Genomic DNA, 144,179 nt, shown 5'->3' with positions numbered 1-144,179 from the left:
AAATCACTAACAAAGAAACTGCAGCGAGAGCAGTTGCAGAGCCCACCACTAGGCAGAAGAGACAGAATCAGAAATAGATGTGATAATGACGATAGCAGAAGTGGAGCTGCAGCCTGAAAGCCCGCCATGACCCACCAAGACATCACAGAGTCAAAGCTCCCCATGGTGGAAGCAGCCCCCTTCACCCCCAGACTCCCGCTGGCTCCCAGGTCCAGATCCTTATTGCCAAATAGACAGAAACATTTCCTGGTTTTATACAGAGAGCCAGGGAAGGAACTCCGCAGTCTGTTTTCGCATGCCTTTTAAAAGTACTCATCAGTAAGTTTATTACTTATATATTACTCAAATCTCTCTAGATGACATTTAGATATTCACACTTCTTATTATACCTGAGAAATGAGAAAAGTAAAACATTTTTTTTCTTCTATTACTTGCCAAGGTTGAGACTCACGTTTAAATATTTTGGAGGAGATGAAGCCTCAGCATGTCCAAATTTCTTACTAGACACTCCCATCAAGAGCTTCCCTCATTCCTCCCTACCTGCTTTTGCTTCTGTCATCCTAACATAAAATCATTGTGCAAGATTGTGACAAACTAGCTGTTTTACACCTCTGCCAAGGACAGATAGTGAGGAGATTGATTTTAATTATTACTAAATTTAGATGAGGCACAAGGAAATCAAGATGGATTTCCTAACTTATATGACATAGGAATGAGCTAACAAGGGAGATTATAATGTTTGCTTGACTTGGTTTCACAGAATTAAAGACTTTGGGGGTTGCAAGATCATCTGGTCAAATGTATTTGTCCATATAAGGAAACTAGGGCTAGAGAGTTTAAATGGCTGGCTAGCTATTTTTAGAAGCATGGAGTAATATGTGAACTTTGGAGTCCAGATGGCCTGGGTTCAAATATGTACTTTGCTACTAATTTGTAGCAGGAGCATAATATCCTTGAGCTTGTTTTCTCATCTAAAAAAATGTGCATGAAAGTACTTCCCTCCCAGGGCTTTTGTGAAGATTGAATACCACTAGGTATGAAAAAGCCTCTAAAAATAGTGACTTCACTAGATATATATTAAATAGAGTCCCTCTATCAAAGTCTGACATGTTTATATAATATAATTTGCCCCTTTTTCTTGTAGAACAGAAATGCCTGATTTCTGGGCAATGGCCTCTTTCACCTCAAAGATGGCACTGTTTCATCAATCAAAGAATCAATTTTTCATTGCAAAAATTAACCCAATATTGGCATGCATGCTAAGTTGCTTCAGTCACGTCTGACTCTGCAACCTTATGGACTGGAGCCCATCAGACTCCCTTGTCCATGGGGATTCTCCAGGCAAGAATACTGGGGTGGGTTGCCATGCCCTCCTCCAGAGTATCTTCCTGACCCAGAGATCAAAGTCACATCTCTTATGTCTCCTGCATTGGCAGGCAGGTTCTTTACCATTAGCACCACCTGGGGAGCCCTAGTATAAGCATGGGCCTGAACATACTCTGCCTGTACAGTCCTGATAAGAGAAAAGAAACCCATTAACATAGTTCACTCCAACCAAAATCAAGGCTCTTATTCATCCTTTTAACCTCCATCTATTAACAATGGAGTATGACAGAAGTTAATATGCCTTCCATTAACCCACTGCTCTCCAGGGAGAGGCAGATGCAGGTTTTGTAGAGCCTGAATATTTAACAATTTGGGAGTCTATTTTAAAAGAAAGAATATAAAACTAGGAATAAAATTTATGAATAAAAACATTTAGTACAAGAGAAAGAAATTGCAACAAATCATATACCTTAATAATAGCAAAAACATAAATACAGGGATTTTGACAAATTCAGTTTGTGTCATTCTCAACAAAAAAGGAAAAGTGTGCATGCTTTTCATTGCTGAGAATATTCTGGTTGTTTTGACTAGGTACCACAGGAAACCAGTCCCTACCTAGAGTATGTACCTTCTTCAGAACCTGTACACATTGATTATTTCCAGGACCTGTTATTGTCAGACATCTTACATAGTGATCTGACCTTGGATCTTGCCCCTTCACATCACTGTGAAAAGTCAGCACAATAGAATATTCTCAGATCTACCCCTCCACTTGGACAGGGAGCAAAAACTTATGTAGAAATTGAAGTGAGTACAAATCAGTAAATATCCCCCCAAACCAACTGGTCATATTATCAATTTAGTTCCACTGTGGCTGAATCCCAGAAATGACTGTAGTCACACAATGACACCAAATGTATAGGAGATATTTGGCCAATGGGAAAGAGATAAATCTTGACTACTTGTGGTCAAAATCTCTTACTTTTCAAACTTTATGAAAACACGTTTTTGTAGACACGTGTCTACGGATCCTACTAGAGCCTTGGTAACAGCTGTGCAAGGGAATCCTTTAAGATTTAAACTTCATTAGCTTCTTGGTACTTTCCTGAACTATTTAAAATCCTGAAAGATTATGCCATTAAAGTGCTGCACTCAATATGTCAGCAAATTTGGAAAACTCAGCAAGGCCCACAGGAGTGGAAAGTGTCAGTTTTCATTCAATCCCAAAGAAGGGAAATGCCCAAAAATGTTCAAACTACTGTACATTGTGCTCATTTCACATGCTAGCAAGGTTATGCTCAAAACCCTTCAAGCGAGGTTTAGCAGTATGTGAACCGAGAACTTCTAGATGTACAAACTGGGGTTAGAAACGGCAGAGGAACCAGAGATCAATTTGCAAACATTTGTTGGATCATGGAGAAAGTGAGGGAATTCCAGAAAAACATCTACTTTCTGCTTCAATGACTACATGAAAACCTTTGACTGTGAATCACAACAAACTGTGGAAAATTCCTAAAGAGATGAGAGTACTAGAACACCTCACCTGTCTCCTGAGAAACCTGTGCACAGATCGAGAAGCAACAGTTAGAACCAGTTTTAGAACAACTGACTGGTTCAAGATTGGGAAAGGAGTACAGCAAGGCTGTATATTATCAGCCTGCTTATTTAACTTATATGTAGTGTACATCATGCTAAATGTCTGGCTGGATGAATGACAAGCTGAAATCAAGATTGCTGGGAGAAATATAAATGTCAACAACCTCAGATATGCAGGTGATACCACTCTAATGGCAGAAACTGAAGAGGAACTAAAGAAGCTCTTGGTGAGGGTGAAAGAGGAGAATGAAAAAGCTGGCTTGAAGCTCAACATTAAAAAATTAAGATCATGGTATTCAGTCCCGTAACCTCCTGGCGCATAGAAAGGGAAAAAGTGTAAGCGGTGATAGATTTTATTTTCTTGGGCTCCAAAATCACTGAGGATGGTGACTGCAGCCATGAAATTAAAAGACACTTGCTTCTTAGAAGGAAAGCTATGCAACCTAGACAGTGTACTAAAAAGCAGAGACATCATTTTGCCTACAAAGATCCATAAGTCAAAGCTATGGTTTTTCTAGTAGTCATGTATAGATGTGAGAGTTGGACCATAAAGAAGGCTGAGCACCAAAGAATCAATGCTTTCTAATTGTGGTGTTGGAGAAGACTCTTGAGAGCCCCACGGACTGCAGGGAGACCAAACCAGTGAATCATAAAGGAAATCAATCCTGAATATTCATTGGAAGGACCGATGTTGAAGCTGAAGTTCCAGTACTTTGGCCCCCTGACGCGAAGAGCAGATTCACTGGAGAAGACCCTGATGCTGAGAAAGATTGAGGGCAAGAGGAGAAGGGGATGACAGAGTTTGAGGTGGTTGGATGGCATCACTGACTCAATGTACTTGAGTTTAAACACACTCTGGGTACATAGTGAAGGACAGGGAAGCCTGGTGTGCTGCCGTTCATGGAGTCAGAAAAAGTAGGACACAACTTAGTGACTGAGCAGCAACTCTGATATGTTTCGTCCTTCTATTTATGTAATTACAAGCATGTATTTCTTATGTACTCTTCTTATTTATAGAAATGCTATTCTGCTTTTTATTAGTATTTTTAACATCTGGAGTAGGAAATGGCAACCCATTCTAGTATACTTGCCTGAGAAATAGCATGGACAGGGGAGCCTGATGGACTACAGTCCATGAGGCTGCAAAAGAGTCAGACACAACTGAGCAACTAAACAACAACAACTTCTTGAAACAACTAAGAGATTTCATTTCAATACTTTTTGTTCCTTACTTTCTTTGTAATTAGAAGACGGGCTTCAGGAAAGCTTTTCTAGCCTCACAGAGTTCTTGTTTCTGTTAATACAATGTTTAAAAACATGGCTACATTTTTTTTTGAGATGTCCTGGCTCTGTTTCTGTCCCTTACTCTTGTCTGGACCTCCTCATTTCTTAATCTTTATTACTGGAATCAGTTTTGATGACACTCAGGAGTTCCTCTTCCACACGGGGGAATCTTGTTCTGGATGACTTGTTTCTACAGCCCACAAGAGCCTCTCTGCTCCAGTCACTTTCAGACCTTCTTACTCCAGGCTCCCTGCATTCACCACTATTGGAGAAGGAAAATCTCGTCCAGGTTCACACACTAGTCTTACAGTGGCTCACCATACTCTCCTGAAAATACGTGTTGTCTCTTTTGATATTCTCCTTGCTTATCGTTGTCAGATATCTATTTCTTCCCTCTGCTTCTGCCAGCACAGATGTTGATATCATGCATGTCATACGGCTGTTGGGGGTTTCCCTCTAAGTCCTTGAATTCGGGGCTTCCTGAAGATACTTCATTATCTTTGTTTTGTTGTAAAAGTTGTCATGTTTTTCACTTTGTTACCTCGTTTGTCTTTTTTGATGTGGTCATCTGTTAAGTTCAAAAATTTACACCCCTGCTACCCTTTTCTAGAATCTATGATAAAAAATTACTTTTGTTTGTTCTCAAATTTAAACTGTCCTCCTTGGAAAATATTGGCAATTTGGGGATATGTAAAAGTAGCCAGCAATTGTAATTGTCTAAATAAGACCTTTGAAGGAGACAAACATCATTTGAATCTCCAAATTCTGGTAGATTTATTTTTTACAAACAAGGAAACACTTTATTTTTCATAGTCCTGTATTCAGGCCAACTTGGTTATAATTAGGAGTACATATGACAAAATCCCAGAATGGAACCATTATGCATATTGTGGTCTCTGTGAGTGGAACCTTGAAAGACAATTCAAGAAACAGTAACTTTTACATAGATTATGATATGTATGTTCTCCCTTGTTCTTCTAAATACATCACCTCTGCTTAAATAAGGAAGGAACAATAAAAAGACTATATATATTTTAAACAGATTGTTTCCTAATATTCTGCTCACATAATCAAACCTAGTTCCCAGGAACTCTGTTAACATATATATATATATGGGTGTTAATATATATATGTGTGTGTGTGTGTGTATGTGTGCATGAATCGTTTTCTAGGTTTTCCCTCTAATCATTTTATTCATGTCTGGTGTGTGAGGGATAAGACATCTATCCTTGGTTTTCTATGAATACATCTAACCATGACACACTGACTTACGGGCTCTGGCCCTTTACAGATACCATGGGCATTTGAGAGGCGATAATCTCTTACTTTGAAGTATAGCCCAAGACAATGCTGTGATCATCAAGCTTGCAGTAATTGTGTGAGCAAGTTACTTTGGCCTATTGAAGGATGATGTTTTATTGGGTTATGAGTCTAAAATCAAGCCCCAGTCTCTACATCCACAAATACACAGACAAAATTATACACCCATCTTCTGGCTATGTACATGAGTTCATATTTAACTTAGGATTTGCCTATGAAACTGTTTTCCTGACAAGGAGCCACTTATTGGCGTGGCATCTTTTCACTTGATTATTAAGATTCCTCTTCGTCGTGTTCCCTTGAGCTTTAATTACAGCACTGCAGCTTGTTCAAAACACACTGCCAGATTTCTCCCTTGTACAGGAGACAGAACACATATTTCACATCCCCTGCACGTCCTTTATTCCTCTTATTGATTTCCTAGGCAATTCTGTATCGATTTTATCTTCATATTTCAATGCCTCCTTGGTCTTTTTCTTTCTTATTTTTCTGAGCTCTTAGAACTCTGGATTTCTCCTTGTTCACTCAGGTCATCCAATTAGGATTTGTGTGTGATCCTCCTTTGCCACTCTGAGGACTCTCTGTGATCCAGGCTGGAGCCCAAATATTCTTATCAGGATGGCTTTTATCTCAAACCCACACCATCTATCTAAGCTCTGGTACCATCACACTGTTTGTCTAAAAGTATGAAAAGAAACTGTAGCAAGAACCTTCCTGCCCTAAAGTATCATTCTCTGTCCTCCTGTGTTCAGACCATTCCCTGCCATTATAACGTGTTACTCCTTTGCTCATTGTTGGTGCTAAAGAATGAAAAGATAGTGTTGAATTCCTCCTTGAAAGTCTGCTGTCTTTGACCAGATTTGGACTGTGGAGCTGGTTTGAATCTACTGTCTTTGGGTCCAAAAAACTGTGACAAAAGAAGTTCCATTGATTTAACATTAGCAAAATATAACCAATAGTCAAACTAATATCCATCGTCAAGAAGAAAAAGTCACATGGCACTAAAGAGACTAGATATGAGAAATTGGAAATTGAGAACTGATGTGTCTCTCTCATTTTTTCTCTCTCTGCTTCTTTCTTGTCTTCTTATAACTGCTTCCTATTCCTATAATTGACTCGTAAGTTTGCCCTCTGTGATTTCAGCTTGTATGTGGCATTGGCTTAATATCACCTCCACTCAAACCCTTCTGGTAAGTGACTTTTCACCTCTCTCTAGGTCTTGTAGCTTAAATTACTGAGTACCAAATCTGATTGGTAAATGAAAATTCAGTAAAATGGTTTCCTAGTGTCATTTGTCTCCTGATTTAGTCAGCTCTTTCTAGCTACTTCTCAGGATATGAAGGCCATATAGTGTTGATAATTTTAAAATGTTTCCTGAAAAATGCTCCTTTTGCAAGGGCTATAGATTTGGAAATCACACACAAAAAGGGGGTAATCTATATGTATAACCTAAAATACATCTACAAGTGTCTCCCAGTTTTCCCTACCTTCTAGTTTTGTAATTTGCCAATCTGCAGTTTCCTCACACCATATCACAGACCTGTTCCTTTGTACATGGTATTTACTCTGAATCTAAGTTTCAGCTTACTTTAGTCCTTTGACTAAATGAGCCAGTCTTTCTGATCCAGATCAAGCATCATCTGTTAGAAAATCTGTTTTGAAATGTTTTCTTCTTGAAATGTTTTTGCCATGAGTTTTTAAAGTATTGTGAAGATGTCTCTGTCTTACCAATGTAGAGTATGGCCATTATACTGACTTTACACAGTCAAGTTGTTTTCCCTAGTAGACTCTTTGAGAATTTGTCTTTGTTGCTATAGCTTCAACTAATTCTAAGTGACTAAAGTGAATGTTTGGAGAAGGCAATGGCAACCCACTCCAGTACTCTTGCCTGGAAAATCCCATGGATGGAGGGGCCTGGTGGGCTGCAGTCCATGGGGTCGCTAGGAGTCAGACACGACTGAGCAATTTCACTTTCACTTTTCCCTTTCATGCATTGGAGAAGGAAATGGCAACCCACTCCAGTGTTCTTGTCTGGAGAATCCCAGGGACGGGGGAGCCTGGTGGGCTGCCATCTATGGGGTCGCACAGAGTCGGACACGACTGAATCGACTTAGCAGCAGCAGCAGCAAAGTGAATGTTGCTCAGTCACTCAGTCGTGTCCGACTCTGTGCGACCCCATGGACTATACAGTTCATGGAATTTTTCAAGCCAGAATACTGGAGTGGGTAGCCTTTCCTTTCTCCAGGGGATCATCCCAACCCAGGGATTGAACCCAGGTCTCCTGCATTTCGGGTGGATTCTTTACTAGCTGAGCCACAAGGGAAGCCCAAGAATACTGGAGGGAGTAGCCTATCTGTATGCCAGTGAATCTTCCTGACCCAGGAATCGAACCAGGGTCTCCTGCATTGCAGGCGGATTCTTTACCAACTGAGCTATTAGGGAAGCCCTAAGTAACTAAAGTGAAAGTGAAGTCGCTCAGTCGTGTCCAACTCTTTGTGACCCCACAGACTGTAGCCTACCAGGCTCCTCTGTCCATGGGATTTTCCAGGCAAGAGTACTGGAGTGGATTGCCATTCCCTTCTCCAAAAGAGGACATGTAACAGAGGCAGTGTTTTACACAGTGAATTCAGGGAAGACAGCTCTGAGAAGCTGGTAAGTGAGAAAACAACATTGTAGGAAGTGAGCTAGTAGATATTTAGAGGAAAAACATTCCAGGCCAAGGGAAGAAGTAGTGCAAAGACCTCAAAGCAAGAACAGCAAGAAGGCCTGTATGGTCAGACTGGGGCTATGTTGTATCTAGCAAAGCATTATGAGCTCACATTAATGCTTTTATCAGCTGCACCACAACATTAATTCAAAGGAAGCCGCTGTCCTCGTGCTAGAGGTGGCTGTGCTCTGGTGCATGTTTAGAACATGAATTCTTATACTCCTGACCTGAGACAAAGAGTAGATTTAGGAAATGCAACTGTACTCACCCTAATACTAATAGCAGAATTATAAAGACCTGGGGAAAGTCATGGATTTTACATTTAGCATTTTGATCCTTAAAATTTTGGTTAAGTTTCTGGTTTGGTTATCATATTATTGTCTTAATCCATAAGTGTTTTGAAGAAAAACATAAATACTAAATAGATTACATTATATAACTCTCTTCCTGCAGCCATCCCACCAAACCTGCTTCAGCATTTTTTCGTATAAGGGTAAACACATCTCTAAATTTCGATGGATGTGTCTTAATAGTTACAAGTAATTTATATAAATTTTTATATTTTGTGGAGCTTTTTTGAATGATAACCTTAAAAAATGTTTGTTTATTTTGGATCGTTTCAGTGGCCCCCTCATAATTTGCTGCATCATGCAATTTCACTGTCTATATTGGCAATTGTATTTGCCATCACAAAGGGGAAAAGAGTACTTTTTCAATGACCTTGGGCTTATAAGAAAAGGACAGAATTGAGTGTGTTTAATAAGCAAACAATGCATTTATGACAAGTTGGAGGTGATATACATTATTGCAAGTCAAGGGACAAAATAACTTTTTTTAAGTAACTGAGCTAGAACAAGTGGTGAGAGAATTGTATTATCACACGGCAGCTGCTACTGCTAAGTCACTTAAGTCATGTCCTACTCTGTGCAACTCCATAGACAGCAGCCCACCAGATTCCCCCGTCCCTGGGATTCTCCAGGCAAGAACAATGGAGTGGGTTGCCATTTCCTTCTCCAGTGCAGGAAAGTAAAAAGTGAAAGTGAAGTCACTCAGTCGTGTCTGACTCCTAGCGACCCCATGGACTGCAGCCCACCAGGCTCTTCCGTCTGTGGGAGTCTCGAGGCAAGAGTACTGGAGTGGGTTGTCATTGCCTTCTCCTTACCGCATGGAGTTCAGTGTATAATCTTGTATAATAGTGTATCCTATTCAGGTAACTGGCCTCAGGTTATTTACAGGAAAATGACTTCTTCAATCATGTGAAATAAATGATCTTATTTCTATTTTTTATTTCAAAATTCATTTGCATTTAACATATAAATTTGGCTTTTAGAGTGGTACCATAAGGTCTTAACCACAAAGAATTCATTTTAGTCTTCTTTTTTCATTTTAGTCTTACATTTATACATATTTCATTGATTAAATGGTTTGTATTACAATTGGATACCTGTAAGAATTAGTTATTTTTAAGAATGGATAAGATTTTATTCAGGTTGGATAAATACTGTGAGATTATAACATACTTATATGGAAAATGAATAGATTTTTCTTAAAAAAAAGAAGATATTTTAGCCATCCTGAATAGCAATGACTGTGCAGGGAGCATGATAATAAGTTCAAGGTCTCTTATGTTAACAGAGACAGCCAATATTACAGAATTACCTAAAAATTATTTCAAATAACACTAAAAATGTGGACTGAACTAATCACTTATAGACATCACATGATGGGGGCAGCTGGTCATACTTTGAAATTTAAAGCATTGCAGAAGAAGAATGAGCTATTCCACGCTCCTTTTGTACTCCATGCTTGTCATATGTGGCTTATTCATTTGAAAAATTAGGAATATCTAATAATTTCACTTTGACTTAAAGGTACAAATTTTTATTATGCCTCTTATGCCATGGACTTTGTCTTCTCTGACCCAGGACTATGGGAGTAAAAAGGAGCTAAAGCATATATCTGGGAATGTGTGGATTTGGGGAGGGAATGTCAAGGTACTTTGAAAAGAATACTCCATGGTTAATACGTATTTCCATGGAATGTTATCTTTTCTAGTAATTGCTGATAGTGAGTTACTGAATGCTGAGGCCAAGTGCTAGTGACAGCTGAAGTCTCAGTATTTAAAAAACAAAACAAAACCGGTCCAGAAACCAACTAGATAAGTGGGAAAAAAGTCAAATTATATGATAAAAATATAGAATAAAAATACAGGGTCAGAAACATTGAAAAATATGGGGGAAAAAAACAAATGTGAATTCATAGGCATAATCTAAGAGAAATAAAATAAAATGATTCAGATAGCTAAGTTATACATGAATTTAAAGCATTGTTGTTTTTTTTTTAACATGAGCAGCAATACTGTCAAGAAGTCAAAGCAAGCATGTATTTATGACCAAAACTTCTTTAAATTAAACATCAAATAAATTATTATTAAGTAGATAATCATGTTTTTAACTATTAAGAAAAATTTTTAATTTTTAGGTAAATTACACTATCATTATGTCCTTAATGACCGGAGAAGGCAATGGCAACCGACTCCAGTACTGGAAAATCCCATGGATAGAGGAGCCTGGTAGGCTGCAGTCCATGGGGTCGCTAAGAGCCAGACATGACTGAGCAACTTCACTTTCACTTTTCACTTTCATGCATTGGAGAAGGAAATGGTAAACCACTCCAGTATTCTTGCCTGGAGAATCCCAAGGACGGGGGAGCCTGGTAGGCTGCAGTCCATGGGGTCACACAGAGCCGGACATGACTGAAGCGACTTAGCAGCAGCAGCAGCAGTATGTCCTTAATGAGCTCCAAAATTGTGATCTAAGTTCTAATGGTTATAATTAGAATTTTGGTCCATTGTCTATTTTCTTTGTAATCACTGAACTATTAATTGACATTTATAATTTATTTTCTGATTCATTCATAGATGTTTTAAATTTTAGTGCAATTGTCTATAAGAAGATTAGTCTATATATTCAGGCATCCTTAGTAGACATTCTCAGCTTTTAAGAACTTCTATTTCAGCATATCTACAGGAACAAGAAAAATGGGGTATACATCCTCCAAACCTTTCCCTCCCTCCCATCAAAGCTTATTATAATGTTTTGACATTTCAAGGAAAAGATACAATATATCCAGTGATTCTGTAGCTAAGTCTTTACTTCTATTATCCTCTTCTTCTTCCCTAGAATGTGCTCTTTATTTTATATTCCAATTTGAATAATAGTCACGTTTTAATTTCTCATCTTCCACAGAACAGCCCGGGTGCCCTAACCTCAGTCGTGCTAACTGGCTCTCACCCTGCATTGATTAAGAGTTCCCAGAGATAACAGTGTGTGTGGGTGCATGAATAATCTCCTGGCTTCTCAAGTCAGTTCTTCTGCATCTCTGCAGTCTGGCAATAATAACACCCACAATTTGAGTAGTGAGGGGCTAGCTGTGAACTCTGAAATAGCATATGTATGACCTTCTGTTGAAAAAATAAAAATAGAAAAATTAACATGAATATAATAAATCTTTTCCCAAAGAGAAGAAAATTACTGAAACATTTTCCTCTTATGCTCTGACTCTTCCCTCCTGACAGAGAACTATACTTAACAATCACATTGGGCAATTACCAGCAGATTTACAGCCTAAATCTCAGAAAAGTAAAGCTATTAGCATTGTTAGAAAGCTAGAGAAAATCGCACAAAAATGAGGTGTTTTGATACACTACCAACCAGGACTGGCTGCTAAACCTTCATAGCTATAATCCACTATCACAATTTTAGCTCAGTTATTCATCATCCCTGTCACGGAAGCAGTCCCCATACTGGTCTCTCTGTCACCAAACTCTACTTTTCAACCTTGATCCATTTTGCTGTTAAGAGTTATCATCCTAATTCACTAATTCAATCACATCACAGTGATGCTTATAGATGATTTCCCATTACCTACAGAAGAAAGTGGAAGCTTCCGAGCCTGGCAAAGAAGTGTCTCCTTTATTTTGTCCCAGCCTGATTTTTCAAGATTATTTGCCAATGTACTCACCCCTCCACAAGCCTCCTGCACAACCTCGTGCTTGCAGGATTCATGCTATGTTCTAGATACATGTGATAATTTAGTACCTTCTTACAGCTCCTGTTTCCCGCTGTTTCTCTTACCTTAAATGCTCTCTGCTATCTCAGCCACTGTAGTTGTATAATCACTTGACAAGACCTAACACAAATGAAGACTTCTTTTCACATCTCAGGGCCATCACTGAATAATTTCCTCAGAACCCTATACTGTATGTAACAATTATTATAAAAGAATTATTTGTGTCTTTTTCCAATAGATTTTTAGGTCAAAGAGGACAAATAGTATATCATGTTCCGTACTGTTTCTCCTTCTATCTCCCTAAATTTGTCTTATAAATAGGTTAGTATCCATTTTTTCCCTATTAATTTGAGCCCCTCCAGGTTATAAGAAAAATTCTGTTTTGCATTGATGACATGAGGATTAACACAGTTAAATCAGTCAGTGTCCATTCACTAAGGGACACAACACCACTAATGCTTTATAGGGTTTTATTTGTTTGTTTGCCTTTAGACATGCTTGCATTAAAATTAAAACATATTGTTAATGTGAATATGTATTTATTTATTTACTAAAAAGTCAGGCACTGTAAAGAAGCTTTGAAATCAAATCTCAATTCAAATTACATCTGGGGAAAGCTACTTAAGTTTTTGAATGTCACATATGCAAATAAGGGCTTCCCTGGTGGTGGCTCAGATAGTAAAGAATCCACTTGCAATGCAAGAGACCGGGGTTCAAGCTGGGTTGGGAAGATCCCCCAGAGAAGGAAATGGCAATCCACTCCAGTATTCTTGCCTGGAAAATCCCATGGACAGAGGAGTCTGGTGGGCTACAGTCCATGGGGTCCGCAAAGAATCAGACACAACTGAGCAACTAACATTTTCTTTCACTTTCTTAAGGTAGTTTTGAATGATTGAATAGGAAAAATTGAGTTGAATAGTAAGAAATAACCAAAATTCTAGCATCTTTCTTTACCCACACACACAGAATCATTTTGCTGTGAAAGACAGCATACACTGTTCCCTATAGAACAGATGATCGGTCAATGGTCAGCCTTAGGCAGATGATGGATTATAATGATAGTTACTACCATTACTATGATTAATATGATGTGATGATTAGGAGCAGGACATGCATTGCTCTAACCATCATTCCTCATCCAGTTTTCTCACAGCCAAGTCACTGTGTGTGTGCTAAGTTGTGTTCGACTCTTTGCGATCCTATGGACTGTAGCTTGCAAGGCTCCTCTGTCCATAGAGTTTTCTAGGCAAGAATCCTGGAGTAGGTTGCCATTTCCTACTCAAGGGGATCTTCCTGACGGAGGGATCAAACCCAGGTCTTCTGCATTGGCAGGGCAGATTCTTTACCACTATGCCACCTGGGAACCATTACTATGATTAGTATGATGTGATGAGGAAAAGAAGGACATGCATTGCTCTCACCATCATTTCTTGTCCAGTCTTCTCATAGCTAAAGCACATATAAAACCTTGGCTCAGTTGTGCTTGAAAAATATAGTGAAACTGCCTGGCCCAGTCACAACTTGGACATAAGTGAGTAGCCAATGGAATACTAAATCTTTGATAGATAAGAGAACGAATGACTGAAAAGCCAAGCACACATCAGCATTAAATTCAATCACCATTAATTGAACCTCTACTGTGAGCTGGTATTATTGGTACTGGAATAAAAAGACAAGGGAGGTGCAGCTCGTGCCTCTGAAGAGCTTGCAGTTTGCTATTACACAACACAGACAGAGATGTGCTTGCAAAGACATTTAAGAGAAAGACTATCAGAATGCAGGGGGAGAGAGGATTCATCTTACTGTTGGGATGTGCATGCCTCTCTAGTCTTTAAGAAGGCTCTGGTTTTTCTATATGTGTCTCACTGTTGGTGGACTTTCTTACATAATTCAAATCATTCATTTTAATGGGATTCTGAACAATTTATGAGCAAGGTATAACAAAGAATTGTTGCTGATTTGCTTTTCTCTCAGTATCTCTGCCCCTTCTGTGCCCTCTTTCTCTCTCTCTCTCTCAATAATATATATATAGCCAGACTCAACTCCAACTCAGAGAAGATGAACAGATTTTAAGTTATATCTTGGCTTCTGTTAAGTATTCCAAAGCAGATAAGTAAAGGAGGCATACCACCCCTGTGTTGTCACTACAATGGTTTTCAGGTTCATTGGGTGTTTAGGGAGTTAGAAAAGTATATGAGGTACTAAGGATCAATTCAACATAAATAACATGCTTCTTTAATGACATCGTTTAAAAGACGTTCAAGGACAATTGTTATTGTACTTACAGAAATTGTTTATACATATTGAACAACAAAAATCCAGTTTCATGTAGGATTATAAAGATCTATTCTAAAGGGATCAATGAAGCTCTATTTCTATAAATTATCTGGAAGAAAAAAGAAACAGGAAATAACTTTCACATTCACATTAATGTAATTCACATTCACAATAATGGTTTTCACCTTATTTTTTCTTTACTTTTCTGTTAGTGTAAAATGTGCTGAAAAGAACCTTTGTTATTCTCAAAATATGTCTCTGATTACTATTTGCATATATCTACCTGAGAGGCAGGGCTACAATAATTATATGTTATCAGAAAATTCTACTTTAAATCTGACAGAGCACTTCTATAGCCAAATATTCAATTAGAAATACAGATACATTGAAGGAAACCAAGTTTTTAAAAACGTGTCTATATTGCTCACATTGCTGTTTATGTTCAAATTCCAGCCACTTAAATTGTACATGAGTTTAATATGAATGTGGAGGTAGTAATAAGCTCCAATGAGTTTTAGTACATTTTCCAGGCACAACTCCACAAGTCTCGTGGTGAGGTATCTTTTTGTTCTGGTGATAACACATTTCATTTTTTATTTAGAAATACATCTCTTTGTAATACAGTGACACAAATTTCTCCTTTAAAATTTTCAGAACTCATCTCAGTTTAATAACCATCATGCTTCAGATTTTTTCCCTTAAACAGAAATTTTCTCTTAATATGTAGTTTAAAAAAGTTTTACATAGTAAGTGCAGTTGTTATTTCAAAATCTATTATATGTTATTACTCACATTTCAATTCTAATTATTTTTAAAAGATGCATAATTTCCCCCAGAGCTTGAAAAAATACAGTGCATTGACATTGTGCCATAAGTAAAAGAATCCAAACGTGAAATAAATTTCAACAAAAAGTATGAGTGGCTGGTGCAAGCTGAGGACGTAGGGAAGAAGACCCAGTGAGACACTGAGCAAAAATATCTATTCAAATAAGTAAATACTTCAGTGCTTTTCACTTTTCTCATTTGAAGAATTACCTCATTGGGGCATGGAATTTGTCTCTTTTAAAATAGCAAATTCAGAGGAAACTAAAATGCTGAATAATGAAAGTATATTTTCCTTATATAATTAGAGTTTCAAATATTGAGAGGAAACAGAGTTCTTAAAAATTTATAAGAACTCTTCTAAAAGATTTTTATTTGTAATAGTATCATACTGTGTCAATAGGAAAAGATGTTTCTAATGAAAAACCAACATGTATTTTATTCCTCTCTAATTTGTGAGGTAGTTTATGGAATTGTCATTAGTCCCTTGAATTTCTGTTTCAACTCTCCAAGGAAGTACAGGTAGAATATTTTAGAATGGTTATAGGTATAATAAGGTTATTTTATTCTAATAGCAAAAGGAAAAAAAAAAAAAAAAAGACAAGTACCAATATGATTGAGAAGAAAATAAATAGGTAGAGTTAATACATATGACAGGTCATTCTCAATCATGCTTTATATGTATTGTGGATTTTGACATCAAAATTACATTTGGTGATAAACATAGACCTTTGAAATCTACACTGCTCCATTTTACGCTACCAAAAGCATTCAGAGCCACTATTGATTTAATATTCATTCTCAGTTTGAAGATGCATTACCCACAGCAAGAAAATACACTTTGTAATTTTGGCTTGGGTTAATGTTCCTTACTAAAACCTCAATTCATAGTGAAATAATTGCCTTCTCCTAGTATTGCAAAATCAAAAAAAAAATCAGAGGTAACACTACAATTTGAAAGAAAATTCTCTCGTTTCAAGCTACAGATGGAGATATGTTGCTCTAATAACAAATAGTTGGCTTCTCAGAAAGTATATCTGTGTATGTGAGTGTGTCTGTGTATGTATATAGACAACATACACACACAGCATGCAGTACACAGGAAACATTGGTTAAGGTTCCAAATTGGACGATATTATGAAGAGTTAACTCCCATTGGCTAGAAGCTATAGAATATCACGGCCAAACTGGAAGCTTGAATCTAACAGTTTATTTTATTTTTACATCAAAATTAGCTGAAGTAGCAGACATGCAAGCATATATTAGACCTTCTACAAGGATAAGTAAATATATGTGTGTAGAATCTAAAGACGGAGAGGAAGTTTTGGGTTTATGCTTCTACTTGCTTAGAACCAAACAATGTACATTTCAAAGTTCCAAAGGCACATTTGCACAGACATTCTAATTATTAGTTCACTTTATCTCTGCTGGCGCAACGTGGTTCTCAGCTTTTTAATCACTTCTCTACTGGCACAGATAATGTGCCTACAAGTTGTCTCGAATTTTAATATTGCTAAATTTAGTGACACAAGTTGTGATTAAATTGTGAAAACTTGTTTAATGCAAACCCTGATTGAAAAGAATACATGCTTATTTAAGGAAAATGTACAACTTTGCAAAAATTATATAGCGCTATATATAGTCCCACATTTAACAGCTTTACCAACCTGCAAAAAAGTTGGTTCTTGTAGAAAACTGCCAGGCTATGTAGTCTGAAATCTGGAGTCGTAATACCAGAGAGCTGTCAGTCAGCCATCCATCCATCTAATTGGCTTCTTACCATCTTTCCATCATGTTTTTTTTATAACTGGTCGCCTCTGGCTAAAATGCAAATCATGAGGAAGAGCCGTCTAGAAAAAGCTGCTGCTTTCTTAATTATCTGTCAGAGTATGGACCAGTGGACCTAGGGCCGCGCTGTAGAGTTATGCTAAGCAGCAAGGCATCATGGGAATTGGAGTGACAGCTCATTTCCCTCCTGTGTTTTCTGTGTTCGAATGACAATGCAGAAATATGGGTTTTCCCACACTTTCTCTGAACACTTGGGCTATTGCTCAGGGGAGCACAAAGCCAAAACTGTCACATTTCCAGACATGGTCTTATTGCTGTCACTATGACAGGATTGTTGACAAATGCCAGCAGTCATCTCGGCATCTTGGGAAATGTCTGCCATGATTGTGTCAACAGCCTGACAGAAATTGTTAATGTTTAAACTTCTTCCACTGACAGAATCCTGTCTTGCTGACAATATTTGTCATATGAAACTCAATCTTTGTCAAACTTGCTTAAAAATTAACACTTTCTCAATTTCTTTTTTTTTTCTGGTTTACTGCCTAGCAGTGCAAAATTTCAGCAATAGGATTTCAGCAAGGTAGTGTAACACAGCAATTTAGGTCCACATTCCATACAAATCCTCTAAACTATTATTAATTTATGTGGCCACTTTGTCCTTTTGACCTTTGACCTTTGCTACCAGAATAATTAGCCATATATATTCCGTGTGTGTGTATATATTTATATATGTATATTTATGTATACACACAGAGACATGTATGATACACACATAATATATAGTTATGCATCTATACTTATATGTGAGTGTGTGTGCACACTCCTGAGGAATCACACTTGTGAATTAGTCATGAGGTACAAAACACTATTCCTCAGGATACAATGTGGAAAATCAATTAAATCTTGCAGATTTTTAGCTTACATAAAACTCAGTTGCAAGTTTGTAGATACCCATTAACTAATTTCTTAGCTATAAATTTTGAATTTTGTTATTTTTAATTTTGATTTTAAAAAATCAATCTAACAGATTAAACAGTATCTATTGCAAGAACTCACCAAAGAGTTGTTTTGGAGTTTGTTTAAAAAAAAAAAAAACACATGATTTTGTCAAATCTGGAATGTGGGGATAGCCTGTATTTCCAAATTCTGATAATCTGTTAGGAAGTATTTATGTGAGCAGTATAAAAGATACTAGTATTTAAAAAAGGAGCATCCTGTTTAAAATCCACAAGTGGTTGATTTTTTAAAATATTTTTGGTGAGACACAATGCTCTGATTATTAGAAGGCAGTCAAATCATCTCTGGCTGTACTAGAAATACCCAGTCATCCACAGGAAGCTGCATTTCTTAGACACAATGTAGAAAAGAGCAATTGGTTAGCTGAATATAGTGTCCATCTGTCCCTGACAGAACAATCCTCATCAACCTTACAGTGACAACTTGTTAATAATAACATAACTATTATTAGTTGTATTATTATTAGATAGTATGTCATAATACACAAATATGGTATACTCTTATATCAGTGGAGACATATTAAAATAATTTATTATTAGAATAGCAATATCCTTGAAAAATAGAGTGTGGCTAATGCTATTTACCTGAATTGCTGCCAAATATGATTCCTAGTTCCTCTGTAGACAGAGAATGGACCAGGTACTACCTCATTTGCTGAAATAAAGAAACTTTGTTGTTTTTGATATGGGCCATTTTTTTTAAGTCTTTAGTGAATTTGTTACAATATCACTTGTGTTTTATGTTTTGGCTTTTTGGCCCCAAGACATGTAGAATCCTAGCTCCCTGTTCAGGGATCAAACCCACACCCCCTGCATTGGAAGGTGAAGTCTTAACCATTGGACCACCAGAAAAGTCCCAGGGGACTTCTTAATATGCTTTTCAGTTTCAATTTTTCTTTGCTTTCAAAAATTTATATATATATATATATATATATATATATATATATATATATATATATCAGATCAGTCTCTCAGTCGTGTCCGACTCTTTGCAACCCCATGAATCGCAGCACGCCAGGCCTCCCTGTCCATCACCATCTCCCGGAGTTCACTGAGACTCAATGTCCATCGAGTCAGTGACGCCATCCAGTCATCTTATCCTCTGTCGTCCCCTTCTTCTCCTGCCCCCAATCCCTCCCAGCATCGGAGTCTTTTCCAATGAGTCAACTCTTCGCATGAGGTGGTCAAAGTACTGGAGTTTCAGCTTTAGCATCATTCTTTCCAAAGAAATCCCAGGGCTGATCTCCTTCAGAATGGACTGGCTGGATCTCCTTGCAGTCCAAGGGACTCTCAAGAGTCTTCTCCAACACCACAGTTCAAAAGCATCAATTCTTCAGTGCTCAGTTTTCTTCACAGTCCAATTCTCACATCCATACATGACCACAGGAAAAACCATAGCCTTGACTAGACAGACCTTTGTTGGCAAAGTAATGTCTCTGCTTTTAATATGCTATCTAGGTTGGTCATAACTTTCCTTCCAAGGAGTAAGTGTCTTTTAATTTCATGGCTGCAGTCACCATCTGCAGTGATTTTGGAGCCCCCAAAAATAAAGTCTGACAGTGTTTCCACTGTTTCTCCATCTATTTCCCATGAAGTGATGGAACCGGATGCCATAATCTTCGTTTTCTGAATGTTGAGCTTTAAGCCAACTTTTTCACTCTCCACTTTCATTTTCATCAAGAGGCTTTTTAGTTCCTCTTCACTTTCTGCCATAAGGGTGATGTCATCTGCATATCTGAGGTTATTGATATTTCTCCCAGCAATCTTGATTCCAGCTAATGTAAAGGTATACATATTTATTAACTAATAGCATAATTAAATAAGATGAAAATATAATAATAAAATAAATGCATTTACTTAATTACTTAAATTTACTTCTTACAGGAGTTTTAAGTTCACATAACAAAACTGAGCAGAAAGTATAGGGAATTCTCTATGTCTTGTGTTCCCACTCAGGCTCAACCTCCCTACCATCAATATCCCACCCCAGAGTGGTACATTTGTTACAACTGATGAACCCACATTGACACAGGATAATTATATTATTTTTCCTATCTTTTAAATTCCAACATTATCATAAGTATCCCCAACAGTATAATGTGAAGTCTCGGCAAACTTTATGCAGTGAAACAAATAGTAAATATTTTAAATTTTTGTTTATATCATAACTTTTCAACTCTGCCTGCAAAAGTATGGGTAATACATTTTAAAATATGGGTGTAGCTCTCTTCCAATAAAACAATTTCTAGAAGCGGACAGGGGTCAAAAAACTATAAACCTGTAAGTCAAGTCCAGCCTACTGAGGGGCTAAGTAATAAGATAAATCCTCGTTTCAAATTTCAGCTCTACTGCATACTAGCTGTGTGATGGTGAGCATATTTTCAGCATATCACTTTATTATCTCAATTATCTTTCAAAATAACTGTATAGGAATATGTTAATTTCCTGATATTACAAGTCAGAGCTATAACTTGCAGAGGTCAAACTATGACCCCAGAGCTGCCAGGTAGATAAAAAACAGAACTGGGATTCTAATATGAATCTGTCTGAATTCTTAGCTTTCTGCTTTTCTAAATTATGATATGTTGTCTGTAATTCTCAGTTAATTCTGAAATAAAATTCTAGGTCAAGTTTCAAGACTTAGAGAACAGTAACAGATAAAAAAGATTGATACTGAGGGCAGTATCAGTGATTTAGGGGAAAATGTGCTGCTTCACCACCTGAATTGCTTCCTTATTGATAGCACAGAGTTTTGCCTTCAGCTTCTCTAATATTGATCACTTCCTAGAGTTGGCCCAGAATATCTAGGATAGGGTGCAAAAATGGAAGAGGAAGTATGCCTTTTAAGTAACTGATAAATATTTAAGGACGATTCTCTCAAAAATTCAAGAACAGTACCTATGATGGTTAAGTTTATGTGTCAATTTGACTAGGCCACAAGGTGCCCAGATATTTGGTTAAACATTATTTCTATGTATATCTATGAGGGTGTTTCTGGATGAGATTAATATTTGAATCAGTTAGCACTGGAGCAGGAAATGGCACCCCACTCCAGTGTTCTTGCCTGGAGAATCCCAGGGACAGAGGAACCTGGTGGGCTTCCGTCTGTGGGGTCGCACAGAGTCGGATACGACTGAAGCGACTTAGCAGCAGCAGCAGCAGCAGCAGCAGATTGGGTAAAGCAGATTGCTGCCTTCCCAATATGGTGCTGTGCTGTGTTAAGTCACTTCAGTTGTGTGCAACTCTTTGCACCACTATGGACTATAGCCTGCGAGGCTCCTCTGTCCATGAGATTCTCCAGGCAAGAATACTGGAGTGGGTTGCCATGCCCTTCTCCAGAGGATCTTCCCGACCTAGAGGTTGCACCCTTGTCTCTTACGTCTCCTGCATTGGAGGTGGGTTCTTTGTCACTAGCGCCACCTGGGAAGCCCTCCAATATGGCAGGTTTCATCTAATCTGTTGAGGGTTGAATAAAACAAAAAGAAGGAAGGGAGAATTTACTCGCTTTCTGCCTGGGAGTTTCCAAACTGGGACACGGATCTTCTGCACTTGGACTAGAGTTTCAACCACTGACTTCCCTGGTGCTCAGGCCTGTGACATTGGGCTGGAACTATGCCACCAGCTCTTCTGGATCTCCAACTTGCTAATAGCAGACTGTGGTACTTTTCTCCTCCATAAATTATGTGATCCAATTGCTTATAATAAACTCATATATAACAATAGATAATAATAATAATAGTGTATATACAAAAATCTCCTGCGGGTTCCCTGGAGAAATCTGATTAATACAGCATTATCATAACATCCTTTCTAAGTAAGTCATGACAAAAGATTCCTCCAGGTTGGGCTATGTGGACTGTCTTAATTTCATGGGACTATATCCATCATCCTTCTCTGGCTCAGTGTGGAAAGTGAACCATCACTTCCTGTTGAACATGAATCATCCAGGCTCCGTAAAAAGTACTGAATCAAGACCCTACAGCCAGGGGACACATCTGCAGAGTGGAAGAGGCATTCCTAGATAATGGTCTGCTGCTCTACCTTGTTCCTCCTTGACAACTCTTTGTAATGCAGTTCAGTTCAAATTTGTGAGTGTGAGGAGAGCATCTGTTTTGTTTTAGATTAAGTTGTGTAGACGTGTCAAGGAAACGTGAATCCTGATCACTTACTACTTGGAGATCGTAACACTTTAGAAACAACCCAGGAATAATATGGTAGAGTGCTTAAAAATCAAGCAAGGAATCCTTTTGTTTAGCATGAAAAAGGCATGTGTTTAGTAATGATGAAATACTACCAATTCTCCAGATATAAACATATATAATTGTCATTTTTATAATCTATGTTCATACAGGCAAATAGTCTTCCACATCTTTTTAAATAACACCTTTTTTAATGTTTCACTTCTGTATAGCTCTACATATCTTATACACATATGCCTTATGATTGCCACTGTTTGAAAGGATACAGTACTCTTTGTGGGAGGAATCTGTTCTGTTTTTCAGTGAAATAAACGTACATTCTTGAAAACTGTGTCATAAACTAGATAAGTTGAATGAAATATCTCTTTCATTATCTCTCACTCTCTTTCAAACTCAAACTCCTTGAGGCCAAGGAGGGTTTTTCACATACTTAACATTTGTTTTGAAGATGTTGCATTAGTATGTGAGAGGAGTTATAGGTTGCATTGTATCATCAAAAAAAGATATATTCAAGTCCTAAACCCTTCAGTTCAATTCAGTCACTCAGTCATGTCTGACTCTTTGTGACCCCATGGACTGTAGCACGCCAGGCTTCCCTGTCCAGAGCTTACTCAAACTATGTCCATCCAGTTGGTGATGCCATCCAACCATCTTCATGCTCTATCATCCTCTTCTTCTCCTGCCCTCAATCTTTCCCAGCATCAGGGTCTTTTCAAATGAGTCAGTTCTTCACATCAGGGGGCCAAAGTATTGGAGTTTCAGCTTCAGCATCAGTCCTTCCAATGAATATTCAGGACTGATCTCCCTTCGGATGGACTGGTTGAATCTCCTTGAAGTCCAAGGGACTCCCAAGAGTCTTCTCCAACACCACAGTTCAAAAGCATCAGTTCTTTGGACTCAGCTTTCTTTATAGTCCAACTCTCACATCCATACATGGATGTTTGTTGGCAAAGTAATATCTCTGCTTTTTAATATGCTTTCTGGATTGGTCATAACTTTTCTTCCAAGGAGCAAGTGTTTTTTAATTTCAAGGCCACAGTCACCATCTGCAGTGATTTTGGAGCCCAGAAAAATAAAGTCTGTCACTGTTTTCATTGTTTATACATCTATTTGCCATGGAGTGATGGGACCAGATGCCATGATCTTAGTTTTCTGAATGTTGAGTTTTAAGCCAAATTTTCACTCTCCTCTTTCACTTTCATCAGGAGGTTCTTTAGTTCTTCTTCGCTTTCTGCCATAAGGGTGGTGTCATCTGCATATCTGAGGTTATTGATATTTCTTCCGGAAATCTTGATTCCAGCTTGTGCTACATCTAGCCTAGCATTTCTCATGATGTACTCTGCATATAAGTTAAATAAACAGGGTGACAATATACAGCCTTGACGTACTCCTTTCCCTATTTGGAACCAGTCTGTTGTTGTTCCATGTCCAGTTCTAACTGTTGCTTCTTGACCTGCATACAGATTTCCCAGGAGGGCAGGTCAAGTGGTCTTGTATTCGACCTCTTTAAGAATTTTTCAGTTTGTTGTGATTCACACAGTCAAAGGCTTTAGTCAAAGTCAATAAAGCAGAAGTAGATGTTTTTCTGGAACTCTCTTGCTTTATCGATGATCCAACAGACGTTGGCAATTTGATCTCATTTCCTCTGCCTTTTCTAATTCCAGCTTGAACATCTGGAAGTTCACAGTTCATGTATTGCTGAAGCCTGGCTTGGAGAATTTTGAGCATTACTTTGCTAGTGTGTGAGATGAGTGCAATTGTGTGGTAGTTTGGACATTCTTTGGCATTGCCTTTCTTTGAGATTGGAATGAAAACTGACCTTTCCCAGTTCTGTGGTCACTGCTGAATTTTCCAGATTTGTTAGCATATTGAGTGAGGCACTTTCATAGCATCAACTTTTAGGATTTGAAATAGCTCAGCTGGAATTCCATCACCTCCGCTAGCTTTGTTCATAGTGATTCTTCCTAAGGCCCACCTGATTTCACTCCAGGATGTCTGATTCTAGGGGAGTGATCACACCATCATGGTTATCTGGTCATGAAGATCTTTTTTGTATATTTGTTCTGTGTATTCTTGCCACTCTACTTAATGTCTTCTGCTTCGGTTTAAGCCCATAACCATTTCTGTCCTTTATTGTGCCCGTCTTTGCATGAAATTTTCCCTTGTTATCTCTAATTTTCTTGGAGAGATCTCTAGTCTTTCCAATTCTATTGTTTTCTTCTATTTCTTTGCTTTGATCACTGAGGAAGGCTTTGTTATCTCTCCTTGCTATTCTTTGAAACTCTGCATTCAAATGGGCATATCTTTCCTTTTCTCAGTTGCCTTTTGCATCTTTTCTTTTCTCAGCTATTTGTAAGGCCTCTTCGGACAACCATTTTGCCTTTCTGCATTTCTTTTTCTGGGGGATGGTCTTGATACCTGCCTCCTGTAATGTCATGAACCTCTGTCCATAGTTCTTCAGGCACTCTGTATATCAGATCTAATCCCTTGTATCTATTTCTCACTTCTTTTCTATAATCGTAAGGGATTTGATTTACATCATATCTGAATGGTCTACTGATTTTCCCTACTTTCTTCAATGTAAGTTTGAATTTGGCAATAAGAAGTTCATGATCTGAACCACAGTCAGCTCCTGGTCTTGTTTTTGCTAACTATACAGAGCTTCTCCATCTTTGGCTGCAAAGAATATAATCAATCTGATTTTGGTATTGACCATCTGGTGTTGTCCATGTGTAGAGTCTTCTCTTGTGTTATTGGAAGAGAGTGTTTGCTATGACCAATGCATTCTCTGGACAAAACTCTGTTAGCCTTTGACCTGCTTCATTTTGTACTCCAAGGCCAAATTCCTGTTACTCCAGGTATCTCCTGACCTCCTACTTTTGCATTCCAGTCCCTCCCCTATAATGAAAAGGACATCTTTTTTTTGATATTAGTTCTAGAAGATCTTGTAGGTCTTCATGGAACCATCCAACTTCAGATTCTTCAGCATTCCTGGTCGGGGCATAGACTTGGATCACTGTGATATTGAATGGTTTGCCTTGGAAATGAACAGAGATCATTCTGTCATTTTTGAGATTGCATCCAAGTATTGCATTTCAGACTTTTTTTCTTGACTATGATGGCTACTCCATTTCTTCTAAGGGATTCTTGCCCACAGTAGTAGATATAAAGGTCATCTGAGTTAAATTCACCCATTCCAGTCCATTTTAGTTGGCTGATTCCTAAAATGTTGATGTTAACTCTTGCCATCTCCTGTTTGACCACTTCCAATTTGCCTTGATTCATGGACCTGACATTCCAGGTTCCTATGACATATTGCTCTTTACAGCATTGGACTTTACTTCCATCACCAGTCACATCCACAACTGGGTGTTGTTTTTGTTTTGGCTCCATCTTGTCATTCTTACTGGAGATATTTCTCCACTGTTCTCCAGTAGCATTTGGGCACCTGCCAACCTGGGGAGTTCATCTTTCATTGTCCCATCTTTTTGCCTTTTCATACTGTTTGTGGGGTTCTCAAGGCAAGAAACTGAAGTGGTTTGCCATTCCCTTCTCCAGTGGACCACGTTTTGTCAGAACTCTCCACCATGACTGATCCACCTTGTATGGCTCTCCATGGCATGGCTCGTAGTTTCCTTGAGTTAGACAAGGCTGTGGCCCATGTGATCAAATAGGTTAGTTTTCTGTGATTGTGGTTTTCATTCTGTCTGCCCTCTGATAGAGAAGGATAAGAGGCTTATGGAAGCTTCCTAATGAGAGAGACTGACTGAGGGAGAAACTGGGTTTTCTTCTGATGGGCAGGGCCATGCTCAGTAGATCTTTAATCCAATTTTCTGTTGATGGGGCTGTGTTCCCTCGCTGTTGTTTGACCTGAGCACAAACTATGATGGAGGTAGTGAAGATAATGGTGAAAGTGAAAATAAAAGTGAAGACGCTTAGTTGTACCCAACTCTTTGGACCCCATGGATAGTAGCCTGCACCAAGCTCCTCTGCCATGGGATTTTCAAGGCAAGAGTACTGGAGTCGGTTGCCATTTCCTTCTCCAGGGAATCTTCCTAACCCAGGGATCAAACCCAGGTCTTTCACGTTGTAGACAGACACTTTACTGTCTGAGCCACCAGGGAAGGTCCCATGCAGGCACTGATCCATTCAGTGCCCCCAACCCTGCAGCAGGCCACTGCCGACCCACACCTCTGCCAAAGACTCCTGGACACTCACAGGCAAGTTTGGGTCAGTCTCTTGTGGGGTCACTTCTCCTTTCTCCTAACCCCTAGTACCTCACAATTGTGACTTACTTGGACAGAGCATCATAGTATAAAATTGAGGTCATCTTGGAGTAAAGTGAAACCTTAATCCAATATGACTGGTGTCCTTGTAAGAAGAGATACAGAGAAAGACAGCCATGCAACAATTGAAACTGAGTTTCCAGTGATTTATCTACAAGCCAAGGAAGTGTAAAGATTGGTGATACAAACCAAAAGCTACAAGAAGTAACGAAGAATTCTCCCCTCTAGTTTTTAAGAGCATGATTTCAGACTTTTAGCTTCCAGAATTGTAGAACAATATTTTTGCTGTTGTTTTAAGATACATAGTTTTTAGTACTCCATCACAACCACCCTAGGAAACTAATTTCGGTGCATTAAAGTATAGGAGTAATAGGCTTTATTTTGGAGTCCCATAAATCTGGATTAAAATCTCAACTCCATCATGTCCTCTCATAACATTTCTTTCCTTATCTGTATAATGAGAACTCCTCTCAACTGGAACCTTCCTCAGACATTCACCAGAAGATAGCACCAACACACAGCCAATGCTAACATGCTCACCACATGTCCTGGTGTCTTGACTAGCCCTAGATTGGCAACCAAAGCTTATGGTGGTGGCTTAACAGAATTCTAGCCTCCTTTAAAGTGTGTTCATGAGTATCTGAAAAAAAAATAGTAGCTGAAGTGAAAGTGAAGATAAGTATGTTTTCCATTTGCTTATGATTTTCCAAGACAGTGAGGTATGACATTATTCTGCCTAGGAATCTTATTCTTTAAGGATTGTGAGTTTGGAATCACTTACCTTGTGACTGTATCAGTTCAGTTTAGTCGCACAGTTGTGTCCAACTCTTTGCAACACCATGGACTGCACGCCAGGCTTCCCTGTCTGTCACCAACCCCCGGAGCCTACTCAAACTCATGTCCAAAGTATCTCAAATCCAAACCAAGACAGTTGTTTGTGATGTGTATCGTGAACCTGGGGAGACAGTGGGGCTGAATATTTGGAATCAGTTCTGCTAGGTAATTTTAAAGTGCGTGGCATTTTGTACATAGATGACCTGTGACCCAGACATCAGCAAACCACCCAGAAACTCAAGTAAAACATTTCTTCTCTCTATAGACTTTAAATGCTGAAATACCAAAGAGCCCACTTTACATCGGCTGGGTGGGTGTTTACTCCAGGAAATCAATGAGGTTACCTTTCCATAGGTCAACTTCATATACAGGAGAATAACTACAATATTCATATTTTATTTTGTCTATGTGTTTTATTTTTCTTCCACTCTCAAGTTAGTATAAAATGTGCTAAATAGAAAATCACTTATTTTCAAAGTTTTTTATTATCTTACTGTGTCTACTTGAGGCAAAGCTCTACAATAGACAATAGGTCTATAAGGAGAATTAAATATCTTTTGTATAACAGACTTAGAAGATATTTTAGGAACACAGAATATTTTTTATATAGATAAAGTCAAACTGTAGGGGGAATAGCAGAAATGAGGCCAGTTTACACAAAGTAAGACCCTGACCTGTGTCCCCAAAATCATAGAAAAACCATCTGATTCCATAAAATAATCTATTATTAGTGCAAAGGAGAAAAATACTTACCCCTCCCAAAGGCCAAAAAGTGGATAGAAAACAAAGTTATGTTAAAAGGATCTACAGAAGACAAAATTGCATTTAGATTTTATGTTAGTAATGAACACTGATAGGTATTTTTATAACCTATGATTATTTGATAATTAAAAGTATTGCTGAATGTAAGATAATAGTGAGATGCATGGTTTGCAAAGAGAATGGAAGAACCAAATTAATAAGGTGACAGTGAAGGTTAATAAATTATTATTCAGGATTTTAGATAATTGGCATCATTTGGGAGCAGGAAAAAAGAGAATGAAGCTGGAGAGATGAACTAGTATAGTAAAACACCTTAACAAATGATGTGTTTAACACCAATTATCATGCTATTTTGCCATCACTACTAGCTTTTGTGAAGTATCTTGATATCCTTTGGGAAAATGTGTCATACAAATGACAAAATGAGATTAATTATAATAAATTCAAAACAAAACACTTTGGAAACCGAGCCTCCATTTCTAAAGCTTATTTTAAATAAACCTAGTGATTTGTGGTTCGTGGTTAGACAAATTTTGGCAAAGCATCACATTTCTGTAAAAGCCTGCTTCTTCTTTGCTCTTTTAATATCACTTGACCAACATTTACATGTTTACATATTTTTAACATGCAACCCTCAACCCTCCCCAAAATATTTGATTTTAGAATGCTACTGGCAGTGATCCTTTAACCATGAATACTGATAACATAAATTATGTTCCAATATTTTGCTCATAGCTACATACATATTTAAATGCATAGTGAAAATCCTAGCTCTTGAGTTATCCCCACTCTCTGCAAAGACAAGAGAATTTAAAATATTTAAAATATAGGACACCATTATTGAATCTTTCCTTTTACGATCACCAAAATTAAGCTTAAATTTGTATTTATTAAATTTTTTAAATTTAAGCTTAAATTCAGTATTTTCAACTGAATTCACCTACATTTTTCAGTGAATTGGACCTCAGCTTTCCACCCTGGTAGAGAACAATTGGAAAGTTTATAATACACTCTTATCAGCAGGCACAAGGCCATAGGAATTGGGCACAGGCCAACAATCTGTTTCTCCACTTCAAGTAAGAGTTGAGACAGCAAATCATTATTATTTTTATAATAACAACGGAAGTTCTAAATTGTCAGTTTATCCCTTGAACATACAACTCCTGCTTTTAAGACTTGGAGGAGCTGCTTTTCAAGAGACAACAGGAAAGGAAACTGGAAATCTCATCAAAGAAAGAGGTTTGTAAAAATTGCATTCTTTCCCTACTCTTTTTTTTAAATTTATTTATTTTAATTGGAGGTTAATTACTTTACAATACTGCGGTGGTTTTTGCCATACATTGACATGGATCAACCATGGGTGTACATGTGTACCTACTCTTACTAAATTCTAGGCTTATGGATGGGAGTATCTGCTGAAATGAAGGAGGAAGTTTTTATTTGAGGTGAACTGTTCTTGGAGCTTTGGATTTCATGGAAAATGAGAGTCCTTGACAGCCCCTATAAGCCACTTCCCCACCCCACTCATTGTATAACTATAACTTGGAGTTGCCTCTTCATTATGGAGTGTGAACTATGTTAATTTTCAGTTCATTAGTTGAATTCAACCTGCCCAAGGCTCTGAACGACTCCATACCCAGGAAAGTTTCCATCAGAGGTGGGAAGGACTCAAACTCTGCACAGTCTGGCATATGGTAGATATTAAATTCATATTTATGAATCATGAAGAGAATGAGAGACCCCAAAACAAAATCTTCAAAGTCCATTACATTGAGTTGCTAGAGGAGGTTCCTGTTCTATGAAGATGTTTATTGTTTGAAGGGCCTGTAGGCAGCTTGGGTGTTGTCAGTATTGATTTGTTTGATCCGATTCCTTACTTTAAGTTAGAATCAGGAATTCATTAAAGATAGAAATTATCATATACACTTCTATATGATCCCTGGATTTACAACAATGCTTCATAAATAGTAGTATCTGAATAAAACTTCGAGGATGAGTGCTATGGCTGAATGGTTTTGTCCCCCAAAAGTCATATGTTGAAATTCTACTGCCCCATGCGATGTTTTTAGAAAGCGAGGTATGGGGAAGGTACTTGGGTTATGAGGATGACGCTCGTGAATGGGATTAGTGGTCTGATGGAAAAGAATCCCACAGAGCTCCCCCACCCCTTCTGCCACGTGAGTGTGTACAAGAGAAAACTGTGAACCTGAAAAGGGCCTTAAATGACCGTGAAGGCCCTTTGATCTTGGACTTTCAGCCTCCAAATCTGTGGGAAATAAACCTCTGCTGTTTATAAGCTACCCAGCCTGTGATAATTTGTCCAAGCAGCCAAACAGACTAAGACAGTGATCACAAGAGCTAAAGCTTGAGTGCCTTCTGTTTATCCCAGGCTGATGCTGATGAGGATGCTAATGACCAGGATGACAGTAACTTGGACAAACTGCATAAATAACTGTGATAACAATTCATTATTTTACCATATATATTATAGTTAGTACACGCATATTATAGTTAGTATAGATATATGTATAGTTACTATATATAATACATATTTTACCTTATAATTATAGTTAGTATATATAGTTTTATATATATGTATATGAACAGTTAAGTGTTTCAAAACTAACCCTTCATCCTGTGAGAAATGTTTAAGATGAGAATAATTTGGATAGAAATTGTATCTCATCCACCCAAGCCAGTACCATATGAACTAACTACTAATGAAATGACTATGAGTTTTTTTTAAATTCCCTTTCAGGACGATATAGGTAAATTCAGAAACTCTCAATATTTTCTTCAAACATCCAAATTCTCTCCTTTCAAGCTACATTGCTATAGTGTTTCAGTGACTTCCCAGTGGTAAGAGAGCACCATTATTCTGCGTCTGTACATCTTATCTTTCTCTCTAGAAATTTTATTGAAAAACATAATTGACATAAGAGTTCTAAGAAGGAATAAAAACTAATAAAAAGAACAAAGGGATAAACTAATTAAAATGATGCATATATGTAGCCAAGGGTAATCTCCCTTTAAAAGAATTCTTCTGAATTAAGTTTATCAAAACTAGCTTCTTCACCTTTAACATGAAGCTTTGGGTATAACACATCTCAGTCTGGCCATTCCATTACAGGAATGACTTTCAAATATGCAGCAGATGGTAATCAAAATTGACTGGAGGCTCTTGAAGATATATGTTATGATTAACCAGACGTGGACTGCACAACTCAGAAATGAAGGAATGTTGGGAACTCTTGAAGAAGAATTATATGATAATATGGAGTGTTATGATCAGGTGGCAACATAAGCCACTGCCAGAACAGCATGGAAAGTGACAAGATGTGTGGTTGGGATGATAGAAATTGTTACCAAAGTCAAGAATGAATGACGCTTGCTGACTTCTTACATTAACCCTGTGACATATTATCATAAGTGTAAAATACTGTAGTATCTCAGTGTGTACTTCTGACAGCTCCCAGACATTCACATGCGGGATGGGCATTTGTAGCTTCTGACTGTGTGTGTGTGTGTGTGTGTGTGTGTGTGTGTGTGTGTGTGTGTGTTGGTCAGGGACAGACAGGATACATTGAACTCCACCCCCATGCCATATGGTTGCCAAAATGTCCTCGTGGGGATCAGGATGTGAATTAATGACAGGTGTCAATCACTCAGTCTTCCAGAGCCTAGAAACAATGATCCTTTGGTAGTTTTCTATGTAATTATTCTCCCTACACTAAATGTCCTGCAGGACACTGGATAAAAGAAAATAAGGGAAACATCTTCATTAACATCAGTCATGACTCCAAATCCTGAAATTTCAACATAGGACTTATGAAACATAAATATATTTAATATTAATTTTTAAATTTATTTATTGGTAATTACTCTCAATCTCGCTGCAGCTCAAGGAGAAAATTTTGGCAATTTGCTTCCATGCTGTTTTTTGAGATGTCAAAACTTTCTCAATTCTAATCCCTCCATTAGTTGATTTATTTCTTTTTTCCAAAATGGACTGTTATGAAAACATTGCTGGAGTCTAACATTCAGTTAGTTCAGTTCAGTTGCTCAGTCGTGTCTGACTCTTTGTGACCCCATAGACTGCAGCACACCAGGCTTCCCTGTCCATCACCAACTCCTGGAGTTCACTCAAACTCATATCCATTGAGTTGGTGATGCCATCCAACCATCTCATCCTCTGTGGTCCCCCTCTCCTCCTGCCTTCAATCTTTCCCAGAATCAGGGTCTTTTCCAATGAATCAGTTCTTCCCATCAGGTGATCAAAGTAATTGGTGCTCAGCTGTCTTTATAGTCCACCTCTCACATCCATACCTGACAACTAGAAAAACCATAGCTTTGACTAGATGGACCTTTGTTGGCAAAGTAATGTCTTTGCTTTTTAATATGCTGTCTAGGTTGGTCATTACTTTTCTTCCAAGGAGCATGTGTCTTTTAATTTCATGGTTGCAGGCACCATCTGCAGTGATGTTGGAGCCCAAGAAAACCAGATCTGTCACTTTTTCCATTGTTTCTCCATCTATTTTCCATGGAGTGATGGGACCAGATAACATGAACTTAGTTTTTTGAATGTTGAGTTTTAAGCCAGTTTTTTCACTCTCCTCTTTCACTTTCATCAAGAAGTTCCTCTTCACTTTCTGCCATAAGGGTGGTGTCATCTGCATACCTGAGGTCATCGATATTTCTCCCGACAATCTTGATTCCATCTTGTGCTTCATCCAGAACAGGATTTCACATAATGTACTCTGCATATAATTTAAATAAGCAGTGACAACATACAGCCTTGATGTACTCCTTTCCCTAGTAGGAACCAGTCTGTTGTTTCATGTCTGGTTCTATATGTTGCTTCTTGACCTGCATAAACAGATTTCTCAGCAGGCAGGTCAGGTGGTTTGGTATTCCCACCTCTTGAAGAATTTTCCACAGTTTATTGTGATCCACACAGTCAAAGGCTTTAGTGTAGTCAAGAAAGGAGAAGCAGATGTTTCTCTGTAACTCTCTTGCTTTTTTGATGATCCAACAGATGTTGGCAATTTGATCTCTGCTTCCTCTGCCTTTTCTAAAACCAGCTTGAACATCTATCTGGAAGTTCATAGTTCACGTGCTGTTGAAGCCTGGCTTGGAGACTTTTGAGCATTACTTTGCTAGTGTGTGAGATGAGTGCAATTGTGTGGTAGTTTAAACATTCTTTGGCATTGCCCTTCTTTGGGATTGGAATGAAAACTGACCTTTTCCAGTCCTGTGGTCACTGTTGAGTTTTCCAGATTTGCTGGTATATTGAGTGCAGCACTTTCATAGCATCATCTTTTAGGATTTGAAATTGCTCAACTGGAATTCCATTACCTCCATTAGCTTTGTTCATAGTGATACTTCCTATGGCCCACTTAACTTCACATTATAGGATGTCTGGCTCTAGGTGGGTGATCATACCATCGTGGTTATCTGGGTCATGAAGATCTTTTTTTGTGAGGTCCTCCTGTGTATTCTTGCCACCTCTACTTAATATCGTCTTCTTCTGTTAGGTCCATACCATTTCTGTCCTTTATTGTGCCTATCTTTGCATGCAATGTTCCCTTGTTATCTCTAATTTTCTTAAAGAGATCTCTAGTCTTCCCCATTCTATTATTTTCCTGTATTTCTTTGCACTGATCACTGAGGAAGGCTTTCTTATCTCTCCTTGCTATTCATTGGATCTCTGCATTCAAATGGGTATCTTTCCTTTTCTCCTTTGCCTTTAGCTTCTCTTCTTTTCTCAGCTATTTGTAACTTAGGGTCTAACCTTGAGCTTCATGAATATACATAGGACTAAAAATCAATGACACATCCAGGTATACTGAGAATCATATGCTGTTCTAAATGCTTTGCATTTAGTTCTTTGCAGTTCTTAACTCATTTAATTCTCACACTGGGATTCCCTGGTGGCTCAGTTGGTAAAGAATCCGACTGTGGCACCTGTAGTGCAGGAGACCTGAGTTTGATCCCTGGGTTGGGAAGATCCCCTGGAGGAGGGCATAGCATCCCACTCCAGTATTCTTGCCTGGAGAATCCCCATGTACAGAGGAGCCTTGCAGGCTGCAATCCGTGGGATCGCAAAGAGTCTGACACAACTGATTGACTAAGCACGTCACAGCACAATCCTCACACCAGTCCTATGAAAGAAGTATTGATGTTTTTATCCCCATTTCACAAATTCTGAAACTGGAGGCAGAAAGAAGCTTTTAAGTTGCAGAGCTGGATTTAACCAGGTCAAAATGTCTCCTATACTTAAGGATTTTAACTACTATGCCTGCCTTCAACTCGCCTATCAGTTTTCATTTGCCACAAGAGGAACACCAGCCACAAAGTCCCTGAAATCAATGTTCCTTACTGTTGTGGTTGGATTTATAGAACTTATAGTGGGCAACAAAGCTTTTTGCAGGATTGTGTTTAAGAATAAGGAGAAAGAGGGCACAGTGATATAAAGACACATCCTGAACGAGGCTGGTCCCAAGTCATTCTCAACTACTGAGGGAGTTTTTTCAGCTCATAAGTTTAAATGAGCAAATTATTTCTTCTGTTAAATGTTTTTCATCTAAAAGGACCTGATTAGATAATTTCTATGACCATCTATAACTCTAGTTTATGTTCAAAGGAACATAGTATTTTAAAGTGGAATTAATTATAATACTATTAATCTTTATCTAAGCCTTGGCTACCATGTGATTTCCTCAGAGATGGTATCTGGAATACTTTATATAAAGCAGGTATCATTCCCTTACTTTCCTTTTCTGCACCAAAACCTCATTGCTTTCATCATACCAGTCTTCACTGATAGTAGATATGTGTTTATTTCTTTAGTTTATTATCTGTTTCACCCACTGGACTGTATGTCCTTGAGGATAGAGACTTGGAATATTTATATTTACCATTTTAGACTTGACATCTGTCACAAAATATTGCATATGCTGGACATTAACAAATTATTTTCCTCATTTTTCAGTATGGCCATGGAAGGAATTGTGCCACTCTACTGGAGTTTTTTAGATGATAAAATTCAGTTTATTATTAGGGAATTACTTTACTTATTAAGAATTTTTATAGGCAATAGCTTCATATTAGCCATAGTAATAGCTAAGCTATTCTTTAGCCTTCAAATTATCTGCTATTATAAATCTTAAAAGAGATTGTAAGTAAATTTGTTTTTTTGCTTTGTCTTTTTGACTCTGAGATACTGTTTCAAACATCTATTATTTTACTCTTGCCTATGTGGTAGATTGCAAAGAAATGGTTTTCACAGTGCTTTACACCTCTTCCCCAAAGAGGGAGAATCTGCTTCCTCACTCCTTGTATATAGGGAGGGCTTCTGATCGTTTTAACCAACAGAAACTGGCAATAGTGAGATTGTGCCATTTCTACACTCAGACCTAAGTTTTGCAGTTTCCTTTCTTGTTGCTCTTGGAAAAAATGCCACGATGTGAATAAACTGATTCATTGAACTGATTCAAATGATGGCCAGACATCTAACAGACATGTGAGTGTGTCCCAGGACTCACCATCTACAGACAGGTATATGAACTAACCTAGTCAAGACCAGGAACTTTTGACTAGACCAGAAGAACCACCCACTAGAATTTTGAGCTAAATAAGTAATGGGGTGGTATTTTAAATGAATACTTTGGGATGTTTGGAGGCTAATAAATAAACTCAAATCCAACGATATTCTGAAAGCTCGCGCTGATATTTTGGGCATTCATTTATTTCCGTTGAAATGGGGCAAGAACTCTACACTATTTTTAATTCTTGGAACTATGCTCTGTAGATTTTCTTTCCTTTGTCTTTATCAGATTTGATGTGAGGTCAGAGGACTTTCTCTAGAAGCCAGATCTTTCCCACACTTCTAAAATACATTTTAAATGTATAACAGAATCCAACTTTGTGGTAATTATGTATTTTATTTAAAAAAATCTTTTAAGAGTCTTTGAAAAAATCCCTCAAGTTTCAATTTACATAGATAACTTTTGTGGCATCCATTTTGTATAATTATAGCTGTTTTAGTTTTTCACTTGTATTTGCTAAATTTGTTTAGATTTAGTATGCTTGAAACCTACTCCAGTGTTTTTGCCTGGAGAATCTCAGGGATGGAGGAGCCTGGTAGGCTGTCATCTATGGGGTCGCAACAGAGTCGGACACGACTGAAGCAACTTACCAGCAGCAGTATGCTTGAAGTCACATGAAATGACACCTAAGTAAAAGACTTATTACATTGATTGGTGTCAGATTCTCTGAACCCAAATATCAGCAAGCTATTTCCTCTTATATCATTCATTTCAACCTCCCATGAATAAAAGTGCACCATAAACTTAATTTTGTTTACCCTTTGGACAGAGAGCCTTCCTAAGTGAAGTACTAAGTCTAAGACCCTAGTAGTTAAAAGAAAAAGATGAGAACTTGAAAAACAATAACCAAAATAAATAAATTAGGGGACGAACTGAGAGAGTGGCACTGATATATATAGACTGCTGCTGCTGCTGCTAAGTCGCTTCAGTCGTGTCCGACTCTGTGTGACCCCATAGACGGCAGCCCACCAGGCTCCCCTGTCCCTGGGATTCTCCAGGCAAGAACACTGGAGTGGGTTGCCATTTCCTTCTCCAATATATAGACTACCATGTGACAAATAGATAGCTAATGGGAACCTGCTGTATACCATAGGAAACTCAGCTCAGTGCTTTGATGACCTAGAGGGGTGGGATGGGGCAGGGATGGGAAGGAGACTCAAAGAGGGAAAGGATGTATGTATACTTACAGCTGATTCACTTTGTTGTAGAGCAGAAACTATCACAACACTGTAAAGCAATTATATTCCAATTAAAAACATAAATTTTTTAAAAACCCATAGAATATATAACAAAAAAATTGAATGAATAAATGAATGGTTCTGCAAGAATAGGTAAGACTAACTCTGAAGCCTTTCTCCTCTAGTCCATGGCACTTCTCCGAAAGTGGGCATTTGTCCACATTATCACCTGAGTTGGGCACTCAGGTGCACCCATAATGTCACCTGCATTACATAACATTTCAAATGCAGGTCTCAGCAGGCTCACAGCTTTTCACATTCTCTGACAGATACTCACGTTGACACTAACTGCATGATAAACCCCAAGAAAGTGACAGGAATTCTATAAATACCTGGATACAGAATTCATAAGGGAACACAGTAGGTCAAGAAGAGATTCCTAAAGTAAGAAAGTTTGCCCAAGAATAGACTCCATCAGTTTGATTTGGTCAAATCAGAGGGAAGAGTTTGAAAGAAGCAGCAAAAAGGTTGAATAAGAAAGACTAGCACAGGCATTTTTGAGAATTTGGCTGAAGAAGGAATAAACTTAAAGAGGTAAATCATGTTTCTATCTAAGTCTTAAGAGGAATATCATTAAGGGAGGAGAAAGGAGAAGATAGATGAAGCCAGAGACCATGATAGGAGGGGCTGAGTGGCGGACAAGAGAAAAATAAATAATTGTTGGCTGAATATGATTTGGCTGGAAATGTGTTTAGAACCTGAAAGTTTTCCACTTCCTGCTAATGATACACAATATTTATTTATTTTTCTCTCAATTTGGATGTGTTCTTTTGCAGTCAGTGTAGTGGATCATCATAAGGCTGTCATGGCATAAGGTAATAAATATAATTGAATATGGAAAATATGAACTGCTAAAGGAATATTATAATAATCACAGCAAAAGTAAGTGTATATATGAATCCTTCGACTCTAAAAATTAAGAGCCAGAGCAGATGGATTCCATGAATGAAAGGGGAAAGAAACCAACAAAAAAAAAATAATCCAGCACAGTGACCACTGTCCAAGTGACCTGTGACCAGATTTCTGAGTAGGATTCTCAGGGCTCAGTGAGGAAGGTCCTGCCAAGGCCATGGATGGTGTGCCTGTGTCCCGACTATGATGTTTTTATGTTGCTGGGTTTCATGAGGTCTTCTCTGTAGACATCTATCACAAACAGATTTTAAAAGAATTAAAATCTGTTTATTGCTCTAGGCATCTTTGACTTTGTTATTGTGCTTCTCTCATTTTGGTGGTTCATATTTAGTCATTGAAAATAATGATGAATCTGGAAAAAGGAAAAGCTGTCCGCCTATGGCTGTAGTTAATGTTCTTGATGCTATTATCTGATGACAACTTATTTTTTATTGTAAACTCTTGGGAGTGGAGAAGCATATAATAGGGCTTGGTGATAACTATAGCCTTTCTTACTGTCTCTGACATTGCTTTCAAGTTTGTTGTATTATTCTGATTTTAAACAAACGTATATTAGACAAAGACAAGCTTAGTGAAGGCCACTCAATAGGCAAATTGAGATAGATGCATGACCTACACTATAATTTCAATATTATATCTGGGTCCTAAGTTGTTAGATGGGACCTTTACACCCTAAGAAGTCTTTAGTATGAAGTCATTAAGTAGTGACATGGCCAGATTTTAGGGTGTGGTATTCATTCTTAAAGATTTCTCCCTAAGTCCAGGAATTTCTCACATTTTAAGTTAACTCATTGTTGACCTTGAAGTTTACTGATGAGCATTATGGGAGAACCAGTAATGATCTAAAAATCGAATGCAGATGTAATCACATCTGGGTGTGCTGTGCTCAGTCACTTCAGTCGTGTTTGACTCTTTGGAACCTATGGACTGTAGCCTGCCAGGCTCCTCTGTCCATGGGATTCTCTAGGCAAGAATATTAGAGTGGGTTGCTGTGCTTTGCACCAGGGAAGCTTCCCAACCCTGGAAGTGGACCTGTATCTTCTGCATCTCCTACATTTCAGGCAGGTTTTTTACCCACTGAGCCACCTGGGAAGCCAATCACATCTAGACCCAAATGCAATTCAAATAAACATATATTTGATATCATTTATATAAAATTTAGCCTTCCCTGATGGCTTACACAGTAAAGAATCTGCCTACAATGCAGGGGACCAAGGTTTACTACCTGGGTCGGGAAGATCCCCTCGAGAACGGAATGGCAACCCACTCCAGTCTTTTTGCCTGGAGGATCCCATGGACAGTGGAGTCTGTAGGGCTACAGTCCATGGGGGTCAAAAAGAGTCGGACATGACTGAGCAACTAACACTTTCATTTTCTTTCATACAAAATTTTAAAAATTATAACTGTGTTCTTCATCTTCATATGGTACAGAAACGGGTATACTACTTTTGAATACTACTATCTGTTTGTCTTCGTGTTGTAAATATGCTTCAAATTACTTATTCTTTCCAACATTCTCCACCATTCCCATAGCACATACTTCCAATCAACATATACTATCATAGGTATTGTATTTTTTTCCCCTCAAATACATACAAACATTTTTTGGGGTTCCACAGGTAAGTGAAATAATACACTATTTTTCTGTGTATGACTTCATACCACTAAAGAGCAGAACAATGTTTGCCAGGGGCTTAGAATTGGGGAAAAGTGAGATGTTGGTTAAAGCATACAAACTTCCAGTTAGAAGATGTTTCTTGTAAGTTCTGCAGATCAGCGTGGTGATTATAATTACAAATTCTATACTGTGTACTTGAAATTTGCTAAGGAAGTGCATCTGAAGTGTTCTTACACCACTGGGTGGGGAAAATGGTAACTACTGAGGTGATGAATGTGTTAATTAGCTTGATTGCGGTAGTCATTTCACAAGGTATACATGTATTAAATCACCATGTACTCCTTAAGAATTAAGGCTGTACCACATAAATATATATAATTTGTGTCAATCATTCCTCCATGAAATTGGGAAATTTTTAAAAAATAAAAAACTCTGCAAATAGGTACAGAATTTCATTTCTTCAAAGAAAACTTAAATACGTTCCACCTACCTTTAGTCTTCTTGTCCCTGAGTGCTACGTGTACGGTTTCTACAAGGTTTCCCTTGTTTTACCCGTATTACACTTTTTTTTCATGCACAGTAGAGTAAGTAGCAAGTTTGTACAGTAAGGAAATTGTGCCTACTAAGCACTTGCCACCCTTTTCCTTTGCTCCTTTCCAACACTTCCTTCTTTCCCTATGCCCTTTCATTCTTTCTAGGCTTCTTAAAGTAGTAAGAAAACTATTCAGTTTAGCAAATATCATTTAAAGCCCATCATATCTTCAAATAAACCACAAATACTTCAAGGTCAGTTAATCTAATTCATTGCTTCCAGTAAGATGGAAAATTTAAAAGAGGGTGAAATGACTCTATAATCCAGAATTTCACATTAAAACAAACAGAAAAGCAACCGTTTTATTCAGACATCTTCTTAACCTCACAAGACTATCGTTCTTAAACATCTCAGGTACCATTCTCAAGTGTCCTAGTATTTTCTCCTGTGATTTTCTCTTCTTAGAATAACCTTACCTTTCATTCTTATTTATTGAAAGCCCAATAAAACTTTACTTAAAAAAGTAGATGGCCAGCCTATGGACCATAATTTGCAATATTCGTCTTGACTACTGAATTATTTGACTTTCCTTAAATTTTACACTCAAGAAGAATACCTGCATCATTTCATCCTAGTCCTTGCCCTGTGATTTATCCTTTAAAATCTCCTATATTAAATCTTACCTAATACCTCAGGTAGAATCAGTTCTTTTTCTCCTAAAATTGCAAATGTTTGGCCATACTTTTATAACCATGTTTATCACATTACAGAATAATTATACAAAAAAAAAACAAAAAACCTTGTCTTCCTATATTTCTGTGACCCCAAATAAAGCACATCCTTTAGACCACATTTTGAGCTAAACATATTTGCTGGATGAATAAATTAATGAAAGATAAAATCAAAATGAAAAAAAATCTGTAAGGTGGGGCATTTTTCCTGCTGCCCTTAACACAGTTATGGTAATGCCTTAATTTACTTTTCAATGATGCTTTCCTTGGAGACTTTCATCCAAAGTTAAAGATATTTTAAGCAACTTGGAGGCAAGAATCGTGTTTTCTATTATTTTAAAAAATATTTTTATTTATTCAACTGCATCAGGTCTTAGTCGTGTCGTGTGGGATCTCTTGTTGCAGCGCAGCAAGCTGTGGCTCCTGGGCGTCGTTTCTCTGTGCCACGTGGGATCTTAATGCCTGGACCGCAGACTGAACTGAGTCCCCTGCATTGCAAGGCAGATTCTGAATCACTAGACCACCAGGGAAGTTCCAATATCTGTTTTGTTTTAACACAATATACACCAAAGAAACTGGGGATTGAATTAGGCTTAAAGCTGTGAAACAGTGACCCCCGATGGGACAGAGATCAACCATTTTGAATCCTAATTACTTCAGGAAATTTGGTGGCGAGAGTAAGGTGTTCCTTCATGACAGGACCCATATTCACCTTCACCTCTCTTGTACCAAAAGTATGGTATATATGCAACCAAGTTTTGACAAATAAATAAATGCATAATCTACACAAATGAACTACAAAAAAGAAATTAAGCATTCTGAATAATAGGAACTTCTTATGAATATTGCTTTTCTGGTAAGTTATTTTTTTCTTAAATCATTTTTAAAGATGGAAATATAAATACATAAAAGAACAAAAATTGAAGTTATAATTAATTTCTAATGACTGGACACCTACTTTATGCCAAATACATTATTTTTCCTAGTCTTTACATATACACATGCATGCATACATGCTAAGTCACTCCAGTTTTGCCCAACTCTTCACAACCCCATGGACTGTAGCACACCAGACTCCTCTGTCCATGGGATTCTCTAGGTAAGAATACTGAAGTGGGTTATCATGCCTTCCTCCAGGGGATCTTCCCAACACAGGGATTGAACCCAAGTCTCTTATATCTCCTGCACTGGCAGGCAGGTTCTTTACCTCTAGTGCCACCTGGGAAGCCCAGCATATACACAAGTTAGGTATTATTTTTCTTGCTCCAGTTTTTTTTTTTTTTTTAGTATATGTGCTGCAAAAAAGTACACATCTTTCTTCAAATAAAGAAACTGAGGTCAAAGAGGTAAATACAGTACCCTAATTTAGTAAAGAATTTTGCAAGAACTCAAATTTAACTCCAATTCTAAGGTCTTTATGTTCCAACATCTTCATCCATGATAATTATATATTCATTCCATTTTGCATAACAGGAAACTTAGAGAAAATAAGTTTTGCAACTAAAAATTGTTTTGCAAAAAAAAGGCAGAGTCTGGGTTAAGGACCACTAAGTTTCACTCTGTTGTCCACACATAGAACCATTGTTGCTTCTGCCCCATTTGTGCCTCAACTCATAACTTGCTTATATTTTAAAATCTGTTTCCACCTTATACATATTACCTATTTTAATTTTCCATAGAATTGTGCTGTGAATGGAGTACTGAGAGGCCGACCTTGACTCCATGCACATGTTTCTATAAAAACTTGCTCCACCTGTAGCAGGTGTCCACAGCTGTCAAAGCAAAAAACATCAGGGTCTTCCTTGACCCATCTTTCTCTCACATTCCTTCCTGCTGCTGCTAAGTCACTTCAGTCGTGTCTGACTCTGGGTGACCACCATAGATGGCAGCCCACCAGGCTCCCCCGTCCCTGGGATTCTCCAGGCGAGAATACTGGAGAGGGTTGCCATTGCCTCCTCCAACATTCGTTCCTAGTCCTGGCAATAAATCCTGTTGGCTCTAAAATACATATTACAATTCAGCTACTTCTACTCTCACTCTGGCCTGAGTCAAAATCGTTTCTTACCCAAATTATATTAATAGCCTCCTAACTGGTCCCCGAGGACTTTCCTGGTGGCTCAGCGGTGAAGAATCCGCCTGCAGTGCAGGAGACACGGGTTCAGTCCCTGGGTTGGGAAGATCCCCTGGAGAAGGAAATGACAACCCACTCCAGTATTCTCTTCTGGGAAATCCCATGGACAGAGAAGCCTGGCAGGCTATAGTCCATGGCGTTGCAAGAGTTGGACACAATGCAGTGACTAAACCACCACCAACTGGTCTCAGCTTCCATCCTTACCCTCCTACAGTCTATTCTCAAGGCAGCAGCTAAAGGAATCTTTAAAAGACAAATCATATCATCTCATTCCTTTGTTCAAACTCCCTCCTTGTTCCCTACTTCACTCAGTAATTTCTCACCATGATCTGTAAGGTTTGTCATAATCTGTCTCCCTTTTCCCCTATGATTTAATCTCCTCCTGCTCCTCCTCCCTTGACTCACGTCCCTCTTTCACACTTGCTTCCTTGCTGTTTCTCAGGCACTCCAGCAAGTACCCTGCTTCCTTAGGATTCTTGTGCTGGCTGCTCCTTCTACCTGCATCGGTCTTCCTTAGGTTCTGCTGGGTTAACAATTTCATCTGCCTTGTTTCAGTTTCCCCTTCTCAGTGAGATCTATCCTAACCATTCTGTTTTTAATTGCACTTCTGCTCCCACCCCCTGCACCCTAATCCTTCTTCCTCTTCCTACTCTTTTTTCCCCATATGGCTCACTGGAATCTAACATCATATTTGTTTTACTCACATGTTATATCAGCTGTGCATGTTCTGTCTTCCCTAAATAGAATGAAAGCCCAATGATACTAGGCAGTGTTCTCTGTTTTGTCCACTGATATATGCTAAGTGCTTTTAACGATGTCTGACACACAGAACATTCTTGTGACAAGTGGTCTTACTCTGTTTATGAATGTTGCACTACCGTCAGCTTACAAACCTCACCCTCCTCCCTTCCCCTTGTGCCTCATTTTTGGGAAAGCTGAAAAAACCCCAGGTGTTCCCTCTTGGTCACTTGTTAAAGACTGAAATCATGCAAGCCCCTTTGTAAGTAAAACCTCACCCCAGCACCACCCCCTAATTGCACATAAAATCCTGAACCTCTCCTTTCCTTGGTCTCATCAGCTATTTTTTTTTTTTTGGACCTGCTTGAGAGATAGGCCTTGCCCCGACCAGAGACTCCAGTCCTCTAATAAACCTCTGAATATTATTTTAAGGAGAAGGGGAATTGTGACATCAGTCTAGACACCCGAACCAGATTTTGGATAGTGGTCCTTTCTGCCTTCCCAGAGTAGCAGCAACAGTGCTATAAAAATATAAGTGTTAAAGATTTTTAAAAATGCAAATGAAAACTGACACACAGAATCTCAATTGACAATTACCAAGGGAAGGTTCAAGCGAATAGAAAGACTTTGGTCTTCCTGCACATGAGATGAGGGAGATCAGCAAAAAATTTCATACCAGAGGGGGCAAAAGCATTGAGCCTCCTGGATCATAACCAGAAGAACATGCAGATGACAAGAGAGGTCCATCTGCTCCCAGCCCCACCTTATATGGAAAAAGCTGGAGCAATGCTGTCCAAAGACCTCCTTGAGGTTACATGTGCGATGCCAGCTCTTCCAGGTCAGGAAAAACTCATGAACTTCAAACTAGACAAGGAGACCTCAGACAATACATGGTACCATACTCTCAGACACAAACATGATATTAATCCATCACCTCCATCCCCTCAGAAGAGGATTGGTTGAGGGCTCAGGAACTAGAGCCCCTGGTTAGGAGTGTCGTACCAATGGCGGTAAGGGCGTTCCCCTGGGGCTCAGTGGTAAAGAATTCGTCTGTAATGCAGGAAATGTGGCAAGAGCTGTGGGTTCGATCCCTGGGTCAGGAAGATCCTCTGGAGAAGAGGAAATGACAACCCTCTCCTGTATTCTTACCTGGAAAATTCCATGGACAGAGGAGCCTGGTGGGCAACAGTTCACGTATCACAAAGAACTGGACACAGCTTAGTGACTAAACAACATCCAGTGGTAGTAGGGGAGAATACAGTGATGTTTATTGTTTATTTGTTAATTGTTAATTTGTTATTGTTTATTTGTTAATAAACTAGTATAAAAACATTCAGTTGTTTCTTTAGGAGCAGGGGTTTACTACTATGGTAACATTACATGTAAAGACCTAGGAATCCAAGACCTAAAGATATTTTGACTGATTTAATGCTTGTATTTGCGTGGACGTAAAGAAGCTAAGTTTTGGCTGCTAAACTAGCAGATAAGCTTTATTTGACAGTCGTTTTTCTACACATGCCATGTTGTTGAGTTAACATATGTAGAGCAAGGTCTAACATATTCCTGTTGGTAAAAAAAATATATATATTATAGGAGATCAATATAAAGTTAATCCATGCTATCTGACCCATGGGAATGTTGCCATCATTGTATTTCTTTGATAAATTCTTGAGCCATACCTGGTATGGGCATTCTGGTGTCTAGATCAGTTATAACCTGATTATGTGTCAAAGAGGCAGTGCAGTTTATCCAGGAGCAAACTCTAACTATTATATTTGTAGGAGTTGTACCACTGAGAATACAAAACTTTCTTCTGATAATGACCTCAAAATATGGGTTAGAGGTTGGTATGTAGCTATTTTTAGTTCTTAAGTGGTTTGATTAAGCTAAGGTAAAGTTTATTTCCCCTCAAGGCTTTTATGACTTACTATATACCCTCAAATTTGTCTTTTATTATCTTTCTTTCACAGTCTGGCTAGTCATTTCTATTTTAATGTAAAATTCTTTCTCCTTTTTCAATCTTAAAAGTCAATTTTTTTTTACTTTTCAGATAATAAATTTTTTTCTCTCAAGTATCTGGTATTCTATAGTAGTGGGATTAGATGTGTATATAGGAATATTCATAAAAATAAGAAAGCTATGCTACTCATCTGTAATTATAAACAATTCTATTAGATTAGAGGAAAGACAGAGAATTTTGGAGTGCTAATACTCCTTTGAAGCAGAATCACTGGAAAGATTTTTAATAGTTATCCTTATTAATTTTGCCAGTGTGAAATATTGGTTCTTTTAAAGGCTTTTTACTTGCAACACAATATATTTTCTTATCTCTAAACTCTTAAATTGTACAGATCATTGATCCTTTTGGTTGTTTTATTTAAAGAGCCATAAACTATATTAATTTCTACCCTATTTACTTTCTTAGGCTATTTGGAAATGTCTAAGCACACATTATTGAATATTTTCTAAATGACAATTTCACATTTTAACTTCTTTCTGGTTAAATGGGCTTGAATTTACTTTTAAAAATACAGGATAGGTTTCTCCTTATGTCAGTGGTTGAGTCTACTCCAGAATCCTACTGGAATGTTCCCTGCAGTCTATATTTTATCTTAAATTAATTTACAAACTGAAACTGTGTTCAATCTTCTCTTCAGGAGAGGCTTTTGAAGTTGCCTTATGTAGTGTACTTTCAATATTGTATTTAAAATTTTTTATAACTGTGCTACTTAAATTTTCTCTTTTCTACTCTGCTAATTTTGAATATCCTCTCCATCAATGGGCTAATGATTAATTGTGCTACTTGGTGCAGATCTATAGTCCAATATAATAAGTATTTCACAAAATTCTTAGAGTGACTTGCTGTTTTGATTTCCAAGTACAGGGTTCAAAGAAAGTGAGTATTTGTTGCTTTGTATTTTAATTTTCCTCAAACTAAAGCATATTAACATATTGATTTTGACATGTCAGAAATCCCACTTAATGACCATTTTTATACTAAGTAAAAACTATCTTTTTTTGTCCCTATTCAAGTAAAATCCAGGAATTTGGAAAAAAAGTGCAGCTTGATTCAGAAAGTCAAAGTGCTTCCTAGGAGAAGTTTGAGATTTTGACATAGACAAATTCATGACAAACAAAAATCAGAGGCAGTTAGACACAAAGTGTGTTTATAAACAGTGTCTTGAATTTCCCAGCCAAACAGAAGTCTAGGAACAGTGTTTTCTTAAGTTTGTGGAAATTATTTTTCATATTTTAAGTACCAAAAAAAAATTCACATACATTGAGCAAAAATGACATACATGATCTTTGTGGCAGCACTATTTATAACAGCCATACACTAGAAGCAACTCAATCTTTTAACTAGAAAATGGATAAATAAATGGTGGTCTAGTCATACATATGAGAAAGGGAATGAATGACCTATTTTACTATTCACACCAACATGGTTGAATCTCACAAACAGGATGGAAGATGCTGAACTCCAAAAATTATAGATTGTCTGATTTTCTCAATATAATGTACAAACACAAAGAGAATCCTGGGGAATTGAAGTCAGCTGGCGATTACCTTTTTGTAGGGGAGAAAGGGGAATGGCTGAGATGCTGACAATTTTCTCATTTTGATTTCAGTGCTAGTTATACGCATTTATCATGTGTACATTTAAGTTTTTTTTAACTTGTTCTATATTTAACACTTCAAAAAGATTAATAACAACAAAACCTAGAAATTCAATTCTGATAAATTAGCTATAAAATAAAGTAATCTTTCAAATACCTCCCACATACACACATACCTTCCTTGGACCCCTCTACCTCTTATATATTTTTTTCTATGTAGATAGGCACAAGCTCACACTGCGTTTCTCAAAGAAGACAATCCTGTCTCACAGCAAATTTTTGCCATTATTACAAATACATAAGTCTGAACGGCTACCCACTAATGATTCTTTCTCACTCTGCTTTCTTTCCTCTCTCTCTTTCTATCTCCCTCCACCCACAAACTGAACATAACATTGTAAAATACTTATATATTTGCATTTTTAAAAAAGAAAATTGTTTTCTTAATTCCCCTTACCATTTTAACCATTATACATACATACATATATATATATATATATATATATATATATACACATATATGTCAGCATGAACTACTTAATACATCATCTCTGAAGAATTAAAATTTCTAACCAACTTCAGAACAATATTTTTGCTCATACTATGAAATAACTTTAATGTCAATCCAGTACATTCTTTCTTAGACTCCCAAGTAAAGCCAGAAGGGGCAGAGGCAAGTTCTGTGTTAAAAATATTGTAGCAGGAGGAGAAGCAGGAAAAGGGTGGAAGGAGGGTTTAGAATTGACAGAACATTTTGTGCCTCCAAAATTATTCTAATGCCATTCAATTTTAATTCAGGGTGAAGATTCGGGTCAGTTGCTCATTAATCCAATCTGGCTTTCGCTTCTAGGCTACTATTATTAACTCCCTTATTCAGATGTTATTCAAATGAGTCTCTCTATTAAAAGAAGCGAACTGATGCAGGCAAAACATATTGTTAGTAAATCTTCCCCAGTTTGGCAACACATTAATGATAGATCTGGCATTCTCAGTGTCAAAAACTCCATCGGCATCTGTTACAACAGAATCAAGATAAAATGAGCGAGATGAAAACAAATGGAGGCAGGGAGGGGAAAGTGCTATCAAATATTTGAAATGCTCTACAGATTCTTTGTCTCCAAAGACTCTCTCACTTTTCAACAAATTGATCAAGAACTTGGTACCACATTACCCAAGTAACTTATCTGCGGAAATACAAACAGGTAAACATGTATCGATAACCATGGAAATACTCGGGGCAGATAGATACTGTCAGAAGAAAGTGTCTGAACATGTCTTTGATGGATTCCTCCTCCTTTGTAACTCTTTTGTCCCTATTTATATCCATTCCACCAGGCACATCCTCTTTTACACCCAAATGTCCAGGAGTTTAAACATGGTGCCTAACCGAGCATTAAACACTATAGCATCGTTACCTCTCACTACAGTTCATCAGCCCTGAATCTCATTCTGGAAAAACCTTATCCTATAAGTTGATTGCACTTATCAGGCATTCAGATCTGACTAATGTAATTCTTCATTAACAATTTATCCTACTAAAGACACTGCTGCTGCTGCTGCTAAGTCACTTCAGTCGTGTCCGACTCTGTGCGATTCCATAGACGGCAGCCCACCAGGCTCCCCCGACCTTGGGATTCTCCAGGCAAGAACACTGGAGTGGGTTGCCATTTTCTTCTCCAATGCATGAAAGTGAAAAGTGAAAGTGAAGTCGCTCAGTTGTGTTCGACTCTTCATGACCCGCTGGACTGCAGCCTACCAGGCTCCTCCCTCCATGGGATTTTCCAGACAAGAGTACTGGAGTGGGGTGCCATTGCCTTCTCCGACTAAAGACACTAATAGTAGTATAAGTCATCAAAGCACAGACTCTGGAGCTAGGCTGTGAGGATCCAAATCCTACCACTAGCTGTGAGACCTGGATCAAGTTTTTTGACTTTTCTTTCCCAAGTTTTTTTTTTTTTTCATCTCTAAAATGGATAATAAAAATAGTACCTACCTACTGGGCTTTTATGGAGAAGGCAGTGGCACCCAACTCCGGTACTCTTGCCTGGAAAATCCCATGGATGGAGGAACCTGGTGGGCTGCAGTCCATGGGGTCGCTAAGAGTGAGACATGACTGAGCAACTTCCCTTTCACTTTTCACTTTCATGCATTGGAGAAGGAAATGGCAATCCACTCCAGTGTTCTTGCCTGGAGAATCCCAGGGATGGGGGAGCCTGGTTGGCTGCCATCTATGGGGTCGCACAGAGTCAGACACGACTGAAGTGGCAGCACTGGGCTTTTAAGAAATCGAATGAATTAAAATATGCAAGTTATTTAGGGCAGTGTCTGATATAGTAAGCACTGTTTTATAACTGTTATTCTTATATGTCAAGGAAATTTTATTTTAAATAGGAGTTCTTGGAGATACCAGTAATCTAAATCCAAAGAAAGACTTTCTAATTCGAAAAATACTATAACAGCTTATGAAGCAGCTAGGGAAAAATATATACAAATATTTTAAGAACTCTCAAAATAGGCCCTCTCTCTAATGTATGATTACTGCTAGGTTACAGATAATTGAGGTCCAATGAGATGACATTGCCTGGCTAAGGACATAGAGTTAGTGAAGGATGGTGACCAAGTTTGTCTTGGTAGAGCTAAGAGGTGCAACCCTAGGGATCTGGGTCTTTCAATAAAAGTGATGAGACCCCAAGAGCTTCAATATGCCAAAATCTCTCTTTCCCAGTTCTCAAATCTACATCTTTTTCTAGTCTGTCTTTAGCTGTGGGTAATACATCCAGGTGCCTCCAAGACACTTCTGTTTCTGTAACCCAGTGTATTCCTCTGTCTATACACAGGAATATTTTGTACCCCACTGGTGTTGGAGATAATGATTATGTTTGAAATCAAAAGGGTTTTGCTTAGGGTGACAAATTAATGAAGTAACAAAGTTTGCTTATAAAACTTTCTCGGGCTCATATTCCATATCTCCTGTGATAAGGATGACCTCCATCCTTATGCGTAGGGAGGATGCATTCCCATAGGAGCTTTTTTCCCCTGATTTCAGGGGAAGAAAGTGGGTCAGAGTGTTCTTCTTATACAGACTGTTTTTCAAGTAAACTGTAATTCAAAATAATCCATATGGTATCTTGGCACATTTGGGGCTCCCCTACCCAAGCCCAGTCACTCCTATAGCTGCTGCTGCTGCTGCTGCTAAGCCACTTCAGTCGTGTTCGATTCTGTGTGACCCCATAGACGGCAGCCCACCAGGCTCCCCCATCCCTGGGATTCTCCAGGCAAGAACACTGGAGTGGGTTGCCATTTCCTTCTCCACTCCTATAGCTAACTCCTACCAATTCTCCTATCACTACCACTTCTTCTAGAATTTCTCACTAGACTAGACTCCTTGATTTATGCTGAATTAGAGGCTTGATGTTATAAACTCTTGAAGCTTCCAGGTATGTGCTGTGTTTACATTACAGATGACCTTGCCCCCTTTTGATGGTCAATTTGCTAGTGCATCTTTTTCATTAGAGTATACACAGTACAGAAAGAGTGACTACGCAGTTTCAAGAGTAGTCAGTCACTACAGATATCCTGGTTACTGCTCCGTCAAAGAAAATAACCCAAATCCTAATAAGTGTGGACTGATTTGCTGGTTTCATTCCAACACAGTATCAGGATCTACCTTTTAAACTGTATTTACAAAGTCTAGTGAGGTCTTATTATGCCTACCTTTTGTGATTGGTCCATCCAACATGAGGATGATTCATTGTGAGTAAATACCAGTCACATTCATATGTGTTCACCTGACACCCAGCCCAGCATGCTACAGAGAGAGATACTCTGGGATGTGATGGGGCTGGCGGTGGGTGTGGTGGAGGGAACAAGGGGTGGGGAGTGTGGGGGAGCAGGCTAACAAAAAGCATTTGCTCATGTTCTCCACTCAGTCAGTAACACGTTGTGCCTCTCTTTAACTGATGAAAAATCGCTCTCACTAAAACCTTCGGGTATACAATCTCCTTCAGAAAATATTTTAGACTTCCTCTCAATACTCTCTGTCCCTCTAAGGTATTCTCAAAGTATTATTGGCCCATATTCTGTGAAAGCCCTTATTGTATTTTATTAAAATCTTCAGAGTTAGTCCGTTTCTCCCACTAAACCATAATCTCTTTGAGAACATGGGTCTATTTTTAATTTGTGTTTGAATTCCAATCACCTAATTTAGCGTACATTGAACATGTGCCTGTTGAATTTTATAACGCAGAACTAAGAGTATGCCACCTAGATGTTCACTGAAGTGAACTACACAGGTGAACACTGGACTATTAGATGGCTCATCCTCAAACCATCCCCTTCAGACTCTCATCGTTCTTCACACCCCCATCTTTCTCAGTATCTCTTCTTGTTTATATAATCTTTTTCCATGTATCTCTATCCCATAACAGGTGGAATATGAAAATTTGTCTCTGAGGACTTAAGTCCTAGGCAGATTATCCTTCCAAGTGAGAGAAAGCAAAATCCCAGAAGGAATAAGCCACTTTCCAGATAATATCTCTATTTATTGTACCCCTTCCCTGAATTTAGGATCAATATTCTTAACTCAGGGAAGACAATGTATTCTAATTTTCTAGCATATATCCTGTAGAATGGCAGCTTTCCTATAGTGTCTCGTTTTCTTTCTAACAACTGTCTCACACAGACAGTTCACTCTGAACTTACCCCTCGCATAACTAGATCACTAGGAAAAAGTCCACCTTTCTACAGATTCTATAGCAAATAATTCTCTTCTCAGTGTGAAAGGACTCAGGAAGTTGAGATATCTTTGAAAAGTAGGAAAAAATGTTGGCCTCCTGTCCATTTTGGAGGTTATAAGTTATTTGGTTCTAATTTTCCCTCCCCCAGCAAATAAAAATCATTTCTCACTCACTGACTATCATGGATGGGATTATGTAACTGCCATGGACACGTCCTAATGAGATGGACTTCTTAGATGTTTCAGCTCTAGAATGTTCCAGTTACTACACTACATACTTTATGAACATTCCTCTGCATGCTGTAGATAAGGAAATTGAGGCACAGGAGTTTTCTAAAGTTTACACAGCAATTGAACTGAAACCCAGTTCTTGCAGTGCTCACCTTCTCTGCCTCCAACTCTAAAGTGCCTGAGTATTGTGTCTGTATACCAGGTGAGTGTACATTTCTGCATAGTGAAGACCACATCTTTACTCTGTTCAGTGCTGAGCCCAGGGCCTTAATGATTCTTAATTACATTTTTATATCATAAGTGAAAGAATCATAAGTGTGCTGAAGGTTAAGAACTGACTTATATTTTATACCTTAAATAGTAAAAAAAACATTCACTTGGGTTTTTTTTCCCCCAATTTCAATTTCTTTAAGCTTGTTTAAACAAAGTATTCAAAGAAAACACTTTAAAGAAAACACTCCTTATGAATGACAGTTTTGGAAAGAATATTATACTCACAATGAAACAGCAGAATGTACAACATAAGGATAGCTAACATTTGTCTAGTACTTAATAGGAGTGAAGGTTTTCATGGACATCACTGAAATGTCCATGATTACAGGGAATATCCTATATTCATTAGGATAACCTTCAGATGTGATTGTTACTATTACCCTCAATTTCACAGATGGGAAATTAGGTCTCCTGACTTACTAGATATTTTGCTAATGTATAAAGCAGACAAGCAGTAGAGTCAGGATTGACCCTAAGCAGTCTGTCATCATAGCCTTCATTCTTCAACATTTGCATTAATACAACACTGAGAAATGCCTTCCCTTTTTTGTACTGAATATTTTAGACTCTTAAGGACTTATGATTTGTTTTATGTACTCTATAAATTATAAACAATAAATCCCCATTAATCTGTCATGATTCTGGCCTTTCCATGGTACACCATGTGCACATTCCCTGATGACCACTAGAGGGCAGCAGTCATGTTTTTAGGGTGGGTTAATTCTAACTAGAAAATGCATTGGAGAAGGAAATGGCAACCCACTCCAGTGTTCTTGCCTGGAGAATCCCAGAGACGAGGGAGCCTGGTGGGCTGCCGTCTATGCGGTCGCACAGAGTCGGACATGACTGAAGCGACTTAGTAGCAGCAGCAATTCTAACTAGAAACCATGATTGTATGCAAAATATAGTCAGGCAACCACTCTTCAGTTGTGAAAGGATAGTGTAAAACCAGTTTAATTTGCCATGAATTCAACAAATAATTTTATGTGTCACTTTGGAGACAAAGAGAGACATTCTCTACTCCATGAGTTTGCAATATATCTGGGGGAGAGCTATGCACATGTTATAAATTTTAAAAAGTAGTGTGGACCCTAAGACTTGGAAGTTTAGAAGAACGAGCTATTGTCAGCCAAAGAAATAATATTATGTGCTTATAAACTGCTTTTACAATGTCAAAGATTTTGTTTCTATTGGATTCTCACACCTTTATAGGAGAAGTATAATTCTGTCCTCCTCCTAGATGAGGAATCTGATCTTCAGAGATGGTTTGCCCCAATTCTTGGTTTGCTACTAGCATTGGTGAGATTTTCATTTGCATCTTCAAACCATTCAGACCATTGTTCTTCCTACCCTGGCAGGAACTTAACATGTAACTAACTGATAGAAATTGACCATTTCTACATCTTGGTGTTTTGACTAATTGTTCTTTTCCCCACTGCTTTCCATCTGTCTAGATATAGTTGGTATATTTTTGTTGTTTGCAGACTTAATGCCTAAAATGGCTGAATAGACCAAACAAGTGTGTATGTTTTTTTTTGTTTTTAATTTAAAAAAAAAAAAAAAAAAAACTGAGTTCTATGCCTCAGACCTTGTTTGCCAAGTTTCAACAAGGAGAGAATTTTATGGTCAAATTATAAAACCCTGAAAATAGGACTTTATAATGGAAATGCTGATACAACCGTAACTATAGCATAGCAATTGCAGCGCTATAAGAAAATTGGTTTAGATAATATACCCTTCTGGAATGAATGCCATTCTAAATGATTGTGCATCTCCATAAATCTAAGCTAACTCAGTAATTCAAAATTACAAAGATTTAAGTTTAGTACCAATAAGCAATAAACTTATGGCTACTGCTATAATAACTGCTGGTCGCTACACCCTTATTTCACAGCAGGTGGTCTGCTCCATGCTGGTTGCAGACTGAATGAAAGCAGGCAACACTTGGAAACTAATTCCTGAAGTTGATGGAAGACTCCAGAGCCATTTCAACTGGTGAAATAGTGCTGTGCTTTGTGCACTTTTCTTTTTCTTTTTAAATTAAATGCTCTGAGACATTTGACCTTTCCGACAAAGGAAGGGCAAACACAGCTTTACTCTCATTTCATGTCACAAATAGACGTCTCTAGATATTTCAAACTATCTTCGGCAGATTGTTTCTTGTTCATAAGTCATTATTAATACAATATCCCTGTTAAAAAGGGAAAATAACTTATTGTCATTGAGTCAAAAAAAAATTGAAAAAGGGCTTTAGTTAGTCCATCAATGTTTGACTCGGGACAACCAATCCAAGAAATCTTGCTCCCTTTTTCCTAATCTTTTCATAAGACCATCACCTATTTTGTTTGAAACGTATGTTCAGGTTTCACAATTTAAAATGCTCATTTTTAAACGAAGAGGTAGACATAAGGAAAAGCCTTCCTTCACAGGAAGAAACAGTTTCAGGCAATCATTGATGAGATTCAGTCCTCCTGGTTTTAGAATTCTGACATTTTTCTTGAATATTGATGAAGTGTTTTCCTGAACTATTATAAAATATATTAACAAATCTTTATTAATATCAGTGGTTTAGGTGACTTAAAGTTTGGCCTAGGTTTGTATGAACCCTACCTTTTCTATTCTTATTTTTTTAATACTTCCTTATCTAGAGCACTGGTAGCTCATGGTAAAGAGTCTGTCTGCAATGTGGGAGACCCGGATTCCATCCCTGGATTGGGAAGATTGTTGGTGGCTCAGATGGTAAAAAGTCTGCCTGCAGTGTGGCAGACTGGGTTCCATCCCTGGGTTGAGAAGATTCCCTGGAAAAGGGAATGGCAACACACTCCAGTATTCTCGCCTGGTGAGAATTCCTTGGATAGAGGAGCCTGGCGAGCTACAGTCCACAAGGTCACAAAGAGTCAGATATGACTAACACACACACACACACACACACACATCTAGAACCAAACCTTACACAGAAGAAACACTGAATAAATTATTTTCTCTTTTTTCTTACTTTGAAGAAAATGGGGTTCATTTAAAGGAGAAAGTGGTATTCAAGATAAAAGAAAGAGAGAGGAGATGATTGTTAAAGCCAAACTCTGATGAAAATTATTGAAAATAGTAAAGAATATAGCTTAAAACACTAAATGAACATAATATCGAATTTGAAATTAAATGATTTTAAGCATAATGGATTCCCATGAAACAATAAGTATAGTATGAGGTGGTCTTACAGAAACCTCTGTTAAAAAAAAGATGTTTCTTTAGGCTAGGGTTTTTTTACTTAAAAAGAAAAAAACTGTTAAGTATGTTAATCAATTTGAGAATAAAAATATCAAATAAAATATATAACTTTATTCTTGTGTGTGCATGCTGAGTCACTCCAGTCATGTCCGACTCTTTGTGACAATCCCATGGACTGTAGCCCAGCTCCTCTGTCCATGGGATTCTCCTGGCAACAATACTGGAGTGGGTTGCCATGCCTTCCTCCAGGGGATCTTCCCAATCCAGGATCGAACCCACGTCTCTATGTCTCCTGCATTGGCGGGTTGTTTACTACTAATGCCATCTGGGAAACCTGTGGCATTTATTTAAGGAAGCATATTTTATTTTGTTTTATTTATTGAAATATAACTGTCTTACTTTTTTTCTTTTTTATTTATTTAAATATGGTTGACTTGGTATATTTTTTAAAAATTTGTTACCAGTACTTTGAATACAATAATCATAGTAAAGCCTAACAAGTGGAAATTCACAAACTTTGGGGCCACATATGGTTAAAAAACATTCTTCAGGAAGTTTCCAAACCGCTGAGCTTTGACAGTTCATTGACTTACTTGTTACTGTTTTACAAAGTGACACATTTACTCATGTAACACTGAGATGTACAAAAAGAATATATTTTCTTTTTAATTCACATAAGTCTCATGATTGCCATTTCCGTTGATAATGGGGAACTCCATTCCCTGTCAATCCCTTTGGGCCATTCAGCCCTAGATAATTTATCCGTTTAAAACTGCCTTTCTTCTTTGGTTACTCCAAAATCTTCACTTCAATGTAAGTAGTGTTTAGGTATAGTAGTTTAGTGAAGATTTAAGAGTCACTGGGAGGATTCACACTGTGGCATGAGCAGTCTGTTGTCTCTGCCTGGCTTTCAGTATCTCAGTTTCCTGGGGCAACAAATTATTTTTGCTTTCTTGTGCAGGTGCTTTCATTTACTTGCACTTAGAGAATACATTCCTACCCAAAGTAAACTTTTCAAAGAAGGTGCTCAATATAGCAAGGGTGTTTCTCTAGAAAGGATGTATACCACCTGCCAGTGCAATATTAGCATAGTTTACACAGCATATTGTAACACAAATGTTAGACTTGTATACAGGTCATGTATATTAGATTTCTATAATTCATCTATATTTTTGGATGTCACTGGAGTTCTTTGCACTAACTGGCCATTTTGAACAGACCACAGGTTATTCATTCTCCTCCACGAAATTTGTTTCCAATGATACACTACTACGAATGATATTGTTTTGATTATTCTTGTATCTATCTCTTGGAAAATAACTTATATTTTAACATTATATCTAGATCTGAGAAAAAGGATTGCACAGTACTAGAAGATGCTGTATTCTTCAACAGCTGTTTGGTTGAAATGAGAGTTTGAGCTGTCTCCTTTGGGAAGGCGGCAAGGCTGTTTTACATATGGGACAAAAATGTTAATGGATACTTGCTGACCAGAAAAGTTAACTGGGCTTAAGACTGGTTCGCCGTTCCCAAATTCATTTTCTCTTCCTTCTGATATCACAATAGGCATATTTCAGCCTATTTTAGAATTAAAAATGCCCACCTGACTGAGTTCTGGTTAAAGGAAGTAGTATGTAATATTTTTAGGACTGTTCCATAAAATAGCCCATATAAGAGTCTGTTTCTCTTCCACTTTGCTCAGTCACCTTGAAACCCACATGTTGGAAAGTAATAGAATCCTAAGATGGAAGAGGAAAGTGAAAGTGTTAGTCATTCAGTCGTGTCTGACTCTTTGTGACCCCACAAAGTATAACCCACCAGGCTCCTCTGTCCACAGAATTCTCCAGGCAAGCATACTGGAGCGGGTTGCCATTTCCTACTCCAAAGAATCTTCCCAACCCAGAGAACAGGACTTGGGTCTTAAAATCTACAGCTTGGACTATACACCCCCTACAGATCAATGTTACCCATTTTGACATTACATGGGAAAGAAAGAAACTTCTATCATGTTTAAGGCATTGTACACATCTGGGTTTCTCTGTTATAGCATTTTGCATAACCTAAACTATATACTATTTATGAATCTGTTTCCCTTCTCTTTAAATGAAGATGGCAATAACCACCCAGTAAAGTTATGTCAGATCACATGGGAAGTGTCTAGTATAATACTCAGCGTGAAGAAGTGAAATGAAAGTTGCATCCAACTTTGTGACCCCATGGACTGTAGCCCACCTGACTGTAGCCTGCATTATAGACAGATTCTTTACTGTCTGAGCACTGAGAAGACCCAATATTCAACATAGTGATGCACAGTATTTTTTTTTTTAATTTTAAGAGTTTTTGAGCAAGGAAGAGGCATTAGACTTCTTTCTAGCTAATTCTTCACATTCAAGGAGAATACTGAGATGTATAAAAGACAATTATATATTATGTAGGGGAGGGGCTTCCCAGGTGGCACTCATGGTAAAGAATCTGCTTGCTAATACAGCAGACACAAGGGACGCGGGTTCAACCCCTTGGTCGGGAAGATCCCCTGGAGTAGGAATTCTTGCCATTCTTTCCATTCTTGCCTGGAAAATTCCATGGGCAGAGGAGCCTGGTGGGCAACAGTCCTTGAAGTCACAAAGAGTTGAATACAACTGAGCATACACAGAAACTTTTTTTTTTTTTTACATTTTTATATTCTGGGACTGTGAGCATAAAATTGTGCTATAACTAAAAAGAAAATGTAATTTTCACCAAAGCTTTCCATTCTCCCTCTGAAAGCACTCAATATTAAATGAAAAAATAAAGGTTTTGACGAGTAGCTTCCTTATGCAACAAGTATAATCAAGTCGTTCCCTTAACTCCCAGTGACATAGTTAAGGGAAAGAAAAAAAGATAATCATGTCTGATTCTTCTTCTTCTAACCTGAACATTCTGGGGCCGTACACTGGTGAACAGCTCCACTCCACATGCTTCTGTGACCTTGAACCAAGAGGAGTTACATCAGCGATCAAAGAAGCAAGGAGGATTCCCAGATAAATATTAGCTTCACACAAAAAATGTTCCAATGTTGCCCTAATCAACAGGCAACATTTTTTCACATCTGACATAAATATTAATGAATTTTGTAAGTCAGGAAATGTTTAATGAGCAAGGGTTTCAAGCCAAACCATAGTTCTGTCTTCCTCTGTGTTTTTGTGCCCTGATTGCTTTGATTGTCTTTCCCCCCACTTTTGTCTCACACAAAGACATAACTTTTATTATTTGCACTATGTAATAAAATTCTATCACTAATGACTATCAGTACTTAGAGTATCAGTGGAGCATAGATTCGATCAAAGGGCATGTGGCATTTTAGTGAACAGTTTATCCTGTAATAGCCTTGTGGTTGGTTGAAATGTTACAGGTTGTTCAGTAAGAACTTTCCCTCTTTAATTAGTTGTGTTATCTGTGCTTGATATTACAGAGTGTTCTTGGGGGTTCAGCCTTGAAGATTTCACTTTATGAGCACAGTTTCCAGTTTGAAGATCACAGAAAAGCATTATCACTTCAAGGTCACGTAAATTATATTTGTTCTGCTGTATCAAATCTAAGCAATTTCCTTTACCTTGAATTTATTTCTCATGGGGTTACTTTCCTTTGATTTATCTTACCATTTGCAAAATTGCCCTTTCTTCTCTCCAAATGACACTGTATCTGTTCAAGCATCTATCCAAAAAGTGTTCTCCCCTCTCCCCTGCCATTAGCACATCCCATGAAGTTACAGAGAAGTCATGAGTATCTTCTTATCATTTGGAATATGTTCTCACCATCACTTAATACACACATTGCATTCTTTATTGTCTGTTTCCTTGAAAACACTCTAAAATTCATCCAAATCTCAAAATCTGAGTGCATATTCATTTTTCTACTTTTTTCTACCACCAGCCTAACAGGTTACCAAACCTTGGCTATCATCTATTTCTTGAAAAGGTCCTTGAGAAAGACATTCTTGGGTTCTAAAACTAGAATGAGACTGGGAGACTATCTACATCTCAAAGAAAAAGAGTTTATATTGCACGTTTTCTCAAGTAAATGCTTTAAGAAAAGGGAAACTGGGGGCCTATTGCCAGGAAAAAACTTATTTACAGTTTAGCCAAGGTGAGGAGAACACTGAGATTATCTTAATCAAGAGCCTTTGTACAGGAATAACATGTCCTCTCTGTTTGCTATGCCAAAAGTAAATCTCATGTCATACGCTTTCTGTCTCTTGAAAGTGAAAGTGAAAGTGAAGCCGCTTAGTCTGTTGAATCTTTGTGACCCCATGGACTGTAGCCTACGAGGCTCCTCCATCCATGGAATTTTCCAGGCGAGAGTACTGGAGTGGGTTGCCATTGCCTTCTCCAGGGGATCTTCCCGACCCAGGGATTAAGCTCGGGTCTCCGCCATTGCAAGCAGACACTTTTACCATCTGAGCCACCACAGCACCTGTCTCTTGGTGGGCTCTAAATAATGTCCTCAGATGAGGAGTGTTTGCAGTCTCTGAACAGTTTGGTGCATTACTGGAAGGAAAAGGACACTTACCCCACTATTTTTCTCTCAGCGGCCTAGTAGTGCTCATATATGAAATTATCCCCTAGGAAATCATTTACTAAATTCATAAATGCCTTTGGTAAAGATAGGATGCAAGAGATTTCTGTGTATTAATTTTTTATCCTGCAACTTTACCAAATTTATTGATGAGCTCTAGTAGTTTTCTGGTAACATCTTTAGGATTTCCTATGTATAGTATTGTGTCATCTGCATAAAATAAGTTTTACTTCTTTTCCATCTTGGATTCCTTTTCTTTTTCTTTTTTTCTCTGATTGCTATGGCTAGGGTTTCCAAAACTATGTTGAATAAGTGTGGCAAGAGTAGACATCCTTGTCTTGTTCTTGATCTTTGAGGCAATGCTCTAAGTTTTTCACTGTTGAGAATGTGTCTGCTGTGGGTTGGTCATATATGGCCTTTATCGTGTTGATGTAGGCTCCTTCTATGTCCACTTTCTGGGGAGTTGTTTTTTGTTTTTTTAAAATCATAAATGGGTATTGCATTTGTCAAAACCTTTTTCTGCATCTGTTGAGATGATGATATGGTTTTTATTTTTCAGTTTGTTAATGTGATTTGTGGAAAGGATTTAGATGGTCCTCCAAGGGTCCTGTAGTCTAGTAGTTATCAAAATGACAGACTCTTGAATTCTTTTCTATGAGAAGCCTGGGATTCTCATTTTCCTACAATGGAAAAAATTGGACATGAGAGAATGGTCATGTCCCAGGTCTCAAGTGAGCCCCTGGGACAGGCTGCCAAGTGAGGGTCCTCAGCCAGAAATTTTTTCATAGATTTTTTGGTTTTGGACAGAGGTAGTGGAATAGTTTGGGCCCCACAGTTCAAAAAGAAGCAGTTTGTTAAAATTTGAAAATTTCCATGTCTTTTTTTATAGCTGTCCTTTTACAGTTGATTTCTTAGTTTGGATTTGCTATTTTCCTCTTACTTTTTTCCCATAAGGTATTTGGAAAAATTGAAAATTCATTTTTATGATGATTAAAAAAAATAAAAATCATTTAAAAATAAGGGAATTAGGGAGATTTTACTCCCATAAAGGTTAGTCTCAGGATCCAAAGGAAGTAATTCCCCTTATTTCTCAATCAGTAGAGAGCAAATCGGAGAAGGCAATGGCACCCCACTCCAGTACTCTTGCCTGGAAAATCCCATGGATGGAGGAGCCTGGTAGGCTGCAGTCCATGGGGTTGCTAAGAGTCGGACACAACTGAGCGACTTCACTTTCACTTTTCACTTTCATTCATTGGAGAAGGCAAAGGCAACCCACTCCAGTGTTCTTTCCTGGAGAATCCCAGGGACGGGGAAGCCTGGTGGGCTGCTGTCTATGGGGTCACACAGAGTCGGACACGACTGAAGTGACTTAGCATAGCATAGCATAGAGAGCAAATACATCTTGTGCATTTTAATATCCAAGCAATGGTTTTTAATAAACCTAAATGTTGTGGACCCCAAATCACTAACTCCAGTAATAATTTACTTCTCTATAATTTAAAAAGGAGAATTAGGAAGTTAAGAGACAAATGAAGCATAATAAAATAAGCTTATTAATGCACTCAATATACTAGTTTTTGCCTTAATTCCTGCCATCTAGGCTTTTCTTACTAGATTCGCAAAATCCATAGGCTAGAAATGTTGTGATATACAGTCTTTAATGTTGAACTTTGTGCTACAGGGAAAATATACTCAGAAGACAAAGAAGAACTATTTTCATATAACTGTAATGGCATTTTTCCTATTGATTTGTCATGTATTTTTTTCATGTATTTTGAAAAATAATCTGAAGTTCTCAAAGCAGTAAGAAGATCTTCTTATTTATTTTCCTAAATATCTAAAATTTCTACAAGATGGTCATAGATTCCCAGTCAATGAACCAAATATACCTAAATTATCCAGTTGTCTATGATTTTAAATTCTTCACACTTTTGTAAAACAAAAGCAATTTAAATATTATGTATTCTCATATCCAAATAATAAGTGTTGAAAGGAGTCCTCTAATTCTACCTTGTGATATAGATTCTATAGAATGTGTTTAACATATTGGACTTTCAGATTGAGATAATGAAATGATGCTTTCCTGGTCAAAAAGAAAAGTAGTTTCCATATTCTCCATGGGACTAGACTTTGGGTTACAAAGTATCCTAAGTGAATCAGCAGTTCTGTTATAATTTTTCTGTTTTTTTCCTCCAGATTTAATAGAAATACCCAAGATAAATTTCTAATTGGTTGCGATCCTTGAAGGAAGGTAATGATATTACACATTTGTAACATCTTTGGAAAGGAATAAAATAGAAAATCAATGAGAGACCTTTCTTCTCTGCTCTTATGTTTATTTACAGGAGTTCTGATAACAGAGAAAGTACCAAAAAGTTATTTTAATAGAGTTTGAATTTGAATTTAAGTGACTCAGCTAGTATTTATCCTTACGCACAGCAATCAAACACTCTTATCTTCCCGCATATACGTTACAGCAACTAGAGCAGGATAGGCACATGGTAGGAGTTGGATTAATTTTTGTTGAATCAGTCATTCTTACATAGACTTATGCCTAAGTGATCTTAATCTATGTCAGATGTTAATTCTCAATCATGTGCTTCCAAGCAAGTCCTTAGCTTCCAAAAATAGTTCTTCATTTTTATTTCATGTTTTATAGAGTGAAGAAATTGGTTGCAGAAGGAAACAATTCTTAGATATAACTCATTATTACTTTTTCAGGAAGCTTTGCTGAGATGCTAAATATCTACACGTATTTTAATAGCAAAAGCCTCTGTTGCTATAAAACAAGGGTGACTAATGCTAGTCAGAACTCTTTTCTACACTGATTCTTAGTGCCCTTCTCGGGTGTGGTAAGACAGAATCAATAGACCATTGCTCCTAACCTTTACTTATGGGAGCTAGGGAACAATTTCAGCTGCTCTTCTTCAATATCTACTATAATAAACCATGGAAAACTTGTGGATGAGTTCAGAAATAACTCCAAGCTATATAGAAAAAAAGAGAGAAATGCAATCTCACTTTTTAACCTTGGTTGTTTATGCATTGAAATTTATAAATCCTGCTTGAGGAGACTGGCTTTCCTTCAGGGTACAAATAATTTCCAAACGCATTATTATGCTGTCATTATTTATGTTCACATATACTTTAAATAAAATGATATGTATCATGAAGTCACCTGACCACTCTGGTATCCAGTACATTTATGTATAAAAAATTAAATTTTCTCAGTGGTAATTTCAGTCTAAAATTCTGTTCTCAATTTCCCATTATATTGAAACTCATTTTTTACCTTTCTGACATTGAAATAGTATATGTGATTTACAAAACATACTTTGGAATGTCACATGATTACTGCAGTTTTATTTCCAACCTTGGTCACATAGCAATTTATGCCCATAATCTTGTAACTGTTAAAAGTTTCTTAAAGAAAGTGATCTCAAAAGGAATCAGCATAATAGATTGCATTTTTGTGTGGCAAAACATCAGCTTTTTTCTACCAACAGTACCTTTGAACATCGTACTATTCAACCAAGCATAGAAATGTTCTTACCCTCAATAAGCCTCAGTAATCAAAGATTCTTTTCTTTCTTCTTTCAACAACACCTGAGTTAAGACAGAAGATCTGTGGACGGTTTTCTCCTAAGAAATTATTTGCAATGAAGATCCTTCTCTTTTTCTCTATTTCATTCTTCTTTGATGTCTTCATTCTACCAGGTAAAATGAATATTATTGCCAGGAGGAGTCAGCTTTAAATAAGGGGGATATCAAGATTTTTTAAGTAAATATCATTAATGTTATAGAATCATATTAACACCATAGCAGGACAACATTATATTTATTTGCAGCCCCTAATGAGAAAATAATTTGGATAATTTTAAGGACATGAACTAATAAAGACTGTAGTTCGCTAAGTTTGTAAATCGTTGGAAGAAAATACTTACTGTGATTTCATCAGTCCCTGAAGAGTGTGTCTATTCAATATTTAAATTCTACTAAATTTAATATACACTAATATACTTTTAAAAATTGAAATGGAATGAATTTAGGTTTGGAAATTATTCATCCCACATTTTTAGAGTATTGATAACAGAGGTTATGTGAAGTTTAATGACAAAGGTGTGTATAGACAAAGTTATGGTTTTTCCAGTAGTCAGGAACAGATATGAAAGTTGGACCTTAGAGGAGGCTGCGTGCCAAAGAATTGATGCTTTCAAATTGTGGTGCTGGAGAAGACTCTTGAGAGTCCCTTGGACTACAAGGAGATCAAACCAATCAATCCAAAAGGAAATCAACCCTGAATATTCGTTGGAAGGACTCATGCTGAAGCCGAAGTGCCAATACCTTGGCCACCTGATACGAAGAGCCAATTCACTGGATAAGCCCCTGATGCTGGAAAAGAGTGAAGGCAAAAGGACACAGGGGCAGCAGAGGATGATATGGTTAGATAGAATCACTGACTCAATGGACATGAATTTTAGCAAACTACAGAGCAACCTAATGTGCAGCAGTCCATGGGATCACAGAGTCAGACATGACTTGGTGACTGAACAACAACAAATAGCATTTATTATATCCATAAATGAGATTAGCTGCATGTCTACTCTCTTCCAATTGAATTCTTCCTTATCTTGCTGCTTTCCCTGAAACACCAAGATATCTGTCGCTATTGATATCAGAGATGATCACCAACAAATATCTCTGAAATATCCTATTCTCTCATTGCTACTCTGCTCTAATGCTCAAAAATAAATGTTAGCTTACAATTTCTTCACAAAAGTGGAAAAGTAAACAAGCTTGAAAATATAACCCATATAACTCAAAGATTGCAATTAATTTAAATGACTAATTTTTTCCTTCATCATCTTCATACAAACTTATTAGAATATGCTCACTAAAATTCCCTCTATTTCCATACATGTATATTATATAAATTTCAAAATGCACTGATGCTTTTTCTTGTTAATAATAATGATTGTAATAGCTACCACCTGTTCTACCTTTTGCCTACATTAATTTATCTGTTCTGCCTTTCGTCTACATTTATTTATTTTTCCTTATGATAGCTATGTAAGGTATCTTAGGAATAACCAAATCTTCCATTTACTGATTCAACCCAATTTTAAAGAAGTGTGTGCTACTTATTTATCATTTTCTAAAGCCTCTTGTAGTATATAGGACCATGAAATAAAGATAAGTACATGAATGTCTTCACTTTGGAAACTTATTTTTTAACTTCTAAAGTTATTTTTTCTTTTACAGTGGGCTCTAGGTCTGTTGGAAATACTTTGTCACCGTCAAAAGTCACATGTCTACAGAAGCTTGAGAAACTACACTCAGAGACACGTAATTCCTCTACAATATTTGAAAATGCACAATATGGTACAGAGGAAAAACAGAAAGGTAATAAAAAAACAAATAGAATTATATCTTGCATATTTTAATTACTATCTGTCAAACAGAATGAAGGAAATATCCTAAGGATGCTTTTAGCCCAGTTACTTAACTCTTCTTGTCTTTTATCTTCTAGGCTTATGAGGGCTGAATTTCTTGGTTGGTTTTTTTTTTTTTGGTCATGCCACACAGCATGTGGGATGTAAGTTCCCTGACCAGGGATTGAATCTGCGCCCCCTACCTTGGAAGTGCAGAGTCTTAACCACTAGACAACCAGGGAAGTCCCTGAATTTCATGTTTAAAGTAGAAAAGAAGCTCCTATTTTACGTCATAGGGTCTTATTTTTGATGAAACTCTTTCTAGACAAATGTCCTCAGTATTTCCAGGCGGGAAAATTTTCCATCCATTGCTTCCAAATTTCTACTTTTTTACGTGTGGTTAGTACCATGAAGCTTAAGAGTAAGACTTGTCTCAGTTTTTCTTTTATCTGACAACTGGCAGATTTTATTTTTGTTAATCACTGCTGCCCACTGTTTGTAACTCTGATAACCTTGGCTATCATACATAAAAGATATATATAGAAAGAGTAATTAAGGTGTTCTAATGAATGCCATGAAAGGTATAATTAAGATAATTTGAAGAGGCAGCTGAACAACAAAAGTCCAGACTGGGTGCTGAAGAATTGTTTAAAAATGTTTTTTCTGTTTTAATCTTTATCTCAATCATGATTTAGGTTATTATTCAGCAAAATACCTTCTAAAGCGAGAATGATATGAACACCATGCGAGTGATACAGATAAATTTCTGTGGGAGGGTAAACAAGGAGAGTTACTTTGTGACATTATTCAGAAAAAGACTTGGTGATAAGGTCTTTGGTCGAGTTTAATCAATCATGGGTCTCTTTTTTTTTTTTTTGCCAGAGTGTCATTGCTAAAGCTTACCACAGTGCTCAATATATGCTAAGTCTCTTCAGTCGTGTCCGACCCTGTGCGACCCCATAGACGGCACCCCACCAGGCTCTCCTGTCCCTGGGATTCTCCAGGCAAGAACACTGGAGTGGGCTGCCATTTCCTTCTCCAAAGCATGAAAGTGAAAAGTGAAAGTCGTGTCCGACTCTTAGCGACCCCATGGATTGCAGCCTAACAGGCTCCTCCGTCCATGGGATTTTTCCAAGCAAGAGTACTGGAGTGGGGTGCCATTGCCTTCTCTGGCTCAATATATAGTAGGAGCTCAATAAAGATTGATTGAATCAATCAATAAATGAATAGATAGATAAGTGGATAGAGGGAGAGAGAAGAACCAAAGAAATAGTCTTCAGAAATTCAGGGATCAAGATAGCAGAGTAGGAGGTAGGGGAACTTATGTCCCCCCTTGAACACACAAAAATGCCATCTATATGTGGGACAGCCCTCGCTGAAAAATAACTGGAGACTGGCAGAAGGACTCCTGTATCAGCAAGGCTGTGAGAAGGATATACGTGGACTAGGATAGGAAAGGCCAAGTGATGAGTGCCCCTGGGAGGGGTTTCCAAAGAAAAGGGAGATTACACAGGAGGAGATTTACCCTGGGGAGGAAGCATTTCAAACCCCTTATTGGGTACTCCAGCCTGAAGTTTCTACAGAAGAAAAACAAGCCTCCTTAGCTGTTTGGGGGCTGCTAGGACTAACAGAAAGACCATGGGAAGGCTGGACTTCACTCATGAGAATCCCTTGCACATACTGACTTGTCTGGGAGCCAGGGTGGAGAGGGTGGATTGAGAACTATTCCAGTGGCTGCCTGGCTTCTCATGACCACTCTGGCATATGCCCCAGCCTGAGATGAGTGAACACCCCAGTGCCACTTACTCCACGTTACAGCATTGCACTAGTCCTAGAGCTGCCACAACTGGGGAGAGAGCTGGGCCATGGGATAAGAGGTGACTTGCACCCTTAGCAGCTGGGTGGGGTGAGGGCAGCCATTCTTGGTGTGTACTCTGGCAGTGCATTAGAGGCAGCTTGGAACTTGGACAGCAGCCAGTCTACCGCAACCTGTGTACTGATACGTGCTGAGAACAGATACAAGCCTCACCTGCCCTGTGGGTTCACAGCAGGGTGGGGCTAGGGGAGTTTGGGGGAGTGATTGTCTGTGAGGGACAAAGAGGACTTGGACCCAATGCTGCATCTGAGCAAGGCAAGGGCAATAGTTTCTGGCACGTGCATGGGTGGTGGCTTGGAGGCAGCTTGGATACCCTTCTGTAGCAGCTGCTGCAGCCTGGGTCCCGTCATGAGCCAAGAGCAAGCATGAGTCCCTCTTGCTTAGCACTCCCTCCTCTAGGGCAAGAATCTCAGTGCTGGGAGAGCAGAGAGCACATATTTAAAGGAAATGGAGCCAGCTCAGACCTGACCCTCAGCAACTAGAGATCCAGCCTTACCCCTGATTGTGCAACAAATACCACTCAGTAGAGGAAAAGCCCTCTGTTTTCCTCTACTTTTCCTCAGTAGAGGAAAAGCCTCACACCTGCCTTCAGCTCTGTTCCTTCCATCTCCAGCCCCACTACCTGCCAAGGTGATAGCTACCATCACACACTGAGAAAACATTTGATTTGTACCTATATCAAATCTACCTCTTCAAACAAAGCACTGGGCACATGTAAACTGAATAGGGATCCTCCCATATAAGGACACCCCTTCAGGATCACTGCAGGTAACTCTTTCACCTAAATTCACAGAGAAAGCGAAGCAAAATGAGAAAGCAGAGGAACTGGTCTCAGTTGAAAGAGCAAGAGAAGAATAAATCATAAAATGGAGATAAATAATTTACCAGGTAAAGGGTTGAAAACATTAGTAGTAAGAATGCTAACTGAATTAAGAAAAAGAATAGATGGTGAAAGAACATAGTGAAAAATTTAACAAGGGACTAGAAAATATACAAAAGACCTGATTGTGAATGAATAATTTAATAATTGAAATTTAAAAACACACTAGAAGGAATAAATAGCTGATTAAATGATACAGAAGAATGCGTAAGTGATCTGAAAGGTAGAATAATGGAAATCACTCAATCAGAGACTTTTGCTAAAAGAAAAGCATATTTTAAAAATATGAAAACTGTTCAAGATATCTTTGGTATAACTTCAAGCATACCAACATTCACATTATAGGGATCCCGGAAGGAAAAGAGAGAGAAAAAGAGATTTTGATTTGATGCAATTATATTTAAAAACCTCCAAACCTAAAGAAGAAAACAGATAACCAGGTAGAGAAAGCACAGAGAGTCCCAAACAAGATGATCCCAAATAGACTCATTCTAAGACATATCATAATTAAAATGGCAAAAATTAAAGAGAGAAATCAAGTTCCTCGTCCTTGTGAAGATGCAGCAAGAAAATGGCCATTTATGAACCAGGAAGTGAATTCCTCGCCAGACACCAAATCTACTGGTGCCTTCACCTTAAACTTATAGCCTCCAAATCAGGGAGAAATAAATGTCTATTGTTTATAAACAAACAAAAAAATTCTAAAGGCAGCAAGAAAAAGAAAGAGTCATTCGTAAAGGAACTCTCATAAGGCTTTCAGCTTATTTTTCTGCAGAAACTTTGCAGATGGAAGGGAGTAGCATGATATATTTAAAGAGCTGAAAGGGAAAAACTTGCTATCTATAATACTCTATCCAGCAAGATTGTTGTTTAGAATTGAATAAGAGATAGAGAACTTCTCAGAAAAGACAATATTAAAAAAGTTCAACAACACTAAAACTACCCTAAATTTCTTCTCTAAGTAGAAAGAAGTAAGAATCTATAGGAAAAGGAAAATACCACTAGGAAAGGCAAATGTATAGTAAGAGCTGAGGATCAACCACTTCATACGCTAGTGTGAAGATTAAAAGACATAAAAATTGCAAAAGCCATCATAATTGAAATGAACAGCTATCGGACAAACATGAAGATGTAAAATGACACTGAAAATATAAAATATGGGAAAGGAGCATGATAACTCATAATCATGTATGTACCCAGCATCAGCTCAGTTCAGTCGCTCAGTCATGTCTGACTCTTTGCGACCCGCTAAATGTACAAAGCAAATATGAACTGATGTAAAGGGAGAAATTGGCAATAACACAATAATAGTAGGGGCCATTACATCCCACTTACATCAATAGATAGATCATCCACACAGAAAATTAATAAGGCAGGAGTGGTCTTAAATGACACAGTAGAATAGTTGGACTTAATAGATACCTATAGGACGTTCCATCCCCATCAGCAGATATACATTCTTTGTAAGTGCACATGGAACATTCTCCAAGATAAACTGTACACCAAGCCACAAAACTCGTCTCAACAAATTTAAAAGGATAGAAATTATATCAAGCATTTTTTCTATCACATAACATGAGACTAGAAATCAATTACAGAAAGAAAACTAGGAAAAACTGAAACATGTGGATACTAAAAAATATAGTACTAAAAAAACCAATGGGTCAATGAAAAAAAATTTTTTTTTAATTTTTTATTCCTTTATTTGAAAAAATTTTTTAAATCAGAAAATACTTTGAGATAAATGAAAATGCCAACACAATTTTTAAAAATCTATGGGATGCAGCAAACGCATTTCTAAGAGAGAAAGTCACAGCAATGTAGGCCTTTCTCAGAAAACAAGAAAAATCTCAAATAAACAACCTAACATACCATTTAAGAGAATTTAAAAAAGAAAAACAAACTAAGCTCTAAGTCAGCAGAAAGGACATAATAAGGATCAGAGAAGAAATGACTAACACAGACACACACACAAAAATAGAAAAGCTTAATGAAACAGAGCTGTTTTTTGGAAAAGATAAATCTTTAGTCAGGCTCACCAAGAAGAGAAAGGACCTAAACAGACAAAATAAGAACTAAAAGAAGCAACAGTATCAATCAATTGTTGTTAATGTTGTTCTGTCACTCAGTCCTGACCCACTCTCTGGCACCCCATGGACTGTAACACGCCAGACTTCCCTGTCCTTCACTATCTCCCAGAGCTTGCTCAAACTCATGTCCATTGAGTCAGTGATATTAATCAATACCACAGAGATACAAAAAAGTCATAAGACCATATTCTGAGCAGTTATATTTCAACAAATTAGACTACCTGGAAGAAATGGACAGATTTCTAGACAACGTGCCAATGTGTAAATCAAGAAGAAACAATTTGAACAGGCTGATCACTAATATCACATCAAAAATAATAAAAATACCTAGGAATAAAATTAATCAAAGCAGTCATAGATCTATAATCTGAAAATTATAAAACATTGATGAAGGAAATTGAAATGATACAAAATAATAGAAAGATAACCCATGTTATTGAATTGGAAGAAATAATATTGCAAAAATGGTGACAGTATCTAAGGCAATCTAGAGATTGGTTGGACCACTCATATTTAGTGGCTCTAGAGGACAAAGGTATTAATCAATTGAAGGCTTTCCATGTATCCCTTATTGAGTCAATACCTAATCAATCAAAATTTGTAGAGATGTGATATCTATATTAGGAATAAGATATTTTATGATTTACTTGACTTGCTCTGATACAGAGAAGAAAAATTCCAATGAAAAAATGAATTTCTTTTTCTCCCCTCTGTGACCTGTGCTTCTTTTTTTAAATACATGTATTTCTTACCTGGATTATTAATTCCATTCACCCTTTTTTTTTTTTTTTTTCAGCTGGAAGTAAAAAGCACTACGCTCTCTTTAATCTGACACATGCATGTATAATGTTTGGTGGTCAGTGTAAAAATAAATGTGGTGAAAATGAATTTAGGATGGTATATTGTGTTGTTTCTACATCGCTTTGCTGCATTAGACAATGTAAGCCTAAGACGTATAAATAACTGAAGAGACCGATTCACAGAAAGAGGATCAACATGAACTGTCTTCTCACTACTTCATTACATCCATTATTTCATTCACAGCTTCGTGTTTCTGTTCATAAATCTCTAATAAATAAAGGACTAAATAACATACATTTCAACCTGAACCATTCATAAACATTGTGCCTACTTGGAGGAAAGAGTCAAGAGTGCAGACTAGAGCTTTGAACTTGGGAATCACAATAGAATGAGAAAATTCCATCATCGGACTATGGTGTTAAATGAAGTTCTGGGGACAAGTCTATGTTTAATGTGAAAAGCATGCTGTCAATGATTGGTTATGAATATCAATCATTCTTTCAGAAGAGACAAGAGTGGAGAGAGAGTTTATGAGAGATGGAAGGTATGTGTTATCCCTGGAACTAGTGAAAATGGTTGCAAGAGCTTTGAAATGTGGAGTCATTGTAACTTTCTTAGTTATGCTTTTCCTCTGTTTATTGATAGAATTCTAAAAATAAAAATAATTCAAGAAACATAGCCTGTCTTTTGAGAAAAAATAACTCCAAATGGTAGTATAGAAGAGAACTATTTGAGTGAAGAAAGAGAAGATAAATCTCTGCAGCTTATGGTAATAATAATAAATTTGAAGTGTTATAATTGCAACTTTTTATTTTGTGTTGTGTTTTTAATATTTTCTCATATCACATAATTCTATCAGCTTGTCATCAGCATCTCTAATCTTGATATTTTCCTTGTATGTACATAATTCTGGGAAAAAACAATAGAATATATATATATATATGCATACCTATATGATAAGGTAAAGCTAAATGCAAGAATGTGTTGCCTGAAGGATGGCTTTAAAGGGAAAAGGTTAGTAGCAGTCTTACTGCATAATCCAGCTTAAAGGGTTTACCCTTATTGAAGCTTCTAGCGAAATCTAAGAATACTATCATGGCTGTGTGCTTGGCTGGCAGTCCTGATTATAACACAACTTCTAATGTATCAACTAAAGCTTTCTATGAACCAGAAAGCAGGCTCTCAGCAGATACCACATCTGCCAGCATCTTGATCTCGGACTTCCCAGACTCCAGAACTGTGGGAAATAAATTTCTGTTGTTTATAAGGCAAAAAGTATTAATCAATTAATATTAATTAAAATACTCTGGCCGTCAAAGGAGAAGATAATCCCTTTTTACAACATTTTTATTGGGGTATAGTTGATTTATAATGTGTTAGTTTCAGATGTACAGTAAAGTGAATCTGTAATATATACACATATATATATATACACATATATCCACTCTTTTTGGAGTCTTTTCTTGTATAGGCCATTACAGAGAATTGAGTACAGTTCCCTATGCTATACAGGAGGTCCTTATTAGTCATCTATTTCATATATAGTGGTGTGTATATGTAATCACTTTTTAAAAAAGTATTCAAGGAAGGTATTACATAGGATGAATGAGATTTGGTACTGAACAAATTCCGTGAAGGCAGAAAGCATCTATTTTGTTCCCTGGACTCTCTAGAGGCCAGCAGAGTATGCGACATATAGTAAGTGGTCAATTAAATATTAACTAAATGAGTGAATGTATAGGTGGCTAGAACAAAAGATCAAAACTAAATATTTAGGAATTCCTAGTTTATGGAGCAGGAAAAGGAAAAGGTATAAGGTAAGGAATCTTCAGAGAATTCATACAGGTACAGACATGGATTCACACAAAGTATAAGATAATTTCCAGGAGGATTTTGGGGCAATGGTGTCAAATGGTAAGAATTGACAGAAGATGAGGCCTTCTTTGATAAGGTAAGCATAGCTCAAGTTTCTCATTTTGAGAAGATTCCAAGTGTGTCTGATTGTATGATCTCCTGAGAATTACCTTATAGGATAAATAATAATATTTAAGAGTCAAATAAGAATGTGAGGGAAACTATTTATCTATGCTTTTGTTTCTTTACATTCTGTTATATCTGCCTCATTTGAGGTTTAGTGAAGAAAAGTTAACAAAATCTCAATATTAACAATAGAGATAGGACATATCTCAAGTCTCCATGTCTAGTGGCAGTTTTAGTTTTGAGGTTACATAGGAATCATTATTCGGAGAAGGCGATGGCACCCCACTCCAGTACTCTTGCCTGGAAAATCCCATGGATGGAGGAGCCTGGTAGGCTGTAGTCCATGGGGTCGCGAAGAGTTGGACACGACTGAGCGACTTCACTTTCACTGTTCACTTTCATGCATTGGAGAAGGAAATGGCAACCCACTCCAGTGTTCTTGCCTGGAGAATCCCAGGGACGGGGGAGCCTGGTGGGCTGCCGTCTATGGGGTCGCACAAAGTCGGACACAACTGAAGCGACTTAGCAGCAGCAGCAGGAATCATTATTATTAATAACTCTCTCTTACTAATTAGAAATGGTGGCAAAACAAGAGTGGACAGGCCTGGTTTTACAAGAATCAGAATATTCAAGCACATATGATAATGATAAAATTCACTTATTTAGCATAATTCATATGAAAAGGTTTGAATCCACCTTTGGTTAGTGGCCTGAAAATCTTGGAATTCCTATGAAACCACCTTCCTCAATGTCACTATTGAAATCATTTACTAGGCATGCATGCCATTATATGGACTATTAATAAAGTTGTAGTCGTGGTTTTTGATTTTTGATTTTTGATTCCCGATTGATGTGGAAATGCAAATTCATATTATTATATCACTCAGAATTTACTATAATTCTTTGTGCTACAACTAGTATTAAATCTTTTATAAGATTACTAGTTGTAAGGCTGCAGAGACAAATGCAATCTTTTGAAAAATTCCTCTCTTTGTAGTCTGTGCCTATCGTTGTAAAGCTACTTGTCTCTTTGTTTTTTGTTTTTTTTTTTTAATAAATGTCTTTAATAATAGTCTTCAATTTACTTAAACCTTTAAAGCTTTATGTCCTAACTGTGTTTTCATTCATTTTCTATTACTGATTTTTTTTAATGTGCCCATTCATTTGGATTTTATATATCCAAGCATTTCTTTAAACCTCTAGATAATGACACTTCTTTCCATAAGACAAGAAAACTCTTTTTTAAAATTTACTTTATTTTTTAATAGACTGCCTTTCAGGGCAGTATTAAGTTCACAGCAAAATTGAGAGAAAGGTACAGAGACTTCCCCCATAGTACCTCCTCCCACATCTGGCAACCCCCATTGTTAACTTCCCCTAGGAGAGTGATGCATTTATTACAACCGTTGAAACTACAATGACATGTCATTTTCACCCTAATTCCATACTTTACCTTAGGGTCCACTCTTGGAATTGTACACTCTATGGGTTTTGACAAATGTATAATGACATCTACCGTTATAGTGTCATAAAGAGTAGTTTCACTGCACTAAAAACCCTTTGTATGCCTATTCATCCCTCTCCTCTTCCATAACCACTCAGTTCAGTTCAGCTCAGTCACTCAGTCATGTCCAACTCTTTGCGACCCCATGGACTGCAGCACACCAGGTTTCCCTGTCCATCATCAATGCCTGGAGCCTGCTCAAACTCATGTCCATTGAGACAGTGATGCCATCCAACCATTTCATCCTCTGTCATCCCCTTCTCCTCTTGCCTTCAATCTTTCCCAGCATCAAGGCCTTTTCCAATGAGTCAGCTCTTCGCATCAGGTGGCCAAAGTATGGGAGTTTCAGCTTCAGCACCAGTCCTTCCAATGAATATTCAGGACTGATTTCCTTTAGGATTGACTAGTTTGATCTCCTTGCAGTCCAAGGGACTCTCAAGAGTCTTCTCCAACACCACAGTTCAAAAGCATCAATTCTTTGGCACACAGCTTTCTTTACAGTCCAACTCTCACATCCATTCAGGACTACTGGAAAAACCATAGCCTTGACTAGATGGACTTTTGTTGGCAAAGTAATGTCTCTGCTTTTTAATATGCTGTCTGCTGCTGCTGCTAAGTCGCTTTAGTCATGTCCGACTATGTGCGACCCCATAGACAGCAGCCCACCAGGCTCCTCTGTCCCTGCAATTCTCCAGTCAAGCATACTGGAGTGGGTTGCCATTTCCTTCTCCAAAGCATGAAAGTGAAAAGTGAAAGTGAAGTTGCTCAGTCGTGTCCGACTCTTAGTGACCCCATGGTCTGTAGCCTACGAGGCTCCTCCATCCATGGGATTTTCCAGGCAAGAGTACTGGAGTGGGTATGCTGTCTAAGTTGGTCATAACTTTTCTTCCAAGGTGCAAGCGTCTTTTAATTTCATGGCTTCAATCACCATCTACAGTAATTTTGGAGCCCCAAAAATAGTCTGTCACCGTTTCCATTGTTTCCCCATCTATTTGTCATGAAGTGACAGAACTGGATGCCATGATCTTGGTTTTTGAATGCTGAGTTTTAACACAGCTTTTTCACTCTCCTCTTTCACTTTCATCACTTTCCTCTTCGCTTTCTGCCATAATGGTGGTGTCATCTGCATATCTGAGGTTATTGATATTTCTCTTGATTCCAGCTTATGCTTCATCCAGCCTGGCATTTTGTATGATGTACTCTGCATGTAAGTTAAATAAGCAGGGTGATAATATACAGCCTTGACGACTAGCAACTATTTATATTTTTAGTTTCCATAGTTTTGCTTTTCCCAGAATGTCATACGATTGGGTTGGCACCATTAAGTGCATAACTTTTCAGACTAGTATCTTTCACTTAGTAATACATGTTTAATTCCCCTATATCTTTTCATGGCTTGATTGTTAATTTAGTTTTAAGCACTGAACATAATTCCATTATCTGAATATATCAGAGTTTATCCATTTACCTACTGAAGGCCATCTTGGTTGCTTCTAAATGTTGGCAATGATGAATAAGCTACTGCAGACATTTGTGTGAAGGTTTTCACATAGACATAAATGTTCTGCTTCTTTTACTAAATATCAAGGAGCATGTCCACTGGATGGTACAGTAAGAGTATGTTTATTTTTGTAAGAAACCACCAATTTGTCTCGCAAAGTGGCTATTTCCATTTTGCACTCCCACCAGAAATGAACAAGAGTTCTCATGGCTTCACATCCTCCCAGACGTTGTCAGTGATCTGAACGTTGGCCAGTCTACTGGGTGTTTAGTGATAGAAAATTTATTTTCATTAAAGTTGTGTTCTGCACTCACCCTGCGTTGGTCTTTTTGCTGGGCTCAGTTTATCCATGCTATTCCATATCTCACTCCACAAATAAAAACTACCTCATAATATGCCAAAAATCTAAATATAAAAAGCTAAAACACTAAAATTGCCAGAAGAAAATATAGGTTAAAAGTCTGCTTTGTAAGTTGTATCCTTGCTCAATGAAATTGCATGGAAAAAATCTGGTTACTATTCTGCACACCAAACCTTCTTTAAGAAGAAGATTGTCCCATGGGCTACCTGTAGCTGTCCCAGTTATGCATACTCTGCTCTTCACCTTCTATAAACTGACAATCAGGAGCCATATAACTGAGTGCTACAGAAAGGCAAATGTGAAGTGGTACATTTTATCACTTAATTTAATGGATAGTGGTTTTCAGAGCAAGAGTGTTTAGGATTTCTTTGACATGTCTGAGGAGTGATTAGGATAAGGAGGACCCTTGATATACAGTATCCTTCCCCACTGCCTATCATTCATCTATGGAATCTTGTATGTCTATCACATCTCGTAATAATTTATTCATCTCATCCCTACTATCAGCAGATTGACAGGACAGTGGTTAGAAAAGTTTAAATAACTTAAAGAGTTATTGTAGAAAATAGGTCAGGCTTTTGAAAGTGTCTCTGATGGAAACTTTCACATTTGGTCTCTCTTGTTGTTTTTGAATTTCCTAGAGATTCATTTTTAAATATTCTAAACCTTGCCATTCCTTTATCTATAATCATTTATTATGATTCAGGGGCCAGTTAATGTGGTGGTGAGGTTAGTGGGAGGGGACACATGCTTTAAATCTGTGATTTTTTTTTTTAACTGCAACATGAGAGGATTTGATTAGACTCTCTAAGCAGCCTCACATTCTTTACCAAACTATAACACAGATTCTGACTCTCTGGTTTGTTTTTCTGATGTTTTGTAGAGTGTATGGATCCAGTTTCCTAGAGTAATATGTGGAGGCTTTTAGCAGTATTAGCATACCAGGATCTTGTTAGAAATGCATTTGTCAGTCTCCATTTTAGACCTACTAAATCAGAGATGCTGAGGTGGGGTCTTGCAATCTGTTTTTAATAAGCCCTCTAGGGGATTGAGATGTAGCTAAAGTTGAAGAACAAGTATCCTAGAAACTCTCTTGACTGTGATAGGATAGAATCAGTTAATTGCTCTGGATGCTGTGTAATACCTGCAGCTCTTTCTCACATATATGAAGTAATAGACCTGGGCAGTGTGCAAATTGGATCAGAAATCACCTCTAGTTCCATAAACAGAATTAAAACCATTGAACCTAAAATTGTGAAATCGGATGATTTATTATATGAAATTCATTTCATACTCAAAAACCTATTGTGTAATTTCCCATACTCATTAGCGACTCCAGAATGATCATGTTAATTTAAATAATTACACGTTATGTGAATCGAAATGTCATTCAACCTCTATCCCTAGTTCTCATTGATTTCATCTATTAATAGAAAAGATATCAATAGAAACTTTTAACTGTAATTCCTTTAGACTTTTAGCTAAAATCCTGTAATTCAGACATTGAGACATAATTTAATACTAAGAGTATTAGAACATTTAGCTTTATATGTAACATGTAATAGAGGATTTGTATTACTATAATGTTTTTACTTTGGATTGTTTTAGCAATCCAAACACATATCCTTTGAAGTTCCTTAAAGATTGTATTTTCATGAGAGTCTATTTAGGGTAACACAAGTAGGTTTTACTTTTATGAAAAAATTTAATAATGATTTTTGTGACCCTGTTCTTTGAACATAGCACTAGTCAATCAAGCATACAAATGTTCTTGCTATTGGGAAGCCTCAGTAGTTAAAACCACTTCCCAGGAGAATCTATAAATAAAAGATTTCTCTGTTTCCTTATTTGAAAACATTTGACTTGAAAAAGAAGACCTGTTGGCCCTTTTTTTCCCTAAGAAACTTTCTACCATGAAGATTCATCTCTTTTTCTTTATTCTACTCTTTGGGGTCACAATTCTACCAGGTAACATAGAAATGGTTATGGGCATACTTGTGCTAATGAATTTGAGGAAGCATCAGTTTTTCCTTATTAAACGTATAGTAATAATATAAGGATTAAAAGATCTTTAGGATAATGCAATGTCGTACTCTGGATTGAACACTGGAACATAAAAAAGGTAATAGTGGGAAAACTGGTGAAATATGAATACAATGTGTAGTTTAATTAATAGTATAACAGCAATATTAATTTTTTAATTTAGATAAACATACCATGGGTAAGTGAGACATTACCCTGAGGGAAGTTGGTCTCTCTTATCTTTGCAACTCTTCCATAAATCTAAAATGATTTCAAAATAAAAAGTGTAAAATACCTGAAAGATCAATTCATTAGTCTCATCACCTTCATTCTGAAACAGAGTCAATTCTTGCGGAAAAACATATTCTTTGACATAATCAACTGGTAAGTGGTAGTTGCTGCGGTGTAAGGGAGAGAACTATTTACCTCTTTCTTCTTTTTAAGCTATTTCAGTCTATTTCCAGTCTAGGAAGACTTTCTTAATATTCTGTCCTTGATACTACAGGCAAATCATGTCCCTTGTTGGCCTTTCTTAAGATCACATGAATGTTGAGTGTAATAACTTTTATATGAGCTATATTTTTCATGAGATTTTCCCCCTCAAGGATTATCTCATCACATCAGGTACCTAACAAGATTCTCTTCTCCTGAATTAATGTGTAAGTATGAACTGTACAGAAATAAAATAGTAAGTTTTGGAGATGGAGAGATCACTGAGTTTTCCCTTCTCCTTAAAGAGTTTAAAGTGAAAGAGTAAGCTCAAATCTGTCCAGTTTATACTACTGGCACTGAAATTAGGCTCAATTCACTCGCTCAGGAAAATATTCTTTTGTAGTAAGAAGCTGACATTTTTAGGACAAGTGGAAAATGTAATAGATACGTTTGAAAATGAATTAACTTATTCTTTCTTTATGAATATTATAAAGTCCATCGTGACAATTTTCATTTTTGTCATTTCATAAAAAATTTTCACATAATAAACTGATAAATTATCTTTTAAAGGTTGTAAGTGAGAAAATTCTACATAGGAGCAAAACATCAGGAAAGTAACAAAATAATACAATCAGTTGTTAATTTAACTAGGAAATAACTCCCTCTACCTCCATTCAAAACTTGTTAGAAAAAGGATCTCTGAATTTTTTTCATATCTAGAAAGGACCAAAAGGAAATTCTACACAGATTCATATAGCTTTTAACACGGGATAAATCTTTTTAAATTTCTTCTTTTAATTTCAACATTAGCTAAAATTAGTAGATCACTGTGGCAAGTATTTTTATGTTTTATTGGCATAATTTTTCCTTATAACAACTATATCAGGTGCTCCTAATAATGGCTAATATTATTCATTAATTTATCAGTGAATTTTAAATTATGTGTTCTGTAGACTTAGAAATTATATACCACTTGAGACACAGTGGCATAGATTACAACATCAGTGATATTAACTTTTTGTATATTTTTTTCTTGTAGTTTCAAAGTGAGGCCATTATTATTGTTAATCACACATGTACCAAACTTTTAGAGAAATTCTATTGTTAGTGATAAAAATATAAAAGTAACAGAAATATATCAAGATACATATTTTCTTAATAAAATTATAAAGTGTATATGTGAAAATTGGATACTTTTAGACAATAATAAAGCAATAAGAATGTTATCTTTCACCTTGTAGTTAACCAACATATGGTGGCTGAACTAAACTGGATAAAATTAAATGTCTTATATATGACTCTAGAGTTCCTCAGTTGTTTTTTTGTATATCACCTTCAGATGGTGGAAGTTCTCACTCAAAATTTAGATAAAAAAACTCATTCATTTCCACTCCAACAGTTACAGATGAAAAAGTGTTTAGAAAAAAATCCTTACATTTTCCATGCAGAGAAATTTCCACTGAAGTCACTTAGCCTTCCTCTTCATTTTCTAGAGGTTATAAAGGCTCAAGTTCAAAAGTCTGTTATTGCTAACAATCACTTTTCTTTGTCTGCTGTGTACTTTGGACATAGGATGGTATAGCTTTGTACAAAAAATGGTAATCATGATTTTCCCCCTGTTTTCAAAAAGGTTAATTATAGTCTAAGAAATAAGATAGCAAGTCAGTGAAAACAAAAACAAATTATGGGTTGAATAGATACTTTAGGAGATGTCATGCATGTTTTTAGCTTAAAATATTAAGTAGAGTTTTATATATTGTTTAAAGAAATTCCCTAACATGTGAAAATGCTCTAGATGCCAGATGAGTGATGCTATGAAGTAATTTGTGAGAGCAATAGAGAGATGACTTTTTTGAAAGTGATCTACAGAAATTTCAGAGAGAAGATAGTATTTGAATAGTGTATCTGAGGACAGAGACACTATACGTTTGGCTTCTCACCACATTGCTAGAACAGTGGAAGGAAAAAAGGAAAAAAATTCCTTTTTTTCCCCAAGGACTTACGGATTTATTACTTATTTATTATTGGAATTTAGTTGCTTTACAATGCTGTGTTAGCTTCTGCTCTACAGCAAAGTGAATCCTGATGCATATACATATACCCCGCCTTGCCACTGCAGAGCACTGATCCCTGTGACATACAGCAGGTTCTCATTAGTTATCTATTTTATACAAAGTAGTGTATACGTGTCAATCCCCATCTCCCGATTCATCCTCTCCCCTTTCCCTGCTTGGTGTTCACAGGTTTGTTCTCTATGGTTTTCAAGGAGGGGCAGCTTTGCAGCCAAGGAGACATTAGGCAGTGTCTGGAGATCTTTTAGTTTGTACTACTGGTACTACTGGCATCTAATGGGTAGAGGCCAAGGATACTGCTAAATATCCTTCACTGAAGAGGATCACATCCCACAGCAAAGAAGTGTCCAAAGGGTCCATAGTTCTTAGGATGAGAAACTCTGCCCTGGGAGGTGTCACAGAGCCAGACAGGAAGTGAACTTAACAGTTGAATGAATAGATGGATGTTTGCAAAGATGAGTATTAGTGATCCAGGGACACAAGCTTGGGGAATACTCATATTTAGAGGTGAGAATCAGGAAAAAGAAAACAACAGTATTTTTAGAAAAGTTAAAACAAGGGGAAAAAAGGGATGTGGTCAGTTTAGGATGGCATATTGGACAACGGGATTAAATGTGACAAATCTTGTCAAAATGAGCGTAATTCAAGTTTCTATCACTGGCAAATTATTTATGGGCTTGGTAATAATAACTCCCCTAAAATTATTGAGTGAATAATGATATTTAGAAGTTAGTCTTTAAACTGTGCAGAGTAACTTTTTTGACTATAAATTGTGTCATAGTCTGCATTGCCTAAGTAATAGTTAGAAGACAGCTAATTTTTAATGGAAGAGGTAGGTTTTATACCAGCTATTTATACCAAGAATATGAATAAAGAATCTGAGTCTATGGTCCCACTAATAAGTATCACGACTCACCACCAACTGTTAGAAATATAGACAGAATATCTGGACAGGAAGACCTGGGCTTTAAAGGAATTATTGGACACCAAACCTTAATGAATGACAGAAACTAGTGGCAAGATTTATTTGCTTTTATACCATGAATATACAGTAAATATTTAAGCCTGACCTTAAAATTTAGGATTCTCCCATGCTATTTCTCCTTACTCTCATTGTATTTTAAGACGCATACCTATCAAAAGTGATGTTAATGTTTTAAAAGTCTTCAAAATAAAGGGCTTCTGAAAGTATGTGGGTTAGCAAATGAAGTAAAATATGAAATTAAAATAGACTGAGTTAGAATGGATATTAGAGGCTATCAGTCCAACATCTCTCAATTCCCTGAGTACTCCCAACTATCCTAAATAATCAACTTCTAGTGAGAATCAACCTCCAAACTACAAGATAAACCATGGAGCTTGGAGCATAATTTTTAAAATCATATTATGGCCAAAAATGGACCCATCTTTTAGTCACTCTTCTTTTTAAAAAAATAAATGCTGACATTAAACATATATATAAGTTCATTTCTTTGGGGGGGAAGTAAGTCTCAAGATATACAAGAGAGTTGTAGAAATTCAGACAAACTGTCTAACATTGCATCTCCTTCCATTAAAAAAAAAAAAAAAAGTGAAATCAAGCTGCAATAGAAATCTCTAAAAGGAGAATTCACAAAGCACAATTACTGGGCTTTGCTCCATTGTGTTCAGTCTAAATGTGTATGAGAGTAAGAGATAAATCATGTGGACTTTTATGGTTACTTGGAACTATCCTACTGTTGCTATTCAGTCACTTGTAAAAAGGAAGTTGGCACACCTAACTGCAGTCCAAGACACTTTCTGATATCCAGGATTTACCTTGCATTAAAGGACAGTGCATTCACTTAAACTTTCTCAGTAAGATTTTCATAGTCATAAATTAGAAGGAGGCTTCTTTTGCCCTATTCTATGCTCTTTTGCAGGCTTTCCTGGTGGCTCAGATGGTAAAGAGTCTTCCTGCAATGCAGGAGAGCCAGGTTCCATCCCTGGGTAGGGAATATACCCTAGAGAAGGGAATGGCAACTCCAGTATTCTTCCCTGGGGAATTCCATGGACAGAGGAACCTGGCAAGAAACAGTCTACGGGGTCATGACACAATCCCATGTGGGACACAACTGAGTGAATCCCACATCACATGCTCTTTTGCTTCTCAGATATTCTCCTTTTAAAATATGAGTGTCATAGTTAGACTGCTAATTTCAGTCATTGTTTCCTTCTTACAGCAAGAAAAAGATTTCCACACTATGGTAGTGTGGATATGAGGAGAGAGTGCGCAAAAGGTAACGGTCGATGTAAAACTGAGTGCCATATATCTGAAGTTAGGATTGCTTACTGCATAAGACCTGGATCTCTTTGCTGCTTGCAGAAGTACAGATGACAGAAGACAAGAAAGAGACACACGCTCCAAGAAGAAGGGACCAGTGTTACTGTCTTCCTTCACAACCTTTCTGTACATCCTTCTAGGCCTGTGTATCACTATCGTGTGCAAAGAATTAAATAAAATTTAATAGTGAACCATTCAGAAGTGGTTCTATGTCACACACGCATCTGGTGCCTTTTATTTTCTCTTGATCTCTCGGTACCAGAAACAAGCATGATTTCTTTTATGCAAGTTCTTCAAGAACTATTCACATTTCTATATGCCCTGTGCTAGTTGGCATAAACAATGCTGGAAGAAACCCTAGGTCAGAGGTAGTGACCCATCTTATTTCTGAGATACATGCCTCCATGGAGATGTGCTGCTATTTTGTTATTAAATGCTGTTTATAGACTATCCCATGGAAAGAAGTATAAATCCACTAAATGTGTGAGGTAAGACACTGAGATACAGATCTCTCAAGTGTCCCCTGAGAGAGACAGAGGTGGAGTGAGAGAATGGGAGAGTGTAAACAGAAGAGCAGAGGAAGGTCACAGTCACTCCAGTTCCTACCCAGCTGTTTACATAGTGAAGAAAAAATCTGTATCTGGAGAACGAAGAGGGAGTGTGAGGGGAAGAAAATAATTTCATAAAAGAGAATTCTGACCTAGGAAGTCAGAAACTATGACTAACAGCTGAATTCAGCTCCTCCATCCTGAGAGGTGAGCCTGTCTGAGGAGACACAGGCAGCAGATGGTAGGAGGAGGGATCTTCTACCTTTAGCTCCGCTCTGCCAGACTCCTCTCACTACCTCCTCTGAAGGTCCAATGGTAGGTTTCCCCACGGTCCTCTCAACAATGCATACATATCATACATTTTCTACTCAAAACATGCAAATTCTTCTTCTTTTATGATTTTAGGAATACAATTTAGTAAATTGTATCAATTCAGAATTCTTTTTAAAAGAAATCATCAATACCACAACAGAATAATAAAAGAGAAATTTCCCTTCCTCCTAAAATAAATAATCCTTTGGTCATTCAACTAAAGAAAAAAGAAATCTATTGAGTGGAGACTTATGTACCAGACTTGGACTCAGAAGGATGCAAGTATTTGCTGCTACTGCTGCTTCTAAGTCGCTTCAGTCGTGTCCGACTCTGTGTGACCCCATAGACGGCAGCCCATCAGGCTCCCCCGTCCCTGGGATTCTCCAGGCAAGAACACTGGAGTGGGTTGCCATTTCTTTCTCCAATTCATGAAAGTGAAAAGTGAAAGTGAAGTCGCTCAGTCGTGTCCGACTCTTAGCGACCCCATGGACTGCAGCCTACCAGGCTCCAGGCCCCAGCTACTCTCTTGATATGTTTACCATTGTGTCTCCTCCCATATTCTAAATGCAAATATGAAATCTAAGGGTCTATGTGCATACTGAACATTATCTATTACTGAAAAATGCATGGAAAAATCATTTTTCCCTATTTAGATAACATTTCTAGATATATTTCTTCCACAAGAGACTGTTTAATTTTCAATTATAATTTTATTTTAAAGTTGAATTTATTTTTTTTAAATAATTATTTTAATAAACATGAGCTCCCATTGAAAGTGAAAGCTCCTTAGTCGTGTCTGACTCTTTGTGACCCCATGGACTATACAGTCCATGGGATTCTCCAGGCCAGAATACTGGAGTGGGTAGCCTTCCCTTCTCCAGGGGATCTTCCCAACCCAGGGATCAAACCCAGGTCTCCCACATTGCAAGTGGATTCTTTACCAGCTGAGCCACAAGGAAAGCCCAGCCACAAGGGAATACTGGAGTGGGTAGCCTATCCCTTCTCCAGCGGATCTTTCCGGACCAGGAATTGAACCGCAGGCTCCTGCATTGCAGGTAAGCTCCCATTAAGAAATAGTTATTTGCTAGGCATACATTAGAGGCTTACCTGCACTCTTTCACATTTTAACAACTTAAAATAGACTTTGTTTAATGTGTTGCCTTGTAGTGTAAATATCTTCAAAAGTATTTTTACAACATCCATTTCAAAAAGACTTTCTCAACCTTAGCACTTATTGATATTTTAGTCCAGACAATTCTTTGTTGTGGCAGCTGTCCTGCACTCTGTCTTTAGCAGCAAGATTTTTCTCCCCACTCCAAGTCTCTATCCATCAGATGCCAATAGCACCCTTTCCCCTTAATTGTGACAACAAAAATGTCTAACTACATTGTTAAATATCTCCTTTAGGGGGCAAAATCACTCATGGTTTAGAGTCGTTCATTTATAATTAAGCACTCTTTCTCACAGATATGTAAAGATACAAATGGAAACCAAAAAAATCAGCAGTGTTTTCAGACAACCAATAAACGTCCCGTTTTACGAGATGAAATATCTCTGTTTATAAAAACCTGTAGCTATTTTCTTTTATGAGAACAAATTAGATATTTATGAGAACAAGTATCTATTAATGACTTCTTTTAAAAAGAATGCTATTACAAATGACCTAGAAATGATGATACATTGATGACTCCAGAAAAAAAATTAGCCTAACTTTTGAACAGTAAATATACCAGTCACATGAAGAAGGATATTATTAATTTAAATGCTTGAGGTGAAAGTTTGAGTATTATCTACCACCAGATACTGGGTCATCATTACCTCAAGACCTGTAAAATAGAATCGAGAAGCCTAACATACTATTAATATGGAACAAATAAGAATTGAAGTTTTTAGTGACCAGCAAGAAATGGTAGATGGTGAGAGGTTTCTTAGAAGACATTTGAGGCATTTCTGAACATGCACTATAAAGAAAACCAAAACCATCCAAAGTTTTCATTTGGTCTCTCCTTGTTTAATTCAGTGTATATTCAAGCTGCCAGTCTCTGCCTTCAGAACAAGGAACAAATGTGATAATCTTGAAGAAGGTAAACCCATGACTATCAAGTATGAAATTAATATTCTTCCCTGCAGAAATCTTTTAATTGCGTATGATATAAACTGAAAATTGTCTAGAATTTAATGAAGTCCAGCAGCCAGAAAATAAAGAGATGTCACAGATTATTCATATTGTCTTCAGAATTTATTAGCCAAAAAGGAAAAAATGCTTATAAATGGGAAGATTTCTGGTAACTTTCTTGCTCATGCACTGTAACTTTCATTACATTTATTGACCAAACAGCTAAATAATCTTAAGTTAGTTAGCTCTCAAGAGCTGAAAGTTTACATTTTCCCCTCCTTTGGCCCAGAATCTAAATTTCCATGACATTATGTATTTCCCTTTATTTTTAGTGTCCTGTCTCAATTGGTCTTGATGAAATAGACACCACAGGGTATCGGATATTTTTGCTATTATTCAGTAGCTCAATAACACTTAATCAATTAAAAGCATCATGTTGAAAACATTGAATTCAAGGGCAGGACTAGGAAAAGAAGAATTACCATACAGTCCTGATATCATGCATTCAAACCCGATCTATCTCAGAATTTATTTGACCTCAGTGTCCTTGGGCAAGAACAAAATCTAATTTATTTAGACAGCATCTGATTAATGACTTGTTTCTTCCCAGGTATGACGTCATGGGTTTTAGATTTGAAGATTTAAAAAATTACAGCTTCTGTTTTAAGGCACTCATTTATTGTTTACAAACTTGAGTTTTAATACTATTCAATTTGATAGAGTTAAAAAATAAATAGCACAGGGGATCTGCCCCCAAGATCAACATCAACTCATAATACTGACTATAAGTGAGTTAGATTCTGCCTTCCTCACCCCTTCATTTTTTTACCAATTCAATAAATACTAGTTGAGAACCTACTGTGGACTGTAGCCTACCAGGCTTCTCCGTCCATGGGATTCTCCAGGCAAGAATACTGGAGTGGGTTACCATTTCCTTCTCCAGGGGATCTTCCAGACCCAGGGATCGAACCCAGGTCTCCCGCATTGGAGGCAGATGCTTTAACCTCTGAGCCACCAGGGAAACCCAAAGCAGTGGAAATGAGATCCTTAACGTGAGAGTCGTGTCTGACTCTTTGAGACCCCATAGACTGTAGCCTACCAGTCTCCTCTGTCCATGGGATTTTCCAGGCAATAGTACTGGAGTGGATTGCCATTTCCTTCTCCAGGGGATCTTCCCAACCCAGGGCTCAAACCTGGGTCTCCTGCATTGTAGACAGACGCTTTACCGTCTGAGCCACCAGGGTCCATGTGATAAGATTGGAACATATCAATAAACAACACAAAAATTCCTAGATTTGTGAAGGCATATTTTAAAGTTAGAGAAAAATACAAACAGTACACATAATATATAAGCAAATTATATTAGAAGGTAATAAATTAAACAGAGGTAGGGACCCCAAAATGCTGTTGGGCTGTAGTAATTTAAAAAGATCTTTTAGGGATCTCTTATGTATACCTGTGGCAGATTCATTTCGATATTTGACAAAACCAATACAATATTGTAAAGTTTAAAAATAAAATAAAATTAAAAAATAAAAAAATAATAAAACGAAATTACCATTATTGTACTGATGCAAAAAAAAAAAAAAAAAGTTGCAATTAAAGCAAAAAAATGAAAAAGGCAAAGATGTGATACCTGAGATTTGTGAGAAATGCCAGTGAGGCAAGGGTGGCTGGGCAAGAGTGACTTAGGAGGAGAGTCCTGGGTGAGCTGGTCAGAAAGAAAGTGCACATACAGATTAGTCGGAGCCTTGCAGGAACTAGGAAGGATCTTGCCTTCTATTCTGAGAGAAAGCCAGGGGATTTTAGCCAGAGGAAAAACATTCTTTGAATTTTGTTTTAAAAAGACACCTCTGAAGTGCTTTCATGATTAGGAGATATTTAAATAATATGGTAATATATAATGATAGCTTGTTCCAGGGTGGTAACCAAAAAAAAAGACAGTGAGGAATGGTGGGATTATGGATATGTTAAAAGTAGAGTTAGTCAAATTTTAAGAGATCTTTTTTTTTCCTTTAAGCTATTTTCTAATCTGTCTCTTTCTATTATTGATCAAAATTCTTAAAAAACAGCCCAGACTCATAGCCTCCACTCTGTCAAATCTTGTCTACTCTTCTCTACAATACATTTACCTGTATCAATTAACTGAAAATCTTCTTGCTAATATTATAAATGTCTTCTTAAAAGCAAATCCAAAGGCCTATTCTAATTCTTCATCTTGCTGGAATTCTACATGTGGCTGGAACTGGTCACTATATTGACAATCATTAACTGACTTCCCCATTTTTATAGTCTCTTGGATGCCGTGGCCTCTAGCATTTCATCCCTGAATATCCTTTCTTCTTGTTTTCCCAAGATTATCTTGTTTATTACAATGACTTCTTCTATCCAAAAGTATTTTTCTCAATATCTTTCTCAAACCACAGAGCTGTATTTATTACTAGTTTAGAACTTATATATTTTGCTGGTTTCCAAAGTTTTTAATCTTGATATATCCAAACAAAAAGCCATCTTAAAGACATTAACTTTCTTCTAAAAATTCCTTTAAAATACTATACTTAATGGTTAGAATATATAACTGACAGACCAAGACTGGTCAAGTGGATTTCCAGCTCATAAGAGGGAACACTGCTCAGACTTTCCAGGTTCCTTAAGGTCTGGTCTATGTTTAAAGATCACCTCTAAAACTGAACAGGATATCACAAGAAACTCAATTACTCTAAATCCAAACCCTGGCAAAATAATTCACTATTTCTAGGTTGACCTTGAGTCATCTATTTAACTACTCTGTTTTCATTTTCCTCATCTACAAAATGAGCATGACAACAATACATTCTTTGTGAGGTTGTTACGAGGACTAGAAAATGAATTTAATGTATTTTAACAAACATGGATTTGATGGATTGACAAGATATTGAGGTCTCAGGAATATTGATTAGTTTAAAAAGTACTACCCTGGCAAAATTTTCAAAAAGGTAGGAGCATCAACATGCACACACTGTCGGGGTAAGATGGATAGCTGGTGAGAAGTTGCTGTGTGGTACAGGGAGCCCAGTCTGGAGCTCTGTGATGACCTGGAGGGGTGGGAGATTTTTAATGAATTACTCTACTGTATGTTTTCTGGCACACACATATGCAGTATTTAATGTTCAAAATGTATGTGTTGTAGCTATGTTTATTACATTCTGTAGAGCAGATGAGTGGATGCTTTATCCAAGATAAATAAGTACCATGATAAAATTGAAGGAAAAGAAATAAGCTTGACCATCAAAGTATCTTCTAAAGCATTCACTGCTTTACAACTGGCTTTTTAAATTGAATTTTTAAGAAAAATAAAATCTAAAAGTACCAAAACTATTTGCTTCTGTTTAATATAATTTAATGTATGAATACAAAGCTGTGAATCTGGAATCTCAAAACTTCTTTCTTTGCGTTGTCCCAAATGAATCACAACAAACTAAGAGGCTATGGGGGGCTCCATTTTCTACTAAATAATGTGCAACAAAACTGTTTTTCTATGTGTATCTATACATGTTTTAGTTTTTAATAAATTACTGTATGAGTAAGTATTTTCATGCCTACTGTGTTACAGTCATCCAGAATATATATATATCAAGTAAGAGATAACAAAGAATCAGAAGAAACCATAACTCTCATATAAGGGTTTATATTTTGGCTGCAAGAATAAAGTATTGCAACAAATGTTCAAGAAAAATACATACAGTGAAGTACAAAATTGTGTTATGTAGACTGTTAATAAGAACATATACATTTGCTCTGTATAATGAAAACAATTTCAATTAAGAGTAAGATCTGGAATTGACAAAGTATTGAACAAATGATACTGTAAAGAAATAAGGATAGGTTTTTAAAAGTGAGAAAACATGAAAATGAAAACTATAGGCTTTTTAAGAACTATAAACACCATCTTAATGGAAGTCTGGGAAAGTCAATCTGCTCTTAATAATAAAGTAAGGAAAAAAGATAGGCGAGCAAGAGCCCCTAGGAGCCACTTGAAGTTTAATACTGATGTGAGCTGTAAGATAAGGGAAAAAGTGTATATAAGTAAAATGTTTTTATCTTGTTTATTGTCAGAAACAACTGGTAAATTGTGTTATAAAACAATTTTACTTCTCAAATTCTCCATCTCCTATGCACATGATCTCATGACTAGTAAGGTTTTCTTTTACCCTGAGTAAAAAGTCCCCCCTATGAAAAATTAGATTGATGTCTAAGATGTCTTTCTTGATTGCAGCCAAAAATGAACTTGAACCAAAGTATAGATTTGAGAGATGCCAAGACGTGAAAGGAATATGTAAACCATTTTGTGACGATACTGAGTATGATTACGGATATTGCATTAAGTGGAGAAATCAGTGCTGCATATAAATGCTGGAAATCAGAGTATGATTGAACATCAAAGTCTGGAACAGAGTTGCATCGTATTGACCCAAGCATGGGTAAAAAGAAAATGTTTTCCATATTGAATGGAAATATGTACTTTTGAATCTTCAATACCACTATTTACACAAATAAAAATACTCTGCAGTCTCTAACCTGTTTATTCTTTGCACACTTTCTTCATGTTTCAGATGGAGGAACATATTAATTCAGCAAGGGAACTCTCTAATTGTGCTTATCATCTCATTTTGACCACTTTTGCTACTATAGGAACTAGGAAAGAAAAGATATCATTTAGTTTAACAAGAGATTATTAATGTCACATACTCCTGTGTGCTTAAAATTATTTAGGCTACTTTGTCTGAAATACTTAAATTATACTGTTTACATGGATGTCGATATATCTTGTGATCCCATTTAATCAAGACAAGTACTAATTTCTGGACTAGCCACTTCAAAGGTGAGCATATTAGCTGTCCAGCAGAAAACAGAAGACACGCCAGGGCCTACAAGGAACAAAGAGAGACCTGTAGGCTGCAAGTTTGAAAGTAGAATGTCTGTGGCTCAGAGACACATTGTTCAAGGACTTTCACCCACATAGTTTTTATTATGCTTCCACAGATAGCTATGAAAGCTGGAAAGTTAGGTTTTTTGGTTTGTTTGTTGGTTGGCCAGGCTCCACAACCTGTGGGATCTTAGTTCCTGGATCAGGGTTCAGACCTGTGCCCCCTGCATTAGAAGTGTGGAGTCTTAACCACTGGACTGCCATGAAAGTCCCTGGGGAATTTGTTCAAAAACAAGAGTAACAAAGTTTTCTAAATTAAAACTGGAGATTCAAAGATTAAAAAAACTCAAAACCATTACACAGCAGACGACTCAGGAATCACTAACAAACTTAACACTCTTGAAGACTGTTAGGCCTTGGATGACTTAGTGAAGTTCTTCAGCTATCATCCTGTTAATAAACCAAAGATTCAATGATTTTCTAAGATTTAGAACTAAACTATGAACCAAACAGGTAAACTATAAATACAGATATGTATGTCCCTTATCCCAAACTCTAGTGAGCTTCAGGTATATACTATCATTGTTTCTTGCTTTAAGAAATCTCACCAGCCACAGGACTTTGAAATTTGTAATGTTTTCCTTCTTTTTTAGCACATCTTTCTTTAATAAAAGGAGCATATTTATTGGAATTTTTGTTGAAACCTATTGGAAAGGTGAGACTGGAAATGGAAACACTCTTTGCCCAAGGCTCACACAGCCAGAAAGTAGTAAAGGGACATTCCAACTCATTCAGTCTGTCCACACATCCTATGCACTAACCTAACAGACAGCTTAGATATACCCATCCAGTTCTCCTGGGCTTGGTGGGGAGAAAAATGTGCTTTGTTCTGCATTTCAAGCATCACTTAATCAGAGCCAGAGAAGTGATGAGACATTGTCCAAGTGGAAGAAATGGTGTAGACAAGTTTGTGCCTGACAAAAATGGAGAGTGTGACTAAATCAGTGGCATCAGACGAGGATAAGCATCAGAAAAATTCAGGGGTATGTATTTAAAAGTGCAATATTCTGAACCATACCGGCGAGTCACAGAATGAGACAGTTCACTGGTGGTTCCAAAGACAGTGTGTTCTTTAAGTCATCCCATTTGATTCTAAACATTTTGAAGTTCAGAGAATCACCGATTCACATAATCCATCTGTTGCTTCTGAGCATGAATTCACCTTTTAATTTTAGATTCAGTCATCTACCATTTACTAAAGCTTAAATAGCTTTAGTGCTGTTATATGCAGAAAGAAATTAGAGGAACTCATTATTGCCTTTCAGAAATTTGTTCATTCACAAGTTCATTGATTCTAGTGTAGTGAATAAGAACATGGGTTCAAGAATCATTCTGCTTTGGTGCCTAATGTCAGCAATGGCAGTTACTAGTACAGTGACTTTGAACAAGTTATTAAGTGAATGCCTCCAATGTTCATTTACCTTCATGTGAAATGATAACAGTAAAACATGGCACAGTGATGACAGCAGTATCTACCTCATAAGCTTGCTGTTGTGTTTAATTGAGACAATATAAAGTGCTCAGGTGGTAACAAATATGTAGCAAATATTCAATAAATACTGTTACAGGGCATCTAGTAAGAACCAAGTCTTTGGCTAAATATAAAAAATAAAAATAGAGGGACTTCCCTGGCTGTCTAGTGGTTAAGATCATTCATTCTGAATGCAAGGAGCATGGATTCGATCCCTGATCAGGAAACTAGATTCCACATGCCATGCACAGCCTGACCTAAAACATAAAATAACTATATTAAGATTAAAGTTTCTAAAAAATTGATTAGTTATGAAATAAAAATAGTGGAGTTGTAAAGAATATGTATACAATCTATATACTTTTCAGGACATTTCTTTCACCATTGCCCCTTATTCAAGCCATATTTAGTGTGGTAAGTCATAATTGGGCTTTCCTGGTGACTCAGAAAGTAGAGTCTGCCTGCAATGCAGGAGACCCAGGTTAGATCCCTGAATTGGGAAGACCCCCTGGAAAAGGGGATGGCTATCCACTCCAGTATTCTTGCCTGGAGAATTCCATGGACAGAGGAGCCTGATGGGCTATAGTCCATGGGATCACAAAGAGTCTGTCAGAGCAACTAACACTCAACAAATCATAATTACTTATTTAAACTTAAGAAGACAAAGCATTCATTCCCCTCAATCATTTTCCATAAGCAAAGAAAGGGAGAAAAGTGGGTAATAACCCTTTATGAATTGGTCTCTGATGCCTTAAGATTAGAATTCTGACATTCACTTTCTCAGAAGTACCATTTTCTAAAATTTTCTGGGTAGATAAACAATAAATACTGTATTTGCTGTTATAACTTTATTTCAATCCTCATTCAATAGGTCTGTGTTAAATATGTATTCTCCCCTATGCAACACTTTAAAATTGTCAAAATCCCTCACTCATGGAATTTATATTTGAATGAGATGTGGCAGTTAATAATGACAGTGTTAATAATTATACCAAACTATAAGAATAAATAACTTAAAAAAACAAAAGCTGACAATGAATCTAGCTAATTTCAGATAATGACAAATAAAGAACACCAAAAATACATTTCAGTGTTGCTTCACTATATTCACAAGGCTCACTATAATTATTAGTCACAAAAAAAAAAAAACCTTTAAAATATTCTCTGATAAGATGACATGTGAGTAGCAGAGACCAAATTTTTTAAAAAATAAATTGTGATTCTGGGTAAAAGAGTGAGAGGATTACAACTTGAAAGAATGCTTGATAATGAGGCTGAAATATCACATATCACACCCATACACACACAGTCAAAATCCTTCTGAAGAAAAGGGAAGATTGCTGTTGGGTGAAGGGTAAAGAAACGTGTTCAGTGAGAAAATAAACTTCATCTGAGTAAAATTTGAAATAACACACAGAAATGGATCACATGAAAAATATGTATGAATGATTAATAACTATTGTGACTTTATAATCTATAAGTTAAAATTCACTTAGACATAAGTAGAGGAAGCAAGTTAAAACATGTAACACATAATCAATACTCTGTTTCCAAAATTAAAATGTAATGTTTTGATTATCGCATTAATTTCCTTAGCTTAAGATAACTCATAGATACATTAATACCAAAAGTAATCAATATATTTGAATATTTATAGAATTCTTTCTTTCCTCAAACCACTAACTTAAGTGACGGTGTTACGAACAAAGATATTAGGGGGAAGCATCAGTAAGGACATATATTTTCATTAAGTACTGGAGAAGCAATGGCAACCCACTCCAGTATTCTTGCCTTGAAAATTCCATGGATGGAGGAACCTGGTGGGCCGCAGTCCATGGGGTCGCTAGGAGTCGGACACGACTGAGTGACTTCACTTTCACTTTTCACTTTCATGCATTGGAGAAGGAAATGGCAACCCACTCCAGTGTTCTTACCTGGAGAATCCCAGGGACAGGGGAGCCTGGTGGGCTGCCGTCTATGGGGTCGCACAGAGTCGGACATGACTGAAGTGACTTAGCAGCAAGCAACCACTAAACTATGGTCACTGGAGATAGTTACAGATTGATATTTTTATGTCACTGTATAAAAAGGTAAAATAGTAATGGGCTTTGCCTACTTAGCTGTGGCTTTCTTTTATATTTCCCTTGATGGTTCAGTGGATAAAGAATCCACGGGCAATGTAGGAGACACAGCAGATGGAAGTTCAATTGTTGGGTCGGGAAGATCCCCTGGAGGAGGAAATGGCAACCCAGAACTCCAGTATTCTTGCCTAAAAAAGTCCCATGGACAGAGGAGCCTGGTGGGCTACAGTCCATGGGTCACAAAAGAGTCAGACACTACTGAGTGACTGAGTACACACTATTCCTTAATCAATAAATTTAAATGCCCTTTCCCCTTACATTTCCACCCTTTTTCCTACCACTCACCTTTTGTTTATAACACAAAACTGTTGCCCTGAGCTCAAGGATACTTCTGGAAGTGTGAGGGTAGACATCTGCCCACACACTGAAAGAGGTCATTGTTAACCGAATCATTAAGATAAATACACCCATTGTACTAAGATTTACTACTACTCCTAGTAGTAGTAGTAGTATTGATTAGGCAGACTTTCACACTACAAAAAAGCGTTGTATAACTGCGAGCAAATTCTCAACATAAATTCTTTCATGTGTAATTTTTTTTTAATGATTCACAAGTAATAAGATAGCACAAAATATACATTCGTCGCTTCAGTTGTCCGACTCTGTGTGACCCTATGGACTGTAGCCCGCCAGGCTCCTTTGTCCATGGGATTCTCCAGGCAAGAATACTGGAGATGATTGCCATGCCCTGCTCCAGGGGATCTTCCTGACCCAGGGATCGAAACCGTGACTCGAGTCTCCTGAATTGGCAGGCAAGTTCCTTACCACTAGTGCCCCCTGGGAATACATTCGTTAGACTATAAAATTTGTCACCAAAATCAAGACAAAACGCAGGAGCCAATGGACATTGAATAATATTTTCTCACCAGACTATACTTCTAACAGCTATCTTTAAGGTTGGTTTACTTTTCAAAGTTTATATCATTGTCTTTAACACCCAATTAAGGCTTACTATAAAATAAAAGCAACTAGTTGCCCCAGAGTTCTGTGCGACATACTATTTTTGACTCATCTCATTGACAATATACAATAGTTTCCTCTACTCTTTTGAACAGCAAGGAAGATTCAGGTTAGATTAGAAAAGATATTTGTTGGGATGACAGGAAAGAACAGTTTACACTATTTACCAGTGTCTAGATTCTCCTAAAAGTAGAATTCCCGGGGAGTGTTTTTATTTTTTTCAAAGTTTCTGCTTCCAGAAGGAGTCTTCAGCTGTAAAAATAAAGGGTGAGAACAAATGAATTGTATCATTTCTTTTACCTTGGTAACCACAGGTTTTCATTATTATGTAGTTTCCTTTGAATTATAAAACAACCATTGTAGGTGATTTGGGTATTCAGTAATAATAATGGTTAAGATTGATTCACAATGTGCATGCATACTCAGTCACTCACCCTTGTCCAACTCTTTGCGACCCTTTGGACCCACCAGGCTCCTCTGTCCATAGGATTTTTCAGTCAAGAAAAATGGATTGCAATTTCCTCTTCCAGGGATGTTTAATTCCAGTTCCACTCCTAACCAGCTAGCTGGTTGACTTTGGGGGAGTTACTTCAACCTCTGTGTTTGTATTCTTGTGCATAAAAATGGAGCTAAGTATTATACCTACTTCAGGGGACTTTGATAAGGCTTAATATTAGTTTATGCAAGTTACACGGAATAATGTTGTTCAGTGGCTCAGTCATATCCGACTCTGCGACCCCATGGACTGCAGCATGCCAGGCTTCCTTGTCCTTCACCATATCCCGGAGCTTGCTCAAGCTCATGCTCATTGAGCTGGTGATGCCATACAAGCACCTCATCCTCTGTCATCCCCTTCTCCTCCAGCCTTCAATCTTTCCCAGCATCAGGGTCTTTTCCAGTGAGTTTGTCTTCACATCAGGTGGCCAAAGCATTGGAGCTTCAGCTTCAGCATCAGCCCTTCCAATGAATATTCAGGGTTGATTTCCTTTAGGAAACAGAATAATGCCTTGCACATAGTCTGTATTTAATGGGTGTTTTTAAAGTACAGTAAGATTACAAATTTCAGAGCAGCTGAGCCTCTTGGATTTGTGGATTCTAAAGATAGGAACCATAAGTAATGATTAGAGCTTGCACAAGATATTTTTGTAGTGGAAAGAAGTAGAAATCATAGCAGAAGATCCAGCCACTGATATATATGCATGCTTTGGTTTTCTTAACAATTTAATACTCAATGTCCTCATCTATAAAAAGTTTTATGATCCTTTCCAACTTGAAACTTGCTAAAAGTGTCCATTAACCTGTACTGATACATAAAATTAATCCCATAATGAATTCTTCATCTTTAATTTTAAAGCTTTACATTGGTACATTTAATTGTACAAAGTTTTAAGGGGACTGTTGAAATAGTGCATTGCTTCTAATAGTGAAGAGGAATGAAAATGGCATCATGATTTTGTAGTAAAAGTAGATCATTATGTTATTTTGATTTTCTTATTTCTAAAACGTGAAACCTAAAACCCAGTGCCAGACCAATGAAGACTTTATACACAAAGTAGAAAGTGTCACGATTTTCACTGGAGACTTGTAAGAGAATAGCATTACACTTGGTATTTTCTTTTGATACTCTTTCTCAGCATTATACTTTTCCAGCATTCCCAACATCTGTGTCTTTCTGGGAAAGCTCCCTAGGTAGACATATCTCAGTCCAACATCACTAAAGTCTTACCACCTTCTCTGAACCAGAACTTATAACTCCAAGAGTCCTTACCTGTATTTCTAAGTGATATAATTATTAGCTGTGACCATCTAACTTCATAGGAAGAAAGTTAAAACATTTTCTAAAAATCCAAAATCCTGACTCAAGTAAACGGAAGTATGAAGCTTTACGCATCATTTGGTTCATATACTTCAGGTCAGTTCTCCACTATTTTAAAAAGTTCCTCCCTGTCGTCTCTCTCTCTCTCTTTCTTAATCACTACTTGTAATCTCATCCTTTTCCATTTTCCACCTTTCATTTTCTTTGCCTTTGCCTCTAAAAAGCTATTTAATAATAGAAATCTAGAATCTGAATTGCTCCCATATGAAACACTATGACATCCATTTTAAGCAATAAATCAATAAATTGACTTGTCTCCTATGTATCCAGTTTTGTTCTACTATGTCATTTCCTCAGGAGAATTGAGATGAGAATCACTCATATCCTTATGTTTGTTCTGGGTGATTCAGATGTCACTGGTTCTAATGTCACATTTAAGCAAAGCGAGAAAAAGTCATGCAATTTATGAGTTTAACTGATGTTCCAATTTGTTCAGTCAGTCAGTCAGTCATATCTGACTCTTTGCGACCCCATGGACTGCAGCACGCCAGGCTTCCCTGTCCATCACCAACTCCCAGAGCTTACTCAAACTCATGTCCATTGAGTCAGTGATGCCATCCAACCATCTCATCCTCCGTCTCCTCATGCCTTCAATCTTTCCCAGCATCAGCCTGATAGAATCCGACTTGACAGGATCAGCTTATTTTGTATGGGTGAGATGCATACAGCTACACTGAAGCAAAGTGGTTTATTTGGTTCTAGGTCATCTTCTTACCTGTACCATTATAACAACACCCGGCTTTACAATCTTTTTTTGTATTTTTCATACTTGTTAATTTGTTCTACTAACATACAATAGGTCTTATTAAATCTCCATCTGTTTAAAGGGTTATTTTTGATGTTTTATAGAGATATTAAGGAAATGATTTTTCATGCCTTGATTATAAGTATATAAGCAACTTTGAGATAAAGAATGGAGCACAAAAGTAATGATACTAGACTACTGTTTTTAAAACTCAGGTTATACAATACCCTAATAACTAGTTTTTCCTCAATGCCCCAGGAAGTTAAACCATAATTCATTCAGTTATAAGAATACATTTTTTTTATTTTCACACCTAGCCGAATGGTTTCTGTTTAAATATATTTAGATAATATTTTTCACATATGTTACGTATTTAATCCTTAGCATAAACCTCTAAGTATAATTGGTCCTACAAATCCAGTCTTCAAAGAGAAAGTCTTGAGGCTCATCTAGTGAATATTTATCCCAATTATACAGTTAGTAAACAGAAGAGCCAGACCTCAAGATTAGTTCTCTGTATCTCTTTCCATTTTTAATGCACTACTTTCCCCTATGGGTGAGCTATTCCTATGGATGAGTCATTATATGGTATATAAAGAATTACACTGACTATTCTTATAGTATAGCTATGATAATTTTTAATGTAACAGTACTAGAACTGTGTTCTAGAAATATTTTCTACTTATAGAAAATTCCATAAATAGTTTCTATCTCAGGCCATATGACTTTACATGGTGCATACTCATTACTCAGTTATGAGAGTGAAGAAGGTCAGGACTTGGTGGTGTGGACCCTGGCACCACACTACTTAAGAGTCCATTTCTACTCTACCAATCATCACATGTATGATTTGAGGAAATTACACAACCCCTCTGTGCCACAGTTTCCTCAGCTGCAAAATGAGAAGTTTCTATGTCATGGAAATTGTCATGAGGATTCAACTCATTAATCCCTATAAAGTGCTTAGAACACTGCCTAGCATGTAAGTACTCAAAAGAGCATGTGGCTGAAAATGTTGATATGTGCTTTCAATTAAAGAATAAGGAAGGCTTTAACCTAATTTTTGGCTTGTATAGCTGAAAATGAGTTCACATTTGGTTCTTTGAGGTCATAAGAGAAGTCCTCTATTTTCCTTTTGCTGTTTCACAATACTTAATGAATATCTGCTCAATCTTGAATGGCAGAATTAATCAGCATAGTAATCACTCTGAGAAAGCTATAAAAACAAGAGTTCATCTTTCTTTTATCAAAGAATAGCACACCTCTGTCGTTTGAGCTCTGCCTCAACTTCACTCAAGGAACAATATCAACAATGAAGATACTTTGTATTTTCCTGACCTTTATCTTGACCGTATCCTGTGGTCCAGCAGGTAATTTTCCTTAACATGGGAAAAGAGGGAAGGACAACCGTTGTGTTTTGTTTTTTTTTTAACAAGTGCTTTACTCTGGAAAATAAACCAAATTATAGTTAAGAGATCCTATATGAATTCACAATGTGATTCACTAATTATTTTGTGTGGAAGAAGAAATTAGTGGAGCTGAGAGTTGAGAATATAAAAGAAACCAGTTACCAACATGGTACAATTAAATCTGTTCATTGCTGTTTTTGATGAGACTATGACTCCTTATATACTTCATAATACTCTGTCTTTTTAAATTCAGTCTAAGGAACTGATATTATAGTTTTTGTCAAAATTAAGCTTTCTACTTCTATTGTTGTTGTTTACTTTTTTGTAAGCCCATGGACTGTAGCCCATTTGGCTCCTCTGTCCATGGGATTTCCCAGGCAAGAATACTGGAGTGGGTTGCATTTCCTTCTCCAGGGAATCTTCCCAACCCAGTCATAGAATCCACTACTTCTGGATTGCAGGTGGACTCTTTACCACTGAGCCACCTGGGAAGCCCAAGCTTTCTACTACTGGTCCAGTAACTTGTGGTAAGGGAAAGAGGTGTTGGAGTGGACAACTATTTAGAACACAAAATATGTAGACTATTTTATCCACATCATTTTGTCTTTACTCTTGAGAAAATGTGCACAGATTATTTATGAATATTCTATTTACAATAACAAAAAAGCTAATGGCAAAGGAAATATTGTTGGGTAAATAAGTACTTATGTTGTTTGTTGTTCAGTCACCAAGTCATATCCAGCTCTTTGCAACCCCATGGACTGAAGCACATCAGCCTTCCCTGTCCTTCACTATCTCCTGGAGTTTGCTCAAACTCACATCCATTCATTCAATGATGCCATCCAACCATCTCATTCTCTGTTGCCCTCTTCTGCTCCTGTCCTCAATCTTATAGGCAATAAAATCCATATTTTTTAATATAGTTGCCTGGACATGATTTCAGAATCAAAATTATTTAACTCTATAAACAACTTTATTATTATCTATCTACCTAGTTATCCATCTACCTACACAAGATGGTTAAACCTTGATTCATGATCAAAGACACTTTTTCCTAGTTTTACAGAGGAAAACAAGAGAAAAAACAAAACAAATTGAAGAAAGAAAAAGACAGTGTTATCTTGTTCGTGGTGCTTGCAAGACGTCATGCGGCCAATGGGAATACAAATATACTGACTGCGATTTGGAACCCTGCTGTGTTGCACGGGAATACGTACCACCAGTTCAACCCATCGCTATCACTAAATCTTATAAAACTGTAACTTACACTTCTACTATACTGTATAATACTGCCAATGCAAGTTATAATTCTAGTACATTACATAATACTACAGATGTAAATTATACTTCTACTACACTACCTAATACTACAGATATAAATTATACTTCTGCTACACTACATACTACCAATGCAAGTTATAATGACTTGCATCATAGTACGTAATAGTACAGATGTAAATCATAATTTTACTACACTGTCTAGTACTGCAGTGTAAATTATAATTCCACTATATAACACTATATTATAACAATATTATTAATAAAAATGAACTTTCTACCTTTTATAAATCTATTTTCACATGTTTTCTAGACTTCTGGAATATACAACTATATAATGACAGCTAGTGAGTTCAATGTTAGGTTAGTACCAGAGAAATAAAGAAGAGTGGCACCCTCTCCATTAAACCTGCAATAAGTTCTTCTCCACCCACATGGCAAACACCCTCCACACTTAATACTTCTCTTTACCTCTGGCCTGTGCAATAGCCTAGTTATTTTCACAAGATCTTTTAAGTATCAGCTATCAATCATGGTTTATGCTACCTTTCCACAGTTTCAGCAAAAATGCACTTGGGCCTTGGACATAAAGTCTTACACATTTTAGTCATGTAATAAGATCATATGATAATATAATTGTGAGAAAGAGCAACGAACAAAACTCACAAGGAGTAAAATGTGATGAGAATAAGAGCAAGTTAAAAATATTAGAAGATATACTTTTTCTTCTGATAGTAACAACATTTGGAAAATCACAGAAATGCTTAACGATAAAAATCATTTCTAATTCTGCCATCCTGTGCCACTATTTCTCATAATCAGTAACATAGGGAGCCAATACATGAGTCTTCTGTCCTGGTTCATAAGAGTTTATTTAATTCCTTCACCTTATAATTCTGTATTTAATATGTTTGTCCTCATCTTTGTCTTCAATAAATCTATTGTGTTTCTAGTTTTCCACATTCCACATTAATTTTATCACATTGTAAAGCTGTTAACATACACTGTTTTATGAATTATGAATCTTTCCATCAGTAAATGCTTGATATTCAGAATCTCAAGTCTCCACTGAGTGTATTTTTTACATGTAGCTAAAGCACTCCAGTGTTCTTGCCTGGAGAATCCCGGTGATGGGGGAGCCTGGTGGGCTGCTGTCTATGGGGTTACACAGAGTTGGACATGACTGAAGTGACTTAGCAGCAGCAGCAGCGGAGCATACATCTGGAAGAAAAAGGTCAGAGCAAATGAAAACAGTTTAGTCAATTTGAGATTTAAGAAGAAATGGTAAGTCTCAACTTTCTGTTTGTTATTGTTCAGTCACTCAGTTGTGTCCAACTCTTTGCAATTGCATGGACTGCAGCACTCCAGGCTTCCCTGTCCTTCACTATCTCCCTAAATTTACTCAAACTCATGTCCATTGAATTAGTGGTGTCATCCAACCATCTCATCCTCTGTTGTCCCCTTCTCCTCCTGCTTTCTACCTTTCCCAGTATCAGGGTCTTTTCTAATGAGTCAGCTCTTCGCATCAGGTGGCCACAGTATTGGAGCTTCAGCATCAGTCTTTCCAAGGAATATTCAGGTTGATTTCCTGTAGGATTAACTGGTTTGATCTCCTTGCTGTCCAAGGGATTCTCAGAAGTCTTCTCAGCACCACAGTTCGAAAGCATCAATTCTTTGGTCCTCAGTCCTCTTTGGGGTCCAACTCACACATTGTTATATAGACACTGGAAAAACCATAGCTTTATCTATTTGGACCTTTGTCAGCAAAGTGGTGTCTTAGCTTTTTAATACGCTGTCTAGGTTTGTCATAGCTTTTCTTCATAGAGCAAGCATCTTTTAATTTCATGGCTGCAGTCATGGTCCACAGTGATTTTGGAACCCAAGAAAATAAAATCTGCCACTGTTTCCATTTTTTCCCCATCTATTTGCTATGAAGTGATGGGACCAGATGCCCTGATTTTAGTTTTTCGGATGTTGAGTTTTAAGCCAACTTTTTCACTCTCCTTTTTCACCTTCATCAAGAGGCTCTTTAGCTCTTCCACTCTTTCTGCCATTAGGGTGGTTTCATCTGCATAACTGAGGTTACTGATCTCAGCTTTCTTACTTGAAGAAATTGATGAACAACACATTCATTAGGAAATACAGTAAAATTTACAGATTTAAAGGAAACTTTGACATTTTGAGTTTAGATTTTCCTACTGTAAACATGTATGAAATGCAGGAAAGAAAAAATGTACTTCAAATATAGATTTGAGATATATATTCAAATATATATTGAAAGCAATGAGAAAATCACTTAAGGGAATCACTTAAAGAAAAATTAAGAAGGAAAAAGTCTGAAATTTCAAGCAATAACATTTAGGTATGTTAAGAAAAAGTTGGAAACTACAAGGGGGAGTAAGAAGAAGCTAGTCAGTGAGAACTCTCTCCCAGGCTTCATGCCTTCCCAAATAATAATATCCCAGACAAAGAAGAAAAGAGGCAATCCATTCCTACTCTATGTGTGTGTGTGTTAGTCACTCAGTCATGTCCAACTCTGTGACCCCATGGACTGTAGCCCACCAGGTTCCTCTGTCCATGGAATTCTCTAGGCAAGATTATTGGTGATTCCTATTATGCCCTGTGTTAATTTTTGATCCACAGAATTGATGAACATAGTAAAATGGTTTTTGTTTTAAGTCATCAAGTTTCAGAGTAATTTGTTGTACACCAATATTAACCAGTGTATAACTTCCAAACAAAACAAAAGTGTAAAAAAAAAGAAAAAGAAATAATACATAATGAATCACAGCCAGGAATTCTGAAATGATGAAACTGAGTTCAGTTCAGTCACTCAGTCATGTCTAACTCTTTGCAACCTCATGAACTGCAGTACACGAGGCTTCCCAGCCCATCACCAACTCCTAGAGCTCCATAAAGTCAGTGATGCCATCCAACCATCTCATCCTCCATCGTCCCCTTTTCCTCCTGCCTTCAATCTTTCCCAGCATCAGGATCCTTTCCAATGAGTCAGCTCTTCCCATCAGGTGGCCAAAGTATTGGAGCTTTAGCTATAGCATCAGTCCTTCCAATGAATATTCAAGATTGATTTCCTTTATGATTGACTGGTTTGATCTCTTTGCAGTCCAAGGGACTCTTAAGAGTTCTTTCCAAGGAAAAACAAGATGGTGGAAGAGTAGGTGGATGTGGAATACATCTCTCTCCACGCATACATCAGGAATACACCTTCAGATACAGACGTGCATGGGGAACACCAGCTGAGAGCGAATCAGAGTACCTGAGCAGCAGAAAAGAAAATATAGACCCACACAAAACTCAGTAGGATGAAGGAATTAGGGGGGGAAACGGGAGTGTTAGTAGGACTGGATCTGCCCTCAGTGGGTGGGGGAACTGAAGCAAGGGTCCAATCCCCACATCGGGGCAATTGTTTGAGTCAAAAGAGAAACATTTAAGGCTGAGCGTGAAACAGCTGGTCTGTGGCAGCCTAAATGGAATGAGAATCAGACAGTCCTTGCCGCAGCCATACATACCCTAGATGGCGCAGTGGCTGGGAGCTGGATTTTAGGGATTGTGGAGCAATTCAAGGGCGAGGGCTGCTGCTGACTGTGGACAGATGGATCGAGGGGATGTGAGGAAGGAGATTGTGGTGGGAAATGCTTGTAGAGGAAAGCCAGGCAGCCATGGAAGCAAGGCGATACTGCTGAGTCACGCTAGGTGGTGGAGCCATCACCATAGCCTCTCTCCCTCCACACGCCAGCACTGGCTGCTGAACAATAAAGAGGCTGGCCCATCAAATGCCTGATGCACTGAAGTACAAAGTAGGACCCCACCCAGGGTGCTCCTTTAAGTGCCTGACACGTTGATCAACAGAGTAGGACCCCAGGCAAGGGGGCCTTCTAAGTGCCTGAACAGGGAAAGTTATGGAGAAGACTGGTCAAAGAGGCCTTCTGGTCACCAGCTACAAGAGGCTTGAAAAAAGACTCTGATAGGGCCATAACTCCTTCCGCAGAGGCAGTCTGTGTCCCTGCATGCTTGGCACTCCCAGGGTCCCTGCAAGCCAAGCAGCTGCACTAGCTTCATGGTCAACTCTCACTGGGTTTCACATTTTTGGATATTTGTTTTACTCTCACTTAATGCCCAGAGAATCCCAGGGATGCAGGAGCCTGGTGGGCTGCCGTCTATGGGGTCGCACAGAGTCAGACATGACTGAAGTGACTTAGCAGCAGCAGCAGTATAGAAGGGGAAGGGGATGACAGAGGATGAGATGAAGTGACTTAGCATCAGCAATGCCATAACAAACCATTTGTGGAATCTTCGCTCCTGAGCAGAGATCAAGCCCTGAGCCTTTAGAGTAGCAGCACTGACTCAAAGACCCTAGACTACCAGAGAACCAACCTTCAGTTCAGTTCAGTTCAGTCGCTTAGTTGTGTCCGACTCTTTGCGACCCCATGAATCACAGCATGCCAGGCTTCCCTGTCCATCACCAACTCCTGGAGTTCACTACAAAACTATATATTTCATGGTTCAGTCAGTTCAGTCACTCAGTCGTGTCTGACTCTTTGCAACCCCATGAATCGCAGCACGCCAGGCCTTCCTTGTCCATCACCAACTCCTGGAGTTCACTCAAACTCATGTCCATGGAGTCGGTGATGCCCTCTAACCATCTCATCCTCTGTCGTCCCCTTCTCCTCCTGCCCCTAATCCCTCCCAGCATCAGGGTCTTTTCCAGTGAGTCAACTATTCACACGAGGTGGCCAAAGTATTGGAGTTTCAGCTTTAGCAACCAACCCTAGGAGGTATCAAATAGTGAGAACTCACACAAAGGAAACCACTGTAATACCAGACCAGGCATCACCCAACTACCAATAGCACCCTGTGCACAGGTTTAAACAACAAACAAACCACAAATACAAACCCAGTCATCAGCAGACAGGATGACCAACTCACTCAGCCTTGCGCATCAGAGGAAAAACAAACAACAAACAAACAAAAACTCAGCACAAATCTCACCCTATAAAAAGCTTACATAAACCACTGGGCAAACCTTAGAGGGCAGAAATCAAAAGGAAGAAAGAATTCAACCTTGAAGCCTGGAAAAAGGAGACCCCAAACACAGTAAGTTTAAAAAAAAATAATGAAAAGGCAGAGAAATATGACACAAATGAAGGAAAAAACGAGAAACACAGAAGTCCAAATAAATGAAGAGGAAATAGGCAAACTACTGAAAAATAATTCAGAATAATGATAGTAAAGATGATTAAAAAAAAAAAAAAAAACAAAACCGAAAGCATAATGGAAAAAATGCAAGAATCAATTAACAAAGACCTAGAAAGATTAAAGAATAAACATGCAGAGACAAACAATACAATTACTGAAATTAAAAATACTCTAGAGGGAATCAACAGCAGAATATCTGAATCAGAATAACAAATTAGTGAGCTGGAAGATAAAATGGTGGAAATAACTTCTGAAGAGCAGAATAAAGTAAAAAGAATGACAAGAACTGAGGATAATCTCAGAGACTTCTGGGACAATTTCAAATGCACCGACATTCAAATAATAGGTGTTCCAGGAAAAGAGAAAGAGAAAGAGTATGAGAAAATTTTTGAAGAGATTATAGTTGAAAATTTCCCCAACATGGAAAAGGAAATAGTCAATCAAGTCCAAAAGGCACAAAGAGTCCCATACAGGATAAACCCAAGGAGAAACACACCAATACACATACTAATCAAACTAACTAACGAAGACTAAACACAAAGAAAGAATATTAAAAGCAGCAAGGGAGAAGCAACAAGTAACATACAAGAGAAACCCCATACGCTTAACAGCTGATCTTTCAGCAGGAACTCTGCAGGCCAAAAGGGAATGACAGGATATATTTAAAGTACAGAAAGGGGAAAATCTACAACCAATATTACTGTATCCAGTAAGGATCTCATTGAAAATCGATGGAGAAATCCAAAGCTTCTCAGACAAGCAAAAGTTAAGAGAATTCAGTACCACCAAACCAGTTTTACCACAAATGATAAATGGACTTATATAGTCAAGAAATACAAGAGAAGCAAAATGATCTACAAATTAACCCTAAACAATTAAGAAAATGGCGGTAGGAACATGTATATCAATAATTACTTTAAATGTAAATGGATTAAATGCTCCAACCAAAAGACACAGACAGGCTGAATGGATATAAAAACAAGACCCATATATATTCTGTCTACAAGAAAACCAGTTTAGACCTCAAGACTCATACAGACTGAAAGTGAGAGGATGAAAAAATATATTCCATGCAAATAGGAAGCAAAAGAAAGCTGGAGTAGCAATTCTCATATCAGACAAAATAGATCTTAAAAAAGATTACAAAAGATAAGGAAGGACACTACAGAATGATCAAGGAATCAACCCAAGAGGAAGACATAACATTGTAAATATCTATGCACCCAACATAGAAGCACCTCAATACATAAGACAAACACTAACAGACATAAAGGAGAAATTGACAGTAACACAATAATAGTAGGAGATTTTAACACCCAACTCACACCAGTGGAAAGATCATCAAAACAGAAAGTTAATAAGGAAACACACTTTAAATGATACATTAGATGAGATGGATCTCATTTATCTCTTCATGACATTCCATTCAAATGAAGAAGAATACACCTTCTTCTCAAGTGCACATGGAACATTCTCCAGGATAGACCACATCTTGGGTCACAAATCAAACCTCAGTAAATTTAAGAAAATTGAAATCATATCAAGCAGCTTCTCTGACCTCAAGGCTATAAGACTAGATATCATTTACAAGAAGAAAAAAAAATGTAAGAAACACAAACACATGGAGGTTAAACACCACATTTCCAAATAACCAACAAGTTGCTGAAGAAATCAAAAGGGAAATCAAAATATTTCTAGGAACAAAAGACAATGAAAATATGACAACTCAAAACCGATAGGATTCAGCAAAAGCAGTCCTAAGATGGAGGTGTATAGGAATACAATCTTACCTCAAGAAACAAGAAAAAGATTGAATAGACAACCTAACTTTACACCTACAACAATTGGACAAAGAAGAACAGAAAAAAAAAAACACCCAAAATTAGTAGAAGGAAAGAAATCATAATAATCCAAGTAGAAATAAATGAAAATTAACTGAAAGAAACAATAGTGAAGATTAATAAAACTAAAAGCTGATTCTTTGAGAAGATAAAACTGACAAACCTTTTGCCAGATTCATCAAGAAAAAAAGAGAGAAGGATCAAATCAACAAAATTAGAAATGAAAAAGGAGAGCTTACAACAGACAATCCAAGAATTCAAAGGATTATAAGAGACTATTATGAACAACGATATGGCAATAAAATGGATAACCTGGAAGAAACAGGCAGATTCTTAGAAAAGTTCAACCTTCCAATACTGAACCAGGAAGAAATAGAAATTATGAACAACCCAATTACAAGCACTGAAATTGAAGCTTTGATCAAAAATCTCCCAAAAAACAAAAGCCCAGGACCAGATGGCTTCACAGGAGAATTCTATCAAACATTTAGAGAAGATCTAATGCCTATCCTTCTAAAACTTTTTCCAAAAATTGCAGAGGAAGGAACACTTCCAAACTCATTCTTCAAGGCCACCATCATTCTGATACCAAAACCAGACAATGACAACACAAAAAAACAAAACTACAGGCCAATGCCACTGATAAACATAGATGTAAAAATCCTCAAAAAAATTTTAGCAAACAGAATTCAGCAACACATCAAAAAGCTCATATACCATGATCAAGTTGGGTTTATTCCAGGAATGCAAGGATACTTCAGTATATGCAAATCAATCAATGTGATACCCCATAATAACAAATTGAAAGATAAAGCCATATGATAATCTCAATGGATGCAGAAAAAGTCTTTGACAAAATTCAACATGCATTTATGATTAAAACTCTTCAAAAAATGGACATAGAAGGAGCCTATCTTAACATAGTAAAGGCCATATATGATAACCTTACAGCAAACATTATTCTCAATGGTGAAAAACTGAAAGCATTCCCTCTAAGATCAGGAACAAGACAAGGGTGTCCACTTTCACCACTTTTATTCAACATAGTTCTGGAAGTCCTAGATACAGCAATTAGAGAAGAAAAAGAAATAAAAGGAATCCAGATTGGAAAAGAAGAAGTAAAGCTCTCACTGTCTGCAGATGACATGATACTGTAGATAGAAAACCCTAAAGATAATATCAGAAAATTACTAGAGCTAATCAATGAATTTAGCAAAGTTGCAGGATACAAAATCAATACACAGAAATCACTTTCATTTCTATATACTAGCAATGAAAAATCAGAAAGATAAATTAGAGAATCAATCCCATTCACCATTGCAACAAAAAGAAATAAAATCTAGGAATAAACTTACCTAAGGAGACAAAAGAACTGTACACAGAAAATTATAAGGCACTGATGAAAGAAATCAAAGATGACATAAACAGATGGAGAGATATTCCATATTCCTGGGTAGGAAGAACCAATATTGTGAAAATGACTATGCTGCCAAACACAATCTACAGATTCAATGCAATCCCTTTCAAATTACCAATGGCATTTTTCACAGAACTAGAACAAAAAATTTCACAACTCATGTGGAAACACAAAAGACCCCAAATAGCCAAAACAGTCTTGAGAAAAGAATGGAGCTGGAAGAATCAATCTTCCTGGCTTCAGATTATACTACAAAGCTACAGTCATCAAGACAGTATGGTACTGGCACAAAAAACAAAAATATAGTCCAATGGAACAAGATAGAAAGCCCAGAAATTAACCCATGCACCTACAGGTACCTTATTTTTGACAAAGGAGGCAAAAATATACAATGGGGTTAAAGACAGCCTCTTCAATAAATGGTGCTGGGGAAACTGGACAGCTACATGTAAAAGAATGAAATTAGAACATTTCCTAACACCATGCTGCTAAGTTGCTGCTAAGTGGCTTCAGTCATGTCCAACTCTGTGTGACCGCATAGATGGCAACCCACCAGGCTCCCCCATCCCTGAGATTCTCCAGGCAAGAACACTGGAGTGGGTTGCTATTTCCTTCTCCAATGCATGAAAGTGAAAAGTGAAAGTGAAGTCGCTCAGTCATGTCCGATTCTTCGCAACCTCGTGGACTGAAGCTTACCAGGCTCCTATGCCCATGGAATTTTCCAGGCAAGAGTACTGGAGTGGGTTGCCATTGCCTACTCCATCCTAACACCATACACAAAGATAAACTCAAAATGGATTAAAGACCTAAATGTAAGACCAGAATCTATAAAACTCTTAGAGGAAAACATAGGCAGAACACTCAGTGACATAAATTAAAGCAAGATCTTCTATGACCCAGCACCTAGAGTAATAGAAATAAAAGCAAAAGTAAACAAGTGGGACCTGATTAAACTTAAAAGCTTTTGCATGGCAAAGGAAACTATAAGCAAGGTGAAAAGACAACCCTCAGAATGGGAGAAAATAATAGCAAATGAAACAACTGACAAAGGATTAATTTCAAAAATATACAAGCAGCTCATACAACTCAATACCAGAAAACAAACAACCCAATCAAAAGTGGGGAAAAGACTTGAACAGACATTTCTCCAAAGAAGACATACAGATGGCTAACAAACACATGCACATGAAAAGCTGTTCAACATCGCTCATTATTAGAGAAATGCAAATCGAAACTACAGTGAGATATCACTTCACACGGGTCAGAATAACCATCATCAAAAAGTCTACAGACAATAAATGCTGGAGAGGGTGTGGAGAAAAGGGAATGCTCTTGCATTGTTGGTGGGAATGTAAATTGATACAGCCACTACGGAAGACGGTATGGAGATTCTGTAAAAAACTAGGAATAAAACCACCATACAACCCATCAATCCCACTCCTAGGCATATACCCTGAGGAAACCAGGGTTGAAAAAGACACATGTATCCCATTGTTCATTGCAGCACTATTTGCAATAGCTAGAACATGGAAGCAACTTAGATGCCCATCAGCAGATGGATGGATAAAGAAGTTGCAGTACATATACACAATGAAATATTACTCAGCCATAAAGAGGAATACATTTGAGTCAGTTCTGATGAGGTGGATGAACCTAGAACCTATTGTACAGAGTGAAGTGAGTCAGAAAGAGAAAGTTAAATGTCGTATTCTAATGCACATATATGGAATCTAGAAAAATGGTTCTGAAGAATTTATTTACAGGGCAGCATTGGAGAAAAAGACATAGAGAATAGACTTACGGACATGGGGAGAGGGGAGGAGAGGGTGAGATGTATGGAAAGAGTAACATGGAAACTTACATTACCATATGTAAAATAGATAGCCAAGTGGGAATTTGCTGTATTTACTCAGGAAACTCAAACAGGGGCTCTGTATCAACCTAGAGGGGTGAGATGGGAAGGGAGATGGAAAGGAGATTCAAAGGGAGAGGATATATGTATACCTATGGGCAATTCATGTTGAAGTTTGACAGAAAACAACAAACTTCTGTAAAGCAATTATCCTTCAATAAAATAATAAATTAAAATTTTTAAAAGAAGTCTTCTCCAACACCACAGTTCAAAAGCATCAATTCTTTGGCGCTCAGCTTTCCTTATGGTCCAACTCTCACATCCATGCATGACTACTGGAAAAAGCGTAGCTTTGACTACACAGACCTTTGCTGGCAAAGTAATGCCTCTGTTTTTTAATATGCTATCTAAGTTGATCATAACTTTTCTTCCAAGGAGCAAGCATCTTTTAATTTCATTTCTGGAGTCACCATCTGCAATGATTTTTGAGCCAAAAAAATAAAATAAAATTGGTCACTGTTTTCACTGTTTCTCCATCTATTTGCCATGAAGTGATAGGACCAGATGCCACGATCTTAGTTATTGAATATTGAGTTTTAAGCCAGCTTTTTTACTCTCCTCTCTCATTTTCAATAAGCTCTTTAGTTCCTCTTCACTTTCTGCCATAAGGCTGGTATCATTTGCGTATCTGAGGTTATTGATATTTCTCCTAGAAATCTTGATTACAGCTTGTGCTTCATCCAGCCTGGCATTTCTCATGATGTTCTCTGCATATAAGTTAAATAAGCAGTGTGACAGTATACAGCCTTGACACACTCCCTTCCCAATTTGGGACCAGCCTGTTGTTCCGTGTCCAGTTCTAACTGTTGCTTCTTGACCTGCATGCAGATTTCTCAGGAGATAGGTCAGGTGGTCTGGTATTCCCATTACTTGAAGAATTTTCCACAGTTTGTTGTGATCCACACAGTCAAAGGCTTTAGCATAGTTAATAACGTGGAAGTAGATGTTTTTCTGGAACTCTATTGCCTTTTCTATGATCCAACAGAGGGTGGCAATTTGATCTCTGCTTCCTCTGCCTTTTCTAAATCCAGCTTAAACATCTGGAAGTTCATGGTTCACATACTGTTGAAGCCTGGCTTGGAGAACTTTGAGAATTACTTTGACAGTGTGTGAGATGAGTGCAATCTTGCAGTAGTGTGAACATCCATTGGCATTGCCCTTTTTTAGGATTAGAATGAAAGCTGACACTTTCTAGTCCTGTGACCACTGCTGAGCTTTCCAGATTTGCTGGCATATTGAGTGCAGCACTTCTAGCATCTTTTAGGATTTGAAATAGCTCAACTGGAATTCCATCACTTCCACTAGCTTTGCTTGTAGTGCTGCTTCCTAAAGCCCATTTGACTTGGCATTCCATGATGTCTGGCTCGAGGTGAGTGATCACACCATCGTGGTTATCTAGGTCATGAAGAACTTGCTTGAATAGTTCTTCTGTGTATTCTTGCCACCTCTTGTTAATCTCTTCTGCTTCTGTTAGGTCCACACCATTTCTGTACTTTATTGTGCCCATCTTTGCTTAAAATGTTCCCTTGGTATATCTAATTTTCTTGAAAGATCTCTGGTCTTTCCCATTCTGTTGTTCTAATGGGAAAACAATAAAATGGGAAATTACTAAATAACTGCAAAAATTTCCCCTTTGATAAAAGTAACAAAACACTGGCATAAAATGATCAACATAAACTTTTTTAAGACCTCTGAAAATTAACCACAGACTTGAAAAAATCCAAAGAGCATATATTCAAGAAAAAGTGCTAAATCTCTAAATATCTTTGTGGCATTTTAACTGGCCTATTACCTTCCAACTCATCCCAGCCCATTCCAGGAGCCTTGCAAACCAGCCATCTCCCAACCGTAATAGTAAAGAACATACAAAGAGTATCTTAGTTCAGTTCAGTCGCTCAATCGTGTCCAACTCTTTGCAACCCCATGAATAGCAGCACGCCAGGCCTCCCTGTCCATCACCAACTCCCAGAGTTCACTCAAACTCATGTCCATCGAGTCGGTGATGCCATCCAGCCATCTCATCCTCTGTCGTTCCCTTCTCCTCCTGCCCCCAATCCCTCCCAGCATCAGAGTCTTTTCTAATGAGTCAACTCTTCACATGAGGTGGCCAAATCACTGGAGTTTCAGCTTCAGCATCAGTCCTTCCAATGAACACCCAGGACTGATCTCCTTTAGGATGGACTGATTGGATCTCCTTGCAGTCCAAGGGACTCTCAAGAGTCTTCTCCAACACCACAGTTCAAAAGCTTCAATTCTTCAGTGCTCAGCTTTCTTTATAGTCCAACTCTCACATCCATGCCTGACAACTGGAAAAACCATAGCCTTGACTAGACGGACCTTTATTGGCAAAGTAATGTCTCTGCTTTTCAATCTGCTGTCTAGGTTGGTCATAAGTTTCCTTCCAAGAGTAAGCGTCTTTTAATTTCATGGCTGCAATCACCATCTGCAGTGATTTTGGAGCCCCCAAAAATAAAGTCTGACACTGTTTCCACTGTTTCCCCATCTATTTCCCATGAACTGATGGGACTGGATGCCATGATCTTCGTTTTCTGAATGTTGAGCTTTAAGCCAACTTTTTCACTCTCCTCTTTCACTTTCATCAAGAGGCTTTTTAGTTCCTCTTCACTTTCTGCCATAAGGGTGGTGTCATCTGCATATCTGAGGTTATTGATATTTCTCCCAGCAATCTTGATTCCAGCTTGTGCTTCTTCCAGCCCACCGTTTCTCATGATGTACTCTGCATATAAGTTAAATAAGCAGGGTGACAATATACAACCCTGACACACTCCTTTTGCTATTTGGAACCAGTCTGTTGTTCTATTTCCACTTCTAACCGTTGCTTCCTGATCTGCATATAGGTTTCTCAAGAGGCAGGTCAGGTGGTCTGGTATTCCCATCTTTTTCAGAATTTTCCACAGTTTATTGTGATCCACACAGTCAAAGGCTTTGGCATAGTCAATAATGCAGAAATAGATGTTTTTCTGGAACTCTCTTGCTTTTTCCATGATGCAGCAGATGTTGGCAATTTGACCTCTGGTTCCTCTGCCTTTCTAAAACCAGTCTGAACATCTGGAAGTTCACATTTCATGTATTGCTGAAGCCTGGCTTGGAGAATTTTGAGCATTACTTTACTAGCGTGTGAGATGAGTGCAGTTGTGCAGTAGTTTGAGCATTCTTTGGCATTACCTTTCTTTGGGATTGGAATGAAAACTGACCTTTTCCGGTCCTGTGGCCACTGCTGAGTTTTCCAAATTTGCTGGCATATTGAGTGCAGCACTTTCACAGCATCATCTTTCAGGATTTGGAATAGCTCAACTGGAATTTCATCACCTCCACTAGCTTTGTTCGTAGTGATGCTTTCTAAGGCCCACTTGACTTAACATTCCAGGATATCTGGCTCTAGGTGAGTGATCACACCATCGTGATTCTCTGGGTCATGAAGATCTTTTTTGTACAGTTCTTCTGTGTATTCTTGCCACTTCTTCTTAATATCTTCTGCTTCTGTTAGGTCCATACAATTTCTGTCCTTTATCGAGCCCATCTTTGCATGAAATGTTCCCTTGGTGTCTCTAATTTTCTTGAAGAGATCTCTAGTCTTTCCCATTCTGTTGTTTTCCTCTATTTCTTTGCATTGATGGCTGAGGAAGGCTTTTTTTATCTCTCCTTGCTATCCTTTGGAACTCAGCATCCATATGCTTATATCTTTCCTTTTCTCCTTTGCTTTTTGCTTCTCTTCTTTTCACAGCTATTTGTAAGGCCTTCCCAGACAGCCATTTGGCTTTTTTGCATTTCTTTTCCATGGGGATGGTCTTGATCCCTATCTCCTGTACAATGTCACGAACCTCCGTCCATAGTTCATCAGGCACTCTATCTATCAGATCTAGTCCCTTAAATCTATTTCTCACTTCCACTGTATAATCATAAGGGACTTGATTTAGGTCATACCTGAATGGTCTAGTGGTTTTCCCTACTTTCTTCAATTTAAGTCTGAATTTGGCAATAAGGAGTTCATGATCTGAGCCACAGTCAGCTCCTGGTCTTGTTTTTGTTGACGGTATAGAGCTTCTCCATCTTTGGCTGCAAAGAATATAATCAATCTGATTTTGGTGTTGACCATCTGGTGATGTCCATGTGTAGAGTCTTCTCTTGTGTTGTTGGAAGAGGGTGTTTGCTATGAGTAGTGCGTTCCTTTGCCAAAACTCTATTAGCCTTTGCCCTACTTCATTCCATATTCCAAGGCCAAATTTGCCTGTTACTCCAGGTGTTTCTTGACTTCCTACTTTTGCATTCCAGTCCCCTATAATGAAAAGGACATATTTTTTGGGTGTTAGTTCTAAAAGGTCTTGTAGGTCTTCATAGAACCGTTCAGTTTCAGCTTCTTCAGTGTTACTGGTTGGGGCATAGGCTTGGATCACCGTGATATTGAATGGTTTGCCTTGGAAACGAACAGAGATCATTCTGTTGTTTTTGAGACTGCATCCAAGTACTGCATTTCGGACTCTTTTGTTGACTTTGATGGCTACCCCATTTCTTCTAAGGCATTCATACCCACTGTAGTAGATACAATGGTCATCTGAGTTAAATTCACCCATTCCAGTCCATTTTAGTTCACTGATTCCTAGAATGTCAACGTTCATTCTTTGCCATCTCCTGTTTTACCTCTTACAATTTGCCTTGATTCATGGACCTAACATTCCAGGTTCCTATGTAATAGTGTTCTTTACAGCATCAGACCTTGCTTCTATCACCAGTCACATCCACAATTTGGTATTGTTTTTGCTTTGGCTCCATCCCTTCATTCTTTCTGGAGTTATTTCTCCACTAATCTCCAGTAGCATATTGGGCACCTACTGACCTGGGGAGTTCCTCTTTCAGTATCCTATCATTTTGCCTTTTCATACTGTTCATGGGTTTCTCAAGGCAAGAATACTGAAGTGGTTTGCCATTCCCGTCTCCAGCGGACCACATTCTGTCAGACCTCTCCACCATGACATGTCCATCTTAGGTGGCCCCACACAGCATGGCTTAGTTTCATTGAGTTACACAAGGCTGTGGTCCATGTGATCAGATTGGCTAGTTTTCTGTGATTATGGTTTCAGTGTGTCTGCCCTCTGATGCCCTCTTGCAATACCTACCATCTTATTTGGGCTTCTCTTACCTTGGATGTGGGATATCTCTTCACAGCTGCTCCAGCAAAGTGCAGCAGCTGCTCCTTACCCTGGACGAGGTCTCCCCTCCTGACCTTGGACATGGAGTAGCTCCTCTTGGCCGTCGCCCCTGACCTGGGACGTGGGGTAGCTCCTCTCGGTTGCCACCCCTGACAGACAAAAAGAAACACAAAGCACGATTATAAAATGGACTAGGAGTTGGATAGACATTTCTCCAAAGACAATATAAAAATGCTCAAAAAGCACGTGGAAATATGTTTAACCTCAATAGCCATCTTGGGCATGCAAATCAATACCATGATGAGTTATCACTTCCCACCCACTAAACGGGATATAACCAAACAACATTAACAAATATTGGAGAGGATATGAAGATATTATAACTTCCACACAGTACTGATGAGTAAATTTGTGCAAACACTTTGAAAAACAGTTGAACATTTCCTAAAATGGTTAAACATGGAGTAATCATTTGATTCTGCAATCCTATTCTCAGATATATATGCAAGAAAAAGTAAAACCATATGACAACACAGCTACTTTAAATACAGAAAAATTAATGTTGTGACTAAAGTTGGTGGGGAAAAGATAAAGTATTTAAATGCTTAAAGATTCCTATAGATTATTTACAAAAAAAAAAAAATAACTTTCAAATATTTGAGGAGAAGGCCATCACAGAAGAAGGTGTAAGTTGTCTAAATTCTTTTTTTTTTTTTAACTGGAGACAAAAGATACACTCTGTGGTTGCAAAGCAAGGAGAAATTCTTATGTTTATAGTAACCAGAACACACAAAACTTAGAAAATTGAGGTAGGAAATTATATTCATTGCAAGTTATTTTTCAATATTTCTTATTTTACTGTGCCAAAAACTTTAAAATAAGTGGAAACTAATTGAGCCTTTCTAGAAAGAAACAGCACTTCATAAATATTCAAGTCACACCTGAAAAAAAAAAGGTAATAAAAATTAGTGACAAAAGTGAGATGTAATATCTAGACTTTGGTAAATGAGTAATTTGGGGAAGCTAATGAGATGGCTGGATATAAGGTAGAATTTTGGATATATGAACATATTGATGAATTTTCATACCAGGTTAGTAATTGGAATATATTTTGAAAAATAATCAGAAGTTTAACTGACAGTAGTGCTCATTTGTTTTACATCTAAAGTGGTAAATATTTATCTCAAGCCCACTCCATGCGTGATCCTTTGTGTTGGTATTTAATTGATCACCATCGGTTACAAGAATGTCATGTTACAACTATCTTTACATACAGATTCTTCCCTAAAGACTGATTAATATCAAATGTTTTCAATTCTGCCCACAACTCTAGTCAGTGGAGCAGAGATAAGAACACAAAATTAAAACAGTTTCCGGAAAAAGAGGGCCTTTCTTCCCCTAGAAAACTATAAATAGTAAATGTCTCTTGGCTTTCTAGAAAGTGTTTTAGTTGTTAGCAAATCTTTCAGTAGCTTCTTTCTACAAAATGAAGATCTTTTATTATCTTTTTCATTTTCTGTGTTATGCGACCTTCGTTCTACCAGGTAATAGATGCTTCTGGTGTGATTGTATGTATCATATGGTTGTTGTTATTGCGCCAGGCTAAAAATAGAAGTATTCAATTATAAATTAGAAAGTGTAGGTTTCTAATAAAATCTTTCGATTAAAAAATCTCTTGAAAAAAAGTCTCTTGATGATATTGAAACTCAGTTTCCTATTTTAGAATAGTGCTATACCAATACTTTATTTCAATTTGAAAATCAAAATGCAAATAAAATAAGCTGATTAAGGTGAGATTTTTTTCTTCTTGGAGTGTTTATTTGTTTTGATATTCAAGTTATTAAGAATATAATAATTTATTTAATTTATTTAGTCTTCTATCAGTGAAGACTTCATAATAAATTGAACCCCAGGGAAGATGAATAGACTAAGAATAGGTATATGTCTCTTGGGATACCAATAACAAACTCTATAAAATGATCCAGAATATAGTCTCAAAATATGCTGGGCAATGAGGTGCAATGAGAATAAAAAGGCAGGTAAAGAAATAGGACCTTAAAAATCTTAGTTGAATTAGTTAATGCATTAGTAAAGGAATACAACAGTAGTTTTAAAATCAGTTAAAAGTGAATCATCAAAATATGTAGCTCCAGGGATGATTACATGCTCTTTTTAATATGTGTTGCCACTGAGGTAATCCAGACTCTAACAAGGGAGATACAAATATGTGCCCCAAAGTGTGTTAATTTGGCACTAGAGAGCTGGAATTTCAAAAGGTGCAGCATGTATTTAGAAATAGAACTGAATTCAAACTTAGAAAATCTGGATTTTATTACTAACTCCCTACTCAATAGCTTGTGCACATTGCCACTTAGAGAATTTAAGTGGGTTTTTAATGTCCTTAACAAAAAGCAAAGGAAATACAGCAGAATCAATAGCAATTGTAGAAAAGGTAAAATACCTGACATAAAACTTTGTTCTTGTTATGAAATGCCAGCTGAAATGGACAGAATGCTCTATGTTTGGCCTTTCATAGATCAATCAATAAATAAAAACAAATTAAAAAAAACAGGAAAGGCAATTCAAGATATCAAAGTGAGTGGCTTTGAAAGAGTTCATCAAGTAGTACATATCACTTGCAGAATGGTGTGGTTTGACTCTTGATAAAACCTTAAAGTAAAAAAAGAAGCAATAAAAAGTGTCTAATCTAAGTGAATACTTTGTGAGGATGTCAGATGAGTGTTTGGTCCAGAGTGATACCATGCTGGAGAGACGAGTTGTGAAATGATGAAATCAATACTGATGTTGATTAAAACATGAAGGAATGGCCAGTATTTTAGGGGAAGTGCAAGCATAAAATAATCTATAGGGATAGTGAACATGGCATACTATAATAGTTTGTATAGTGAGCTTGCCATTAAATGGGCCAGGTTTTCCATTAAGGACCTGGAGCTCCTTTGTAGCTGTGGTAAAAGCTTTAGTTTTCTTAACTGTAAAATGGATGGTAATTTAATTTCATAAGGTTTTGAAAAGATTAAAAGAAACAGTGTAAGCAAAGTATTTATCACACTGAAGACTGCATTGCAATATTTCAAGAAATGAAAGAAGAGGAATAGAAGTAGAAAGAAAAAAGACGAGGAAGCAGTAGAGGATAAGGAGTACAAGAACGTACTCAAGTGCAGCCAGCTCTTCTTTCATTAACAATAAAAATTATACCAATAATATAATAAGCAAAGTATATAAGCAGTAAAATAAAGAAAAAGCAAGAAAAATTGTACAAAACAAATAACCATAGGCATATAAATTAAAGTTGCAGTGGATGCCATTTTGGGGGGGATGTAAAATTTACATACACTGTTGGTGGCAATATATAAACTAAAAACTCTAGAATCAAACTCTTTCACCATTATCCTAAACATATATTATGCAAAGATTAAGATATGTAATATGAATTTGTTTATAATAACCTGACATGGTTGTATGGCAGAAGTCAGCAAATATTGTAAAACAACTATCTTCCAATTAAAAATAAATTTAAAAAATAACCTCGTAAAGTTCTAAATGTTATGTAGCTGAAAAATTGATAAATTATCTTATATATAATTTCAAGGGAATATTATGTAGCTCTAAAACTTTTGAATCTTGTTGAAGACCAATATATGTCATGCAATCTAATCATGTATTAATTCAGAATATTTCAATTTTACATGTATAATGGAGATATATAATATTTTAGTGTCTTTTTATTTTTTGGCATTTTGTAAATTTGTTACAGTGTACACATAGGACTTTTTATAATCACAAATAGTACATCCTTAAATTAAAAAATCAGTAATTTCAATTACTCTTCTTTTATTCTAGCCTTGGTGGATCCTGAACGATGCTCAAAATTGTATGGTCAATGTAAGAAACGCTGTGCTAGGTATGAAAAGCAAATTGAGCTATGTTTGTCACCAAGTAAGATTTGCTGCATTGAGAGGGCATTCGAGGATGATTGATCTTGAAAAGGAAGATTTACCTCTGACCAAAGGAGTCGGACACGACTGAGCGACTGAACTGAACTGAACTCAAAGGAATCATGTGTGCCCCCAGTGCAGAGAGATGTCGGAATGCAATTAGAAGCTCTGTAATAAATAACTAAACCAATATTGTTATCTTCCTTCATAGATGTTAATTAGGTGTTCAATGGAATGAGGTAGGATCTATCTTATTTTCTCTAAAAGGTTTGATAGAGGCATGCTGTGCTGTGCTGTGCTTAGTCACTCAGTCATGTCCGACTCTTTGCAACTCTATGGACTTTAGCTTGCCAGGCCTCCCTGTCCATGGGCATTCTCTAGGCAAGAATACTTGAGTGGGTTGCGGCGCCCTCCTTCAGGGGATCTTCCCAACCCAGGGATCGAACCCAGGAATCGAACCCACGTCTCCCATATTTCAGGCAGATTTTTTACCATCTGAACCACCAGGGAAGCCCAAGAATACTGGAATGGGTACCCTATCACTTTTCCAGGGGATCTTCCCAATTCAGGGATTGAACCCAGGTCTCCTGCACTGCAGGTAGATTCTTTACCATCTAAGCCAAGAGGAAAGCCCTGATAGAGGCATATCTTTTGCTAATTTTTTATCGTGGGTACTATATTTGCATCAGTGTCGGACCACTTTTTTTGTGTCTGGTGGTTCACCTAAACTTATACCACTGAGCACTTTCCAATGTAACTATGATCTCTATAGAAACTTGGTTCATGAAAATTAATACTTATAAGTTTGTCAATTGTCTAAATATCCTCATCACATTATTGACATTAACAGACAGGAAACCTAAGTAAGAGATGAATGCATGAGCTACAGTAGAGCATGGAGATATTTATTGGCCTTTTCGCTCTTCTACCAAGGTTTTTCTCTTTCAAAAAGACATTTTATTTTATATTATCTGATGCTTATGCACTTGACCCTTGAATAAGATGAATGCATGAGCTACAGTAGAGCATGGAGATATTTATTGGCTTTTTCTCTCTTCTACCAAGGTTTTTCTCTTTCAAAAAGACATTTTATTTTATATTATCTGATGCTTATGCACTTGACCCTTGAATACCTCAAATTTGAACTGCAAGGTCCACTTACATGTCAACTTTTTTCAATAGTAAATACTACAGTGCTATACCATCCTGCTTGGTTGGACTTGGGGAGGCAGAACCACCAATAACAAGGAACCAAGATACAGAAGAACAGTGGATATAAAGGACAGGTTATAATTATATATAGATTTTTGGCTGTGTGGAGGGTGAGAACACCTAGCCCCCATGGACAGTGGGGCTTGGCAAGCTATAATCCATGGGATTGCAAAGAATCAGGCATGACTGAGCGACTAAGCACAGCACAGCACAGCATAAGTACTAAACACGAATAGTCTTTTAATGTTAAAAGTTGGGGGAGAAACATGAAGACTAGAATTTGTTTTTCAGCTAAAATCAAGGGATAAATCTACCCTTTATCAATATTCTATAATGTCCCCAAACATATTTTTAATCATCATATTCTTTAGAACTAATTTAACTACATGCCCAAGATTATTGCCTTTTTTTTTTTTTTTAATTGAAAATCTGGTGAACCTAGGGAATGTCTACGTTAAAGAATTTGTACCAAGATGGACTTCATATAGCCACCAGGGGTTTAAGTGTTGTGTACCTCAGAGGAAAATGTTGAATTCAAGTAGAATGTATCCATTAGAGGCAAGAAGATTAGCCAGAATCTGTACTTCTATAGGCTCAAGAACCAGATAACAGTATCCAATTCAAAGATTTGAGAACAGAAGAGAGACATATATAAAGAAATTCAAGGATAAGTAACAAGTTGACAACACTGAATGCAATAAGAAATAAGGCAAAGTAACTCAAGATTTACTTTAAAACTTTGAGGAGAGGGATTCTGGAAGATGGTACCAGCAACACAGTTTTTTTAAATAGAACAAATAATAGGAAAACCAAAATGCGTGAAAAAATTATAACAAACTAGGTGACAAGATATCTCCACATACTTTATCATAAAAATGGGTGGAGGGGGAAAAAAACACCAATAGCTTAAAGTCTATTGTGAAATCTGTATCTAATGGGAGAAATCAGATGGAAGAAATGCAGTCTTTCTTTGGATGTGCAGAAAAGTGGAGTCCCATACAATGACTGCTGTTGGAAGAAGAGCATACCGATTTGTTTATATCAGCTATATCTAGGAGGGATTTTTCACTTTAACAGTGGGCAAGTGAAGTGATTAGCAATATATGAAGGGGTTGAGAAAATCTACTCCTATGAAATCCTGAAATTGAGCAGATGGGGATCATTTCCAAGAAACACCTCCATATTAAGAAAAACACTACTGGGAGTGGAAAGGAAACTTGGCCACGACTGGGAAAATTGAGGAAAGGGAAAATGAGTTTTAACTCATGCCTGCAGTCAGTGGCAGATCTGTATCCAGAATTCCCATTTCCCAATAGCCTGATTCGGTGTTTTAATTAAGAACAAAGATCCATGTACATTATCCCCAGTTCTAGAGCTCCAGCCAAGGTATTGTCAGCACTGTGTATTGACTTGCTTTTCATATTTCACTGTACTCTGACTCCGAGAGATACCACTCTCTTGGAGCCTCAGCTGGATTTCAAGTAAATTATGAAGTCTTAGAAAGGGTTTATATCTATTACTTTGTCTCTCCTCAAACTTATAACAGGCTTGTAACCATAGTAGATATCAATCAATAAATGTTGGAAAATAATAAGAACATTTATCCTAGACATTTCAGTTTTCCACCTGTTCTTTTTTCCATTTCAAAGATATTTATTAGATGCCCATTTTCATTGAAATATAGTGGATGTACAATATTATATTAGTTTCAGGTGGACTATATAAAGACTTGACATTTACATATGTTAAGAAATTATCACCATGATGTCTAGTAACCTTATGTCTCCATACAAAGTTATTACAGTAGTATTGACTATTCCCTGTGCTATTCATTACATCCCTGTGATTTATTTGTTGCATAACTAACTCGAGATTTGTACCTCTTTTTCTTTTCTGGTAACCACCCATTTGTTCTCTGTATCTGTAAATCTGTTTTCATTTTGTTTTATTTAATTGTTTTGCTTTTGAGATTCTGCATATAGGTGACATCATGAAGTATTGGCATACTGTCAGTAGGAGGAACATAAATTTTTGAAACTCCTGGATCAAAGTACATTTTTAATGTTTATACACAGGATGTCATGCCTGTTTTTCCACAGTAAGCCCACAGGTCTTGATTGCTCTTTAAAGAACAAAAAAATGAACAGATGATTATGAAACATGTCACAAATGCATTTATTTATATTTTTCTAATTCCAAGTGAGTTAAATATTTTAGGTCAGTTTACTGGCTATTTTCATTTATTCTCCTATGACTTGCTTTTTTTCATAAATAGCTCTTAATTTTCTTTAGAATGATTTGTAGTTTTAAAATAATTTGCACTCACTTTTTATGTACAATAACCCTTTGGCTATTACATTTTGTAAGTATTTTTATTTAAGCTTTTCTGGATTTTCATTCATAAATAAATTATAAATGTGTATACATTAAATAATATTATATTTTGTATAACTATTAAGGCCTTTCTTCTTGATTAGAAAGTCCCTCCCTGTGACAAGATTATAAATATGTCCATATTTATTTTTTATATATTCTATATGCATGCATGTATAAATATACATACAGATATACATATACTTCATTTTAAAGAATATAATTATATATAATTTTATTAATATTCAGCATATGTTAGCAGACATGGGTTTTTGCACATTTTTTCTGATAGTTTGCTGATCCCAACATCATTTGTGCCACATTTGTGCCACATTTTCCACACAGATTTGACATGCTATATTCATGAGAAACTAAATTTATGAATATACATGTGGACCTGCAGATCAATTGACCAATTTTTTAAAAATATCATCTTATTCTGAATACTGTGACTTTGTAGTATGCTGATACCTAGTAAAGTACATCTTTCTTTGTGCTGTTTTTTAGGTTACTTTGTCTTTAGATCTTGCCCTTGATCCTATCTGCTCAACCATCAGAAATCAATGTTACAACTCTGATACCACAGACAGTCTCACTTTCTTGGGTTCCTATAGAAGTTTCTTCTTTTGAAGAACAAAGAGACTTTGCTATTGTACTTTTATTCAGTACATGTGATAGACTGTTAATTAAATTATTAGATGGGTGCTGTGCTTTGTCTTATGAATACCAGTTGAAATGATGTGCAATATGATTACTTAAAATATTTAACAAGTTCAACCAAGGTATTCCAGAAATAGCAAAATTATTTTTTAAAAGCCATACTAACAGGATTAGATATCTCAATGATTTCATAATAATAATATCACATAATTTTCTAGTATTTTACATTTACAAACATTTTTATCTTTGCTATGTCATAATCATTGAAAGAAATCAGAGCAAAATCACATTTTCACTGGTAAGATTTAAATAATTTAATCACACCTTTCATTACACAGTGTAGAAGGCAGTGAAGGGGTGTGACTCTGGTATCTAACATCTTGGGTTCAATTGCAATCATTACTATTTATTAACTGTACCAAGATGGGCAAATTATTTCATCTCCTTATGTCTCAGTTTCCACATTTATAAGCAAGAAATAATAATTTTACCTACCTTGTAAGGATAAAATGAGTTAACATATAGAAATAGTTGAAAACAGTGCCAAATGTTAGCTTTTATTGCTCAACAATCAAAACATAGTCAAAGCTATATAGTCATTCTATTAGTCTTATACAAATGTGAGAGTTGGACCATAAAGAAGGTTGAGTACCAAAGAAATGCTTTTGAATTGTGGCAGTGGAGAAGACTCTTGAGAGTCTCTTGTATTGAAAGGAGATCAAACTAGTCAGTCCTAAAGGAAATCAACCCTGAATATTCATTGGAAGGACTGATGTTGATGCTGAAGCTCCAATACTTTGGCCACCTGATGCAAAGAGCTAATTCATTGGAAAAGACCCTAATGTTGGGAAAGAGTGAAGGCGAAAAGATAAGGGGTTGGCTGAGGTTAAGATGGTTAGACAGCATCACTGACTCAATGGACAGGAGTTTGAGCAAACTCTAGGATATAGTGCAGGTCAGGGGAGCATGACCTGCTGCAGTCCATGGGGTCACAAAGAGTTGGACATGACTTAATGACTGAACAACAACAATGAAAAGGATGAGAAGCCTAGTTAGATAAATTGACCAAAATGTTTCTTAACAAATCAGTAACTTAAGAAAGGGGCTTCCCTGGTGGCTCAGAATCTGTCTGCTATGCAGGAGATGCAGGAGACATGGGTTCAATCCCTAGGTTGGTAAGATCCCCTGGAGGAGGGCATGGCAACCCATTCCAGTATCCTTGCCTGGAGAAGTCCATAGACAGAGGAGCCTGGAGGACTATGGTCCATGGGGTTGCAAAGAGTCAGACATGACTGAAGTGGCAGAGCACACACACACACAGAACATAAGGAAAAGAAATCAGGTACCATAACTTCTAGACAATTACTCTTCCCAGATTAAAAAGAGGTCCACCAAAGGAACCCACGGTATATGGAGAAGATGTTCTTTTGCTATTCTCATACTCATTTCTCCTTTAATGAGTTTTTGTGATTTCTGTAGCAGCAAAGGTAGCCTTTGCAATGACTCAGTCAGTCAGTTTAGTCACTCAGTCATGTGCAACTCTTTGAGACTCCATCAACTGCAGAAATCACAAAAATTCATTAAAGGAGAAATTTGAGTAAGCTCCAGGAGTTGGAGCTTACTCAAATTTCTCCTTTAATGAGTTTTTATGATTTCTCCAACTCCTGGAGCTTACTCAAACTCATGTCCATTGAGTCAGTTATGCCATCCAACCTTCTCATCCTCTGTCTTCCCCTTTTCCTCCTGCCTTCAATCTTTCCCAGCATCAGGGTCTTTTCCAATGAGTCAGTTCTTCACATCAGGTGGCCAAAGTATTGGAGTTTCAGCTTCAGTATCAGTCCTTCCAATGAATATTCAAGACTGATGTCCTTTAAGATGGACTGGTTGGATCTCCTTGTTGTCCAACTGACTCTCAAGAGTTTTCTCAATTCTTCAGTGCTCAGTTTTCTTTATAGTCCAACTCTCACATTCATACATGACTACTGGAAAAACCATAGCTTTGACTAGAGGGATCTTTGTTGGCAAAGTAATGTCTCTGCTTTTTAACATGGTGTCTATGTTGGTCATCACTTTTCTTCCAAGGAGCAAGCATCTTTTAACTAATTAATTAAAAGACACTTAAAAGATGCCTGCAGTACTAGTGTGCTGAAAATGAAACTATGTCCTAAAAACATCGGTCTTAGATGAGCACCAGAGGTTTGATAGCATTCTTTGGACTGAAGGTCATATCAAATCTGAAGCTATCAAGATTCACTTAGAATAATTATCAAGGTTTTGAACATACCCTAAGAATAAGTATCTTTTGGAAGACCTATACTATTTTTGCAAATTTGCTTCACGATTGGTCCTAGGAATTCAACAGTTTCCTGTATAACACCTATTGGATAATCTGGAAATCTGTTTCAGGTTTCTTGGTTCAGAAATTAAGCATAAGGAGGTTTATTGAATTTTTTTATCTTTAATAGAGAAACTTTCCTTGCTTTCTAAGAATAGAGAAATGGAATGCCTTTAAATTGGGCATTTCAGTAACACAGCTGTTTAATCAGTTCAGTTCAGTTCAGTCACTCAGTCATGTCCGACTCTTTGCCACCATTGGTGGCACCATGAATCGCAGCACTCCAGGCCTCCCTGTCCATCACCAACTCCCAGAGTTTATTCATACTCACGTCCATTGAGTCGGTGATGCCATCCAGCCATCTCATCCTCTGTCGTTCCCTTCTCCTCCTGTCCCCAATCCCTCCCAGCATCAGAGTCTTTTCCAATGAGTCAACTCTTCGCATGAGGTGGCCAAAGTACTGGAGTTTCAGCTTTAGCATCATTCCTTCCAAAGAAATCCCAGGGCTGATCTCCTTCAGAATGGACTGGTTGGATCTCCTTGCAGTCCAAGGGACTCTCAAGAGTCTTCTCCAACACCACAGTTGAAAAGCATCAATTCTTCGGTGCTCAGCTTTCTTCCCAGTCCAACTCTCACATCCATGCATGACTCCTGGAAAAACCACAGCCTTGACTAGACGGACCTTTGTTGGCAAAGTAATGTCTCTGCTTTTCAATATGCTATCTAGGTTGGTCATAACTTTCCTTCCAAGGAGTAAGTGTCTTTTTAATTTCATGGTAAATACATTTTCCAATAATCCTATTACTTCTGGATCTTAAAAAAAGAACCACAAAGCAAAACTTGACTTGAATCTTTAGCTAAATATCTCCTTTATATGACCATATATAAAATAACTACTTACGTACACCATTCAAATAATTCTCCTAGTAAGTATTTATTGAAGATGTCATCATTTGGCATTTTACAAATATGACATTACACACATTATTATTTGGCTGTGTATATATGTGTGTGAATGGGCGTTCCTGGTGGCTTAGAGGTTAAAGTGTCTGCCTACAATGCGGAAGACCCGGATTCGATCCCTGTGTCATAAAGATCCCCTGGAGAAGGAAATGGTAACCCACTCCACTATTCTTGCCTGGAGAATCCCATGGACAGAGAAGCCTGGTAGGCTATAGTCCACGGGGTCGCAAAGAGTCTGACATGACTGAGCAACTTCAAAGAAGAAGAAAAGATGTGTGTGAATGCAAGTATTCATTGTGAAATTCTCTTATACCTATTGTGTTTTAAAATCCACATTGCATGTGAGAGACAGCAAAGAATTATTTATTTCTGTAATGCTGAAGAGGGTTTTAACAATAACTATAGATCACAGGGGGAAAGATTCTAACAGCAGAAGTAATAAATTAGCAGAAAAAAATTTCTGCTACTTTTAAAATTCAGTGGTTTATTTTTGCATAGTTTCTTAAGCAATAAAAAAAGAAAATAAAAGATCACACTGTCATATTTATACTCCTCAGACCTCCTGTAAGAAATTCCAGTGATATGGGATTATTTAAACAACTAGCTACTAAAAATCATGATAATCTGCTGGCAACATCTTAAGCCCTTTATATTATCAAGATAAAGGAGAAGTGTTGGGATATTTAGTTAATAAAATATTAACCATTAAAAATGATGTAACAGAGTCTATGTAGCAAAATGGAAAAATACTGCCAAATGCAAACATTGAGGACAGAATAACTGGAATAAAGATGTAAAAATGCAAAACAAAACAAAAAAAGATAAAGGAGAAGCAATGTCCAGTACTTTTGCCCCAGGCACTGCTAAACAGGAGTGTTAACTTTGATAAACATGAATGACTAAATTCATATCACTGTAGGAAGAGAAATATAAAAAGATACACTCTCCACCTTCTTACTGAAAGACTTCAGAGCTGCTGACTTAACTGACTTTGTTCAGTCGTGAAGATTCCTGTCCTTCTCTTCGTTGTATTTTTCTTCCTGGCCCCACTGTCACCAGGAAAATTGGAAAAGTTAATTGAGTGGTTGAAATCTTTATAGAGGGATAAGTTTTGGTTGATGTCAGCTGGAGATAGAGTGACTGAATTGCCAAGAGAGTGGTTTGTGATAGCCCCAGAAGTAAGTCTTACAGAAAGGACTTGTGATCTTACTAAAAAGGTTCCTGGTGAGTTATATTATTATGGGAGAGAGTTTAAGGACTTGAGCAAATGCTTTGTTCTCAGTCTAGGCTGGCCATCCAGAAAGACCAAGTAGATAGGATATTAAAGTATAATCGTCTGGATCCTTGAGAAACAGTGAGGCACTGTGCGTTGTGCAGTAACAGTGTATTTTTCACTAACATACACTGAATGATAGATTTGGCCACAATACCATGAATTAAGTGTAGTAAGTACATCTATTTAATAATATTATCATGAGGATTACAGATATGTAAATATGCAAAGTGCCTAATATCGACTATGATGATGTCCTTCTGAAATATTTTGATTACTTTTACATTGTTTTGAAATGTCTGAGAAAGAAAGTAACTTCTTGGTGCCTCATTTTGGAGGAAGAAACTCTACTTTGACCTCCATTGGAGAATAAAACGCAAAGTTTCTCTGTTGGATTTCATGTGCTTGAGTTGTGTACCCGATGTGTCTTGATAGAGATCATTGGATGGGTTGTTCTGATGTATTTTGGGCTACTTAGGATAGAAAAAGAAGTTTGTTTGTTTGTTGTATATATAAGAACACTGTAAAAACACATACCCCAAAAAATAATTCCATTCACCTTAAAACCAAACAAAACAAACAAGCAAACAAATAAAACTATGGGGAATTTTTATCTAGAAGTGGCTAGAATTTCAATAATTTACTAATTGAACTTACATTCCATTCCTTAATAGTATAAATGAAACCAAATTCTCTAACAGTTAAGTCTACCTTTGGGTAAATTTAAAACTCAAAAACCTAAATATCTTGGAGAAAAGAGTCAAATGACTTCAACTATTTTGCAATTAAAATAAAATTTCTCAGATGAAAATTATGAGAATTGTTATTGTATGACATCTTTCTAAACTCAGAACAAACAGAATTAAAATCATGTTTTGCTTTATACCAACCCCAAACAAAGGTTTCCTTAAAATAGAAAAGACTAGTATACAGAGCAACCACATTTGGGTAATAAAATATTACTTTCAATCATGTGATCATGATTTACATGTGTCCCTCATGTCATCTGCTTTTGAAAAACTTATGTGAAAACCTTCATGACATTTTCAGTATCTTCAGAAACCTAAGAGACGTGTTTATGTGCATGGTTTAATCTAAAAGTTGAAAAATTTGCAATTCCTTCTTGTGCATAAATATGAATTTTTATATGATGCAATAGCTGTTATCTAGAGAAAAGATATTTGTTGTTTTTGTTACTAGTGGAAATATGCTAATTTAGAATTGCCACTTAAATAATGCTATTCTTTTCCTCATACTGGTGCTTGACAGCTGTCATCTTCTGTTATTTGTAAATTCCAATTAAGTTGACATACATGCTTCACACCCCTCATGTAGGATGGTATAATTTGAGGATGCATTTTTAAGCTGGTGAGATAATGTCTTTTCCCTCCAGCATCAAAAGCAATAAATAACATCTCCCTAGATATTATAAATAAAGAGACATCATTAATTTATACAGTGGAACAGTGATATTACATGGACTAAAATATATGAAAAAAAAAAGTCAATGTAATATGGGTTTGACTTTTTCCCTATACGGCCTAGTTATCCAGAGTAACAGAGATCTTATGCTAGCTTAAGTTTGCTGAAATCTGAGGGCATCAATATATATCAGGTTACCAGTACCATCAACTCCACCACAACTGGATCCTATAAAGTAAGATTCTAGGTGAAGAGCGAAGACCACTGTTTGTATACCTTCTTTGCGGATACCTGATAATTCACCATTACATTTAATGTTTTTACTTTGTGAGTTTCCCTCTGTTGGTGACTCATTTAAAAATGCAAGCATTTCTTGAAGAGGTGAAACAGCAAGTCTTCCATCCATGATATGGATGATTCTGTTCATTGGTATATGTTGTGATCAAGGAGAATTTGAGTACTTTATAAAGGAGGAGATTCTGGAAAAAAAAAAAAAGGAAATGCTAAGTGATTTTACACTTCTTCACTGTGTATCTAAGGCTGCTCATGCATGGAATCACTAGTACAGTGTTTCCTTCTTCCCTGAAAGCCTCAGATCTGTGTGTGTTCAAGAATCCCTCTTAACCCAGTGCCTGCTAGGGTTCTATTCATTCTTCCTATCAGAGAGAGTTCTAAAGATAAAAGCAAGAGAGCTATTTAAACAACATGAATTGATTTTCCCATTCTTGACTTGTAAAGTAAAAAATTTAAATATTTAATTTCTTTTGAATTAGAGGAAAAAGTAATCAGGTGGGTAGGTTACACTTAGGAATATACATTGTCTGCTGCAAAGCTATTCTGGATTTAACAACAACTATTTATAAATTTTCATGGAGAAGTAAGCTGTAGCCGGTAGCAGGCCCGGCCAAAAGTTGCAGAGAGAGCAGACAACAAATCACAAAACTGTCATGGTTGGATAAACAGTGAAATAAATGACTTCTTAAAACTCTATTGTAAAGGGAGTGAGGGGAGGAATCTTAGCATGTGCAGATGTTATAATAAATTTCATATCAACAACTGATTTATTCCATGTTCGGGGCCCTATGTCACATATAATAACTAAGTGGTTTATGTGCTTTTTTTTTCCTTTTAACAGTGAAATGTGCCATGAAAGACACCTATAGTTGTTTTCTCAAGAGAGGCAAATGTAGGCTTGCATGCCACAATTTTGAAACACCAGTTCGTTTCTGCACAAAACTAAATGCCAACTGTGGTATATAGAAGTCTGAAATAAAAATCAACATCCCTGAAAAATAAAATACAGTGAGTATCAGGATTAGTAATAAATGAGCCTGAATTACTAACCACTCCTGCACAGTATGTGTTGTTTTCTTGGTCACATGGCATCGTTTGAGGAACTAATTTCTCTTTTAAGGATCTGATATCTTTTAAAAAATATGTTGGGTGGTTCTGTGAAAACCATTTCATTATTTTGGATATAAATTCTCTATTAACTGGCTGGAGAATGCTGTTGATGCTAAGTCGCTTCAGTCGTGTCCGACTCTGTGTGACCCCATAGATGGTGGCCCACCAGGCTCCCCTGTCCCTGGGATTCTCCAGGCAAGAACAATGGAGTGGGTTGCCATTTCCTTCTCCAATGCATGAAAGGGAAAAGTGAACGTGAAGTCGCTCAGTCATGTCCAACTCTTCGTGACCCCATGGTCTGTAGCCTACCAGGCTCCTCCGTCCATGGGATTTTCCAGGCAAGAGTACTGGAGTGGGGTGCCATTGCCTTCTCCAGGCAGGAGAATGCTAAATGACACCAAAATATTTATTATTATTAGGAGCCTTCAATTCAAAGGTATCCAAACTGCTAGGAGCACTTCTCCAAATGAATGAGAAGTTGAAAGAGACCAAAGAAATGGAACAAATAGGATCTTCATCAGATTATAGATCAAGGGACGTGACTTGATTCACTACAATCAGGAAGTCCAGGAGTCAGTCCAACCCTTCAGTTTCATGCATTTGTTCTCTTCAGTTCAGTTGCTCAGTCGTGTCCACCTGTTTGCGACCCCATGGACTGCAGCATGCCAGGCTTCCCTGTCCATCACCAACTCTTGGAGCTTGCTCAAACTCATGTCCATTGAGTCGATGATGCCATCCAACCATCTCATCCTCTGTCATCCCTTTCTCTTCCTGCCTTCAATCTTTCCCAGCATCAGGGTCTTTTCCAATGAGTCAGTTCTTCGCATCAGGTGGCCAAAGTATTGGAGCTTTAGCTTCACCATCAGTCCTACCAATGAATATTCAGGACTGATTTCCTTTAGGATTGACTGGTTTGATCTCCTTGCAGTCCAAGGGACTCTCAAGAGTCTTCTCCAACACCACAGTTCAAAAGCATCGGTTCTTTGGTGCTCGGCTTTATGGTCCAACTCTCACATCCATAGATGACTACTGGAAAAACCATAGCTTTGACTAGATGAAATTTTGTCAGCAAAACAATGTCTCTGCTTTTTAATCTGCTGCCTAGGTTTGTCATAGCTTTTCTTCCAAGGAGCAAGCATCTTTTAATTTCATGGCTGTTGTCACCATCTGCAGTGATTTTGGAGCCCCCAAAAATAAAGTCTCTCACTGTTCCATTTTTTCTCTTACACAAGGAATTATATTTATTTATTATTTTTATTGGAGTATAATTGCTTTACAATGCTGTGTTATTTTCTACTATACAGAAAAAGGAAGAAGCTATATGTATACATACATCCCCCATTTTTTGGATTTCCTTCCCATTTAGGTCACCACAGAGTATTGAGTTCCCCATGCTATGCAGTTAGTTCACATTAGTTATCTAGTATATATACATAGTATCAATTGTGCATCAATAGTGAATTGAGAAACTGAGATTGACATATACACACATGGAACTTTAAAAAGATGCCACATCTGGAAATAAGACATAGCCACTAATCTTCCTTGGAAGGACTGATGCTGAAGCTGAAGCTCCAATACTTTGGCCATCGTGGAGAGCCGATGTGGAGAGCCGACTCATTGTAAAAGACCCTGATGCTGGGAAAGATTTTATAAAGTTGAAATGTTGAGTAACCACTACTATAATATATAGCACCGTGTAAAATTCTGTTTGTGAGTTGTGTGCAATGACAAATCAGGGAGTTTTTCAAGGTATAAAGCCAGATCTCTTTCCACCAACTATAGGAACAAAGAACAAGATGAGGCTTTGGGTCCCATTCAGAGGTTTTCCCACCTCTCCTTCAGCCAGATTTCTGTCTGACAATACATAAAGAGCTGTATTTTGAATGTTTTTCTTCTTGGCTCCTTTGTACATGAGAAGCAGAAAGGACAAAGCTAGAGAGGGAATTCTGCCGGGCATTAAATACTGCACTTGGAAAGGAGGAGTCCAGCTCTCAGAACTAGAACTTGAAGTACACACTGACAACTGGGACATCTTTCTTGATAATTCCTAGATTTAATTTCAACAGCCTAGTCTTCAGTTCAGTTCAGTTGCTCAGTCATGTCCGACTCTTTGCCAACCCATGAATTGCAGCACGCCAGGCCTCCCTGTCCATCACCAACTCCCGGAGTTCACCCAAACTCTTGTCTGAGTCAGTGATGCAATCCAGCCATCTCATCCTCTGTCGTCCCCTTCTCCTCCTGCCCCCAATCCCTCCCAGCATCAGCGTCTTTTCCAATGAGTCAACTCTTCGCATGAGGTGGCCAAAGTATTGGAGTTTCAGCTTTAGCATCATTCCTTCCAAAGAACACCCAGAACTAATCTCCTTTAGAATGGACTGGTTGGATCTCCTTGCAGTCCAAGGGACTCTCAAGAGTCTTCTCCAACACTACACTTCAAAAGCATCAATTCTTCAGTGCTCAGTTTTCTTCACAGTCCAACTGTCACATCCTTACATGACCACTGGAAAAACCATAGCCTTGACTAGACAGACCTTTGTTGGTAAAATAACGTCTCTATTTTTGAATATGCTATCTAGGTTGGTCATAACTTTCCTTCCAAGGAGTAAGCATCTTTTAGTTTCATGGCTGCAATCACCATCTGCAGTGATTTTGGAGACCCCAAAAATAAAGTCTGACACTGTTTCCACTGTTTCCCCATCTATTTCCCATGAAGTGATGGGACCAGATGCCATGATCTTCGTTTTCTGAATGTTGAGCTTTAAGGCAACTTTTTCACTCTTCACTTTCACCTTCATCAAGAGGCTTTTTAGTTCCTCTTCACTTTCTGCCACAAGGGTGGTGTCATCTACCCAATCTTAGCTGTTATTAAATCTGGGAATCATTTTTTGTCAAATAATAAATATAATGAGTCTCTCAGCTAGTGAAAGAAACTGAGAAAGCACATTTCACTGGTTCCCTATTGCCCACAGGATAACAAAGCATATAGTAAATCTATACTGTGCCCCGGCATAGGGTAGCAAGCATACCTAGAACACATGGGTACAGGGAGAACTGATGGGAGTTGATTGAAATAATCCAGGTGTACAGAGATAAAGGCTGACCTAAAGACAAAGGCTGACCAATTTGAGACATTCTTGCAAATGTTTTATTCCCAAATTATGCTCCACATATTGAATAAAACAAATACTAGTAAGACTTCAAGATAAACTCCCATGTTATAATATTATATTGTGTTTGTACTTTTCAGTGTTAACTCAGAAGGATATCAAAAGAGACAGAAAAGAGCTTATTGTGCTGCTGCTTCTTATCAATCATTTCCTAGGTTACAAGAGTCCAGCCACAACCTATTCGCTTTTATTTTGACATGGACTTGGCCAATTTGAGAACTGACAGGACAGGAGACCGCCTGCAATGTAGGAGACCCAGTTTCAATCCCTGGGTTGAGAAGAGTCCCTGGAGAAGGAAGTAGCAACTCACTCCAGTATCCTTAGCATCTTAACAAATAAAATTAAACCCATGAGTGAAAGATATGCACTGTCCCTGTGCATATCTGTTGATGGCTAAAGGTTTGATTGAGGAACCAATAATTTTATTTTGTTTCCAAAATAGGGATTAAGAAGCTAGAGGTTTCTCTAGGAGTAAGACACTTGAGTCAGGAAGGTGGGGGAAGAGTATTACCATAGTGATTAAGTATTCATGTTCTGAAGTTAGATTTGTTGAGTTTGATTCTCAACTTAACTATGTTCTGAGCCATGTGATTTGAACAAAAATTATTAGCTTGAACAAAAATTATTAGCAGCTCTCTATGCCTGAAAGTCTTTATTTATAAGATAAAAATAATAATACACTCACTGAATAACTTTGACAAAATTAAAAGAGCTAATTCAAGTAAAACACTATCTGGTATATAGTGAAAGTGAAAGTCACTCAGTTGTGTCGGACTCCTTGCAACCCCATGAACTATACAGTCCATGGAATTCTCCAGGCCAGAATACTGGAGTGGGTAGCTTTTCCCTTCTCCAGGGAATTGAACCCAGGTCTCCCACATTGCAGGCAAATTCTTTACCAGCTGAGCCACAAGGGGAGCCCAGGAATACTAGAGTGTAGCTTAACCCTTCTCCAGAGGATCTTCCAGACCCAGGAATTGAGACTATTCTTTACCAACTGAGCTATCAGGGAAGCAGGCTAGGATAACTTAGTGATAAAGCTCAAAGACAAGAAACTTAAAGCTTTACTCTAAGGTACTACATATTAATATTTCCCAAGTCATAAGTCTCTTGGAGAATAAAGAATAGCAAGCCAAAAGATGAACAATAATAGTAGCTATGTTTATGTTTTAAAATCTCCAAATTCAAACTGCTTTTGCTAAGCTAAAGATTTAGGGGCAGATAATAATAATATTGAAAAATGTAAGAGTTTCTAATCATTTTATTCTCAAGCATAATTAAATTCTGTGGGCTTCTTGTGTCACAATAGAACAAACACTGTCAACATCCCAGGAGCACACCTTCAGCCTACTTCTTAAGAATAAAGTCCTGAACAAACGTATTTATAAGCACTGTTTCAATCACTTGAAATGAATCCCAACTCTGTGTCTCTAATCTTCACTTATTTCTTTGGCTCAAGATGCAACTCTGCCTATTGGATATCTTATGAAAACTCTGTGCTGCTGCTGCTAAGTCGCTTCAGTCGTGTCCAACTCTATGCGACCTCGTAGACTGCAGCCCACCAGGCTCCCCTGTCCCTGGGATTCTCCAGGCAAGAACACTGGAGTGGGATGCCATTTCCTTCTCTAATGTGTGAAAGTAAAAAGTGAAAGTGAAGTCACTCAGTCATGTCCGACTCTTAGCGACCCCATGGACAGCAGCCCACCAGGCTCCTCCGTCCGTGGGATTTTCCAGGCAAGAGTACTGGAGTGGGGTGCCATTGCTTTCTCCCATGAAAACTCTGTAGACTTCTTAAATTCAACACTATCAGCATAATTCTGTCTTCTCTTGTTCTCATCCTCATATCCTGACTTCCCCTATATTGTTTGTGATCATTGTTAGCATCACCTAAAGGACAAGACTACTTCCTTATCATCTCCATCTATAAGTACATTTATTCCAGTCCATAAATACTATTTGAAACTGCTCTTTCAATTCTTGCCAATACAGACTTGCTCCAGCCCTATAGTCAGCCCTGCTTCCCCATGTCCATGGCACATACCTAATGTGATGTTTGTCTTTCAGGTTAGTCCCTACTTAAGTTACAGAAAGAGTCGATAGGAATCAAATCAATCACTATTAGAATACTTTGGCAGTCCAGTGGCTGGGGCTCTGCACTTTCGATGCTGGTTCCTAGGTTTGATCCCTGATTGGGGAACCAAGATCCCACATGCAGTGTGGTGAAGACACCAGTAAATATATGGATACATTTTTTAAACTAAAAAATAAATCAGTCAACATGGGTTAGGCACTTGGGGTGTAACACTGAATGGAAAATAATATAGTTTCCATGAAAGCTGTAACTATTAAATATATATTTATTAGTATGACATGTGCTAAAGTAGAAGAAATCTAAGTTCTAAATTTACCTTGAAGTAAGGGGCTCTGGAAAGATTGTATTGAGAAAATAGCATTTAAACTAGGATCTGAAGAACATGAAAAAGATAAGCTGGATGTTACCATAGAGTTGAGAAGGGGCACATGTTGAGAAGAATAATTATAGATGTTTCTGGTAAATGCAGTAGGTAAATGTATACAGTCCTGAGGTAGAAAAGGGCAAAGACATAGTATAAGTAACAGAAAAATTCAATGTGGTTGCTAAATAAAGGAAGAGTAGTATTAGAAAAATATATGAAGGTGAACGCTTGGGTGAGCCAAGGTCGTGAATGGTCAAGGGAAGTATATGAGAGCTTAAGGGGGAAGAGTACAGAAAGCGAAACAAAAGAGAGCTCTGTGACTGTTGTGTAGGGAATGGAAGACCAAGGGTGTGTACATCTAGATAAATTCAGAGGCTGTTGGAGAATTACAAATGAGAGATGGTGTTAGAGTGCATTCCTACAATGGAGATGAGCAGAACTAGATGAAGCTTGCTGCACATGGGTGGCAGAATCTTAATTAGGACAAAATAGTCCAGAAGTCCTCATGGGTAGTGCAGTAATTCCTCCTTCTCTCCACCAGGTAAAAGACGAGCTTGCTCACACTAGGTTTCTAGTGTTCCTCGGTGACATACTTAAGATTCTAGAAAGTTATTTAAGTATCAGACTGGAGGTTGACTGTCAAACTCAGCTTTGTGTGGAAAGTTCATTTAAGTGACTTTATAACGAAGCCACAAATACTAATTTCAACCCCCATCCCAAAGGAGGATCCCTAGTCACAGCCTCAGCCAACTTCTCTCAATAGTTCCTGCCAGAGCTGTCGTTCAGGTCCGGCCTTTCTTTTTTGCTGTTTCTAAAATCATCTTTACGTGAGCTTTGGTAATCAACCCTTACCTGTTTCCTTAAATTACTACTGAACTGTATTTTTGTGTCCTTGAAACTTTAGAACAATTTTTCTCCTTTTCATGACAATTTTAGTTTCTAATTTCAGAATCCAGTCAGACTCTGGATTTATCATGCTCCTTGTAGTTTTCAAGTTTGGATTATGGATGTTCCTCTGTTCTAATTGCCAGTGTGGATTGTCTGGAGCCCCTCTTCTCTTTGGCCAGTAGTGTAGAAGTTGCGGCACAACTTCCCCAGGCATATCTTTAGAAAAGAAAATTTCTAAAGCCACTCTCAATCCTAAGCATGCTGATTTCTCATTTGTATAGAATATTTATTCTGTCAGTTTCACAGTGGCCTATTCTTCCTAATATTTTCAGCGCCTCACATCTGGTGACACACAGAGCTGCAAGACTACTTGTTGAGCTATATTTTTTAAAATGTTCTTTCTTATTTTTAGCCTGTGAAATTCCTCATTCTTCAGACTGCATGATGATAGTTATATTTTTATGAAGAGTTTTCTATTTCTCCACCTTTGGCTTTAACAGCACCCATAATATAAAATAAAACCCCTTAAAACCAGTTTTTAAAAATTTCCTGGATGAAATAATACTTGGATTATAGTCTCTGTAGTTATAACATGAAAAAACCTTCTGATTATGTCTTGCATCCTAAAATTGAAATTTTCTCATTGTGGCATCAAAAAGAGTAAATCCACATGAAAGTGAAAGTGAAGTCGCTCAGTCGTATCTGACTCTTTGCAACCCCGTGGACTGTAGCCCACCAAGCTCCTCCGTCCGTGGGATTCTCCAGGCAAAAATACTGGAGTGGGTTGCCATTTCCTTCTCCAGGGGATCTTCCAACCCAAGGATCGAACTCAGGTCTCCCGCATTGCAGGCAGATGCTTTAACCTCTGAGCCACCAGGGAAGCCCTAAATCCATGAGAAACCCTAAAAAAAACTGATGATTAAAAATTCATTATGTTAATGTGATCTTCAGAAAATCTTGAATAGCTAGAACTCCAATATACAAAACCTTAGTAAATTTATATAATGTATATATTTATTTTGGAGTGTAGTTATACACTGACACCTATGTTCTATCCTAGCAACATATCCATATACTAAATTTGACCAGAAAAGAAAAATAGCTTTCAGAATTATTTCCCAGGTGTTTTTCTCTGACACGAAACCACAAACCTCTTTGTGATAGAAAAAATGTTTAAATAATTTTACTATTCCTCCATTTTTTTCTATTAAGTGGTCACTGAATAATAAACTCCCTGAAATATTCATCATAAGGTTATAATCATAATAAAAGAAGTATTATTTATGCATATATCTTTGCTTTATAAAATGTCTCTATTTGGGAAATTCTTAATAAGTATGTTAGGCTATACATTTATACTAAATTTTGAAAAATTGATTCTGCAAGGATCTGGTACAGATATTTGTGAGATACATCACACTTTCTATATTTGGGTTGAGACAAGGAGAATTGTAGAAGGAAGAGTGACATCTCTAGAATATATCTTTTATTCAACCAAAAAATTTCATCCATTTTGATAGAAAAAGCACTATTTTTAACCTATTGTTTCAGAATCTCTTCTAAAGTAATTCTATGCCTCAACACTAGGTTCCAATACTACCAGCATGAGATCATTAGAAAGAAGTCTTATATCCCAGTACCACTTGCAAACTGTGGCTAAATCTACAAAAAGATATTAGAATTTCCTCTCTAGACAAAAGTTGTGAAATCATCATGACACAATCAAAACATTATTATTTTTTCTTATTATTACGTGCATTCTTGTTGGGATTCCAAGAACTGCCATACCATACTTCTTTGGATTTCCAACTTTTTCGTAGACTCAGTTTCATTATAAGTGAAGTATGGATTCAATAGAAATCATTAGTACTTTTCCAGATTATGGGTATATTTGTGGACATAGTACCATTAATTCCCGAATATCACTAGCTCATAGTCACAGCCAAGACTCCACAGAAGTACGTAGGACTCTTGGAATGATATGAGACTTACCCATGAAACCAGAATCCTCCTATTTTCCTTCCAGGTAAGGCTGTCGGTTTTCCTCTTCACATCTCTGCTGCTTGTACTTGCTCAGAAAGTACACCACCAGGCATAGCCATCACCTGCAAGTCTTCCTTGATCTCCAGGGGCCTGAACCTGCCATTTGTCCTGTAGGGAAATAATTAGAATTTCTCCCTCTCTCACTCCCTCTTGTGCTTTCTTCCCTACACGCTTTCTTGTACATTGGTCTGAAGCAGTGCTGATTCAGGCCCCAGGTAATACAGTTGAACAAAAGTCTGTAATCAATATATTTCCACAGCTACTTGCCCTAGCCTTACCATAAATTATTAAAAGCAGCCCATCATACTGGTTGGCAGATTAAAATCACCAAGCCATTCCTCCTTAGTGACACAGTTGCTGCTATTAGTTGCTAAATCATGTCTGATCCATTTGGAAGCCCATGGACTGTAGCCCACCAGGCTCCTCTGTACACGGGATTTCCTGGACAAGAATACTAGAATGGGTTGTTATTTCCTTCTCCAGGGAATCTTCCCGACCCAGGAATCAAACCCGTGTCTCCTGCATAAGCATGTGAATTCTTTACCACTGAGCAATGAAGGAAACCCCAGTGACATGGGTACATTCTAACTTAAACCTAAATATAAAGCACCTAGATATAAAATTCATCTAAATAGATATAGCCACAAAAATTATAGCCTATTCATCCTTCACTTGGCCAAAGTCAAAATTACCTTTTCTCTTAGATGTCATTCCCTCTTTAACACTTCTTTAATACTTCTTAGGAAATAGAGCTGCATCTCTGATTTGCTGTTGTTGTTGTTTTTTAAGATACGTTTTCCCAGTCCATTTGAGTAATAATACACCTTGAATTCTGTTGACTTTTCTGGACCCAGGATTATAAACTTCTTACATAATGTCTCTGAAGAGGTGACATACCATACTCATCAAGGCCTCCGAGAGAAATCGCCTTTATCCCAAAGAATACGAAGAGTTCAGGGGCTACATTAAATTCAAGCTGTCCAAGGGAGTAGTGAGAAAAATGGGAAAGAGATCAATAGAAGTAGGTGTAGCCAGTCTCCATTTGTGAAATAACTTGAGGCTGTCAACAGTGGAATGATTAATGAATGGAATTACATTCACACAATAGAATCCTATACAGCAATAAAAATGAATGGCCTTCAACTACACATAGCATTATTGATTGTTGTTGTCTATTTTGAGAAGTTTGATGATGTCTTTTGCTTGCTTTTTGTCTTTTTGTTTTTTTTTGACTGCACCACATGGTTTGTAAAATCTCAGTTCCCCAACCAGGGATCGGTCCTAAGCCTGGGGCAATGAATGCTTCCAGTCCTAATCACTGGACAGCCAGGGAATTCTTGGTATGTTTAATGATGAATTTCACAAAAATGTTATAGAAAAGAATTTAGATACAAAATAATTTAACATAAATAAAAAGTTTATTTTGTCATTATCAATAATGATCCTTTATTATCATTAATTAAAATTAATGTTTATGTCATTGAATATTTGAGTTAAGTAACTAGCAAAATTTATGTTATACCAGGAAATGGCAACCCACTCCAGTATTCTTACCTGGAGAATCCTATGGACAGAGGAGCCTGGTGGGCTGCTGTCCACAGGGTCGCACAGAGTCGGACACAACTAAAGCAACTTAGCAGCAGCAGCAGCAGCATTTATGCAAATTACAAAAGCAGACAAAGTTATCTATTATGTTAGAAACCAGAATAATGGTTACTCCTGGGATGTTGAGGACTAAATGACTGGCAGAGATATGAATAGTGTTGATAATGTTGTTTCTGGATCTGGATAAGTGGCTATTTAGAAGTGTTCAGTTTATGAAAACTGAACTATAAATTTATTGTACATGTACTTTTTATGTATACATGCTAATAAAATGTTTTTAGAAAGATTCAAAAATATACAGAATAAAGTGAGAAAGTTGTCTTTTGTCAGACCTATCTTAAACCCACTCTTCTTTCCAGAGCAAACTGATAAAATAATTTTTGCATATCTTCCCAGACCTTTTTTCTCTATGCATACACATAAAATATTCAGGTACCTATATTAAATATCCATATATCCATGTCATATGCACCTAAGGACTTGCACTGGGTTCACCAAAGATAATGTGTATATCTCTTTCAACTCTGCAGTCAGCAAATTCATGCTGGTACCTTGAAACAGGTAATGTAGGAGTATTTATAACACAGAAACTAACCAATACCACAAACCAGAGAATTGTGGGGTTTTTTTCCAAAAGTTGAATGATGATTTGTAAATGTTTCTCTTTGAAAGGATAGTGCATTAAGCAGAAATAACATACAGACTGAATATGCCACTCCAATGTTTCCTGTTATCTGAAGTTACCAGTGAAAAATCTAAGATTCCAACAATTCTTAATATTCATAGAAAAAATTATTTTGCCCACACTCTTTCCCTCTCTGGTATTAAATAATTCTCTGTGTTCCTGGAACTTGAGGAATTTTGCCCCATCTCTCTTAGTGAGATCCAACTTCTTGTAGAATAAAGTTAGGGGTAAGTACCCTGATGAGTTGTTTAAATTACACTTCCTAGTGCCCAGGAAACCACACAGAATGACAGCCTACCTAGTTAATTTCTATACCTATCTCTTCTCCCGAAGACAAATACACTGTAAGTGTCTTGGACATCCCTAGGAGAAGTGGACTTATTTGCCTTAGAGGACTAGGATTATATAATAGCCAAGATTGGGAAGAGTGAGCATTGGTATAAAAGCAGCCAAAGAGCACAAATTTTACATTCATAAAAACATAGGTTAAAATTGTAGCACTACTATTTATTAGTGTATTTAAATTAGCCAAATATAATTTTTTGAGCTTTATTGACTCAGTTAAGAAATGAAGAGAAAGTTTGTTTCTATGTTTTGGTTTTGTTGTAGAGGATTAAATAATGCACTATATATAAAGAAACTATTTTAGTGCTCAGGACAGAATAACATATAAA

General features: G+C 37.3%; 5 protein-coding genes across 5 annotated transcripts; all 5 read left to right on the top strand.

Moving 5' to 3' along the window:
• The first annotated feature begins 29,357 nt into the window (after nt 1-29,357).
• Nucleotides 29,358-72,313, top strand: DEFB112 (defensin beta 112). The gene is made up of 6 exons (XM_027524836.1): nt 29,358-29,527; nt 59,328-59,415; nt 62,627-62,681; nt 64,047-64,147; nt 65,693-65,833; nt 71,505-72,313. Exons 4-6 carry the CDS (start codon nt 64,090-64,092, stop codon nt 71,669-71,671), a joined length of 366 nt encoding a protein of 121 aa, XP_027380637.1. The 5' UTR covers nt 29,358-29,527; nt 59,328-59,415; nt 62,627-62,681; nt 64,047-64,089; the 3' UTR covers nt 71,672-72,313.
• Nucleotides 72,314-78,768: 6,455 nt separating this feature from the next.
• Nucleotides 78,769-83,737, top strand: DEFB110 (defensin beta 110). The gene is made up of 2 exons (XM_027524470.1): nt 78,769-78,823; nt 83,583-83,737. The coding sequence occupies exons 1-2, from the start codon at nt 78,769-78,771 to the stop codon at nt 83,735-83,737; spliced, it is 210 nt and encodes a 69-aa protein (XP_027380271.1).
• Nucleotides 83,738-90,895: 7,158 nt separating this feature from the next.
• LOC113881427 (beta-defensin 110-like) lies at nt 90,896-91,048 on the top strand. Its single transcript, XM_027524469.1, has one exon. It carries the CDS (start codon nt 90,896-90,898, stop codon nt 91,046-91,048), a length of 153 nt encoding a protein of 50 aa, XP_027380270.1.
• A 27,498-nt stretch (nt 91,049-118,546) lies between these two features.
• On the top strand, nt 118,547-121,058 carry DEFB114 (defensin beta 114). The gene is made up of 2 exons (XM_027525443.1): nt 118,547-118,613; nt 120,922-121,058. Exons 1-2 carry the CDS (start codon nt 118,547-118,549, stop codon nt 121,056-121,058), a joined length of 204 nt encoding a protein of 67 aa, XP_027381244.1.
• Nucleotides 121,059-129,677: 8,619 nt separating this feature from the next.
• DEFB133 (defensin beta 133) lies at nt 129,678-132,514 on the top strand. The gene is made up of 2 exons (XM_027524468.1): nt 129,678-129,783; nt 132,390-132,514. The coding sequence occupies exons 1-2, from the start codon at nt 129,678-129,680 to the stop codon at nt 132,512-132,514; spliced, it is 231 nt and encodes a 76-aa protein (XP_027380269.1).
• The last annotated feature ends 11,665 nt before the right edge of the window (nt 132,515-144,179 follow it).

Source organism: Bos indicus x Bos taurus, chromosome 23 (assembly GCF_003369695.1).
Source record: "Bos indicus x Bos taurus breed Angus x Brahman F1 hybrid chromosome 23, Bos_hybrid_MaternalHap_v2.0, whole genome shotgun sequence".
In the NCBI taxonomy this organism is placed as follows: domain Eukaryota; kingdom Metazoa; phylum Chordata; class Mammalia; order Artiodactyla; family Bovidae; genus Bos; species Bos indicus x Bos taurus.
The sequence above is the reverse complement of the archived record's forward strand: the minus strand, read 5'-3'. Positions and strand labels throughout refer to the sequence as shown.

Excerpts from the sequence above, each read along its gene's own strand:
- DEFB112 (XM_027524836.1), top strand. The coding sequence starts at position 64,090 with ATGAAGATCCTTCTCTTTTTCTCTATTTCATTCTTCTTTGATGTCTTC. Across the intron at positions 64,148-65,692 it reads TGATGTCTTCATTCTACCAG|TGGGCTCTAGGTCTGTTGGA; the intron begins GTAAAATGAATA and ends TTTCTTTTACAG. Across the intron at positions 65,834-71,504 it reads TACAGAGGAAAAACAGAAAG|CTGGAAGTAAAAAGCACTAC; the intron begins GTAATAAAAAAA and ends TTTTTTTTTCAG.
- DEFB110 (XM_027524470.1), top strand. The coding sequence starts at position 78,769 with ATGAAGATTCATCTCTTTTTCTTTATTCTACTCTTTGGGGTCACAATT. Across the intron at positions 78,824-83,582 it reads TGGGGTCACAATTCTACCAG|CAAGAAAAAGATTTCCACAC; the intron begins GTAACATAGAAA and ends TCCTTCTTACAG.
- LOC113881427 (XM_027524469.1), top strand. The coding sequence starts at position 90,896 with ATGTCTTTCTTGATTGCAGCCAAAAATGAACTTGAACCAAAGTATAGA.
- DEFB114 (XM_027525443.1), top strand. The coding sequence starts at position 118,547 with ATGAAGATCTTTTATTATCTTTTTCATTTTCTGTGTTATGCGACCTTC. Across the intron at positions 118,614-120,921 it reads CGTTCTACCAGGTAATAGAT|CCTTGGTGGATCCTGAACGA; the intron begins GCTTCTGGTGTG and ends CTTTTATTCTAG.
- DEFB133 (XM_027524468.1), top strand. The coding sequence starts at position 129,678 with ATGTCAGCTGGAGATAGAGTGACTGAATTGCCAAGAGAGTGGTTTGTG. Across the intron at positions 129,784-132,389 it reads TCTTACTAAAAAGGTTCCTG|TGAAATGTGCCATGAAAGAC; the intron begins GTGAGTTATATT and ends TCCTTTTAACAG.